This window comes from Labrus mixtus, chromosome 13 (assembly GCF_963584025.1).
Source record: "Labrus mixtus chromosome 13, fLabMix1.1, whole genome shotgun sequence".
Taxonomy (NCBI): Eukaryota; Metazoa; Chordata; class Actinopteri; order Labriformes; family Labridae; genus Labrus; species Labrus mixtus.
The window spans coordinates 5550380-5682544 of NC_083624.1; the positions used below are offsets into that span (position 1 = coordinate 5550380).

At 40.6% G+C, this 132165-nt stretch overlaps 3 protein-coding genes and 1 long non-coding RNA gene across 7 annotated transcripts in view; 2 read left to right on the forward strand and 2 right to left on the reverse strand.

Annotated features, from left to right (window-relative positions):
• Positions 1-52452: 52452 nt before the first annotated feature.
• On the reverse strand, positions 52453-53958 carry LOC132986723 (uncharacterized). Its single transcript, XR_009675542.1, has 3 exons — positions 53453-53958; positions 53321-53377; positions 52453-53038 (listed from the first exon to the last, which is right to left on the reverse strand). It is a non-coding gene; the product is annotated as an uncharacterized LOC132986723 (long non-coding RNA).
• A 3744-nt stretch (positions 53959-57702) lies between these two features.
• Positions 57703-95019, reverse strand: arhgef7a (Rho guanine nucleotide exchange factor (GEF) 7a). 2 transcript variants are annotated; one of them, XM_061053320.1, is made up of 21 exons: positions 94608-95017; positions 84935-85018; positions 76087-76171; positions 75796-75929; positions 73502-73703; positions 72462-72541; positions 71591-71685; positions 71298-71393; positions 70229-70351; positions 68303-68441; positions 67800-67859; positions 67536-67682; positions 66318-66404; positions 66092-66170; positions 65868-66007; positions 64235-64456; positions 64023-64116; positions 63086-63175; positions 58924-59023; positions 58682-58736; positions 57703-58591 (listed from the first exon to the last, which is right to left on the reverse strand). In XM_061053320.1, exons 1-21 carry the CDS (start codon positions 94770-94772, stop codon positions 58469-58471), a joined length of 2400 nt encoding a protein of 799 aa, XP_060909303.1. In that variant the 5' UTR covers positions 94773-95017; the 3' UTR covers positions 57703-58468. The 2 variants fall into 2 exon arrangements, with proteins under 2 accessions (XP_060909303.1, XP_060909304.1); XM_061053321.1 differs by lacking the exons at positions 57703-58591; positions 58682-58736; positions 58924-59023 and adding an exon at positions 59420-62649 and having other exon boundaries at positions 94608-95019.
• Positions 95020-101466: 6447 nt separating this feature from the next.
• aff3 (AF4/FMR2 family, member 3) lies at positions 101467-120719 on the forward strand. Of its 3 annotated transcripts, none has more exons than XM_061053327.1 (19): positions 101467-101712; positions 103623-103667; positions 108251-108325; positions 109180-109213; positions 109356-109413; positions 110578-110629; positions 112119-112153; positions 112358-112550; positions 114643-116607; positions 116717-116835; positions 116933-117089; positions 117179-117282; positions 117378-117441; positions 118822-118958; positions 119066-119137; positions 119257-119350; positions 119446-119495; positions 119611-119810; positions 119934-120719. In XM_061053327.1, exons 1-19 carry the CDS (start codon positions 101641-101643, stop codon positions 120053-120055), a joined length of 3648 nt encoding a protein of 1215 aa, XP_060909310.1. In that variant the 5' UTR covers positions 101467-101640; the 3' UTR covers positions 120056-120719. The 3 variants fall into 3 exon arrangements, with proteins under 3 accessions (XP_060909310.1, XP_060909311.1, XP_060909312.1); XM_061053328.1 differs by having other exon boundaries at positions 112358-112537; positions 114645-116607; XM_061053329.1 differs by lacking the exon at positions 101467-101712 and adding an exon at positions 103069-103250.
• Positions 120720-125010: 4291 nt separating this feature from the next.
• rev1 (REV1 DNA directed polymerase) overlaps positions 125011-132165 on the forward strand; it is a 15140-nt gene continuing 7985 nt past the window's right edge. The window contains exons 1-12 of the mRNA XM_061053330.1: positions 125011-125318; positions 126346-126421; positions 126886-127018; positions 127133-127301; positions 127412-127915; positions 129206-129969; positions 130646-130744; positions 130858-130980; positions 131129-131255; positions 131348-131476; positions 131569-131723; positions 131805-131924. Coding sequence (XP_060909313.1) covers positions 126356-126421; positions 126886-127018; positions 127133-127301; positions 127412-127915; positions 129206-129969; positions 130646-130744; positions 130858-130980; positions 131129-131255; positions 131348-131476; positions 131569-131723; positions 131805-131924 — 2389 coding nt within the window. The 5' untranslated portion in view covers positions 125011-125318; positions 126346-126355. The remainder of the gene's footprint in view (positions 125319-126345; positions 126422-126885; positions 127019-127132; positions 127302-127411; positions 127916-129205; positions 129970-130645; positions 130745-130857; positions 130981-131128; positions 131256-131347; positions 131477-131568; positions 131724-131804; positions 131925-132165) is intronic.

Genomic DNA, 132165 nt, shown 5'->3' on the forward strand with positions numbered 1-132165 from the left:
TTCTGGATCTGGTTTATACACGGTTTTGTCTTTGCATAGACGTCTTTATTTTGGGGCTTTTATTAAAGAGACAGGACTGTGGATAGAGTCAGAAATCAAGGAGAGAGAGAGAGAGTGAGGGATGACATGAAGCAAAGGAGCCTAAGGTCAGATTTGAACCCGGGCCGCCCGCCTTGAGGACTATAGTCTTTGGACTTAGGGCGTACAATCTAACCACTTTGTGTTTAAATAAGTTATTCTTAAAATGTTGCCCTATTGACCCGCACAATGTTTCAGTGTGTGATGAACTCTCCTCTTCTCTACTTCAGATAAACTCTCTGGGATGCTCTTATTAAACCAAATCAATCATGCTACCATTTTGTCGCCTGTTAATCTTAGTAAACTGTTCTATCGGATGTTTTTGAAGCTTTTCTTTTGTTGCCTAAACTTGTTTGAAGCATGATGACGCATCAGATTCTAAATAGGCAAATACATTTTTGTTACTGACAATGAAATCTCTCTGTTTTAAGATTTGACATTTTGTCTTCGTGCTACTTTTATTCAAATATGATGTGTCAGTTTTTTGTTTTTTTTTACAAATCATCACATTTTGATTTTATTTCCAATCACACGTTGTCAGACTTATTAGAAAAGGTGGTTGTATATCATGTTGTGGAATAAAATGAGGAAATCTATAAACTTCTTTTTAAACAACACAGAGAAATTTGGAGAGTTTGTTGGAAAAACCGTGCGTATCGAACAAAGGTAACCATGGGACGCGGGTCAAAGTATTATATATATAGTTATAGTTCATATTTCCTTCCGTATACTAAGCTTAACATGGGGGGTTGAAACTGAAGCCTGAGTGTAGCCAGCATCTCTGCTTATACTATTATCAAGATTGTGTTTGAGATTACAGATAATCAATAATAGAACGACTTGATTGTAGACTGAGAATAAAAGTGTTACACTATACGAGCGCACACACACACACACACACACACACACACACACACACACACACCATAACAAGTCCCTAATTCCACTTGTTGCAAAATCAGCCTACTTGTGTTTTTTCATTTGTGGGTCTCTGATTGGGTGTGTGTGTGTGTGTGTGTGTGTGACTTTGTGTGTTTGTGCGTTTTCCCCGGTAAAGAAAAGAATACAGTAGTAGCCCTTGTAACCCAGCCCTGCCCTCCCGCCCCGGCCCCTCTCGCTGTCAGCGGCCATGTGTAGTGTGTAATAGGCACTGACAGTCGCTGTGCAGGTCAGTAACCCTGTGGCCCCGTCTAATTGAGGCTAAGGATCCCGGCTTGTCCTGCCATCTATAATTAAGCACATCATCTGTGGCCGTATGAAAGATTCAGCTGGACTGGGAGTGGCCGACACATGATCCCACTGTTGGTGTTTACCGCTTGTCTGCATAAATGTGTGTGTGTGTGTGTGTGTGTTGGGAAGAGCGTTGTAGCTGCAATTGATTTCGCTAAGAGCTGTTTATATATTAAAGGCGTTTAAAGGGGACCCATTATGCCCTTTTCAAGATGCATATTTTTTATTCCCCTACTCCACTGGAGTAGCTCTGCAGTACTGTATTCATCTTACATCAGCTTTTGTAAGGGATTTTTTTTTTTTAAAAAGGAAACAAAAAAAAATATGAATGAGCAAATACTGAGTGAGTGCTCTGCTGTCTTTGAAGAAACCCAATAAAGAAATCTGCAAATTAATTCTGTAACAAAATCAAACTAAACTGAAAACTTGCGTTCAGAGAAGCCTGCAGACTGAGTCTTGGACGTCTTAAGTCTGGTTCACACTGCGGGATAATCGGGCCGATTTCCGCTCCGGTTCTTCCTTCCCGACAATCGCAGCGTCTCTCCCGACTCGAGGCTGCGTGGAACCGATTCTCTGCTCAGATTATCTTGTAGTGTGAGCGGTACAAAGACCCAATCTTAACGTTTCCCCCGATCTGCCCGGCGATCGTCGGGGGACGCCCCGATATATTTCAAACATGTTTAATATTTAGAATTGAATATCTTGATGATTACGTCATGAAATGGTCCGACAGAAGTTGTTTGTGACTACAATATAATCACGAGAGACAAAGGAGGACTGTAGTCATGGCGACCAGCGGCAGGATGCAGGTTTTTTTTTGAGTTTTTGGTACAGATCATCAGTGCAGCACTTTTCTGAAACTTGTATCCACATATCTACGATTGTAAGAACTTTCCTCTATCCTACAACAACTTCCACTTCCTTCTCTTTCACTAACCGTCGTCCTTTGTTTTGTTTTTTTTTTCAAATGAAACTTTATTAACAGTTGTCGACGCTCCGTCCCAATTTCACTCGTTCGGTGTGAGCTCTCCGGCCGTGCCCGACAATCGGGTCGTACAGTGTGAGCCGACATGCCACCCCGACTTTCATACGATCGGGGATGAATCGCACAGTGTGAGCCAGGCTTTAGGGATTTCTTTCACATACGTTGCCTGGATTTTTGAAACTAACCTAAAACGCTTTAATTAAATCAAAAAGGATTTGTATTTTCTCCACACAACAGTCCCTGAGACTCTACGGCTAGAACTGCTTTCATGACAACTTTTAAAGGCAACTTCAAATCTGTTGATCACTGTTAGAACTCTCATTTAACTGAAGGTTTCAATTAATTACTAAATGGAGACCTCACCAATCACTGCAATACCTGATTGAGTTTTTATGACTCGTCAATGTCGGTCGACTTTCCTTTTTCCATTCAGTCTCTAAACACTGTCTATCCGCATAATGTTCTGTTAAGTGTTTTTACGTCATTTGCCTTCTTCTGTTTTTTTTGTCGATCGCAGCGTCCTGGCCTACAGCTTTTTGAGTCAATTCAAGTTGTTTCTTTTTCCTTTTTTTTTTGGTGAGAATGAACAGGCTAAACGTTGATAAGATCACAGTTAGTCCTCCAGATTTTTCTCGCTATAGCAGCCTTCTATTAAAAGTGAAATAAAAGACCTCAGAATTCTGTATTTTCGACAAATCAGATACAAGTATTCAACACAGCCATTTAATAAACATATAAATATATAATAGGTGACCTGGAGTCTACCTCTATAACATTATGTTTTTTTTTTAAATTAGAGTCAGGAAGAACGTCTAAAGTCACTTATTTAAATGTTCTTGCTAAATGGAAGCCACCTGCACAAAAATCCAGTAAGAATGAGCAGTGAACCCCCCCCCCCCCGTCTTCTCTACAGTGCCCCCTGTTCTTTCCCCAGCTTGATCTTTGGCGCGACAGAAACTTGAGGTATACTCTGCCCCTTCAAACACCTTGCCTCTGCCTTCCCCCCTGCCCTCGCCTCCACCTCCTCCTGTTCTCTCAGCTCCCCCCCCCCCCCCCCCCCCCCCCCCACCGGCTCACCCCTTACCCCACTCAGCTCCTCTCTCTTTCCTGTCGAAGCCTTTGAAATAAGGCTTTCAAAAATGCTGCTTTTTGAATTAATGAATCATTTTTTGCGCCAGGTGTCGTTGGGTGAAGGGTGGGAGGGGATGGGGGGAGGCAACGGGGAGAGAGAGAGAGAGAGAGAGAGAGGGGGCTAATAAATACTGAGTGGAAGAGCCTCACCACTACCGATCCCTCCCCTCTCTCCCTCACCTCAGCTAAACTCCCCCCCCCCCCCCCCCCCCCACCCAACCAACACACACACACACGCCGTTTCCATCCTCCCACAGCCCCTCCACTCCCCCCAGCCCTAGATGAAAGGCCTGGCTCGTTCCTGTACCTTTAATTTAAAGCTGAAAAGGAAAACGAGAGCGGGAGTGCGAAACACGCTTATGAATATGGAGAAAATTGAATGAGAACCGTCCCTTTGAATAAATCAGTATGAATGTCCCTTGGCCTTGTTGGGAGGAAGGTCGCAAGAGACTCTTGGAAATACAGATGAAGAGCAGCCTGATGGACCAATGTGTGTGTGTGTGTGCTCTTAATGTGTGTCCTTGTTTCCGGTATGCAGATGTTCGGAGAAGTCTGGACTGCTAATGATGCTTTTATTGTCAGTTTTTAAGGGGAAAGGGATTTGGAAATTTAAAAAAAGAATGTGTTTGTCATTTATTGATTAAACTGAGGAGGTGATCGTTACAATCCCCGGCAGGTCGTTTGCATTACCGATCATATGGAGGCTGTTGTGGTATCACGCAGCCGTGCAGATGCGTGTTGCTGATACGATGTAAGTACATGCGGCCGTGGGAAGAGAGAGCAACGGCACAAAAATACCTCAAGCTTTCTGCACCATCTTGGTACTTGTTGGTTGATGTTTTTATACACTTGCTGACACTTGGTCGGCCATGTCTCATCATAAATTTGTCAAATTGAATATATATATATATGATGCACACACACCACACATTCCAATCTGCACATTGCACTTTGACACCCTGGACACTTTACACACTGACACTTTACACTGTTTACATTATTCTATATTTTCATTTTTTTAATTTTACATTATATTTCTATTTTACTGTGTATATGTGTATTAGTAATTTGAGTGTTTATTGCATGGCCTTGCGGAACAGCCTTTACATTTCACTGCACATCTGTATGAGCATGTGACAAATGAAAATCTTGAATCTTGAATCTTTTTGCAAATGTGTCAACCTGCTTATGTCATGGCATGAGAACTAAAAATGGCCGCCAGCTGTGGAGGAGTTTGAGTCATAAAAAAAAAAGTGACTTCAGAAAATGAAGCAGTCCGTTGATGAGAACATTTATGGGGAATAGCTTGAGAAACTGTATCATACAACAAAGATCACATAGTCCATCTTCTACTAATGTCACTACAAGTAAATGGGAGTTAGGTCATGCTCATGTAAAAACTCCTATACAGATAAATGAAGCTAATCTATCCTAATATTTTTTATTACTTGAGGCCATGATGTTAACCCCCGCTGCAGACATGTAATGCACTCTTTAAATTATATCAGTAAAAGGAAGTACAATCATTATGGAAGTAGAACATAATAGAACAGTCAGAGGAAGATTACAGGACTGTAAAGGTAGACTTGGAGCTGCAGTGCCAGAGCACAAGAACCAGACTCACTCCTGTGGAACAATGACATGACAAGCTCCAACATTGAAATAAATAAATTGCACCACACTGTTTAGGGTTACGACCTGGGTACAGCAGCTTTTTGCAACTGAAAAGAAGGTGTAACTGTGCAACAACTCAGTAGAACTACGAGTCTATGTGTGAACGCAAACAGAGTTTCTCCTCCAGACCTCTAGTATTTTATACGCAGAATATCCGAGTGAGCTGATGTCTGAACGCGGCCGAATATACTCCGGAGATTTCAATTTGAGCCAATAGAAAGAGAGTGACGTTTATATAGTGACTGCCTAAAGTGTCTGCACGCGACCTCTACGATCTCCGTGCATGTAGTTAAACGTCTGCATTCTGTTTCCTGTTCGTCAGTATGTTGTTCTCCTCTCTTTTGTGGATGTTGTCATTCCATTGGATTACACATAGCATTGATATAAAGGCAGATATTCTCATTATAGCGTCGTGTAGCGGACTCTGTTGCTTCGGCCGCTACTTCCGCATTGTTTATTTACGTCACGTCTTACCTCAGGAGACCCCCCCCCCTCCCCTCCGACAGGGAAAGTCCCCCGCTGTGAGGAGCATATGTGAACGGCTAGGTCGGGAGAATCTCCGGAGAAGTCCTCCTGTAAATATCTCGATATTATCCGGAGTGCAGATGTGAAAACGGCTCATGACTATCAGTGTTAGTCTCAAGCATCACCCCAGTTTGTCGCACCATAAGAATGCATTTCCCACTTGTTGTTGCCAATAAAACGCGCAGTGTTGGACTCTGTGGCCCATGAAGTCCACCCATCTCTGGTGACTGCAGCTCTCTCTGCGGCGCACATTTCACCTTTCCTCTCGTCCGAGCATAAAGAACTGGATCTGCTTTTTCTTCCCGGCTTCTTTTGGATTTCCAAAGTGCATCTCTTAAATTCTTTTCAACACTGTCCTGCTTTATCCACCGCTGTCTTGTTCTACTGTAATCAACTTCTTCTTCGGGCCAATGAAGTTCATGATCACATTACCAACGTTCACATTTAGGTTGAGGAGTCATGGAGTACTGACATGTCATTGTCGTATGTTTTAACCCCAAACCCCATTACCGAATCTCCTCAATTTACCAATAAAGGATTATCAGAACAAAGTCTTACAGTATTTAATCTTAAACTTTACTTCTTAATCTTAAAGTTACTGATGACTAATGTCAGATAAATGTATCAATCATAACTCGGGTAAATTCTATACTATACTGAAACTGACGACGCTAAAGTGTGTCAACATTTGGCATTGGAGTATTTCAGCCTCTTCCACCTTTGCCCCCTCCTTTTTTGCTTCATACATACTTTCCATCTAATAAGACAGAAGATGAAAGTCATTGATTATATATCGCACTGTTCACCATCACAGATTGTCCAAATGACAGTCCTATGTGTTCTTCAACAGCTCAGTGAGTAAAACTATAATATGAACAGACAGCAACAGGAAACAGAAAAAGAGAGACAGACAGAATGAGAGGAGGAGGAGGAGAGAGGAGTTTGAAGGCAGGGGTGTGTGTGGGGGGGGGGGGGGGGGGAGGGGGGGTGGATGATTGTAAGGACAGGGAGAAATTGAATTCCCGGCTACTTTGGTGAAAGAGGAGACACTGACTGACACTCATGAGTTAAATGCTAATTGAAGGCAGCAGAGGTTTGGATGGGAGCTGTGAGAGCTCAGCCTGAATGGCACACGGCCTTGGACTGAGAACAACACAATGGAAGGAGCTAAAAGCGCTGTGTATACTCTTGCATGTACAGTGTGTATATGGACACTCTCTTTTTTTGTGTGTAAACAGAGAACAAGCAATGGATTGCATTTGTGCATTCAGTACGTATACACACCTGCAGACGCTGGAGACACCATTCCAACAATCTGGGTAATGAAAATAATACTATAAAACGACCAAAAAGTCGTTAATAATGAGTTTGTTTTGAGTAATTGACGAATTGTGTGTGTGATATAGGTAATGAATGAGTATGACACAGGGCAGTTATTCTAAGAAAATTAAAATGTGAAAATTATAAATCACAAATTCAAGACAATTTAAGAAAAAGGTATATTTGCTTTCAAAATTGGGACACTCAATACTTAGATTGTTCGTCTACACATTAGGGTTTTCAAACTTTTCAATACTTTTTGATATCACATGTTCAACAAAACGATTCAATCTCATGTTTTGGAATGATCCACAGCAGTACCAAGATTTTGAACGACTACAAATTGTCCGTCCCATTTTTAACCAAAAGCTGCCGTGAAAGACATAGAAAGAGCGCTGTCTAAATTGCACAAATACATTAGCATTGTCTCAATATTTTTGTGCAATTTAGACCGTGTGCAGGAGTTGGCTTACAATTTTCTTAATTCAAATTAAGAAATTATCCTATATTCAGTGTCAGGACTTCTACTTTTGTTGCCGTGATATCAAAACAGGTATTGATGTTGTTTAGTTTTTAGTTGTATTGAGTCAAAGTTTAAAATTATGGTATCGTGACAACCCAACTTTTGTGAATTCAAATAAAGAACCACTTTACTTTGATTTTTACAAGTTGCATAATTTGTTTGTTTAGAGAATTGCATTTGAGAATGTTTTTTTTTTTGTTACCCCTGGTAATGATTGGGAACGTTTCTTTTTAATGAGAAGGGATATGAAGCATAGGGGTTAACTTCTCCTCGTGGTAAAAGTGAATTCAGAGGTGGGTTGATCGACAGGATGAAAGGTTGAAAGTTAACACGCCTTTCTAAAACTATGTAAGAGCTCATATCGAGTTAAGAGGCTACAATTAGACATGACGTTAAAAATCATTTTCAGGAGCAAAAACAGCAAAAAAGATTAGCAAAACACATAGTTGTTTTCTTTCCTTTTATTACTCATGTGGATTTAATAATAGAATATTAAAATACTGACGTGAAAGGGCCTAATTCTTGTAGAGGCTTCAGAATGAATTGAAGGTCTGAGGGAGAATGGAAGCAGCTGAGAAGTTTGGTAAGACCGAAAAGTGTTTGAAATCTGTAAAACAAGATGACCCAAGATAATCTTTTCAGTTTTTTTTTTTAAAATTATGAAATGCCACGGTTCTTTCTCACTGTCGAGGACAGGAATGAATAGAAACCTATACTGGAAAAGAATGTAAAGGAAAGTGTGTCCTACAAAGTTCTCGCTCAGAGAAAAAGGATGACAAAACCATTCTGTGGAAACACGGACGTGATGTGATGAAATTTCATATTGTGCAGAGTGAGAAACATTGTTGGAGTAAACGGTCAAATAACATTCTGAACAGTGAAGGTCAACCATTAAGGTAACAATTGTTCCAACTGCTGGAAATGAAAAGATGGTGGTGTAGATAGGCTACATTGAATGTTACTCCAGTCATTTGCTGGGTTGTTATTTACACATAGCTAAAACAAAAACAGCTCCTAGCAACCAAATCATAAAAGCTATCAAACTTTGTAATTTAAGGTCTTGCAGCAGGTCTTTTTAAAATATATATATCCTGTCAAATAAAGGCGTCTTTATTTTACATTAATTCTATATTGTTCTGAAGAAGTTCCATACAATTATTATGCGTTCCAGTTGATCTCGTAAGTGGGAAATTCCCAGTTCCCTGTCGGAAGTGTCAACTGGAACGCCCCCTGAAGTCGTAATTACGACTCAGAAACTCGGGAGTAAAAAAAAGTAGCCCGAATTCAGATCCAATTACCACCTGAAATAAAATTAATCTCAGACTTAAAATCTTTTACAAAACAGGTGAAATGCTCAAAGCAAGCCAGAGCTGTACCCACTTTTAATTAGTATCTTCAAACTTTATTTTAAACTGGTTTATGTATTTTAATGTATCCTCATATCGTGTTATGGGGTTTTATGTAACTGAATGTTGAACATTTTAATCTGTTTGTTTACACAAAGGCCCAACTGGGGACACGAGTTGGAAATTAGCAATAGCTATATACTCTTTATGCAGCACATCAGTTTCATGCTTTGTATTGAAATGATGTTAAATTGCATTGTCCCTATTAAAATAAATAAATTAAAATTCAAAATATGGCTGCTACGTGCATCGAAAGGGATGTTTAAGATGCAACTGTTGAGTTTATTAGCAGCTTTAATCGTCTTTTTGTGTAATTAAATCGTAAAGTTCTCTCTGCGGAGGTGTTTTCATGTTATTTTTGATCAGAAACTATCACTTAGTGTGTTGTTATTGGCGTCTGGTATTAGCTAACAAAACAAAGGCACTCCTGGATGTGTCCATGTTGCTTTTCCAACTTGCAACTGGAACGCAGTTATCTCGGGTGTGAAGTCATTCCCAGTTCCGACTTCTGAGTTCAGAGGTAAACGGAACGCAGCGTTATCCCCTGAGCGAAAGAAACCTAAGGTATCCAAAGAGGACCCGTTTGAGATTAATACAGATACTTAGAAGGGCCTCTGTGCCTTTGTCATTATTATTTTCAAAAGGTTGTTTGTTGATGTCATGGTCCACCATACCTGCAGGATCTTTCCCGCTAATAAAAAATTACGAGGTGGCTGCCTCCACCAGATTTCGAATCCCCCAACGGCCCTCGTCAAGGTCTGACGGGCTGTTTGCATGAAGTGAATAACATCGTTTTCCAATGACATCATTTTGCTGAATCTCTTCTTTTCTAACTACGATAACGCTTTTACGCAAATGTAGCGTCAGAGCTGTTCACCACTGTGTCTAGAATATCACTACTCTGATGTAAACTTGACAAGAACAGTTGTGTTGTTGGATGGATTTCAAGCCATTAAAGAGATACTTCACCCGTTGAAACATGAATCTGTACTGACATTGGGTCATATATGTAGAAATGTGAAATAAATGTTGAAGTTGGTGCCTTCTTGGCCGAGAAAAGGCAGAAAGTGTCTTTTTGGCTCATGTGGATGAAAGACACCAAATCCCAGAATGCACAGCAACGCAGGCCACTCCCACTAAGGTCCTCGATTTCAGAATCAGAATCAGAAATCGATCGTTACAAATTACCGGCGGCCGCAGCAGCCAAAACGCAAGACCGGCCTGTATTTTTTCGCCATTATTCAGCTTTCTCCATAGAGCCTGTTAGCGTAGCTTCCAAGCAATATGGCGGACGTTAAGTTTCGATTCTGGGAGTGAGTTCCCACCCACTGATCTGTGATTGGTCTGTAGCTTCAGTGGTTGAAAATATGAGGAACTAGCGTTGTGGTTTCACCCCGCTAACCGCAACAGCTTCCAGTGACGCAAAAATCGTCATTTTGCGTCACTGGAAGCTCCTTTACAGACTCAGAAATACAAAGATTTCCCGTCTCAGGGGAAAAAGAGGGCGGGATGCACGACCATTCAAAAATACTACCAGGTTTCTAATGATACAAAGATTAATGCAAATGGGTGAAGTATCCCTTTTATTTGTATCAGGAATACGGACACACGAGTTCTGTGGTTTAACAAAGAATACAGGAGACATGCTGCTCTCAGGTGTTAACCGTTCAGGTTGTATTAGTACAGCTCACAGGATAGCAAACCACTCGTCTCTGTCCTCTGCACTAAGGCACACAAAACGTGTTGTACTACTTGAAGAGCTTTCATATATAAAGTGTTTTCCCAACCAAATACTGCATTTGAAAAACCAGCTCAAAGTGGGGAAAGTGTCATTTAAACCAAATCCACTACCTGTACACGACTCCCTCAAAAGCAGACTCTTCGTGTCGAGCTTTGCTTACACTCGGATTCACTTAACTTTCACCTTCCCCTTTACAAACAACCTGATCCTTTCTTTCTTCAGCTGCTCGGACTAAAAGACTCATTTTTTTTAAAGCTCTACCCTGCACAGTTTCAAGGGATATCTAGGGCAGTGGATGTTTGCATGACATAAAATGGGGTCACTTGTCTATGTTCACTTTGCTGTGTTAATAAAAACATAGGCTTTGTTGACACTCTAACACCAGCTATTTGAAAGAAATGTGACTCTAGGTCTACAAACAAACCAGCATTAGGGGTTAAATATTCATTAAGGTGTTGTGCAGTAACATTTGAAAAGTCCACCAACACGAGAGACAAGTTCAAGGTGATACTAACTTAGCCATTCAATGCTGTGTACACATCTGCTGTCAAAGACGAAACAGAGACAGGTGCTTGGTTTTTGTCCATTTCTTAAAAATGTCTAGATTCTACTTTTTCCCCTTTTTGATTACAAATTCCATGACCTGAATTTGCGTTTCGGCTAATGCCGAGTACGGATCCGATACCAATGTCGGATTTTAAGGCCTGAATGAAAGTGAATTGATTTGCCTGAATGGCTCGAAGAGTAAATGACAGAGAACTCTCTCTTTAATCATAAAGGTGGAATTTCATTTGCAACTGAGAAATAACAAAAATAAATAAAATACAAATATTTCCATTGGTTTTTTTTTTTTTAACACAGAGCTGCTTCATTCAGTTTTCTACTCATTCTATGTAATTACCAGGTTTATTTTCTTTGGAGAGGTTTACCATTTAAAGCCTCAAAGAATTACAGAGTAGTTGAAACTCCTCCTTCTTTTATCAGCCATGTTAATGGCTCAAGTTGAGTGATCAAACTCAATATATTAACCATTTAAACCGGGCACTGAAAACACTAATTTAGTGAAAATGCATAGAGTGTCAAATTTTTACTTTCTGACGAATATCTAAAGAACGACATCGGCGACTAAATGATGAGGCTAATGTGAGACGTCTCAGCGCTGCCATGTAGAATTACTGTGACGCAGTAATTTATCACCTTGAGAACTACATACATAGAGTTGTTCACAAAACTGTACGTGTAGAGAAGGTAGGGGTCGAGTGCTGCTAGGCTAATTAGTTTTCTAGCACGGCATAAATGAGACTATTTTACAGCACAATGTTTGTAGCTACAGGTTCAGGGCTGTGGCCTTAATATGGAGACAGAAGCGAGAGGTGGAGGTGGAAGAAAAGACTCGTGTCTGTCGTTCTCATTGCAAAAAAAAAAAAACTACATTGACTTTTCATACCTTCTGCCTTCAGCGGTTCAGTCAAAACTGTGTGTCAAAGGGCATGAAAAGGGAGGCTGCAGTATATGAAATAAAACATAATCACGTAATCAAGGACACAAGAGAACTGAAACCAATTTCCTTCTTTGTATCGGCAGAAACAAATCCAGTTGCATTAAGTTCCATGTAGAGATTGCAAAGGGCAGGAAAAGATGGGGGTTACATATAAGCGTTTGGTTGAGAGCCTTCGCACTCAGAACTAATGTTCATATTCTCCCCCTGTGTGAAATACACAGTTTCTGAGTGGAGCTGAATTTGCCTTGATTTATAAACTAGTGGAAAATGTTTACTTTCCTTTTTTTTTCCTCATCTCAGGGCCACGAAGTTCTCACTCACTGCAACGCTAATTACAACCTTATTAGCCAGCAAGGACTCAGGTGCCGCAGAATCCTTCAGTGAGGGACATCTGTGGCTGACAGTGCCAGGAAGGCCGTGTCATCCAGCCTCGATGGCTAATGAACAAACAGAAGGATTTTCTCTCGGATTCATTATCGTCACAATGAATGAATTCCAGGTCCTTTTGGTAGTCGCTCTCAGCGTATTATCTTCCCATCAGCCCGTCAATCACCCTCAGCCCACAAACAAACCACTATCTGCCGACGCACACAAACTCAGATACACCCAAACACACACACACACACACAAAAAAAAAAAAAGCGCACACCCACACACGCTGAGAAAATCAGATCAGCTAATTAAGACGTGGCGGCTGAGTGGGAAGTAAACTCAAACAGGGCCGGACAGATGTCTCACTCCGCTGACTTCAAAAGGAGAATAAAGAACACAGGGCCATGTAATGTGATTTAGATATAATGCTTCCAGGTCAGGGGTGATAGCTACACCGCTGGGCAGCGGCGGAGCAGCTGACAAGCGTGTAACTAACCATGACGGATGGGAATTCAATGGACTGCCTACACTGCACACGCTGAGCTGGAAGGGAACAAATCACATAGCTGACCACCTTGTTGGCTTCAGCGAGGAGAAGATTCACTTGTTACATGTGAAGGTTTTCTTGACACGAGTACAGACTTTAATCAAGTCAGGGAAATCCTCCTCTCCTCTCCTACCCTGCAATTGTTATTTCTAGTCAACACAAAGTGATGTAATGATAAATGAGTAAAAAGTAGAACCCCCTGTTCTTCCAGCTTAGTTTGTAGAATTCTCTTTGCTTGGCCTTACTGCTATTGTCCTGACTTCTTGCCTTTGTAAACCTCTGTTTTTTTTCAAATGTGCTATATAATATAAATACTCATTTGATGCATCTCAGTTTGTTCTTTTTTTTTTTTTGTATATTGTCTTGTCAATGGTCAGATAAATTGTGATTCCCAGTAGGGCTCCGCCGTCATTACACCTGCAGACATTCATATTGATATCACAACAGCATACAATTGGTGTCCTAAAATCGACAGAGTAACGTGAAAACAAATATTATCATCCTTCACCGTATTCATTTTTTCACAGCCCCCAGTGTTATTGTAATAAGTGCATGAGTTGTAGATGACTCTGCTAATAATGAGTAACCAACTGTAATGTTAGTTAACCCAACAAGTTGCAAGTTAGCTAGCTCATTAAGCATCTTGCTAATAGATGATAATAATAAGATGATTTGAACGTGTGAGTATTCACAATAGCTGCACTACCCTTCTAGTTTATAAAGTAGGTTGCAATAGTATACGTGGAGAATTGACGATTTTTAGTAGTGTCATTTGGATGTCATAATGGTAAACAATAAATTTGTCAAACCATGATCTTCTATCTGAAAATCTTTATTTCTCAAAAAATAAAAAAATATTTTGGAATCCTCTAGTTGTTCTGACAAAAAAAAAAAAAAACAGACAAAGACATTTTAGAGTCTTAAATGAAATCAGAGGTGAGTGTGTGAGAGGTACAGAGATGAGATGAGCGATTAAAACACGAGGAGAGAATGCAGACATTAGTAAGGAGGAGGTGAGAGAAGGAATTAAGGGCCATGAAGGGTTAAAACATTTTTTGCCTATTATGCACCCACTCTTTCTACACAGTGAGAAATTAATAGGAGAAATTAGCAAAGCAATTACCACTTTTAATTGGACTAATTCTTCTGGTCCTGTCACAGCTGCATCCAGAGGCAGACTGTAAAGCCGCCCCGTACATGTCTTCTTCACCCTTTCACAAACACTGTTATTAATTTCACTAAATTTCAGTGGACCTCTTTTAGCCTTTGACACCCGAGCCATCGCAGGGTGAACCGCTGACAGCTTCCAGTAGATTATTATCTTCCCTTAGTATCTTTCATGCGCACACACACTCACACAGACAGACTGAACGCCCATCTCTCCCTCCGTGCCCCCCCCCCCCCCCCCCATCAGTTCTTCTTCTCTTACTCGTAAAGGAAAAGAAACAATAGTGCAGTCTTTTCTGGTAGGAGGAAGATGGTTGCAATTAATAAAAAAAAAGGTTTAATGATATGTAACGGCTTGGACAAACAACCCCATCAGTTAAACCTTACTGCCTCTGATGTTTGACCGCTGCATGTTCATTTTAAACATCGCGAGAGCCGCTTATTTGGCTGTTGTAGAGTGGTTTTTAAAAAGGTGCATAATGTGTGTTTCACTGTGATAAAGTATCACAGGTGATTCTGACTCCAGTCCATTGATCATGTACAAAGAGACCTGTGATTTAAAGGTTAATTAAAAGAAGTAGTGCACTAGCTGACTTGCTACTTTGCCGCTGATATTTTATTGGTTGTCATGGTAGTGTAAATCAAATGATGAGAAAATAAAAATTCCCATTGGTTGTTATCTTATCTTATCATCTCTTACGCCAAAGAGAATTAACAGAAGATGATACCTTGTACCATCCCCTGTCCTGAACTGGACATCAGTTCAGGACAGGGGATGGTACACAGCTTCACTTGGGTCCAGAAAGTGCAGAAAAGGGGCGTGGTTTATACGCGCGTGCCCCATGTATGGAGGCTGTAGTCCTCCAAGCGGGTGGCCCAGGTTCAAATCCGCCCTGTGGCTCCTTTCCCGCATGTCATTCCCTACTCTCTCTCTCTCCCTGATTTCTGACTCTATCCACTGTCCTATCTCTCCAATAAAGGCACAAAATGCCCAAAAAATACATCTAAAAAAAAAAAAAAAGTAAGTGCAGAAAAAGGCCAGAAGTTTAACTGGACACAGATTGTGTCTTCAAACAGTGTTACTGATAAGCATCAACTGCTTGTATTCCTCCTCTTCCAAGTTTACAACTCAGTGATAAATACTCTCAGTTAAAACAACAACAGCTGATGTTGAAAACAGAACGAATTAAAGTCTCCGCAAGGCGCATTTCCACGAAGCAGTCTGGCTCATTTCAATGCAGCACTTAAATTATTGTTCTCACAATTCCATTGTTTAAGGATGTAGATAGTACACATATAACCACTATGTTCTCCTCTTTTGAGGTATCAAGCATACTGACCAGGTCAAAAGGATTATCATTGTTATAGTCATTTTCATAGTCAGCCATTTTTAAAAATCCTGTTAATTGTGACTGACTCTAAATACTGCCTAAATATTCACTAGATTCAGATTCATTAGTTGCAGAATGGGTCCTGTTTGTTTAACCTTTCCTGCAGTCACATGTCGAGGTGTCTTTGGCCAAGACACTGAAGCCCAAAATTGCTCCCGCTGCAGAGCGAGCATCGTGTGAAGGGCAGTTTGGGTTCTTAATGCAGCAGCCTCCGCCATCAGTGTGTGAATGTGTTGAGAACGGGTGAATGTCACATGAAGTGTAAAAGGCGCTTCAGTAATCAGAGGACAAGACAAGCACTACAATTCTATTTAACATTTGCATGTTGCTGTCTACAGTGAAAAAAAAAACGGGTTTCGAGTAGTTTTAAGGGTACTGCACCATTAGTGAAACCACTGCAAAAGCTGCTCTTAAAAGTGCTTATTATATCACGTTCATTAAAGAGTTAACAGTTGTACGTGACGTTGTATTGGACAACATTACATTTAGACGATTTTAATCATTTGTTTGTCCTCTAAATTTTACATAAATAAGAAGGGCAGACTTTTAGAAACACCTCTGGATATAAGGCAGTCTACTAGTACAAAACCAACACTTTGTATGGTATCAGTACTGATGTCATATACATACAACTGAATGAATGCCTCAGTAAAAGTGTCATAAAGACTGTTTATAATGGCTCTATTCCAACACCAGCATCAAGCGTAAATACAGCTCCACATTTGATAACACAAGTTGTAACATGCAAGAAAGAAAACGTTTTTTTGCAAGCTCTAGACAAAATGCGAAATTATTGCATTAATCAATTTGACAAATAAATCGACCACAGGAGGTGATGCAGGAGTGTCGGGAAAGACCAAGTAGCTGTTGCTCAACACTCCCATCTTAGCGATATATTGATCACATTGACCCCTGAGTCTTTCTCTAGCGATGGAGTCGACTGTATTTTTCACAGAGCAAGGAAGGGCGGGGAACATCTGTTGCCCCCCGATAGCTTTGACTTATTTGACTTTACCTGACACCGAGAGATGGGTGCTTGCTTTGAAGCCTCTCAGATACGTTAACCCGGGAGGGGGGGGCCCAGTAGCAGCGATTCCCACTGGGGCCGCTCACTGAATGTCTCGCCCTGATGGGCTGATGGGAATCGGAGGGAAATCAATAAGCAATGATAGACTTCTGCTGTCCACTCAGCTAATCCTGTTAGTGATAGCCGTGGATTTAATCGAGTGATTGAGCACAGTACAGAGACGGAGACAAGTATATGTGTGCACACACCCACACGTACACACACCAAAGTACACTTAACCCCATAACATCCGCTTGGATAAGATCTGTAGATCTTCCACGTTCTCTCTGCGCTGTCATTTTGTTGAAACGGGCGGCAATTTGAGAGACAATTCATCCGGTAGTTAGAGGAGAATCAGTCAATTTATTAAATCCTTTGCTCATAGTCCAAGTTGGACAAGATTGCGGGAACATTTTCATTGGAGCTGAAGACGTGGAATAAAGACAGATTTTTGTCCCTATGATCGCTCGATAAAGGATCTCCTTTCTTGATATGGAGATCAGTACAATGCATGGCGGTGTATGGGAAGCCGAGCAGTAACGAACTTCCTTTGACAAAGGCGATCTCTCCACACACCGTGTGCATATCAAAGCCACATAAACCCTGATAACTACGCTCAGAACACCAGCCACACATATGTTGCAAAGTATTTCTGCGTTGATACTTTAACCCACCCCCCACCTACCCCACTCCAACGAATGAATAGACATTATAAAAGCAGGCCCCAGTGGCACATGTTTAAAGGTACATTAAGAGAGCACATCAATTGTAGATGACATAATCCCTAGCCCGCTTTTCACTCGCACTCTCACTTCCTTAATCTCTCCGTTCTTTAACCCTCATCTTCTAAGAGGCTGAAAGCTCCCTTCATCTTCTCCTCAAGCTAGCATGAGAAACCGGCGAGCTGCCTGGGGAGAGAGGAGAAGAAGAGGTATTACTGAAGTCTGATTAAATTAACACAGTGATGCAGATTTCCTTGCCTTTTTTTCCGCACACACTCCTCACTCGCCGACTGTGTGGCGTCTTTGAAAATCAGATGAACTTGTCACACAAGGGGTTTGCACATTTAGAACGTTCACAGTACACGAGCATGTGCTTTTTCATTAATTACTCTTGTCAGTGTCATTAGCCGGATCCATTACATGGGATCCGGATTTGCAACGGCTGTCTTTGATAAATTAATAAGAATCAAGCTCCTCCGCCCCCTCGAACCCGCCGCGTAACCTCCACACTCGCCCCGCTCTCGTTGGAGGCAGAAAGCGGAACCGTCCCCTGCAGAAGTACTTTAATTACCAGGTTCCTATAGCGAAATAACAAGAGGTTTACATAACTCCCGCTGGAGCTGCTCTTTATTCAGAAACTATTCTCGCTATCCCTGTCTTTCCTCTTCCTCTAATACAAATCACTTACAACAATGTTAAGCTCCCACAATGCACATCCCATAAGTTAAAGTGAAAAAATGAAGAAGTTCACTTTGTCTAACATTACGCCCAATTTAACTTCGATGTGAACTGAATTCCAGCGTTTTAAAGTCTATCTATCCAAAGCTAATTAATCATTCCCATTGTGTCTAATATTGTCATATAAGAAAGGTGCTTAGTTGACAAGTTGTATTCATGGGATATGGCACCACTCGTCTAAAGTGATCAGTGCAATATGCTAACAGTAGCGAGAACGAAAACCCAGCTCTAGAGAGCATTTATTATATTCAATATACACATAGAGAAAGACAAAATATGTGAAAATGATGGGAAAAGGAACTAGCTTGAAGTGTAGTTTCTTAACATTTGAGAGTCATTTTCATTGTAGGAGTTGTAACCAAAAAATGTCGCAAAAATAAATAGCTTTTTTAAGTCGCAAATACTCATGGGTGGGTGTACATATAGGCTACGAACGCTGCAAGTATTGAGAAAACCTCGATAGAATTCCCTCCTCACCAGCCAACCTTCCGTCACTGAATTTCTGCAGCATCTCTTTCTATCACATTAGATCCTAATTTATCAAAATAAAATTGCCCACAGTATGGAAATTGTGCAATTTTAATACTTCGGCCCATTCAGAGTCTGCACCGATGCCATTGTCCTGCCTCTTCTTCATTGACCCCATCCTGCCTCCGCCCATCTGCTCCAACAAGGTGATGTTTATCTCCTGCAGGAGGAAATTAAAGCCTTGCTTCATGAGCTGCAGATATGCAAATCTCATACAGTGCAAATAGATTGCAGAGCTCGCTGTGTATTGGGGCTCCCATTGAGGCCCTCTGATTTGAAATCCAAAATCAAGACACACGTGTGGCTCCCCCGCCAAAAAAAAAAATGTCGACTTTGAGACATTAAGGAAAATAAATAAAAGAGGAGAGGGTGAATTAATGTTGGACTTTAATTTATAAAACGTTATTTATGCAGCTGGTCCATCAGGGCAGATATGGTTTAATAACTCGTGTTCGACCACAGGTGAACGCTTATCTGAAGCTCCGCCACACGCTGCATGGAAATAAGTTCCTCTGATATCACCATTACATGATGAGATATGTATTTTCTTGAACTCGCGAAATTGGAAAGTAATAGCGGCCATGCAAAACGCTGTGCAGTTGTCGAGTATGTAATTTTGATATGCATTAGTGTTATTGTCGGGGCCGGGTGTATGGGCCGTTTCCTTGTGTGATTGCAGGCCTGGCTGGTATTGTTGGAAGGGGAGCAGACAGGAGAAAATAGTATTAAACCTGTCCTTGCCATTCCAATCTGTCTGCATGTTTCTCTTTATCATTCTGCAGTTTCTCTCCACTTACGCTATAATTAAGTTTCCTGACCCCTGCCGTGCAGCCTTAACTAGGCATTGGGAAATATACAGCCACTGCAGATCTCTTAGCCTGATGTGCTCTCGCTCTCTCCCCTCCTCTCTCTCTCTCTCTCTCTCTCTCGTCTCCATCCCTGTTTCTGAAAATCCCTCGATCCCACCGTCTCTCTCTCTCTCTCTTTCTTTCTCTGAGTCTCCATGGCACTGTAATGGAATAAGAATTATTAATCGAGTAATTGTGCGGAACACATTAGTTTGCATTGAATTTCTCTCTCATTTTCGATGCTTGATTATCAGGCTGTTGGGCAGACTCCACAACACCCCTTACCTCCTCCTCCTCCTCCTCTTCACCTCGCTACCCACCACACTCCAAACACATAACACATGGCCACACACACACACACACATCAAGATCACACCTCCCCTAAACGGTATAACCCCCCCCCCCCTTCGTTTTTGTGTACATGCACAGACACACACACACACACAATGCTGTTGAAGTGTGTGTTTGCATCACACCTGATGCTTGCTGTGTGGAGAAAAAAAATGGCTCAGGACTTTTGTAATGTCCCTTTAACCTCAACCTGATTTTTTTTTTTTTTTAAACCCCACACAGGAACAAAACAGAGAAAATAACCTCCAGCATATGAAAAAAAAACCATGAAAAACAGAAACAGAAAAAACATCAGAGAAAGACGCGCTAGTGCTGACATTCATCATGAAAAAAAAAAAAAAAATCCCCTCTTCAATCATAATTAGTCTAATTAATTTAAATCAGTGTTGGAGGCCATCTAAATACAGTGACAAAACAAAATGAACATCAACCCTGCAGCACATAGCCTGAGCCTATACGTTCCCATAGTGAAACACACCCTCGTAGGATTAGAGCGGAAGAATAGGGGGATTATTATTTCATGACCTTTCAATCCGCTGCCTGTCAGGTTGAACTAAAGCCATATATGCTGCTGGAGGACTAATCTCCTTCTCCCTTTGTGTCCGCAAGGGATGTGTCATTTCTTTATCCCCTCTATACAGATTTACTCCATAAAATAAACTTCCTAGCCTGATCTGATAAGAAGCCATCTCCTTACCGGGATAAGGCTGCGCTGCTGCCTCGTCTCCCCCCCAGCCACCACCACCACCACCACCACCACCACCACCACCACCCGTTTGCCATATTTTTGGGTGTCAGATAACTCAGATGGGGATGGGGAACAGTCAGGAAATGCCACTTTGTCTGTCTGGGAGCAGGTGACAACAAAACGACAGAGACTCTGATTAGAAAACACCCCCCCCCCCCCCCAACCTTTAACACCATTCTCCTTCTCTTTTTAAAAAAAAAACCCACCAAAATCACATTTTATCAACACTGGACAGGTATGAAACACAAATAAATCAATATTTGCAGGCACACACGCAGACATGCAAAACTTGCTGCATCAAGAAACACACTTATGTTGCTTTTTGTTATCCTCCAATCTTAATTACCGGTAAGTCTTTCCTGCTCCAGCTGTCAGTCTGATTGAGTCTGATCCATGATCTGCTGATCTGACCGCTGCTGTCTGCGTCCCCTGTTTTCATTATTTAATGCACATGAGTCATTTTTTAGTTGCTTCTCCAAAGCCAAGCACAGACTGCAGAGCTCTGAATGTATTTGACGGGATGTTAGATTAGATGTACACAAATATTTCAGACATTTTTAAAGAAGTGTACACTCATTGGCTTAAGGTCGTAGCATACAGGTGTGAGCATATGAAGAAACATGTGGACTTATACCTGGCAAAGAAAACAATTGGAAGTTGTTGTTTTATACCCCTGTGCCAGGGGGGGGTATAATGTGCAATTTAAAAAAAGTGTTTTCAGATAAATTGCAAAAGGGGTTATTAATGGAGGGGGAAGGGGGGGGAGTGGTGTCCATCACCAGCAGTCATTATTCTGTCGACACTTAAAAGTAAAAAAAAAAAATATATATACACAGTATATCGCAATTGAAAACAAATGAGAGAAAATATGTGCAACAGAAAAAACAAAAAAATAAATGCTTGCAGAAAAGAAATCATGTCATGCTGTGCAACAATCAGCAGCAAGGTCGATTTTCAGCAATTAAATATCTTTAACCAGGGACAGAGATTCAGAGCTGAGGCAAAATAAATATTTAACTGGCTGTTTTTTAAAAGCAGTGAACTATAATTGTGATGGAGGAGAGTATATGAAGCCTTGTTTTTTTTTTTATTGGATTATCAGGGAACTTTTTTTGTTTTAAGGAAAACATTTAGTTATTTATTTGTTGATTTTTTTTTTTGGTTGAACTTTACTTGTCTCATGTGATATAAAGACGTTTTGTTTCATGTGCTTTGTGTCTCCTTTTAGAGAGACTGTTGCAGATATCACAGCCACTTTAACAATCTGCAACCACAAGTGTTGCAGTTCACTGAGAGCCATGCAGGAACAGATTGTCCTCCTGCTCCGGACCTCTCGCTGCGTCCGGACATTAAAGCGCCTATTCACGCGTTTAGTTTCTTCAATCATCACCTCCTCATTCTTTTCGCCGCATTCTTTCTCTAATTGGAACGGCGTAACATTTATGCTCATCTGCACACACACAGGCACCAAAGACGTCGTGTTTTTTTTTTGTTTTTTTACCTCCTAAAACACAATTGAAAGGCAGGCGCATTTCGGCAATTTACGCGCGTACCCAGACTGGTTTAAAAAAAAAAAAAAATTAGAGAGCGAGACGAAAATAAAAAAAAAGCAAAACTCCAGGCTATCATAAAAGGGACGAAAATGTCTCTTTTTAAAATGTCAGAGTTATGGTGATAAGAATCTGAGGATGCAGGGGAGGACTTTGGTGAGAAGTGACTAATTACCCTGTGGACCGTCCTGATAGTGGAGAATAATTAGATCCACACAAAAGAGCCCCAAACCGGCATCTGAATAACAAGAGCAACATTTTCTATAGAAAATTTTAATTTGATTTTGTTGCGAGTTCCCTCCGTGCACTCGAAAGGGAAGAGTGAGGGGGAAAAAAGCATTATATGGACAAATAAAAAAAAAAAAACGTCTTCCCGGGACGGTTTCATGCCTAATTTGGTTAAAGGAAAAAAAGCTGACAAAAAAAACCCCACGATAATGAAAAGACGAGTGTAAGGCCAACACTGTTGTCCATGTATTCACAATTAGGAAGTGATTAGATAGCAACACATACTGACTAAACATGAATCCATTAAAAAAATACTTGATAATTGAGAAAGAAAAGTTTGGTTATTTGTCATCATTTTAAAATGAAATTGTAGCAAAGTAAATTTTTTGTGATCAATTACATAAAACAAACTGTGTCTTAAGGTGTAATAGAGCTCAAATCAAAATAATATTACAATTACTTCAGGAAAGTCAAATATTGTCTGGAGTTAACTTTATTATTTGAAATAATAATGATAAAAAAATATATATTGATGTAAGGAGATCTAATGATCTAAACACCTCAAATCCACATGTGAAAGAAGCTATAACACATTCAATGCTACATTTAACCCACTTGAGGAAAGAAAAAGAAGTTGGGTAGGGTTGAAAGAAAACTAAAAGCAGCTTCAAGCAAATCATTTACAATCTATTTTTTGCGAGAAAAACAACACAAAAAGAGGCTGAAATTGATGACTATATCACAGGAAAGTGATTCCTCCGTTATTGTGTTAGAGATCTGTTTTTAACATGCCCATATATAGACGTTGCATATGGGAACTATGTAGGCCACACTACATGCAAAGAGGGAGAGAGTGCTTCAGAAGATTAGGAGATAGACGGGCGGCCCACAGTGGGCTCTCCTCCAACACTGTGTCCTATCTCCTCAGGACGGGAAAAAGCATCCTAATCCTTTACCTTTCATAGTGATCTAAAGCCGATTTAAAACTGTCACCAGCCTAGTTTGTGTTTATTTCATGTTCAGCTGCAGCTCAAGGCGATACTCTGCACACCCACTTATGACATGAGCAAAAAGATGTGCGTGTGTGTGTGTGTATGTGTGTGTGTGTGTGTGAGGAGCAAGCTACTGTAACTGCAGCTAACTGATCAGTCGATGAAGGGATACCCAATGTGTGTGTGTTTTTTTTTTTTTTGAGTGTGTTGGATTTTTTTTTTTTGTGTCTGTTTAGACTTTGTTGCCTTGAGTCCCAGACATCCACCTCGTATTTCACGCTTCGTCTAAGAAAACCAAGTAACTCGGCTTGAATTCACTTCCAAAAATACACGCGGGGAGATAGTCCAGAGAGGATGGATGAGCCAAAAACACACACATGCACAGCCTCTCTTGTTCTCACACACACACACACACACACACACACACACAATGAGAGAAACCATTGACCGCTGAGCAGGCAGGCCTATAGGAGGACCACCTTCCCGTCTCCTCTCCCTCCTGCTCCTCAAGGCCTTACTGTATTATTCTGTAAGCAGCAAGAGCCCAGCATTGACAGAGCTAATCACTGGAGGCAAGGGCTCTCTCTCTCTCTCTCTCTCTCTCTGGCACGCACACACACACACACACACACACACACACACACAGACGCAGAATGATTGACACACAATGGCAGCGAATCTATGCAGAGCCCCCCTGTCTTGCTTTTTGCTTTCTCTCTACCAGCTGAAAAGGCAAGGGGGGGGGGGGGGGTTACTGTGTGTGTGTGTGTGTGTGTGTGTGTGTGTGAGTAGGGAGAGGGGGGGAGAGGAGGGGTGGGGGGGGTGGGTTGCATTTACAAGGAGTGATGTCCAACAAACTGAAGCAGATCCTAAAAGAGAAGTGAAGACGGTAAAAAAGATGAGCTTGTGACTAACGCTGTTGCTATCCCTATACTCCTAATCCCCCCCACTTCCCCCCACCACCACCACCACCACCTCTCTGTCAGGTGCAGCAGCCAATCTGGAGAGCGTCTCAGCCCCTCTCATATGAATATGATCCCTGTGCTGGCTGAAGCCCAGTGAACCACTGATCCTGTTATCATCTCAGCGGAGAGAAACAGAGGAGAAGGAGAGACGTGCGTTGTTTATTCGTCACTCAGGCCACTGAGAACCTCTGCCAGCGCTCGTACTACACCAACAAACACTCGCTAAACCACATCGCTCTCTCTTTTTAACCTCTTTTTAAAAAATATTTCGGGTGTATGAGTAGTCTCTGGTGTCGCTGAGGTGCATGTAGGCATTTATTGGAACGTTGAAGGTTCAATCCTCTGCATTATCTGAGTTAGAAACACAAGAGGGGGGAAAAGATTTTAGTGTTTTATTGATGTTGACAGAAAAAAACAGTTTGATCTTATTTAAGATTCACTCCAGACTAGGGCTGGGAGATATGAACCAAAACTCATATCTTGATATTGATTAGCTGAATGGCGATACTCGATATATATCCATATGTATTTTATTAACAGTGAAAACACACGGAAAAATAAACTACCTGTTTGTCAATTTAAAAAAGTAACATTATAAAATAAAAATGTTCCTTAAATACAATAAAAGAGAGAGAGGAGGAGCAGGGTGAAGAGGGACAGACAGACAGTCAGTCATCAGTGAGATGAGAAAAAGGTGACCTGGCACCTCGAGAACGTTATTTTAATGAAACACAAACTAAATCGATATTAAAGATATTGTCTTACCCTATATCTTGTTTGAAAATATATAGATATATCTTAAAAACTCGATATATTTCCCAGCCCTACTCCTGACCATCTAACTGTTTTGATTGTGAACCTGGCGCGGGTGATTATACGCTGAGTGCAATCTCTGTTGAGCTTTTGTATCGCCAGACATGATGTCTAATTATTAAGGCCAAAAATATATTTTAATCAAAGCAAATCAGGACGATTCTCTTGTTCTTAAAAATGTCTTTTCAGAGAATCAGGCGTACCGAATGCAACAGGTTCAGGTTTTTATTCACCAAAAGTGAGCTCATAATTCTACTGCCTGCTCTCGTCTGCTCACACAGTTTTCTTACTTTAACTTGAACTTTGTCCCTATATTCTTATTGTTGCACTTTGCAAAATAAAGTTAACCTTTTATTGTGCTCTGTATTGTTGTGTTTTTGTTTTAGTTTGCTTTTTTTTTCTGAAGGACAATGCAAATCTGATCTGCAGCTCAACCAAAAAGGATGCATTTGTGAGTGTTTGCATGCAAAATGTCCTCGATTTGTTCGGGTTGTTTGATAATTCAGACTGTAAGAATCCACGTGAACTACTTTTAGCTGCCATTAATTCATAATCCTGAAGCAAGTTGTAATCAGAAAATTGACAAATATGATACCTAACTTTAAAAGTTTTGCAATTTGTAAAGCACACTTTATTACAGTAGAGCAGGAAAAAAACATTTTATCGTATAATAGATGATATAATGAAATATAAATATTGGAAAATATTCACATTATATCCGTTCTGACTGCTCCTCCTCTCATGATTATTTGACTAAATGTCATGTTATCTTGATTTATTTGTTGTTGTTGTGACACTGTGAGGCCCGTGTGTGTCTGTCCGCCGTGAGCCGGTTGCCCGAGGTGACAGGAAGCGGTGTGGTTAATTAAAGAGTGGACAGCACTCCACAGTCCACTCACACACTCCTGGTATTGTCATAAGCACCACTCCGACAGCACACTCCCTCAAGAGTCATTTCCCTCTGTTTCTTAGGACATGGAGGGCCCGAGTTTGTGTGCACTTGTGGACATGTGCACGCATGGACGCGCGCAAGTCCACAGCCACCAAATCCCTGCATAGACTCATCCAGATAACCGAACGGATAACACTTTCAATTCAGCTTGATGTTATCGTTTTTTTTTCCTTTCTTAGAGAAATATGAACCTGTCACATGGGGCGCCTTACAGATTTGTTACATACTGTAGTTCCGCGATAGATAAATCCAACAATAGGGGCCAAGGCCTCGCTCCCTCTGCATGCACGGTTACCATGACCGCAGCACTAATCAGCCCGAGAGGATCACATCTGGCCTGACAGCAGCTGCATCACTGTTTAGAGGAGCTGCCTGGCGTGAGAAACACACAGGTCGATTCCCTTTTCTCCCCGGGACAGAGTGGGTGTTCTTCTCATTCATTTCTTCTTTCTTGCTCCTTTTCTTTGAGCTACCCAATTAACCTGGGAGCAGTGCACTAATGAGTTCCCTCTGGTGGCTCTGCGCTGCTCAATGGAGGAGAGGAAAGGGTGAGCGGAGAGGGAGGGAGGGAGGGGGGGGGGGGTGAGAGAGAGAGGAGACGGGTCAGGGAGGGAGAGCACAGAGAGGGGAGAGAGGGGCAGGCATGGCAAAGAGTGAAGGGGGGGTAAGAGAGTTTTAAGAAAAGGATGAAGAAGGGTTGATAAAGGGGTGAGGACAGAGGGGGTGGGGGGCGAGGACAGGGGGGGGGGGAGGAAATATGGGATGGGATGATGCAGAAGGAGAGGAGGACAGAGCACCATCCAGTCGGCCACTACGGGCCTATCACCAAGACATTGTCAGCCAGACAATGGCCTTATCAGCCTCCCTTTCACACCAGTCTGATTAACTGGGAGGAATGGGAGGAAGAGGAGGGGAAGGGGAAAGGGTACGTCCTTGTACCAGCCCCAGTAAATGTCACAGAATGGGCCAGGCATCCGGACAGGCCTCATGGTTTGAGGATACATCACTTGGAAAATGGGGGACAGTTTTACACCCACTGTAAAAACCCACAACCTGCTCACGTTTGTGTTAGCCGTGTTAGCACGCCTTCATAAATCTACCACTCTTTGTTGATGTATCTCACTGACCAGATTAGCGAGGACGTGATAAGCACCTTCAAGCACCATTAGTGAAAAATCAGGGCGTTATCAGTCACAGAAACAGCATATGACACAGGGCTGGGTGAGGAGAGCAGAGTCAAAATCTATTCTTCTCAAAAATTCAAAGCAGAATCAGAATCTGGGTTTATTGCCAAGTACATTTACACATACAAGGAATTTGACTTGGTGTATTGGTGCTAAACAATTAACAGGGAAATAAAGAAGAACTAACAACAACTTGAATCATTATGAAACTCCAAGGTGCCCTCTTTTTAGAACGAGAAGGCAATTCATTTTTAAAGTATAGACGTGTAGATCTACCAGCAAACTCCGACTCAGTTCAGCATTTGTAATCTGCATGAAGTTTTATGGATGGACAAATCAAACATGACTCAACCCCCCTGGACCGAATGAGGAGCTTTGTGGGGGTTACTTTCAAAATAAACTTTTATTTTACCATTGCCATGATGTGTATTCCCTTTATTACTTCTTGTGATGTTATATATATTTAATAACCTTTCTGCACCTTTAAGAAAAAGCTAAAGACCCAGCTCTTTCATGAATACCTACTAACTTAATGATGATGGTCTCCATATTATTGATGATGATGATGGTAGTGACGATGGTTTTTTGTTTGATAACGACGACTTATAAGATGGTTTCTATACTGATTGGAGCTCTCAAGAACTGCCCTCAATGTTGTGCTTTGCCTCTGGTCACTTCCTGTCAGCACCTGTGTGTCCAATCAGACTCAAAGCTGATCGTTTGCTCTTACTGACATTGTTCCCTTTTTTTCTAGATCCTTGCTTGTGTTGTTCTTACTCTCTGATCTACGTCGCTTTGGATAAAAGTGTCTGCTAAGTGAATTGTAATAAAGAATATTGTGGGTCAAATCAATGGAGTCTAAATATATATCCTCTCAGCACTAGAACATGTCAAAGTAGATCATTCCAGGTGTAGAAGGGGGCCCGTTGTTGCTTCAGATCCTCATGTACATGTTTCCCTTTCCAAACAGCATCTCAAACTAACACTTACCAGGAGAGTCCAGGAAGCAATCCTACCTTTGCCTTACTAGAATTGTACTAATTTATGAATGAATAATAATTACTGTATGTCACCCCTTTCTGTACAGAAGTGTACAATAAACTTGAGAAAGCAAATTAAAGTTACAATATAATCCATACATGATCCAGCAGATATGAATTTATATTATGATTTGTATCAATGTGTGATGCGGCTTTGGCGACGGCTTTGTTTAATCACAGCGTCCCTGCCTGACAGTCGAGCTTTTCAAGCTGTGCAAAAGCACCCCCACAGACCGATTTATGACTGAGAGCGGGCTTCAGCAAGATTGTTTGTGTCATTGTTCAATTAGTCTCCCATATTGATCCCGGCTTGTTTGTTTACTCGGTTACTACTTTCCATTTGTGCGGCCTTGACAGCCATCTGTCACACAGCGAGACGGTAAGAGAGGGGAGGCAGGAGGTGACAGAGAGGGAGGGGAGGGTGATGTACGACGCCAGCGAGCGAGATAAAAGATGAATGGAGAAAACTTCCAGTTGGTTATGAGTGGAGACTTGATATAATATATATATAAAGAGGATTAAGGATGACAATGAGATGATTTGTGATATACAGAGCCTTTCAAAGTAAAGCGTTTTGGAAATATAAATTCTTAATCCAATTAATCCATAAAAGTTTATGTTTCTGTTGCTCAATGATGCCAATTCAAAAGGGGGGAGTGTTATAAAAGCTCGCAGCAACAAGTTGTTGTACTCCTCTTGCTCTTCATTTCCTTCTTTTTTTCTCTCCTCCATTTCTTTTTTCTAAAGAAAGGATGCAGTAATTAGAGGGTAGACCAGGTGGAAGTACACAACTCAAGAGCCCCGGTGCTCCACTCGCCTGCTCACTCACCCTCTCCTCCACCGCCACAGGAAGATGGGAAGAGGGAGATGCGGAGGTGGGTAGAAGAGGGTGAACATAAGAGGAGAAAAGTGGAAGAAGAATAATACGTCTGGGTAAGAAAAGGGGGGGGGGGGGGGGGGGGGGAGGGGGCAGACGGGGCTTGAGAGCATATTGGGTCAAAGAAAATAAAACGTGTCATTTAACCAAAGAAAGAAGATGAGAGCAGTGTGCAAGATGAGGAGGAGAGGGGAGGAAGGGGGGGACTGGGCTGTCTGGGCGAGGTGAAGGGGAGGTGGAGGCGAGGTTAGCTGTTAAATAAGGTGGAGGTCATAAGAGAAGGGGGTGGATGCCCACCGTGATACAAATGAGGGTCTGCAGGCAGGGGGGGCCACCCACAGTACAACTTGGCCAACAAAGCTGCTTCTGTCTTGGCCTCCCTCCTCCACAGACCTCCTTGAGTGGGCAGGATTCCATTAGCAAGCTGCAGAACCTGGGTGTCTATTCAAGCGCCCGTCCAGGCCTGATGCACACGCACACAACCGTCCCACAGACACACACACATTCACAGTCAGTCACTCACACACACACAACACAGCTAATTAATCCTCAGATTACCCAGCCAATTATTACCACACTTGTACTAATTAGAAATTATTTAAAGCATTTCCCAATTAGGGTTTACATGCTCAGTTGGGCAGGAGTCTGCCTCCACAAACCAACTGCTTTTATAGCAAGGGGGAGCAGCAAGCTCATTCATATGTTCCCACACACACACACACACACACACACACACGCATGCATGCTCGCATTTCTGGATCTGACTGTGGTAATCAGGCCGTCTGAACGAGTCCCCCCTGTTAGGATGAGGGGGGAAGAGGACAGAAAAGAGGAAGAAAGAGAGAAAGAAATAAAACAACAAAAGACGTGCTCCTTCAGTGCAGCAGCAGCAGTACTGTAGGTCGCTCTTGTTAGGGCTGGGGACAGTGATTAGGAGAGGCCACAATGAGACCTGCCAGGAAACACATGCCAATTAGGTTACCAAGAGAAACCACGGGCCCTCATCGCTATGGGAAACCCAGTAGTCTCTGCGCCACACATTCACGCACCCATGGCCTCATGTGCTACCTTTTTCAACCCTTTGATTACATTACAACACGGATAGGGAAAAAGGGGGAGGGTAGAAAAGGGGGAGAAGACTAGCAGTGGATGGCACACGATGATTACGGAGGAGCAGAAGGTTGAAGTTTGAGATCAAAAGTTTGTTAGGGGTAAACTTTGAATATCTTTGGAGTTGTTCTGATACTGATAGCAGTGTCAGTATGGGCCTCCGGTAGTGTCTTCAATGCCTTATCGGGTATCGAGTATGCATGGCAATGCATGAATACCCTAGAATTATTTATTTTCATGAGCCGGGGATCCGGCCGAAGATTTCTGCCTTTTAATAAGACAGTTTATTCTTACCACTGTAACTTTTGCTGCTTTGCTAAAGTGCTCATGATGGATAGGCCGGATCTTTGTAACATAACAATGAGTAAGGTCTTTTACCTGCTTTTTGCAAAGTGTCTTGAGATAACACTTGTTATGAGTTGACGCTACACAAATAAAAATTGATCGATTGATTCTGTTCCCAAGAAAATCAACAAGTAAAGTTATCACGTCCCAACAACAAAAAACTGTTTAAAGATGTTTTGACCCCGTGTGCTTATTCCAGATAAGGATTCAGAAATCTAGACTTGAGCGTATGCTGATACCTAATATGTATCCAAAACCAGCAGGACTTCAAAAAGTACAAGGTATTCGCTGATTGGAGGAATTCTCTAAGTTTGACTCACATTAAAATCTCAGCTAGCAGTGCGCCAGTGGTCATTTTTTGGGGGGTGTTAAGAAATATTGGGCATGGAGAGGCATACTCGCCAGTATCAGATACTGCACTTAAGGCAGTATTGGAGGCTGATACTGATACAGTATCGAGACAACTCTGCAACAGTGTTGTGCTAGCAGTGAGTGTGTTGTCATTTAAAGCTAAAAGAATTTGAGATTTCTTGTTCTTTTAAACAATATTGTACATTTTTTTTTACTGCATTGGTATGGGGCCGGGGTGTTAAGGAACATCCCTGTGGATTTAAAGTTTGCAATTCTGTTGGCCCAACTTTCTCCGATCAAAGAGTCGGAGAGGGTGAAATCAACAAAACGGGATAACAGGCGCGGGACTCCAGGGAGAATTATTAGCGAAGAGAATTACAGACTCATCCATGGGTGACATGTAAGCCTCAGCCACACACTCAAAATGTTTACAACGCTGATATTTGCTTGAACCCACAATGCTATCAGGCCCCCAATGTAATACTCTAAAGCTTTTGTTCTGACATGCAGAGCAACACTCAGTGTCTGCAGATGCAATAACCAAAAAGGCAGATAGCAGCAGCTCTATGTTTTGCCAGCGGTGCTGTCCTGAGAAGCCGTGACATGACCCACTGAGAGGGAGAACTCACTGTGGAATATCTGCGCTGATGTGATGATGGCTGAGATGTTGATTAATGTGCACCGTCCCTGTTATTAAATAAACACGGTGAATACACAAAATATATTGAATAAATTAGAGCGTGAACCGATCTCCTCTGCAGCATCCAACTCATTAGAATGCATGAGGAAACGATGTTCTGATTGCAACAAGAGTCACTCATTAAGCCATGTTTGTCCCCCCCACCCCCCACCCCCTCCAACTCCCTGCACACCAACCCCACCCCACACCAAAACACTTACACCCCTAGCTGCCACACACTCCACACCAAATCCCTCCCTACTGCACACTCTCCTGCTAAAAGCTCCCAGACTTAACATCACCCCTTCCCAATGGACGTCACCATCAAACCACTAACCCCCCGCACCCCCCAATTTTCCATCACCACCACCACCTCCCCCTCCTCCTTCTCTGCTGGGATCTGTGTCATCATTTTAATTAATTTCTAATCAGGCGAGAGTAAACTAATCAGGGGAGGCGTTAAACAATGACAGCTCTGGCTGCTCAGCCTCACACCGGGGGCCGCCGCGCTGCTCTGCATGCCGAGAGTACCCCGCACATTGATAAACAGCTCAGCGTTTAGACGGGGGGGGGGGGGGGGGGGGGGGGGGCTATCTGCAAACCATCTCCGCTCCCATACATGTTAATATGGGCCACAATGCAACACATATGTGGCCCACTTGTATTTGCATTTTCCAGATTGGACATGTAACGAGCGTTTGATTGATGTTTCAACAGTTTCAGAAATTCAAATGTAAGTTGACTTTTATGTGCAATGTGAAAACCATATGTGAGTGAATAAACATATCAGTTTTATGGACGTGTGATGGAAATGCAAAGTGAATTAGCAGAATGGACAAGTAAAATAACCTAACCCTGTCTGAATGGTACAGTGTGTATCTGCTAAGAATGGGTTTGCAACAAAGACTGCAGTTATCTGTAGGCGGCCAGATCCCACCAAGGCTGAGCCATTGTAAAAAAAAAAAAAAAAAAAAGACAGAAACAGAGAGAGGAAGAGAGAAAGAGAGGGAGAGATAGCACGTTTGGGCAATACATTAGCTGAGACAACGTAACAAGAGAGCGCTGATTAACCTCTTCCAGGCTCACCCCCCACCCCCGAGTCTAAAACACCTTAAACCAACAGAAGTGAATCATAAATGGCAAATTCTAACTATATGATTGCAGTGACAATGACGCTAATGACAGACGATGATGAAAAATTAGCTTGTGACAACCATTAGCCCCTGTTGTGAAAGTGAATTTTTTTTTTATAGGTGCATATTGAAGTTGGCGTAAGAGTGTGATTGGAATCAGCGTGAGCCTTCAGACGTGCTCTCCGCCTCATGCTACATGTCTGCAAACTCTGGCTGACTTCACCGCAGGCTCTGACGGATGCAGCCGAGTAACGACTCTTAAGGCTCTCGTCTCTGTGTTATGAAGAAAGAGGCTTTCATGTCGGTCTCATCAAAGCTCTGTAACCGGACCTGATTTCTCTTCATGCGAGCACCATAGCAACCAATGACCATCAACCCAAGGGCTAAAGACCATTGGCATAGTTACATGATACACAAACAGAATGCATGCACTCTGAGATGGAAATAATCCATAAAAGCAGAGACAACTCTTTGTATTTAACTTTGCATGAAGTTGCCCAATTTTAAAAAACAAGAAAGCGAAAGAAATCAAAGTTTACACAGATGATTTGCTGGAATTGAAGACGGTATTTCAGACAGAAAACTACATAGACATGTGTTTAAAAAGATTTTTTTTTTTTTTTAAATATCACCCCCTCCCCTCCCCTCTGCCGCCACCACCTCCTTCCATGCCCTCTTTGCCAAGTATTAGATTCCCATGCCAACCGCTTCCCTGGGATAGAATAAGGGATTGCGGAGGTGGGATGCTGAAACCCTTCCATAACATGTCAAACAACGCTGGAATCCAAAACGTAAGAGGGAGAGAAAAGGGTTAGAGGCAGATTTTCTACGGGTAGAAAGAAACTGTCACATCATCAGATTGGTTATTCTAAGTGGAGGGATGTGGGTATGGGGGCGGGGGGGGGAGGAGGGGCGGGGTGGCAGAGGCTCGGGCTGGCAGAATCTGGCAGCGATACACGATGGCGGTATTTCCACTAAAATAATCAGCCCCCAGGCAACGGAAGGGGGGTGGGAGGGGTTTTTGTGTGTGTGTGTGTGTGTGTGGGGGGGGGGGGGGGGGGGGGGGGGGAGAAGAGAGACACAGAGAGGTTAGGGATTGTAGGGATAGGAGAAGGAGACGGGGCGGGTGAGGGAGAGGGGATGATATAAGGGAGGGAAATAGCAAGACTGGAGAGAAAGAAAATCTGGGAAGCCAACCAAGGAAATCCTGCTTCTCAGATATGCAGCTGTGGAATTAAAAATTGGTATAAAAACACGAGAACAAAAATATACTTCACACTTCACAAGCCTATTGAAGGGTGGGGGAGGGAGGGGGAGGCGGGGCCGAGGGGGTGGGGAGGGAGGAAGACGTGCCACTCTATGCTGGCACTGATACCTCTAGGCACAAGGGGGTAAACAGCTATTCTCCTCACTTCACTCCCCGTCTGGTGCAGTGGTTTCAGGGTGTGAGTGAGTAAGTGTAGTGGGAGGGGTGGTGGTGGAGGTGGGCGCCTGCAGGGGTCTCATCAGGCTACAGGGCGAGCTCAAGAGAGAAAACAACAGCCCCTCAAAGACCAAGAAACGCCAAAAAAAAAAAGATGCCCCATGAAACAATTTCTACACTTCTTGCGTCCCCTCGAGCACATCACAACGATAAAACGGCGAGGCATTGATTCATGATCAAACGAGCGTGATCGTCACTCAAATTCAATAATAACAACCCTCACAATCAGAAGCGCTCTAAATATACTGTACCTCCACTTCAGGCCAGGATTAGGGCCTTTCTGTGCGCAACATTTGTGTTGATGTGCCGCATTACAGGACAAAGGACTATCAGAATCGAAAAACAAGCATGCAAACACACAGATAAACGACAAATCAATTAATTTTAAACGTGCTGAAATGAACTGCACCAAACAACGCCGTGTTTGATTGCTGAAATATAAAAAAAGGTTAGTATAAAGAAATGCCCCCCGCTGCATACAACACACACATTCACAGAACAAACGGGAAAAGTCAAGGAGGTATCTGTGCCTATACATGCACTCTTTTCATGAATTCTTTAACTGACACTTGGAACTTTAAAAGTGTCATCAAGTTGCATTTCAAGCAGCAAAAACCAAAGCAGCTTCTTCGTTATATATAAAAGAAGAAGAAAGAAACTAATTAATGAATGTGAGCAGTGAGAGGCATGTTATCACATCCGGCCCAACGGAGTGTGACGCCGCTAAAATAATACAATCATCAAGCATAATGACCAAGTGAAGAAGTTTCTCTTAGTGCATCTATAGGAGGGAGCGGTTGCAGCTGAGCATTGTGTTATTTCATCACTGCAGAGACTTGATCTTAATGCAAATCTCTGTGTAATACAGGCCTATTCATGCAGCCTCTGGTTCAATTATCATCCGCTCTTTTTGCAGAGATTCTCAATTAAAAAAATGGCTTCTCTTTTAATTTGATCGGAAAATAAATTTTGCTTTATATATATATATATATATATATATATATATATATAAACATTTTCATGCAGGCTTGTGCATGAGAGTGTGACTGTTTTACTAGTTAAGAAAGTTGAGAAATGATGTGAAAAAAATGATCAACTCAAAGACACATTTTTTTGTATTTGATGCAACATTCATTCCTTCTATTTCTGCCAAATTAAGATATCCAACGGGGCAAAAAAAAAAAAAAAGAACTCTCAATTACAAGATTAAGGTGGAAATATTGGAAATAGAAGGACAATTAAGCGACCGTGAAATCATGAAAAGAAAAAAAAAGCGAAAAGACAGACGGAGCAGCAAATCTACCTTATTCAGTGAGCAGTGTTTTTGTTGCGAGTATTCTCTACTGAATTTGTCGGTTTTCATTTCATTTCTTTGACATTCTCTCTGTCTGACCATCCAAGTCCTCTCCTGAGACAGACGAGTGGAGGCAAGAGTTCCAGAGAGAGCTATCAGGATTAGGATAATTAATATCATCTCATTTCACTGTGATCCTCTCTGCGGCCCACTGCACACACGAGGACTGAATGCAGCAGAATATTGTGGCAAGTGCATCCAGTCGGCTGTCAATCTAAGCTGCTGTACCCCCCCGAACACACACGCACACATAACAGAACTCACACACATGCACGCACCCTCCTCAGTGGCTAAATTGCAGTTTGAGAGACGACAGGGGAGAGGCAGCAGTGGCAGCGGCGGTGGGGGGGCCCGCCGGGGCCCGAGGGACGCCATACAATGGAGCGTGCTGCTGACCAGCGTTCAGGTGAAATTGAATTGGAAATCTTCCACGGCTGGTTAGCATAACAAAGGGCCTCGTGGCTTTAGACAAAGGCTGCTTCTCTAATGCACAAAATCAATCTCTCTACGGGCTCGGCGCATTGTTCCCGCCCGCCATACAGGTGTTCCTTCAATGGTCCTTAATCAAAAGTGTCAAAACAAAGTTAAGAGTTATCTCTGCTCCTCCGCAGCTGCTTCTGCAGAGCAGGGGAAGAGGGGAAAGAGACCAGACAGCCATGGATAGCAAACAGCTAAAAGAGAGTTTCAGGTTGGGGGATGCTGAATGCATTCGATGCATCCTCCGCCACGGTTTGTTGGAGCGAAAGTTGAGCCAACGAGGAAGACTTACCTCATTTCTATACCTGAGACAAATGAGAGGGGAATGGCACGCTCTGATTTGAGCTCGTCTTGAGTTTGATGAAGTTGGTCTTGAGTTTGATTAAGGATACAAGTAGGGAATCATTTTGCAACTTTTTTTTTCTCTCTCTCTCTCTCTCTCTCACTCTCTCTCTCTCTCTTTTTTTTATTATTGCAGATTCATCTGCTCTGTCACTTCTTGTCTCGACCTTCAATCTGAAAGCCTCATCAGTAATAATGGTAGTATCTCTGTGAAGGTTGTTTAACAATAGGGGAACCATAAGTACATAAGTACAGCTCCTCTAAGTAGCCCCCCCCCCCCCCCCCCCCTCCCCCCCTCCATGTCCCCTATGCTCCCGCATGGTAACACTCAACCTGCTCTTTCCATTTCTCTGCAGGCCCAAGACCTGGCCTTGTTCAGGGTGGAATAAATGAAATAAGAAGAGTGAAAACACTGAACGGAGACCACAGTGCACAGCCTTTTACTCTTGTGTGTGTGGGCTAAGCCACTAAGAGACACTAAGTATTGCCATTCCTCCGTTGCTTTATGTACTCTCTGTCCTGCTAGAACATGTGTAATGTGATATTCATATACTTTATACAACTGAGCCATTAAGTACGAGGAGTACAGGGAAACAGATACAGTTTGAAACGACTGGTGTGTATCGCTGTGTGTTCTCCTTTTTGTTCGATCAGGCTTCTTAAACTGTCAGGATACCCAGTGGTGTGTGTGTGTGTGTGCGTGTGTGTGTGTGTGTGTGTGTGTGTGTGTGCGTGTGTGTGGCTGTTTGCATGCATCATCTGTTCTATATGGAGACAGTGTATGCATGTGATGGCTGTTTGTTTTGATAAGGTGAGAATCTCTGTCGCCGCTGTCTGTGGATTACCACGTAAATAATAACATAAATAATCTGTAGACTAATCCCGTCTCCTAATAAGTAGCATCCTAGACTCAACCGCCTCCACTTTGACAGCTGCCAGACGACAATTCATCGGTGCACACTCCTTTTTTTTTTTGCCGTTACACCACACCACACGGTTTAAAATAATACATATGCTGAGGAAATCTCTACTAAAAAAAAATGTCTGGATAAAATTACATATGCGACATATATTTTATGACGCACTTGAGTCGTTTTTTTTTTTTTTTTTCAATGTAAGAAGATGTAAATGCCTGTTTTCACCAGAAAAATCAGCTTAAATCTGAGTCTTAAATATCTTCTGCAAGGTCTTACACAAGCAGAAGCAATAAAGGAATCTCTAATTCTACTAAAAGATAGTAAAAAAAAAAAAAACAGGTCAAAAACTCTACATATTTTCATTTCCAAACTTTAACAGATGATTCAAAGGAAAATGGTTGGTGGGTACGGGCACCTGATCTGTTGTTGCCTCTCAACACTTTCACTCCACATCTTCCTCCATAGAAAAACTACAATACAGAGAGAGAAAAAAAAGAATATTTATCCTTTTCAAAGTTGCTGTTTTTTTTATATTGCTGAATGAAGCAACGCCACGATGCATACAGTGACTTTACAGTGTGCTACCCCTGACGCCTGATCACCTTTTTGATCCCGTCTGTTTTCATAACGTTGGCCTCAATTTACACCGAGCTTCAGATTTTCCTCAAAATGACAAAGCTTTTTAAAAACAGTCCCAAATTGGTCAAAATAATTTTAAAAAAAGCTTTAAATGTCAAAAAGTTAAGCTTTTGTCAAACTCAGTCAAACACAGTCTGGAACAGACACACGGTTAAAACTTAAAACTTTGAGACCTTTTTTTTTCTATGCCTCTGGCTCTCTCTAGGATGTCTCATTTGAGATGTTAACAATAAACTGCTGATAGCCCTCATTTAAAGTATTTAACAGCTCAGTGCAGCACGGAGCTCTTAAGACCATTAACACATTTCTATTTTGGTGGTTATTTACTTCTCTAAAAAGGTTAAGGTGTACAGACGCAACAAGAAGCAATTTATGGGGTTGTGTGACTTTTAAAAACTGAATGGAGTGATGCAAGTTGGTGACATTTGAGGGAGAATTTGCCTGCTGGTTGACTACTTGAGAAAAAAAAGAAGAAAAAAGTTTGTGCTTCTGACGTAGGTATGAAGAGATGAGCGTGACAGAAGAGCAAAGAAAGAAGTCACATACTAAGCACTACATATCCCGTATATAATCCAACATGCACTGCTTTTCTCCTTCATATTACGCTGCTACCATAGAGCCTCCTAGTTTTAAAAGCTGATAAACAATGTCTTATCCCAAATGTGTCAAATCTAGGTCCAAACAGAAACTGACAGGCCTCTCATCCTCTCCTCACATGCCCATGTTGGAGCACACAGTCTGGATGAATTATGGGTGATTATACTGGTTTGTGATATAACAGAATTACACTGAGAGAATTGAGACACTGAAAAATATGTCAATAAAAATATCTGATTAATGAGTTAAACTGCAGTAAAACACTGAAATGATCACATGAAGCAGAATGGACGGGAGGTGTTCACAGCTGAATCCTGGCAGGGTGTAACCTGGCTGTTTCTGTTACACACATAATGGCTTGACGGGTGAGAGGACGGCTTCTCCATGTTGTTTTGGCACTTTCGTCATGACAGAGATCTGGACAACAATGATCTGAAAAACACTAGCGTGGACACACTTTTTTCTCCCCGACCCTTCACACAAACAGTGCTTTCAAAAATTAGCCGGCTTACTGTGGATATACTCTATTGCTCTTCTCACCTCCTCTATCGGCGGCTCTCAGCTCAATCTCTCGCAGCCTGTGCTGCTCCTGCCCTTGGGAGGACTCATGCAGACCAGTTGATTAAAAATCACTTAGTGGAGAACACAAACAAAGCTGTCAGCCTTTGGCTTGCCCTTGGGATTGTAGTGAGGAGGAGAGGTGGGGGGGGGGGGGGGTGGTGGTGACGGACCAAGAGATGAAGGAAAAGAGGAGCAGGAGACACTAAGCTGGTCCAGTCGACAAATGTTTAAAAAACAGGAAGGTGGGAAAAGCCTTGTCATTATAATGTTCAGTGTTACTTAATTAACATATAATAAACATTTACCAAATCTTTGGTCTGCAGCTTACCGTTTCAGTATTTATGATGTTTTATCAGGTGATGTTGCATCAAATACAAAAATGATCCAGTGTGTCTTTGAGTTGTAGAGGATGTTTTAATAATTTGGTTGATTTTTTTAAAAGCATCTTTCTACACGTATTCAGTTTCACATACAATATCCAGGTTCATTTCCCAACGGGTTAAACAAATACTTTTCCTCTATGAGACTTTTTAATCCATCCATCCACCTATACTGCTTTTCCCGTTCGGGGTCTGAAGCCGATCCCAGCCGCCATCGGGCGAGAGGCGGGGTAAGCCCTGGACTGTTCGGCAATCAATCACAGGGTATGATTTTTTTTTTTTTTTGTATCTTTTTTTAAACTTTGAGAAGCTGCTGAATAAAAATGTAAAGGCACAATTTCATCATTTTTAGTGCTAATTTCCCCCCCCTCCTTGTTTGAGGTCATTATTAGCTCCACTATTGTGTTAATGTTATAGAAAGTAAGAAAACTTTGTGTCTTCTTTGAGACACAACGCAGAAGAAAACAAATAAAAGTGGGTTCGTATTGCAAATTCTCAAACCAACTGACGTTTTCAAAGCTTTTTTGACTCACAAAAAAAAATCTCGGAGATGGATTACCAATCACAGGCAAGTTGATTTCTTACTGAAATTAAATAAAAACAAACCAATGTGAGGCAGCCTGGCCTTGGTATCTGTCCTGGAATTAACCATTATTAACTATTTCCAGTTAAAAAGGTGGCAGGGACTCTCCAATCTGTGCTCACACAATCAGTGTCATAATCAAGTACCTCTTAGAAAAGGGCAATCCTCCCTAGGGCTGCAACTAATTATTTTCTGGTTTAATTAATCAATCAGTCAACAAAATGTTGGCAAACAGGGAAAAATGCCCATCACTATTTCCTGAAGCCCAAGATTACACATTCAAATATCTAGATTTAGCCAAAAGTCTCAAATGCACAGAGGACGTGCAGGAGAGGCTGAGAGGAGTTAGTGTTACACATTTATGTTTTTTTTTGTATCTGGTGGACATATGTCAAATAATCAGTAAGCAGAGTATCAGATTGTTGCACAGATTTGATTCTTTCCATGCATGACATGACAGCTATCTGCAGGTTTTGCACTGTTGGTTGAACGATTTGACATCTTGTTAAATTTTTTTTTTTTTTTAACTACCATGTTGCATTTTCTAGACCACACAATTGATTACTGGAAAAATATATATATATCATTAAACTAGGCAATTGTGAAAATCATTTGTAATTAAAGCGGTCCGATATTTTTATTTATTTTAGAAAAACAAACAAACAAACAAACGACTGTGTCACACAGAAGACAAAAAGTGAGTGTGAGGCCGCTCCGCTGTGATGACAGTTTAAGAGTTTCACCTCCGCAGAACAACAGGACACAAACAAGACGAGTCAACGCACGGTGATCTTTAGTGCTCTGATCGTACTGTGGCACGGGTCGTAGTTAGTGATCACATGTGAGTACACACACACACACACACACACACACACACACACACACACACACACACACACACACACACACACACACACACACACACACACACACACACACACACACACACACACACACACACACACACACACACACACACACACACACACACACACACACACACACACACACACACACACACACACACACACACACAGCTGCCAATGACAAGACTAGGGCAGCAAGGCTCCAACGGTTTACTGGCCTTCACAACCAGATGGTTCCCACTGGTTCTCCTAACACACACACACACAGGCCCGCCCGCCCACACACACACGCACACACACACACTATCAACAAGCGAACCTTACAAATTGAAAGTTTACAATTAAAGGACAGTAGAAGGCGATAAGTAAACTTTTTTGACATGGTGCAACTGCGACCAAACTAAAGACAGCGGGAGACTTGTGCTCCTGCGTGTGGTAAACTTAGATTAGGCACACACACACACACACACACACACACACACACACACACACACACACACACACACACACACACACACACACACACACACACACACACACACACACACACACACACACACACACACACACACACACACACACACACACACACACACACACACAGAGATTTCAGGGGCGGTGCTGTATCAGTAACAAGCAATATCGCTCTGAGTGTTGACTTCACTGATGATCCCACCACAGATTGTATTTATCATTTTGTCAAGATACAGATACAGCGCTACCACACGCACGACTTCTTTCAGGGGTAAACTCGTCACACTTCCTGTCATTTTCGCACAGGCCACCATCTTGGCATTTTACCCGTGTCAAAGAAGAAACTCTCACTTACTACCTGAAGCTCAGGGGAAAGGTGTCAGTTCCCTTTATCAGTGAATGACATTTAAGTGAAAACTGATTTTTACATTAAAATCTTTATATGTGATTTTTCACACTTAAATGTAGAAATCAAGCATATCCTCTGAAAATAACTCTGTGAGTCATGACTGTCTACAATGGGTGTAACACCCGAGTCCCACTGTCTGTGATGTTTTCAGAGTTTTCAGAGTCCTATCTTCACTTTGTTTACATCGCCTGGACGGCCGGCTGACTCCTCCCCTCGTGTATAAAAGTTGTTTAATTGAGGGACTAGAGAAAAGAAGAATAACATACTGTACTCACTGCTTAACTGTGTTTCTAGATCACGCTCATTTCAGGTAAATTTACATGCAGTGTGAAGATACGAGCATAATAAAGATCGCTAGCATTAGCATGCTAACACAACAATGCAGCGCCAGTTGTTTTGGTTTCATGCTGGTGCTCAAGGGCGACATCTGCTGGATCAAAAAATCGCATATATAGCCTTTAAGCATTTTCCTTGACCGTCAATTTTAAACTTTTTTTTGTTATTGCAATTTTTAAAGGTCAGAAGGATGCATAATGTTTCTTTAAGTAAAGATATTTTATGATTGGTAAAGGTGTTGGGTTCATAATCTTAATAATAGTCATATTTCTTTAACAATCGTTGTCAAGGGGCTTACAGCTGCTACAGTACAGTATATTCTCTATACGATTTGATCAGTTTAACAAGGTTTTCAACAACTCCAAAATAAAAACCTTGACCTCTGAAGTTCACACTTTGTTGACATGACTGGAGGAAAAGTGAAAAATCCAAAAAGGAATTAGCCCTTGATTGATTTGTATTATATCCCCATTAAGGACATGGCCCACAAAGGGCCCAAAATCTCTGCACATAGGAGCAAGGTGAGAAGCGTCCCTCGGGAGGTGAGTTGAAAGACAAATTGAGAGTAACGGAGAAGTACAGGAAGACAATGGAGGAAAAAGATAACAGGTATGCATGGAGAGAAAACAATGAATGATGGAAGTCTCCCAGGATGCAGGAGCAAAGTCACCCACTCAGTACCCCCCACTGGGGCCCTTAAGGGTCAACTGAGAATAAAGAGGCGCGTTTATGTTCAGTACATTCAGGCGGCTGGAGAACGGATGGTGGACCTTGTTTGGGGACTTATACATTCACACACAGGTTACACTCTATAACGTCGACCTTCCTGCCTGCTGCTGTGAGTCTCCATCTTATTTTATTTTTTTGCTGACCTGTATGCGGAGGGGTTGACAGAGGTGAGCACACAATCTACCGACGCCCCAAAGGAAGAGAATTGGATCACCCCTGGGCTGACCTCCTCGGAGCATCCGCCTCGCCTATCTACACCCTGTGCTGTCGAAGGGGAACTGTTTAGGGCAGACGGGCGTGACCCCTGCTTGGCCTCCGGGCTCCGCGGCTCCTCAGCCTCGGCTGCCGAGCAACATGACAACCTATACGGGGCCCTGTCAAACACATGATTGACACGTCGCCGCCCATCTCCACTAACACTGACACCGGCCACGTCAAATTACCCCCAAAAGCCACACAGGGCGGCCATATCTTTGCTCCCCCATTTGCTCTCCTGTCTTCTCTCCATATGTCACACACACACAGACATTTATATAAAGTACTACACTATACATAACAGTGATGTGTATGCTACTTTAGGTAATATATTTAGGTATATTTGTGCAGTAAAATTCAGAGCAATGCAAAAGGAGAGTGAAATTCCAGATTTGTTTGCATGTGTAAATAAAGCTCATTCTGATATTTTTTTCAGCTTAATTGAAATGTAGGGATGATGGGGTTTATTTTCCTACTGCATCAAGCCGAACCAAGGTTCACAAGGCTCGGTTTGAATGGAAGAACAGGTTTATGTGGTGACTAAGTTAGAACAAATGCACTGTATGTTATTTAGTCACTTTTAGTGTTTCCATCCCATTGTGATCGATTTAGCTGCTGCTGATCATGCACCGCTCGTCAAACACCACAATGTCTCCCATGCTCCCTCTTTTCCGTACCTGCGGTGGAAGATTGGCACACACACACACACACAAACACCAACAAAATTGCAGGCGCACATACAGACAGAAAAAAAAAAAAAACCCACACGCACCAACACAAAGAAAGAATAAGAGCTACAGTACTCCCTGCATCAACAGTGGCCTAGATAAACAATACACACAAAAGAGTTACCCCATGAAAATAACCCTCCATCTAAGCATCACTGCACTTATCTACTCATGAACATAGGGATAAATCAATTCAGCGAGAAACATATTTTTTTCTCTCTGATTTGAAATTACAGCTGTGGGACCAAAGCTAGCATGATAGCGTAGGTCAAATTCACTAACCTCTTCTCTCCATGGCAACAGTCTACCTCTTACAGAAAAAAAAAAAAAAAAGAGAAAAGAAAAGAAAGGCTTAGTGTGGTTTGTTGAAGTCATTGTGAGATGCTTTTCCATGACCTGCGAGTGTGTGTGCTGCCAGTGTGTTGTGTCTTTGCATGTTTTCTACAAGGGCACAAGAGTGCGCTCCTGTAGACGTGTATATCTACATGTGTATACTTTCACATGATGGTATATATCTTTCTATCTGAGTCTGCTGTGTGTGTGTGTGTGTGTGTGAGAGAGAGAGAGAGCGAGATGACAACCCTGTTATCACAGCGTCTGTATTAGCATTACAGCGTCTCACTGCTTTGTTTTACTCTGACCTGTATAATCAGTGTCACATTAGCAACACAACAAATCAAACACTGTGAGTTTCCCCCCTGCAACCTTTCACACATGCACACACACACACACACACACATACAAACACACACACACTGCATGTCCTCCTTCATGCTCCCAGCTGGCCACCGTATGGTGTCAAACAGGTGCTAATTAATATGATAAATAATACTTATAATACATCATACAAAGACACAAAACCACTCATTACATTTCTTTTAGTATTCTGGAGCAGAAAAGACAGAATGAATCAAGAACAAATCTTCGGTTTGTTTCACAGCTGATACACTTCACTTCTGAGTAGGAGGTTGAATCTAACTTCACTTTTTTGAACCTACATTAGAACATATTTCTACTTTAACTAAAGTCCTTGTGCTATTTATAGAAATAAAAACAATGAATTATATAAGAGTTGAAAAGAGAATCAAGTTGATTTCTTTATGTGTCCGTCGAAAGAAGAAGAATCAAATACTTAGCTGTAAATTTTGATTGTTTCGACTTCCTAATTTAAGGTTTTCCTGCTTTTCTTTTTGCAATTTGAAGATGACATTTATGACAAAAAAATGAATTACTTTTTTATTAAACAGACAAAAGGACTGATTGGTTAAATATACAGCAGATGATTCATGGTAGAGCTCAGCGTAAGTTACATCCATTAAATATAATACAAATCTAAATTTAGCTAAATTAAATTGTTAGAACGTGTAGGAAATTAAAAAGTTTCCGCTCTTCGTCACATCTCCCTGTGATGCAGACACATCCTAAAATAATGAAGACACTTTAAACATCATCTTTTGTTTGGTTTTTGTAAAAGCCCTACTTCATATCTTTTCCCACTGTTTAGACCTAACATGACAAAATACAGAAAAGGAAGTTTCATTTAAAAAAAAAAATGGGTCATCAAAAAGAGGAACGCAGTTTTGGATTGCTGAAAGTGAAAATGATAGCATGAGATATTCTCTTTTTGAGGAACACTTTCAACAAATGTCAGAAACTGAAACGAGATGTAATTCTGCTTCTTGTGCTCAAAATACAAATTCAGTTCAAACTGAGTGAGTACTAACGCAGAGTGAAATATTTAAAGAAGGACATATTGCCTTTGAGAGACAGAAATTGTGTTCTCCTTTCCTGATGTTCGAGGAGGAAAGTCAGCATCTGCTGAGCTTTCTTCTCCTGTAACCCCTCAGTGTTTGAAAAAAATAAAATAAAAAAGGAGAAGAAAGAAGAAGAGAGGAAGGAAGAAATTGAGAAGAGGGGAGAGAGAAAAAAAACAGAGGAAGGAAGGGAGAGAAGACAGACGAAGACAGATGGGCAAAGAGACAAGTGCGGAAAGACAGCCGGGAAGAGAGAGCTGAAAAGGAGCAGGAGAGGAGATGGAGGGGATAGATTGAGCGAGGAGAAGGAGGCGTGCTGTAGGAGATCCAGCTGACATTAGCGGCTGAGTTTATGAGATGTGATGATTAGCCAAATCCTGCTAATCAATGACACATTCACATGGGTTCCTGCTCTGTTGCTAAACACTAATTGGTCTATTCTGCCGCAAATAGGGTGATGCCGTTTCCCACTTCACTGTAAGCAATGCAAGCTGACACGGGGGCACAAATGGGCACACACACACACACACACACACAAACTCACACACACACACACACACGTACGTGCATGCACATACTGTACATCTGGAGCAGATTCTGGTACATAAAAGGTCAAATTGAGACTGATTCAATTTGAGAGTGGATGAGGAGCAGAGGATGCTATTCGCCTCGCTCTAACAATAAGGAGAGAATGGGATCGTAGAGCGGCCCAGTTCAACCAGCAGAAGGGGAGGGAGGTAGGGGCGAGATGGGGGTGGTGGGGGGGTGGTGGGGGTCTGGAGATGGAGCCCTAAATTCAATTTCACTTTGTTGAGTATTTAGATAATGTCTCCTAATGTAATGCCGGGGCCCGTGAGTGGATCCACACGGTATAGCTGCGGCAGTCATTAATCACAATGCAGCAGCAGCACCACCAATATCTGAAGAGGGGTACTGCGTCACTGAGCTGCAGGCTGACATCAGACACCTGAAGATTCAATCCAAGGGGGATATAAACTGGAGCTGTATTCTTAATAAAAAAAACGTTTATGCTTTTTTTTTTTCCATCAAAATGATCTACAGAACCGAAAAAATAAATCAAAGTTAAGTGTTCAGGTTTTGCAAGAAGAAACGAAGATGTTATCCACCACTGTGACATATAAAATCTAAGAAGAGTGAATATATTAACAGTGGGCAGATGTCTAAAACATAGACGCTTAGTATAGAAACATTACAACCATCACATTACACATAAAAAACTAATAACTATTCTGGCTCTTAAAAACAACAAACGGGACTTAAAAACAAACTGCTTGCCCTTTTTTAGAGACATCACAGAGTGTTTGCTATTTGTGTTTTTTATTTAAATGCATTTTCTCAGCTACTTGTCTGTTTATAATTATAAATGTATTATAATTTTGTTTGTCTGCATTTTCCAGAAGTAAGACAACCACTTGTGTAGATATCTGTATCTATTAAGCTGATTTAGATTCTGATTATTGAGCTAACTTTATTAAACTGAAATTATTGTGTTCATCACAGATTCTCTGATTTTATATAAGAAAGCATTACAACAGTAATTTAGCCAATTAGAACTCTTAGATTTAAGTAAATATTATAATTAAAGTTTTTAATTAATTTACTGTTCTGGAAATGTTTTTAGGGTATAACAATGTACAAAACAAACAATTAAGAGATGTAACCTTGACCTTTGTGAGCAAAATAATTGTCAGAAAATGTATGTTGACTAAAAAAGAAAAAGTTGAATTGATGAACCCCGAACACAAAAAGGGTAATAAAACCACAGAGAAAATAAAAAATAAGCTTTGCGTCATCTGCGGTATCTCCATAAACTACGGATATGTAATCAGTCATAATAAAGCCCCTCACCTTGGAGAACGATATTGTCATAATATTTGCACGTACAGCACACAGACGCACACATGGCAACCCCCACACTGACAACAAGATGAGTATACGGTCAGTGTGGGGTCTGCTCCTCTCGAAGTGAGTGCCGGTGGTTAACAGTGCTCTGTGTTGAAGAGGAGGACAAGAGGAGGGTTCACTCAAACACATGACTGTTACTACCTAAATATTAGTGCAGGGACTCTCTCTCTCTCTGAGTGTGCCTCAGTATGTGATAGTGCGTATGTGTATGCGCGCGTGTGTGTGTGTGTGTGTGTGTGTGTGGATGTAATTATGTGCAGAGGAGAGGCTGTTTGGGGTAAATAGAGTTGCAATTATTCTTTTAACCTGTTGGATTGTCAGCCCCGCTAACGCACAGGGCTGAGAGGAGACAGAAAACAGACAGAGACAGACTGATAAGTACTGCATTTAGTGGCTCACATTTAACTCAAAAATAAAACGCCTAAAACATGTCTCCATGACATGTATTAGCAGAAATGTGAGTTTGTTTTTCCTGCCAGGATGAATGGGTTTTAATGATTTTATAGTATGTCTGTGATTCAATATTATTATTTTTTTCTTTATTTTTAAAATGACAATATTTGAAGCACCTGTGACCCTGAGCGGGTTAAAGCGATGAATGGGCTGCATTTGTGTGAAACGTATATTTTGTTGTTGCGTCTCAAAGAGCCCCCCCCCCCCCCCCCTCAGATGTACAAACGATGTGTTTGAAGCAGGTGCGAGTCTTACTTTTATAAGAGGTTTGATTGCTGCATGTCAAGCTATGATATCACTGAATTGATTTAATTTGCGATAGACTCACTGTTGACAGCTGTTTGACTGAGCTGAAGTGTAACGCTCCATCAGCGGCAAATGGAGTAACCCATTCAACACCACTGCTGCCACATTAGAGACGGAAAGTACTTTTTTCATGCCCTCAACACTTTCTAAATGGCCTCATAGCAAAACTGGTGACTTCTGAATGATTACATTTTCCTGCAAGTGGGAGGAGAGCGTAATTCAGGAGTCTTTTACAATATACTCTGCGTTTAACATATAAAGTCTTTTTTAAGCATAAAAAACAGAAACGTATTAATTTAATCTACAGATCACTAAAAAAAAAGAAAAGCCCATAATATCCACTATCAACAGCTCAATTCAGGGTTATGCATCTTAATCTAAAATATGCTTTCAAGAAATGTGCCTTTTTTCCCCTCTTACTCACTAGTTATATTTGGCACACTCACACACACACACCAGGCTAATAATGTTATCTGCTCAGATCACCAACTCAGCAGATCTCAAACCGCATGTCACCTACGATAACTCAGCGCACACGCACACACAGAAAGATGCAGAGTTCGGTGCCCCTTGTCAATAGGACGTTAAGGGTTTTGGCACTAATGACCAGTGTAGAGATAAGAGAGGAGAGGTTAATGTGTTGCTGTGGGTGATCAAGATAAGACCGATCCTTTTAAGCCTGTGAACAATGAGACAGTGAGAAAGGAGGAGAGAGAGAGAGAGAGAGAGAGCATACAAAAAAAGACCAATGGAACAGACAGGGAAAAAATATACAGAAATAATCACAACAAAAAAAAAAAGTCGATATGGGAGAGGTTGTGGAAGACTCGGTGCTGAATGTAAACTGCTGCTCATTATATCTGATGTATGGATTAAAAAAAAAAAAGCTTATTCTTTTTTAAATGCAGATTGTGTCCATCAGGGTTGTGCACATGAATCTGCACACAGCATATTAGAGCTGAACACTTAAAAAAAACTCAATAGCCACCACCAACAAATGCAGCTCTTCACTGAGCTGGTTATCAGTGATGCTTAAAAGACAAACGAAATATACGGCCCTGTCTCACATTCAAAGGGGGCTTTATTTGGACGCTTTCATTGTGCAGGTTTTACAACAGTTAGCGTGTGTGTGTGTGTGTGTGTGTGTGTGTGTGTGTTTGATGTATTATTTGATATATTATTTCACCTGATTGCTATGTACTTGTTCAGCAATAATACATGCAATATATGAATCTAGATACACTCAAATAAACACACAGATGCACACACACACCTATCCCTCCCCTTGAGTGAACATAGCGTAAAATGGCTGCCCCCCCCCCCCCCCCCCCCCCCACACACACACACACACACACACACACACACACACACACACACACACACACACACACACACACACACACACACACACACCCCCCTCTCTCCATCCCCCAGCTCCCTCCTATCTGTGTGGCCGGCTGGGTCGGCTGACATTTGGACACTTGTCAATCATCTCTTTCAATAGCAAAGCGGCAGGAAAAATGGAGTCGGGGGGTCAGCAACTCAGTGTATCGCCATGGCAACAACTGCACTGAAGTTCATAGCCCGCTGGGACTGTAGTTCTAAGTGTGTGTGCGCATGTGTGTGTGTGTGTGTGTGTGTGCGCGCATGTGTGTGGATGTCCATTTTTTTTTTTTTTTTTGGGGGGCTTTGAGTATGTGTGTGCGTGCGCCTCCTTGTGAGTCCAATTGTTCCACATCAGCCAGAGGCAAATACTCCTCCTCCCATTTTAGCTCTTCCACCTCTCACCTTGCAACCTCACATGCCACTTTAGCCTTTTCTCCCTCCTTTCCCTCTCTCCCCCTTTTTTTTTTTCCTACTCCCTCCACTAACCAGCGGGTCAAGGAACAAGGCCCTGCAGGAAGTACAGCATCCAAAAAAAAAAAAAAAAGTACTTAACCTTTTTACCACCTTGGCCTCTTCTTTCCTTCACCCCCTCTTGCCTGTCATCCTTTCTCGTCTTCCTCTCCAGTGTGTGTGTGTGTGTGTGTTTAATTTTCAACCATCACTTTGACCTATTCTACATGTAGTAAACTAAACAGATCTACTTTTACACATTAGCATAGCTGTATTTGGACTCTTTTTTTGAGTGTCTGAGAAGTGTGTGTTATCCCCCATATGTTGGTTTATATATACACACACACACGTGGTAGTGTGTTCAGCCAAAGCAGAAGAAAACAGGGTGACATGAGCACACAACCACAACAAACTATGCGGAGTCTGCGCCGCTGGTGGTCTGTTTACAGGATGAATGCAACAGATAATTTCTGTTCTCAGTGAGGGAAAATAGCTCAGATTGAGGCTCGGAGGACAATCCACTGACCCGTTTACCAAACACTTATCGCAGAGAGGTTCACCAGCACTATTCATCTCCTGTGGCTCAGGCAGCCGCACACAAGCAGGCAAACTAGTCCCTCCTATCTGCCCAGACTTTAATGGCAGCACAAATGTGCAGCGACAGCAGCCGCACAGAAATTATTTTTAATACAATGCTCCAAATGGCATGAAAAACCTGGAGCTCAGGGAATAAATACCTCATGAAAATGTTGACACACACCACATTCACACAGCAGTTTGTTGCAGATTTGAGGGATTTTAGGATAGTGTTGTTACACGGCAAGATGCCAAACTTCAGTGGCAGTAGTTTTTTTGTACTTCTCTTTGGCTTAAGAAAAAAAAGTATACTCAAAAAAAAGCAGTTTAAGACAAAAGAGTAATAAAAAATAATAAAGGTCACAGGTCAGTAGATGTGTGTTAATTTTATGTTCATCCTTTTACTTTAGTTCTTACGAGTAAAATCTGCTGCTAATAGCTGTTTGATGTGGATTAACATGCTCCATTACCCCAATGTAACAACACTGCCAGAATCATCATGGAGCGCGCACACACAGATACGCACACACACGCACACACAGAAATACAGCCTCCACGACAACACTGCTCCATCCAAATCTCCCCCCCGCCCCGACAAAGCATACAACACACTCACTTCTTCGTCCAACACTCTCTCTCTTCCCAGTCCCATCAATGGACAAGGCCTGACTGGAATGGCGTAATTCACTGGGATAATTCATGGATAATTTTGGGATAATCTCCAGCGAACCATTCGGAGCGCTGCCACCCAGTTTGCCCACAGCCTGATTACCAGGCTTCAAATGCCAGCCACTTGTAGTGACCAGCACCGCCAGCAACCACTTTGCTGCATGCAAATAAACAAAACAAACAAGGACCTCCAGCAAGGAAACATCCACCTCCACAAACACAGATACTGCAGGTTAATAACAAGACACACTCAGGCATGAGAGCCAGAATGAATGAAGTCAGAAATACAAATGTAAAGACATCTTGGTTACATGTTTAAAAAAAAGCATGCATCCATGCCATTACACACACATATTCAGACAGATGAGAGGGTTACATTATGTGTGATTGCCATCTCGTGGTAAGAGTTCCTACCAGTATGTGATTAAGACTCAATGCAGAACCTTTACTGAGGCATGGAGTTTAATATTCCAGTTTATAGTCTTTCTATAGTCTGCCTGCTGAAATTAGCCAAATGTAAATATGTTTTGATTCTAAAAAAAAATAAATAAAAAAAAAGACACTGCTGACTGTTAACAGTTTTGTCACAACCTTTGAGTTTTAAGTTACAAAAATGTAAAAAAAAATAAAAAAAATGAACATAAACACCATGTGTTACTCAGAAAAGAAAAACGTAGAGAACATCAGCATTATACCTTCCGCTTTATGAAGAAATTTGTCTAATGACAGGAAAGCCAAAGGAGCAGCAATCCGGATTGATGTGTTGATAAATACTGACACCTAGTGGTCAAACTGTGGAACTGCAGGCTGCCCAATGAGCACACAAGTTTAGATCAAGGTAAATGACACCATCTTTTGGCCAAAACACTCAGGTAGCCACACCAGATAGAAGAAAAGCTATTGTTTTCCCCCCTTTATAATTACATCCCATATTTTCAGATATATATCAGATTTAAAAATGTATTAAAAAAACTTCAAAAAATGTAAAAAAGTTTGAATAATTTATGCATTGTGCATTCAAGAGGATGCAGAATGTTGACTTTCCAATTGACTTTTCTGAATTTAATTTTACACACACACACAAGTTTACAATTGTAAGTAAGGGTAACTTGAAAAGTGTACACCAAACTGTATAGCTTGAACAATATTCATTATTATCATATCAAGTCTGCTAGTTTCAGTTCTAAGTCTTCTTTAGTTTATTATCTGCATACCTCATGAATCCTTTGTTGCTAAGAAGTAGCGCTGGGTTAACAGAATCGCTTTTTGTTGTGAACCACAACTAAACCATGCGAATGACCTGCCACACTTTAATTTAGTGTTTCCTTCCATACAGAATGCAAAACATACATGCAAAACAAATCTCTCTCCTATCTGTGCAGAGGCATGCAAACACCGCTGACACAGCGACACAAACTCAGTTCGAGTCCACCCAAACAAAAAGTGCCATTTTAAATTACTCACCATCAGGTAAGACCTTTTCTTTCTCTATGCAGTGAAATCAAATTAAAGGTGGTTAGCAATTTCAGTTTTGCATTTATGTCCTCAACATCCTCTTCCTCCACTGTCACAAAACTCTGTCAGACAAGAAAGGGGGAGGAAAAAAGGAAGTCAATGATTTAGTAAAGTTTTCCCCCCACAGCATCCTGATGAGAAGGTGTCTTGAGTCCTGTACAATTTGTAAGAATCCCTCCTTTAAGAGATGCCAAAAAGTCTGTGGCATGAACTCAAACAGCTGTTCAGAGCAGATACAGGAAGCATGGTCCCCCCTTTAGACAGTCCATCACTACACAGAGCACTTAGGTCCAGTACTTTTTTTTTTTAGTCCTGCTCTGAGGGTGTCGAGCAATGAAACTCACTTGATAGAGTTTTGAAGACGCAGTTGAGGATCGTCTCCGAGAAGAAGCAGCTCTGACCTGCGTGATTACAGATGATAATAGTGAAAGATAATCCAGATAAACTGAAGCAGCTGAAGTGTCATGAAGGCTCACCTGTTTTTTTCTCAGCAAGCCATCGTGTCTCCAGGCGCTGAAAGCTTTCCTGTCAGTTTTATTCCTCCGCAGACCCCCCCCACCCCAACCTCTACTCGCCTGTTGGACTGTGTTCCTCTGCTTCCTCTCTGCACTTGACCAATCCACTATCATCTCCACCACACACAAATCCACGCAGGTTTTCACTCTGCAACCCACTCCATTTTTGAGATACTCTCACTCACTTGCCTTCTCCCCCTTCTGCTGACAAAACCAGTCACCTGTAGGCTTTCGAGGTACTCGAAAGCTTTTCCCAGTCTCCCGCCTCCCCCTCCTTGCCTCATTCTTATCTTGTCTATCTCTCCTACTCCCTTCACTTTGACCTAACTCCCACTGACTATACCCACTTTTAGTCCTTTCACTTCCTCTAATAAGTCCTCCGCTGCTACCCGACCATTACCAATTTTCTCTGACCCACTATTTGCTATTAGTCTTCCTCCTCCCCTTCCTCTTCTCCCTCCACTCTCCATCCCTGCCTCTGCCTATCCTCCTTATATATCCTCAGCCGTTGCTTTGCCTTCTCCCCATCTCCAGCAGCATGAATATATTATTATCTACACAATGGGGCCCTGCTTATTGTTTATGAATTACCAGCCTTGCGGCCAAACAAAGCCTATTTTCATAAGAAACCTCCATTTCATTTCAGCTCCAATTAGATTGGGGGCTAAAGAATAGGAGTCCTCAGGCCTCAGCCCCTAAGGATGGCAGGTCCATTCAGCTTCATTCAATGGGGCCTTATTGCTTTCCCATACAAAAGAGCACGTGGACGGGCTTTCAGACTGAAACACCAACCAAAAATGACTGGGAGACAGTACTGTACAATAACAAATCTTTAAAGAAAGGACACTGAGTGCTTATCCTCCCATCCATCAATTCATCCCTCACTCTTCGCTTTCTTCTCCTCCTCTGTTCGTATATTGTAAGACCTGGACATTAATGACAGACAGTTGAAAGAGAAAGGGAGTGAAAGAAAGAGAAGAAGAAAGAGGCAGAGCAGCTCAGTTTTTCACAATACATGTCAAGTCTAAATGATCACTGGCTGCTGAATAGACAGACGGAAGGGGAAAGAAGTGCAGTATGCATGTGTGTGTGTGTGTGTGTGTGTGTGTGTGTGTGTGTGTGTGTGTGTGTGTGTGTGTGTGTGTGTACAGCTGATTGATTCTCTGCTTTGAAAAGAGAGAGAAAAGAGTGAACGTAAGAGAGAGGAAGACCTTGATGCTTTTTCTGAGCGCCACAATAGTCGTGGGGTCTGAGGCTTATTGTGGAGCGCCCCCAGAGTGACAGGCTGTCACTCCACCCTGCAGGAAGAAAGAGGCGGAGAGAGTGAAGAGGGGCTGGCGCAGGTTAGACCCTGATAAAACACATCTGCCTCTTCAATTCACAAGTTTCTCACCTAACACACACTTGACTGGAAGAGGAAGGCTCTTACATTCATCTTGCTGAAGTGGGGGTGGAAATGAAGGAAATATGGAGCCCAAGATATTAGTATTAGCAGCCAAATCTGGAACAAATCACCTAAGAGATCCAGGTAAACCTCCAAATCACAAGGCAGCAGCTCCTTTCATTCTAACTTTCATTATTTTGTGACTGAGTGCAGCCAAAAAACTGCTAAAGAGTCAGACCAACAAGGTCAGAGCACAACAGTTCTGGCCTATCTTTATCATTCCAGATCTGCTGCACACAGGATGAATGAGAATCCCTGCTTTTGTTCCCATGAAGAATTATTCAGCTTGAAACAAAAGGCGACTGTTTTCATGACTAATGAGTGGACATGGTGAGAGTCACAGTGAAAAGGTTGACATCTGTGCTTATTCATGCAACAGCAGAACGGGATCATCTCTCTCCAACAAAGCGTGTCATAATTATCAGGGAACACAATAAGAGGCGCACATACACACACACACACGTGTTGTCATTGTTAGGTCAACAACAAGATGCAATCAAGACCATTGCCATGTGAACCTATTTTTGGAACTCTGGAGAGTAGTTCATGTTTCTCAAAAAGAAAATGCCTCCAAGTTTCAGCTTCAGTTCAGTGCAGTCAACTTGTGGAACAGATCAGACAGCTGCCCACAAAAGTTGGCTATTCAAATCATCATTTGAGAAGATAGCTGATATATCCCATCACCAAACTTTTGCATTTTAGCTGTGTCATTGCACATAGAGCAGTGCAGCAGAAAAAAGCACATCAGGCTGTACACTTTACAAACAAAGTCTTAAATGAAGCAGCTTTGTAATCTCCTCTTAGTCTACTGTATAGAGCATTTTAGCTTCTTCAGATCATTGTTACTTTTACACCCTGCTGCAGCATTACTTAACTATTCCAGATCACCCTTTCCCCCCCCAACGCCCACAGCAGAAGTAAGACCTTTTTCAATTTAAAAAGCTATACACAGCAGACAGATATTTAGCAAGTAGCTGATAAACACAACATAGAATTAATCTGTTTAAGAGACAGATAGGCTTTATTTCCTGAGTAAGCAAGCACCGGAAACACAGCTTCAGAAATAGTCGTCACATAAAAGGAAAGCCCTGTTTAAAAAAGGTTTAAGGCGGGACAAATATTTACAGCATGCAGCTTAACATAGGAGATAGAGTAACAGCAGCAATCAATCTCAAGGAGCTGTTGATTTGACCTTAAGTCACTGAACTCATGGTCTCTTTTTTGGGTAGCCAAGTCCAAAGTTGTGCTATTACTGATATTTTTAAAACAACAGCTATGAAGGAGGTATAGCCTAGGTCTATTATACAAACAAATAGGTTAACTTACTAAAATTGAAGTAGGCTAAAAAACCATCAACTACAAAGACATTTTAGGAAAGGCCTAAAGCCTCCAGTATATTTGCACTCAGTAGGCTAAATACTTAGCTTGGGTGAGTGGTGCAGTTTTCCTCAATTTCCCAGTTGTTTGGTGCTGGTGAATCTGCCACCATCAAGACATTATCTCTCCCAGATACTTAGCCAAAAGTAATGTAGTAAAAAGAAAAGGCCACAAGCATTAGTCGCCTAATATGCTACAGATATGACTTAAAACTTCATGTGATAGGGGCACTAGTTTGTGAAATGCACTTTGAGTAACAGTAGTGTTTGAACAGTACCATCATGATGTTAACTTCAGCCAGGCAACATGTCCGACGGAAACAGGTAAATTTGCCGCCAATTTTGCTACTTCTTCTTCGTTGGTTTTTTTTTAAAGGCGGTTGGCAACCAGCATAGAAGGTGCACTAGCGCCACCTTCTACAGTGTACACGTCGCTGCGAATTTTTAATTATTTAGACGGCGTAGTTGCACAAAATGAGTTTTTCAGTCGGAGGTTTGTTAAATGCCTTACCTGAAAAGCCTTTGACAATTACTTACTCCACTTGGTTGTCTTCTTTCTGTACTTAGGTTATCAGAATTGGATCTTTTTAAATCTTTGGTCCTCTTGGTCTCAGCTCGTGTTGTTGGGTTCTTGTGTTGCCTGAGTTCTTATGATGGTTCTTGTGATGGTTCTTGTGATGGTCGGGTTATACATGTCTGTTGGGTATTGTGCATGATGGGTTCTTTTCTGTTGAATTGTATTTAATTATTTTTAGTATTTAGTATTTGTTATGTTCTTGCTGTTGTTTCTGTTCTTCTGTGTTTGGTTTAGTTTGTCAAAGCACTTTGTAAACCTGTGTTTTTAAAAGGTGCTATATAAATAAAGTTATTATTATTAGTATTATTATTATTATTATTATTATTCTGAACAGTAGGCTAGGCCTATATGGGGCCAATTAATGAAAGAGAAACATTTATTGAGACTTACTGGAAGTTTAGCACAATTTCATATTTGCACTCTCATATTTAAATTGTTCTTTTTAGATAAGTAGCATACTGTATCGCTTATAGGAACATGTCTATATTCTACTGTATTCTTTGTAGCCTCATGTATGTTCTAAAACAATAATTAAAGGCCTATTTTAAAGTTTTACTGGTTAATTATGATTGGCATATTGCTTTTGAATGTAAATAGGCCTAGATGTAGCCTACAGTGCAAATCCCTATAAAAATGAATACAACCAAAAAATACAAACTTTTGCCTATATGAATATAAAGCTGGAGTTGCCTGACTTGTCTATATTGTCCAGCGCTAGAGCTTTGTGTAGCTTACGTGTGTAACTTGGGAGTCAAAAAGTCGTGAATCATTGTTCCTTTGTAATGTTGCAGCAGTTTCGGCAGTAACTCAGTCATTCTTCTAAAACCAACTTTATTTCTCCCCAAGGACAGAGGCTCATCTTTTTGCAGTATTTACATTATACAGTACAAGTTCGATATCTGTACAATTCCCTGGGAAACCTAGAGAGAGAGTCAAACCGCAAAGTGGTCATACAATTAAGAAACAGAAATTGCAAAAAAAATAAAATAACAGACACTTAAAACGAGTTTCCAGACATTCCGCTTGCTTCAGCCTTGAAACAACAGAATAAGTCTTTACCATGGAACGAGGACAAAGAAAATTCATAAAAAAAATAAAAATTAAATAACATAAGAGAGGTTATGAAATGGTTAAGACTTGTCCAAGGCCTTTTGGACCATTTAAACCATTAACGTACCGTTTATGTACCATTGGACAGCATAAAATCGAATAAATATAGGAAGAGGACTTCTCTCGACTCGTCTTGCAGCCGGGTCGATGCCATAAACACAGATGATGGATAGTGATGGACACACCAACAGTTTAGTGAGTAATCTCCTCCCCTATTGTGTTTCAAGGAATGTCATCATGGAATGGGTGGTCAAAGTCTGTTCATCATCACTTCAGTGATTCCTTATTTTATCACCAAAAAAAGGCAAATATGACTCCAACCTGAAGAGCAAATACACACTTTCATCTCAAACAAGCACAAAATGACCCCGCTGACAGATTCACTGTTGTCCTCTCAAATGAAACAGCAAACTTTAAGTCATGCGCGTCATTGTGTAGATTTCAAGATATTCAGGTAGATAAGGTACTCCTCAGAGGTTTGTCTCATCCCAGGTCGGGTCATTCATACTCTTCAACACTCTCCTCACAACTTTTTCCAGATCCTTCCGTGCTCTCTGCTCCTCTTCCAATGACCTCTTCATCTTCTTGGTATCCTACAAGGTAAAATCATAATGTCATGCATGTTATTTATAAACAGAGACTCTACCTAATTAAACTGAAAGTCACAAGTTCCAGTTACTCACTTGTTTCAGCTCTTGTACCTCATCCCTCAGGGCGTACACCACATCCACCAGGCTCCTTAAAGTAATATGATAAAGTCATGTCCACTAGACTGGTTATTAAAGGATAGGCCTGCATATCAAGTCCATCTTCAAAGACCACTCACCTACCTTTGTGCCACGGACAGGTTATGAAAGTGCACAGGGTCAATTTAAAATTCCTAGCAGAGAAAAAGCAAAAGAGAGGGAATTGTCCAGTATCTTACTTGTCTTCTACTGCACTCTGTCCGTTGCGATTAGGACCCTCCCCAAGGACCTTTTTTTCTCCGGGGATGATCATTTGCAGCCCTGTTTCCTTACGCGGTCCTGTATCAAAACAGAAGATTGCTAAAAGATTTGTACATGGATGTCTCACCTTGTCGTAAGAGGACTTTTTGTAGTAAGAGAAATTACTTTTCTGAACGTACTTGGTGGAACAAGGGACAACAATAACAGAATATTTGCAGAATAATTGGTGGTAGCAGTAGAATGTTAGTCATGCTCAGACCAGATACCAGATAAAAGCCAGAAGAAAGGGAAAGAAAGAGAGGCTGTGGAGTTATCTGGAAAAAAACAACAACAACACATAAATTAATGAATTCATTCATATTTCCATTTTCTGTTGATCTGAAATTAACAAGAACTCAATCATCTTCCTAAATAGCAACACACACTACACACAATCAGATAAGTCTTTCTAACAAAACCACCAGAATGCCAGTGTCTACCAAATGACAGATTTATTCAAAACTCATAATACAGCGTTTGGGACTGGAACACTTCAGCAGATTAAGACAAATACACTGAAGGCGCTGTTCTGCAGATAAGACGTGGTCACATGTGTAAACTGAATACAGCATTAGAGCACAAAGAGGACAATGTTGGTCAAAGACAGTCGGTCTCTTCACCCTGCCTGTCACACAGTATGTTTAAGTTTTAAAGACCACTGAATACACCTGTCACAAAGTTTAGCACATGATATAAGGACAGTGATATTCTCAGATCAAATACTCATAGAAGGTAGAATGGACTTTTTTTTTTATTTTCTTGCTCCGTGACAACTATTATTTACAGAAAGGGAGACTATGTGCTCTTATATTTCAAGTCCATTCTGACAGTATTCTGAGGTTGAATGAGTAGTTTACATAGAAATGTTTCCTGTTTATTGGCTGTCTCTTGTTTCTTTTTCTTTCTTTTTTTTTTTTTTTTTTTTAACCCCAATGCCTTTAAAACACAGGGTGAGAATTTACACTACGAATGAGCATTTACTTTACGGTAACACTAAATACTCAAGTCTACCTTTAGAACTATATCATACACACAAAAAGTACAGAATTTGACGGATTCTATTCCCCCACGCCCACTGGCCCGTTACATGATTGTGCAAAATAATTCAAACACTTCATGTTATAATTTGCAGTGTAAACTTTCAAACAGACCAATTAAATTAAATAAAAAAAACCTTCAAGGGACCAGTTTGTAAACATTGACATACAGAATAAAATATAAATTAAAAAAGAAAATCACCTGTATAAAAAATAATGAATACAATACAGAAATCATTTTAAAAACACTAAATAGTGCTGTAACATGGACCAATATATTTCATACTTCATTAGCATTGCTTGCTGTTAGAGGAGATAGACTCTTAAGTGGATGCCAACCTGTACTTTTAATACCAACACTGGAAAAATACTTCTTCATAAAAATAGTCATTAATGCAAGAGAGAACCTGGAAAACATGGTAAACCTCGCAAACCAGACAACATAAAGCCATGTCTGGCTAACAAGGCTGTAGCGTAGGTGCTAGTTTGTTGCATGGGATGTTAATTTTATTAAGATATCTTGGTCAAATTATCACGCTATTACTGTAAAGGAATAGGTCAGCATTTTGAGAAATGTGCTAATTGGCATTTCTTGTTGAGAGTTTGACTGGAAAAAGGTTTCCACCCTTTTGTCCAATTAGCTACAGCTAGCAGCTGGTTAGCTTGGCTTTGCATACATACAGAAAGCAGAGGAAACTACTAGCCTAGCTTGTTTATACAGATGTGTTGTTCTCTGACAACATGGCACATAAATACTTTGTGTGCGAGGCAGAGACCTTGAGTTCAGTCATGTTATGTCAGGTTTAGCATTGAAGCTGTTAACAGTGAAACAGCTAGCCTTGCTCTGTCCAAAGGTTTAAAAAACGCACCAATTAACAAATTCACTCGTTTTTGTACCATACATTTTAAAAGTGAACTCAGAGGTGTTAGCTGTAATTTTGTCTCCTTTTCAACAACAGCTGTTACCTCATCTCCTAGCCTGTATGCTAAGCTAGGCTAAGCTGCTTCTAGCTAAAGCCTCACTTTGACTGGGCAGTTCTGTGAGTGGAGTCAATCATCCCATCTAACTCTCAGGGAGAAAATGATATTGACAAAAAGTCAGAGTATTTGATCAACTTGTAGGGGTCTCTAAACAAAGGCATTTGATTTGCATTAAAGGACTGTAGCTGTGCGATGCTGTAGGTTTGTAGCTTGTTAGCGTCAGGCTAGTTTAAGTAGACCTTTTTTTGTTTTGTAAATGTATTAACTCAAGGTCTACAACTAAATACAAATGCAACCCTGTAGAACCGCTGAAGATCATGCTTTAAAGGATGATGCTTGGGAGACTTCACAATACAGCAAATTATTCAAAATTAATGAATTAAAGGGCCAGTTCACCGCAAATACAAAAAGAAAGGTAAGCCTACTGTCCTGGGGATTTCTGCACCCACCACATTACAATGTAGCTTGTAGGATTATATGAAGTGGATTTCAAACTGTTATAAGTGAGGTCTTTGGCTTATCCATGTATGCATGCTTTTTTTTTTTTTTTTTTAACAAAATTTTAGGTGAATTGACCCTTTAATTCATAATTTTTAGTCCACTAGCTGGAGAACGCTTTAGTAGATTATATGTGTATGTGATAATCATCTCTTCCTGTAGCAGCTACAGCAAAACAATAACCAATGTTTTATTAACTATTCAAACTAAACAAAGACTTTTAGGATTTAGTAGCTTTTGGTCATGTGGGTACGTTTTAATCCTGCTAAGCACTTGCGACATTAGTCAGGACTCAGATTATGAAAATGACATGAAATTATAACAGAATTGGATATTTTATTTGCATGCTGTTATATTTAGCAGGCGGCAGGAGCATATGTGCCTGGACCTGTGCATGTGTGTATGACATCTGTGCTATGTTTGAGAATACATACTCTAGAAACACATACTGGAGAAAAAGTAGTAAATGGTCATTTAGAATACACTCGTTCCTGAATTACATCTGAATATCAGACAGGAAAAGCTCAGTCCCCACCGTTCCCTCCCACTGGTTATCCCTCCCCTTTATTCCACTCCAACATCCCTGTACTCCCTTTGCTGAGAGAGTCCGCCAAATTTGATGGTCAAACAAGGGGAGTGGTCACATTCATGATAAATTAACAATAAATACTGAACACCTACTGCATGACAACTACATGAAGAGAGGAGGCACATAAAAGGGAAAGTGGCAAGGCAACAGGGAGATGCTTAAAACATCTTAAAACAAACAGTCTAAAAATAAATAAACAGAATAAGTTAACAAAAAAAAAAAATCAAGAAATATAATAGAAAATAAATAGATAAATAAAAAAATCTAGTTTCTTTTCATACATTGAAGGTAAAAGAGGTAAGCCCGCTTGTACATTACATTACAGCACAGCGAGGCAGTACTGTACGTTCTTTAGTTCTGGTGAGAGATGCAACTCTTGCGCGGCACTGAACCCATCCTGTAACTGTGGGTGGTCCAGATGGAGTCATAGTCAGAGTCCTCTGACAGGTCAGAGGACAACTCAGGCCTGGAAACGCTGCTACGGCGGCCCGGTGGGTCCACGCAGGACCGGTCTGCGTCTGCCAGCACGTGGTTGTGCATCAGGTCAGTGCCCTGCCAGGCTGGTTTTTGGGCAAGACGGAGTTTTTTTTTCGAATGCAGATGGTGAAAAGGTTGGGTGAGGTGAAAAAAAAAATGAAAAAAAAGAGTGGCAGAGCAGCGGGGGGTTTGTATATGCAGCCGTAACAGATGGAAAATAATAATAACCGATGAGAGAAGCAGGGTGGGATGATGCGGTAATTTGATATATGTATGGTGAAAATGAGTCATGATGGAAAAGAAGGAACACAAGGTAAACCACAGCAATGCCAAAAAAGTGAGGGATGGAGGAGAGAGACAGAAGAAGAAGATACTGTTAGAAAGATCAGTTCAGAACACCAGTGTTAAAGACAGGCTTTGAGTTACAGAATAACAGGTATAGCAGTATGAAGACAGAAAGCTCCCTTTACATCTCCGGTCTTGTTTGCATGCACATGTAAGATTTTTGTATTTTCTTACTGGAGTTCAGAGTCTGCCTGGTTTTCGCGCTGGTGCAGTATGCCTCGATAACTTTCAGGATCTGGGCATCTTCTTCCAGAGCAGCTGTGCCTGCACAAAAGGGAGTTGACAGAAAGGGGGAAATATGAGTATACATGTTTATTTACCTCAGCTGTCTAACCTCTGCTTCCTACTGCTATACACAATAAGCACACAAAAGACCAAAAAGAAAAACTGCACATTTTGGGAGGTATGCTTATTTATCTTCTTGCTGAGAGTGAGATGATTAAACACATTTTGAAACAAAGTCGTGATGTAATAGCGATAAAAGAGATACGATTAAAATAGTGGACGATGATAGAATTTACAAGTTTTGTTTTTATACAAGACTGCAAAAAAACGGTTGATACAAATATAAAAATTATAAAATAATTAATGAAATAAGAGTTATGAGAAGGTTATAGTAAATAAATTAGTTAACTTCTACCTCTCAAGTCCCCCTTACAAGCACCTTCTCTCCCTCCCCTTCTCTCTATCGCTTCTTTCACTTCTTGTATCCTTTCTTAGGTATTTCATATAGTTTTGCTGGTCGTAGTCTGATGTGTGTATATTGATGTCTTTATACAGCCAATAAACCTTGTGAAAGGATTTTCTTTTTTCAAATACGTTTTTAAAAGAACAAACAGCTTGCAAGTCTCATCTTCTCAGGGGGGCGGGGCCTAAAAAACAGGTCTCTTTACCTAGACTGTGGACATGTGGTAGCAGAGCCATGGCTGTTTATTAAGTAAGAAGCTACGACCAGTAGGCCTCGCTACACTTAGCAAGAAGAAGGGGGGGGGGAGCTTCTCTCATGCAGCTCTTGATAAAGATGCAAATAAGATATTTCTCTTTCATAAAGAAAAAAAACTGATGAATCGAAATCCAATGAAACTCTAGACATAACAGTTCAGAAACGTACTCTTTCTCAAGGCAAATTCTTCCTCAGACTGTTTCCTCTCGGGCTTGCGCTTGGGAAGGAGCTTCTTTACACTCTTAGGGCTTTTGCTGAGATCCTGAAAGGGTAAGGGAAAAGCAGAAAATAAAGAGACAACAGTATAATAATGAGGAGTTCCAGACATAGAAAAAAACATGTTGAGGAGACCATGAGTACATGAACAGACAGTCCCTCACCTCCTTGTAGCAGAGGGCAGCAGAGGGGCGTAGAGGAGGTGCAGGTCGCAAACAGCTCAGGCTCCAGGGTTTGGGGGTGTTGGGTGGTTCCAGTGGGCCCCACATCAAGGTGCTGTGAGACGTTCCGTGGGAGGAGGGGTGAGGCAGGGTGTGGTAAGTGGGAGCCACCGTCATGGCTCTCCCCTCAGCATGCCGGGACGGTGTGAGAGGGTGAGATGGGAGCTGAGGAACGAAACAAAAAAACAACAGATTTTACAACTTCTGTCATAGAAAGAATGGTCAGCCCCTCCGTTGAAATTCAAGATTCAAGATTTGTATTTGTCACATGCTCATACAGATGTGCAGTGAAATGTAAAGACTGTTCCGCAAGGCCGTGCAATAAACACTCAAATTACTAAAACACATATATACAGTAATATAGAAATATAATGTCAAATTAAAAAAAGAAATATTTGAATATACAAAATATAAGAGTATGTAAACAGTGTAAAGTGTCCAGGGTGTCAGGGTCAAATGTGTTTGTTGTTAGAGTAACTCAGTCCAACGCTATGATGACAGTTTTTGAACATAGTCACAGTGTAAATGAAAGAACAGAGAAGGACATTAAACCTAATAAAATATTAACGTACACAAGGATATCACTGGTCGCTACTTGCAGGATATAAACGTCTACCTAAAATTTACTATTTTGTGCTCTTTAGAAAAACATTACTTTTTTCCTCAGATGCTTTTTAAAGCCACTCTCATCAGTTTTTATTTTAATAAATAAAGGCTGTGCTTTTTCTGCAGGCAGCTGCTTTCTGCTGCAAACGCTCTCTCCTCATTGAAAACAAAAAAGACACTGAAACTCAGAATAAAATGCTAGGTGGACACGGGGCGTGTTAGAGTGTTAAAGAGGTCATATTATGCCCTTTTTGGGGTTCATATATTTAATCTATGTACCTACTAAAGTATGTTCACAATAGCTGAAGTTATAAAAAAAGTGTCTGTTTTCATGCACTGCCGCTCCATGCACCGGCTCTCTTCTGACTCTCTCTCTAAGGCTCTGAAGTGCCCACGTTCACAGTCCCCACGTGTACCAAGTCTGATCTGATTGGTCGGCCTGTCGGCTCTGCCGTAATTGGTCAGTCGCTCAGCACGGTTCTCGGAAATGTCACGCCCCTTTTACCATATTGGGAATGCAGCCACTTTGGCTCAGAGGGCCGAGCAAAAACATTAGCACCTTAGCACTACTGTGCTACCGCAGGCTACGGCATATCGTGGGCGTGCTACAGAAGTTAACGGGCGTGCAACATGAGCTGCTGGGCTTGCCACAACGAGCCAATGGGCTTAGATCAGTGATCTCACACTGACAAGACGTCACACTGGTAATTTTTTATCGAGGGGGGCTAGAACCGAGCGATACATGCAGCTAATGCTGCAGCTAACAGGAGGACGTAGGAGAAGCTGCGTTTCCGCGGACTTTGAATTTTTGCACATAGATGTGCCTAAACATGCACAGGACACTTGGAAAACACACTAAAGAGCATATACAACCAGAAAAAGCATAATATGGGACCTTTAACTTTGCACTGGGAACCACTGAATAGACAGAAAATGATCTGTATTAGGGAATGAAATATTAGCTCCTGACCGTGTGGCAGGGAACAGTGAGCGGTTTGTGGCTGGGCGCTGTGGCCGCAGTGTGCTTGATCTGTCGGGGCAGGTGTTCAGACCAGTCCTGCAGGTCCTGCTGGTTGGTACACACCACTGTAAGACGGTCAAACATCGTACCTGCAGGGACAAAGATGATGATGTCGGTGAAGGAATCATCTGTAAATGAATCACACTCAGCATCTTGCTCATTAAGAGCCTTACCGTTTAGCTCAAAGGCGTTTTTATGAGCTTCACAGTCTTCAAGTTTGGTCACCGTCATGCTGGCCAGGGGCAATTTTCCCTGCATGGGGGATAAACTCGCATTAGAATTAAGACGTAACAGAGAAAAGGCTTTTCATGAAATGAATGCTAATGTTAAACACTGGAGGGGGGGGGATCAGAAACAGAAGCTAATCAGACTAAACGTAGGAAAGGTTTCTTTTCTGACCTGGAATATGAAGCCGCTCATCCTGGGGCTGGCAGACAACATGAGGAGGACGTGAGGGAAGAGCATGAGGTAACGCTCACTCTTTTCCTAATAAACAGGAAAAGGTTTAAGAATTAGAAAAAGAAACAGAGAAGGATAAAAAAAATCAAAACAATAGGAAATATTTAAGTACCAGCCAGAGCAGCAACACCCTATTATTAAAAAATATGTGACAAAGGGTCAATTCAGATAAAAATGTTTCAAGATAATGGATATGGCTGAAGTGATCTGTGTCACTGAAGGAAAGGAGGTGCGACTAGTCAACTTTGAAAACAGCAGATAACATTTTCAATTTGACGTTAAGTTTTTGTAAAACTCTAAATATGCACCACATCCAGAACTGAATTCAGTGAATAGAAAACCTTGAAAAACCCTCTGTAGTTTGTCTTCTCGCCTTAATGCTGAGCAGACAGTGAAGGTCGAGAGCAGAGCAATTTGATCACTGGGCCATGTTTTAAGAATTTCACATTGTAAACAATAAATGTCTGTTTGATGTAATAAATGCTGATTATCTGGATTATTTTGGACACATTTTCACTGCTTAATATTTCAAATCACATGAATATTCTTCACTTCCTTTTTTATCTTTACTTTTTGTTGCTTCTGTTCATTTACAACTCTGTTTTTGCACATTTACATTTAATCTTTCATATTTAAGACTAGTAATGCTAAGTTAAATCCTGGTTGTATATATTCCCATTCTTAGTTTTGATATTTTTAGTGCTTATTTACTTTGTATTTAATATTATATTGTGTTTAAATTTGCTAATATTGTGTTTTTTGCTCATATTGTGTGTTTGGATAACCTGCTGCTGTAACGCCACAATTTCCCAGTTTGGGATCAATAAAGTAATTCTATTCTATTCTATTCTATTCCACCCTTGAGGCCCCTTTCCTTAGATGTTGCGAGCTACCAAGAGGAGGGTCGTGAGATGCCTTTCAAAAAGTGTTACTAATGTTTGGATAGATCCATTAGTGTGTGTGCGTGGCGCTGCGCTGCATTATATGCCTTAACCTCCTTCAGGGACAGTGGGGGTCCCCGTACTCTGGCCCCCTTATTTTGGGGGTTCAGGAGATATAAAGTTTGGAAGCCCCAAATAAATAACTTCTAGTGGATCCGATATTAGCAACAATTTCTAGGACAAAATAGATTGTGGTGTTGGTGGGTGAAGCTCATACCTCTGAACCAGGACTCTGGACTAAGACCTGGCTCATGTAGAGCACAGAGCCCAGGGTCTTAATGTCGTCCCCCTCCCACAGCCGGATGGCCTCAGTGAGAATCTGCAGCTCCAGTTCCTTGCGCTTCCGCACCTCCTGGCACTGAGACTGACACAACCAATCCAAAACAACTTTTTAACCTTTTGCCATAACTTATCTTTATCATTTGATATGAGATTTTCATACAAACTACAACAGACAGGAGAGGAAGAGAGACCCGCTTACAGAGAGGTTTTTGAAAGATGCCATGCACTTCTGTATGTCTGGCCGATCTGGATGACTCTCCTGGAGGAAAACAATGAAACAATGTTGGTGATTAAAAGACGCATCATGACAACACAACATGCTTTAGACCAGGAGTCTCCAACATGTTTTCAGTAGCTCGCCTATAGATTTCATATATCTGGCCCATAAAAACAAGTGTAAAGTAGAAATGTTTTCTTGGACATTGATGTGAATTTTCAGCAACATAGCTTACTATGTGGCACAATAAGAAGTGTAAAATGTTCATGTTTTTTTCTTGGACCTTGATGTGAAGTTAAGATTATTGAAAAGCATTGGCTTATTGCAATTTCACATGTGTACAAACAGCAGCTTGATTCAGCTGTTGTGTGCTATGCAAGTGATTTTATGCCTGTAGCTCTTGGCCACTTTCATTTTTTTCAAAGTAGCTCTCAGATGAAGAAATGTTGGAGACCCCTGCTTGAGACGGATGTTTAGATGCACACCTCCATGTGCCTCTCCAGCTCTTTGAGTAAAGTGGGGTACTTGTCGAGTCTCATGAAGGGTTTACTGAGGCCCGTAGTCAGGGTGAGGATCCCAGGACTGACTGCACCCCTCCCCTCCATGAACTCCCCCAATACGTCACTACAAGAGGAGAGAAAAGAGAGCGAGAGAAAATGTAACTCACTTTCATTCAAAAACACATTCATAGAAACACTGTCAGTTACCCGCTCCCACTACTGATAGACTAAGAAGAGGTCTTCCCCACTGTTAAAGCAGGAAGATGACATCGCTGCAGCGCAGGGGGAACCCCATCGTCCTCACCTTCCAACCAGCCAGGCCACGTTTCCTTTGTTAGGCTGTTCTTAGTTAGTTTTGTGTTAAGTGTTGTCGGGTTGAATCGTCAGTTCATTTAAAGGCTTTAGGCCTATATGCAATTTTTTGATCCAGTAGATGTCGCCCTTGAGCACCAGCATGAAACCAAAACAACTCGCGCTGCATTGTTGTGTTAGCATGCTAATGCTAGTGATCTTTATTATGCTCGTATCTTCACACTGCATGTAAATTTACCTGAAATGAGCGTGATCTAGAAACACAGTTAAGCAGTGAGTACAGTATGTTATTCTTCTTTTCTCTAGTCCCTCAATTAAACAACTTTTACACACAAGGGGAGGAGCTGGCTGGCCGTCCTGGCGATGTAAACAAACTGAAGATAGAACTCTGAAAACATCACAGACAGTGGGACTCGGGTGTTACACCCATTGTAGACAGTCATGACTCACAGAGTTATTTTCAGAGGATATACTTGATTTCTATTATATTTAAGTGTGTAAAATCGCATATAAAGCCTTTAACCTTGTTTTCTCATGTTTTTGGTTAGTTAGGGAGGTAAGTTGGTTGTAGTTTGTTTTCCTTGATTTATCAGGTTTGGTTCATTATCAGTTAGACTCGGTTGTGTTTGTTGTGTTTGGCACCGATTAACCCTGAAGCTTATTCTTATTTTCACTGATATGTTGCTGTACATTACTCCTTTATTATGAAACAAATAATTTTCTGGTAAAAACATTAGATAGTCCCCCATGGCTGCTTGGGAAGTGAGGGATTTGGCGCTTTATTCATGTTGTGCCTTGACCTCCTCTAGACGGGGCGTAACTCTCTTTAAACTGACACAACTGACATTCAACTTCTCGACAAAATCACAAAAATAATTCAAACATAAACCAAATGGGCCGCTGGTAGCCTATTGGTTAGCGCGTGCACCCCCATGTAAGCAGGCCCTGGTCCTCCAAACAGGCGGCCCGGGTTCAAATCCGACCTGTGGCTCCTTTCCATCATGTCGTTCTCCTATCTATCTCTAATAAAACGCATAAAATGCCCAAAAAGAAAAATAAAACCCAAAAAAAGAACATAAACCAAATAACAAGAAAACTGTACTGATTAAAATAAACTCTTACAACACCGATTATTAGACACTCAGCATAGTAGCAACAGCCCTGCAATGAGTCACACCATCATAAACGTTCTATCTAATATGCAGTTATGTTGATGCTACATGAGGTCCACAATTTAGACCTTTACCCCCTTCTACGCACGGTTAATTGGTTTAAAAAAGTGTCTTTCCTTCCCCGTCTTAGAGCCGTTTTCCAATTATTTCTGTAAAAAAAAAAATGCCACAGCTGCACTTGTGTTGATAAACAGCTGACTGCAGAGTCCTCACTTTGTGTTTGGAAATCCACAATAGCTGCCAAAACCAGCAAACAAAACCGCTTCAACAATAAGTTTAACAATAGAATATAGAATACAGTTCCTTTTCCTTTTCTGTTGCAGCTGTTTCCCTTTTTAACTTAACCCCCTTCTTATTTCTTCAGACCTGCTGTATGATAATGTGTTGGAGACATAAATCTAAATGTTTAGACGTTGTGTAAACTTACCCGTGCTGGGTTAGTACGTTGACAGCAGAGGGATGGTTGGAGCAGTAACCTGCATAAAGAGCCTTCATTTGTGTTATGAGGTTGAGGAAGAAGCCTCCCACTCTTTGCTGGCTCTCTGGAAGCCTGAAGAAAAATAAAAAAAAATCACAAAATGATAAAATGATACAAAGATGCCAGGATGTAAAGTCAATTAAACATTGAGATTTGACACCAGTCCAACAATGGGATTTAATGTGAATTCAATGTCAAGACTTGACCACCCAACGTCAAGATTATTTATCAATTCAACATTGTATTTGACATCAACCCAGCGTCGTAATTTGACATCAATTCAACGTTTGGGTATGACGTCAGCCCGACATCGGGATCAACATCATTCAACATAGAGAAATGACTTCAGCCCAAAGTCAAGATTTGAGGTCAAGCCAACATCAGGGTTTTATGTGATTTCAACGTTTTTCATCAGCCAAACTTTGTGATTTGATGTCAATTAAACATCAGGATTTGATTTCAATTTAAATTCAAAAAATCTGGATTTGATTACATCACGTCATCGTTGGGATTTTACGTCAATTGAACGTCTGAACTTGATGTCAATTCAAAATTGGAATTTGTGTTCAGCCCAATGTGATGATTTGAAGGCAGCAAATCATCTGGATTAAAGATCAGTTCAACTTCAGGAATTGACATCAGTTCAATGTCTAGATTTGGTTTCAATTCAACGTTGAGATTTGAAGACAGCCTACTCTTCATCAATCAATGAAATTAATTAATCAATTCAACGTCAGGATTTGACATTACATTAATGTTGAGGGTTTGTTGGGTTTATTTTGGGATTTGACATTAGTCTAACATCAGGATTTGACCTCAGCCCAGACAAGAAAAAACAGAAGTATATGTAAAAATAGCTTTGCTTTAGACTAAAAGAACAACATCTGATTTATTCCCTAGTCTATGATTTAATTCAACATCCCCTCAGTACACTCATCCCACCACTAGATGTCCCTCTGCTTATTATTAAACAGTGAGAATACTGCAGTGGTGATGTGTGTCTGGGAAAGGGACTTACTTGGTGCACTCCTCCAGCGATTGGACAAGCATCTGCTGGAAGGTGCTGATCTCCTCAAGGTTTCCCAGAATAAGAGCCACATCCACGCTGCTCAATCTGGTGGAATAGATGAGAGGGCAAAAGAACATTATTAAAGATAACACACAGGTTGACGTCTAAAAGAAAGTCAGGTTGAGATCTGTTGTTTTACAGTCAATAAAAATCTAATTGAACCGAAGCTCCTGGTATGTAACAATCATTGTTAAATAACCTAGTTCAGGTCTCATCGAGCTTCATGTGCAAATGAGACGTACTTATCAATGCCCTGAAGAGGTCGTAGGTAGTTTGTCAAGAGGCTCTGAAGATCCTTGGAGTATTCCGTCTCTGTTTCTAAAATATTCTGCAACACCTGTAATAGAAAGGAACAGCTTTCATTTTCCACAGTCTTCATAATGAACACCCTCAGATCACTAATTCAGTTTGTGCACTTCATGATTTAGTGCCACAGATGAGGAGTCCATAAAGAATTATAATAGTAAATGATTTTTAAAAATAAATATAAACACCTCAGAGCTAAAAGTTGACCTGCAGATAGACTAAACATGGGGCAGGTTTAGAGTGTGAGTGACATCACTGATCAGTGCATTCACATATTCATATTTACATTTTTTATATAATAAAAGTGTGAGATATGCTATCTGACTGACGATGTAACAGTGTGAGTAGTTGATGTCATTAGTATAAACACACACATCACAGCTATACTTGTACATGGACAAGAAAATAATATCATTTCAAATACACATTATTATCATTTTTCATTTAAAGCAGAAATGTAAAAGATGTGTGCTGCATTGTGTGGCAGAGAGATGGAGAAAGAGCAGCTGTGATGACAGAATAACAAACAACTGTCCTCAGACAAATTGGTCACAGAGCACAGAGCAATAGAGGTTGTAGAGAAAAAAATAGCCAGATTTTAAACCTGGTTCTTCATGAAATTGCTTTTTGGATTTTACAAAATGTATAAATAATAAATTGTAAAATCATAGATACAAGCCTTGATGAAAAAAACAGGGCACTAATAAAACACATGTTGTTGGTGAAGAAAGGAAAAGACACAGATACAGAAATTAAAGTTGAGCAACAAGAAAGGAAAGAAAAGACAGAGTGAAGGATTATCCTTACCAGGTTATAGTACGTCTTGCTGATTGCAGAAGTGTCAAAGCCTTTAGGTGGGCTCTTCAGAGTGCCGGACTTGGGGGACACTTGTTTCAGAAACAGAATATTTAAATCAGTGCACAAAGTTCTTCCTGTATATTTTTTCTCCCTATATCCACAATTTCCCAGTTTGGGATCAATAAAGTCATTCTATATATATTACAAGTTAATTTTATACATGTTACTTGTCTCATATATACTTAATATGTTTCATACATGGATTGCATTGTATCAACACTTTAATTCTCTCCCGCTGCCTTAAGTGGTTTTTTTTGTTTTTTTATACGACCCTGTGGCAAAAAATAATTCTCATAGGATTGTTCTGCTAAGCTTGAAAATATAAGATCACCATCAGTCAGGTGCCTATAAGAATTATACGAGGGTCTTTCTTTCTAAATGTCCTGACCACTTGTATTTACACTCATCACAAACTGATCAACTCATGTACGAGTATTGAATAGACGACGTTGGTCAAACAGAGGATCACGTTTTAAGCTGCCACCTTCTGCCACATGTTTCACAAAACGCAGAAACAACAGACCACAGCGGGCCTACAGAGGCAACAGCTGTGTGTCAGTGTTACTGTCCCGAGGCCAGATGGGATGGGGACGACAAAGAAAACTGTGATTCAGAGTGATGTTTGTTTTGATTTTTCTGTCTGGGAAAGAAACAAGTGTTTGGGAAATGTTGAAATCTTACTCGCTGCTCTGTAATCCTTTTACTTATAAAAGGAGGAAGTCTTTTGAATTATGTAATATAAAAGATAAAAGACCTGGGTCTGGTGTTTTCATTTTCAATCAAATTGAATTTTGTGTAGCTCTATTCGTGCTGTGATGTAAGAACAACCTGACACCTGAATTTCCTTCAGGCTCATTTGAGTTCTACACACGATCTATCCCACCAAAATTGCTAGCTGGTTAAAACAAATAAAATAAAGGGCGTATGAGTCACAACACAAATGTGCTACTGTTTAAAAATATCTCCAAAAAGGTAGTCGAGCTACTCACCAGAGCCTTTGACCTCACGAACATAGTTGCTAGGAAACCACCCGCTCCTTCCGTTGAGCAGCCCTTCCCACCAGCCGCCGTCCTCCTGGCGAGTCACGCTGATGATGTCTCCCTTATCGAAGGTGAGCTCATCCTCGTTGGTCTGCTGGAAGTTAAAACGTGCCTTCACCAGCAGCTGCTGCCCGCTGTTTTCTGACATGTCCTGTGACGTGACATCAGGTTGGGTCAGGATGAGGGACGGTCGCAGAGGGAGAGAGAGCAGAGACAGGAGATGAGACACTGGTGACAATGTTTTGGTTTTTTTGTCTGAAAAATGTTGTGAAATAATGGAAATAAATATTGTGTAACAACTATTACTCATGAATCTTTCCGTGCTGCAGAGACTTTGAAATGTTTCCACACAACTGTCAAGGTACACCTCCACTGTCACTTTGGTTTGCACCATTTAAACCATAACCTGTCAACATTAAAGGCAGGGATGGTCATTTAAAAAAAAAAAATCTAGCATGATTTTGAAAGAAGCATTCTCTCACTGCCTGTCTACACCCCCTCCCCTCTGTGCTCCATCAAAAGCCACGCCCCCTCAATTAAAGGTACAGGCACCATTGGTCCAGACGCGGACCGCAGCTCATGCTTTGAGTGTGGGCTCGTGCACACAAGGGGTAGAGAACGAGCAGGGAGACAGGGAGGCGTCTGATTGGTTAATCAGATTGGTACCTCGTGGCAGTCATTGGTCAAAGTTTTTACATTCTTACAACTTCTACAGATGACGGATTTTCTTCGTTCCTTTTTCAGAGAACATGAGTTATTCATGTCTGTCAGGACCTAAAGACAATTTCAACCAAAATCTTAAAAAGTGGATCTGTAGAAAATTACCAACCCTGCCTTTAAAGTTTGACTTTCTTGTAGGTTTTTCACATATTTAGTCATGCTGTCATATTAGTTTTTTTGTCTTTGTCAATAAAGACTTGTACATATTGACTAGGGCTGGGCGATATGGACCAAAACTCAAGTCTTGATATTGATTAGCTGAATGGCGATACTCAATATATATCGATATGTATTTTATTAACAGTGAAAACACATGAAAAATAAACTACCTGTTTGTGAATTTAAAAAAGTAAATATTGAAAAATAAAAATGTTCCTCAAATACAATAAAAGAGAGAGAGAGGAGGAGCAGGGTGAAGAGAGACAGACAGTCATCATCAGTGAGATGAGAAAAAGGTGACCTGGCACCTCTGTAACATTATTTTAATGAAACATAAACTAAATCGATATTAACGATATTGTCTTATCCTATATCTTGTTTGAAAATATATCGATTTATCTTAAAAACTCGATATATTTCCCAGCCCTAATATTGACAGGCACTTGCATTCACTTACTTCTCTACATGTAAATAAACCATGAACAGTGCCAATACCATCAGATGTGAAAATATACATTTCATTCTTGCACAATAGAAGCTTATTTAAGGACCACTGTTCATTTTTCTGTGGTAAATGGATAAGAAGGCCAAGTTATATCGTTTTACCTTTCCTTTTTTTTTCACGTTTCCAACCCCTTCTTCTTTTTACTTTCGGGTCACAGCCATGCATTACCTAAACACCTGGTCGTGAACATCTTTCTTTAAACTGTGCACTCCAGTTGAATTGAAACACGACTAATAATTAGATCTTGCAGACAGACTTCCGTAAAGACACCAAGTGGAACGAAGAAGGGAGATTAAATTAATTATATTTTGGAGAAACATGCTGGTGTAAGACAGCTCCTGCTCTGTCGTCCGGAAAATTGCATTATTCCTGGTTATGGACCAATGAATTACTATGTGACTATAAATCTCATTGCTCTTAAACATTATTCATGTTTCACTGGTCTGAATGGTTATACAAAAACCGCCTTGGGTGCTGAACTTGTGTCTCCACAAAGTTTCCATGAAAAGGCAATAACTGAAGTGAAGTGGGCGGGGCTAATGGTGAAGATGCTTATGATCTAAATCACAAAGTATTTCATACAAACTGTAAACAGGCTTTTGTTTTATTTTCAAATACTCCATGTGGAGGATGGCGGGGGGCTAAGCATTTGGATAAATCCAAAACTTTGTCATTCAACTTTCTTTATATTCTCAGTTATAAATACAGATACCTCTTGATATTAGTTCCATCGAGAAATGTTCATGAAAAGTAGAATTCAGATCAAGGGTGTTGTATTTGCGTTACACTTTTGCATGCATCTTTATTGTAACCTGGTCATCAGTGTTGATACTTTGCTGTTAGCACGTGTCGACCTTACCAGACTGCGAAACTGGTTCTGCAGCAGCTTGGAGGATCGGCCCAGAGAGGCCTGAGAGGACAGAGACTCAAACGACTTGATGCGATGGGCTGAAGAATGGCGGGCACACACCGAATCGCTGCCCACGCCGATATCTGCACAGAAAGGGCAAAACATATAAATACACCTGACCTGGTTTCTTGCATGACAGTACCTACACGCTCAAAGCTACCTGCCTGTCTTTCATTAAAAACATAAATACACCCACATGCATCATAAAACACACACATTGAACTTGTTTTTTTTACTGACCTGCAGTCACTTTATTCAAAGCAACCAGACTGGTGAGCACCTTGGTGAAGTTCAGTCCCAGCAGCAGGTCACTGGCCTCAAACGGCTAAGAGAGAGAGAGAGAGAGAGACACACAGGAAAGTCATCAGAATGTGCATTTCTCTTTTAGAGCTAATCACTAATTCCTGTGAAGCAGAACTGTTTCATCACTCAGCTACACCGCCAGCACCGGGCAGCCAATCGATAACATTCGCTACCTTTGACAGAAGCAGTGGGCGAAACACACGCGCTCAGCAGAAACACAAACCTGCAGCAGCTTCAAAGAGACACTTTTTTTTTTAAGGCTTTCTGAGATGCTAGTTAAATGATCTCTATTGCAAAAGATACAAACAGAAGCTGAGTTATCTGACCGCTTCTTGAAAAGCAGGAGAACACAAGTGTTAAATGTTAAAAAATGACGATTGGAACTTTGGATTATTCTTGTTATTCATTCATCTTTCATATTTTTTTGTTTAACTTGCAATTAATTATTTAATTAAGCCTTGAAACTGATAAAAATGCCCATACCAAGTTCTTAAAGTCAAATTCTGCATTTGTTTCTTGAACTATCCAGTCAACACTAAAAATATTTATACATCATCATCAACCTTTCATTTAAGTTCTCGGAGAGATCATTGAGGGCGACCCTCATTTACAAAGATGCCGAGAAAACATACATAAATGATAAACAACGAGAAATGAGATAAAGCTGCTACAGAAAATAAAATCAACAAAAGAGCAATAAAATATACACACTAAAATAATTTAAACATTTTGAGGGAGGCAGTAGTTCAGTGTGTAGGGACTTGTGTTGGAAACGAAGGGTCACCAGGTTCAAGTCCTGGAGTCTTGAAATTGGGCCAGTAGCTGGAGAGGTGCCAGTTCACTTCCTGAGCACTGCTGAGGTGCACTTGAGCAAGGCACACCGACCCCCCCCCCCCCCCCCCCGCCCCCCCCTCACTCTGACATCTCTCCATTAATGCATGTCTATAGGATCCTGTTTGTGTGTATAGCATGTTCAACAACATCGTCTCAAATTTAATTTCCCTTCGCAGTATTAATGAAGTATATCTTCTTCAGCTTTATATGTGATTTTTTGATCCAGCAGATGTCGCCCTTGAGCACCAGCATGAAACCAAAACAACTCGCACTGCATTGTTGTGTTAGCATGCTAATGCTAGCGATCTTTATTATGCTCGTATCGTCACACTGCATGTAAATTTACCTGAAATGAGCGTGATCTAGAAACACAGTTAAGCAGTGAGTACAGTATGTTATTCTTCTTTTCTCTAGTCCCTCAATTAAACAACTTTTATACGTGAGGGGAGGAGTCAGCCGGCCGTCCGGGCGATGTAAACAAACTGAAGATAGGACTCTGAAAACTCTGAAAACATCACAGACAGTGGGACTCGGGTGTTACACCCATTGTAGACAGTCATGACTCACAGAGTTATTTTCAGAGGATATACTTGATTTCTACATTTAAGTGTGAAAAATCACATATAAAGACTCTCTATGTATACCGCCACTTTCTGCTGTTGCCTTAAAACTATTAAGAGGACATAAGGGAGCTAATCACTTCAATGGTTAAAATGTTCAGTCATTACAAATTACTCCTGTCATTTTTATCTCCATGTCAGTCTCACATAAACCCTCTTGGTGTAAAAAAAAATACTTATTCATGGACTCAGTGTCCATATACACTATATGCTGTTGAAAATAATTCCTAAGGAATACAATATTTACCAATGATCGAGTAGTTTTTACTATGATTATGCTTTCAATTGGGTTTTTCAGTATTAACATTCACCACAGATTATCTATAGGCTACATTTCAAAGCAAGACAAACAACAAGCTAATGAAAGAAAACAAACAAGAAAAGGCATAAACCTTTGCAGTACTTATCACCAACTGTCACATCTCAGAGTTCTATCTCCTAATCATACACGGAGCACATGTTGTTACATGATGTACAGGAAAGCAACTAAACAACACATATCATGATGATCATCTCTACCCAATCATTTCCAGATAGGGACCCCCAAATATGTCTGAGAACATTTGTGTTATTGTTCATTTTGTTGATCAGCTGTTCAAAAGAGGTCATCTCTTCACCCCCTAAAGCTGACTTTATCTCTTGACTTTCAATGACTCAGCACAATCCTGCACCCCGAGAACAAACCTTTGAGGACAGGTTAGCATCCACTTTTAAAAATACCTAATACACATGATACTGGACTCTGAATTAACTCTATTTTTGATTTACTGTTATGATACATTTGATTATGTCTGACCAAAAGTCTTGTTCCATCTCACATTCATGTAGCATATGGATCAGTGTGACCTGTTTTTTTTTTACCACATCTCCAGCAACTATCCTCCTCCCTCAGCCCCATCCGTGACATTTTTGAAGGAGTCCATTAAATTCTTGTTCAATATTTTAAATGAAATTAAGCTCGTCTGCATGTCTCGGGTTATGGAGTACCATGACTGCATCACTTTCATCCAGGACTCCCTGTGAATAGATTTTTTCCCCCATGCCAGTTTAACACCCTCACAGTTTTGGGGACTGGTACTTTCTGAGTTATTTTTATTGAACTTCAGTAGTTATTTTGAACTAAAATTATGTGTCTGAAGCACAAAATAACTCAATCTTTCACCTACTAAGAGTTGGTATGTCTGGTTGGATGGCTAATCCTCTGAATGTATCATTTATTAAGTTTGATCCAGATTTAAGAACAAGATGTGAGTTCAGAGAGCTGCTTGTGCCTATCAGACGTTTAGTGTTCCACTGCTGAACAAACACAAAGTTATCTGTGTGTTTCTCATTTAACAATAACAAACATGTTCTCTGGTGATGTTGTTCAGTATTGGGGGATTAAGGTGGCTGTTTTCACCTTCTCTCAGGGGCCACAGCAGCAGACCATTATTTAAAAAAACGTCTTGTCTTTAGGATTCTTTATAACACCTGTCACTGCTGTTATCAGATCAGATGAAGTCAATAATGGCTCTATGCTTACACATCCTTACTTAAGATGTGTATTGAGTTCCCACAATATGCATTGAGTGGTAAGTCAGCCTGTCCATTTGCAGGAGATAGTTTTCATTCAAGAACACTGAACAGACTTGTACATGACCGCATTAGCAAAGAGAAACCCAGCATTATGTTTACACTATGTTTCCTACAACCTGCAATGGTGAGTAGATTTAGAAAAGTACTGATTTTTCAATATTTTAAACACTTGTTTCTGATCTTTAAACAATATTTTAAATATAAATTCATGGTACCAATGACAAAGACTTGGTAAATAGTACACTGCAAAAGTCCAAATGTATTGCCTTGAATAAGAAACATTATAAAATGTAAACAAGCAATGCTGTCTCACTCAGCATGTTTACATGTCACCCATTGGATGGACGCCTGGCTATAACTGCCATGCTTACACATCATTTGTATGCAGTCATATCAGGCTAACGCTAGCTGTCAGCTTGGTAGAAGGAAACTCGTGCGCTTCAGCCGAGCTCTAAGAGAGAGAGCTCTAAGAGAAGGACCTTAGGCGTTCAAAATGATTCAGTGGACTCCCTCTCTCAGACAGGATCCAAAGAAAGTACTGGAGCCCACAAACCACCTCAGGCAAATTTATTTAGGTGGACTAACATTTCAACGCACTGCCTCTTCCTAAGAGTCAAAACCCTAGCTAGCTATCAGCTTCTTTGGATTTATTTGGAATTCAGGAGAAACATGATAGTACTCAAAGATGAGTTAAAGCAAATATGCATACTTAACTTAGTTATCTCACCTCATATTGTTATCAATAATGAATAATGTTTCTGCAAATTGCATATTTTCTCAATACTGTGCAGGCCTAGTCAGATTCACTTCACATTATATCCATTACATTTAATCACATTTGACCACATGAAGTAATGAATCCCTGCATCCTTGGTTACAGATATGTTCTCACGCTTGTCATTAAAGGCTTTATATGTGATTTTTTGATCCAGCAGATGTCGCCCTTGAGCACCAGCATGAAACCAAAACAACTTGCGGTGCATTGTTGTGTTAGCATGCTAATGCTAGCGATCTTTATTATGCTCATATCTTCACACTGCATGTAAATTTACCTGAAATGAGCGTGATCTAGAAACACAGTTAAGCAGTGAGTACAGTATGTTATTCTTCTTTTCTCTAGTCCCTCAATTAAACAACTTTTACACACGAGGGGAGGAGTCAGCCGGCCGTCCCGGCGATGTAAACAAAGTGAAGATAGGACTCTGAAAACTCTGAAAACATCACAGACAGTGGGACTCGGGTGTTACACCCATTGTAGACGGTCATGACTCACAGAGTTATTTTCACAGGATATACTTGATTTATATTATATTTAAGTGTGAAAATCACATATAAAGACTTTAAACAGACGGTTCATTGATTCATGATGATATAAATGCTATTGGAAACTTGTCATTGCATAACATGGACAGGGCAGTGAAGTCTGAATATTTCAGGAAACAGACATTTAAATGCATCAATGACTTTGTTTCTTTTCATGGGGGAAAAAAAAAAGATAGAATGATGCCAGCATTTAGTTCCACTGCAGTAAAAGAGTAAGCCCTGGGTGTATCACGATCAGTGTCTCGTCTCTGGGAGTATGAATGGCAGTGATTGTATCTCTGTTGACGACGACGGTTGTCCTCGCGCTTCCTGTGTGACAGCTTCCAATGATTAGTTACTCTCGCTTCAGTTGCATTGAGGATGAGTGACTGTGAGATATGAGTCTCTTTTATCTTCCGCTCTGATTACAGATATATCCCGAGGGAATATGTGAATGAATGTGTTTGAGAGAGTTTGTCATTGGAACGAGAGTGTGTGTGTGTTAGTGTGAGTATGTACAGGCTACTGGACGGCTTGCTGTCCTTAGGGAGCATCCATCTGAAAGTACACTCTCCCTCACCCAACTTTACTTTTACTTGGACTAAAACTACCACCAACGTTCAGTGTTTTTTGTACTACACATTTGTCACCAACAGTATCTTTCCACAAAATCAAAAGTCTTTACAGATACAAATCAAACATGCATTCATGGAGTTAACTACTAACACAGCATGCGTCAACATGTCTGCTTAGCCTCAGCATCAGAGTCAGGTAATGATCCCTCCAAGCACACCAAAGACAATAGTGCAACACCCCTCTGTGACTCATCAGGCTTACAACAACAAGGTGAGTTACTTCACATTAGCTGTGATTGAAGAAATGAGTGTTTATCAGTCAAACAGGATATTACAACCTAACACTCCATGAACACAACATGTAATGGGATATGGTTACAAATCTGTTGCATACTCTGCAGATCCACCCGTAGTTAACGTCAGAGTATGAGATTTTAGAATACATACAGTTTGTATTTAAAGTCTTTATATGTGATCTTTCACACTTACATATAATATAAATCAAGTATATCCTCTGAAAATAACTCTGTGAGTCATGACTGTCTACAATGGGTGTAACACCCGAGTCCCACTGTCTGTGATGTTTTCAGAGTTTTCAGAGTCCTATCTTCGTTTGTTTACATCGCCGGGACGGCCGGCTGACTCCTCCCCTCGCGTATAAAAGTTGTTTAATTGAGGGACTAGAGAAAAGAAGAATAACATACTGTACTCACTGCTTAACTGTGTTTCTAGATCACGCTCATTTCAGGTAAATTTACATGCAGTGTGAAGATACGAGCATAATAAAGATCGCTAGCATTAGCATGCTAACACAACAATGCAGCGCGAGTTGTTTTGATTTCATGCTGGTGCTCAAGGGCGACATCTGCTGGATCAAAAAAAATCGCATATAAAGCCTTTAACAAGTGATATTTGGTTGAAATAAAAAAACACATTCCAGTGGTCATTGTCAGGGTGATTGAGGGTGTTTACATGCATGTTTTGTTGACTGCGTTGTCTCAATGTCATTTCTGTCTATACACACATTGTCCCCCAATTTTAAAACAATTTATCAGCACAATGACCCTACACATGCAGACAGGGCAGCCAAGTAGTTTTCTCTAACAGCCAAACAGTGAATTATTCTCCACCCGCCAAGTTATTCACCACCAGGCCTCAATCCAACTGATCATGTGTTTCAGGACCTGGAGAGAAAAAAGCCCCAATAGGCAAGAACGAAGTGAAGATGACAGTCCAACCAACGCTGGATTTCTGAATCCAGTGTTCATACATACCAAGTGTTTTATCAGTGTAGCAATTAGATAAGATGAAGAAAGCTGCAGTGCAGACGTGCTGCTAATAACAACGGTTTGCATACATCAGCCAAATGCAAACTGCAAATGGATTTGCATCCAAATACAAAGATGTCTTTAACAGAGTAATTATTTCTTGTGGAAGACCCATTTTGTTGTTTCATTGCTATTCTAAAATGTTGGTTCCAGAACCTTCCTCACCATGAATGACTCAGGTTAAAGTCATTTTAAAGCCTGGGAAAATAAAAAGGGAATATAATAGAACTTTCTTTGCTATTTAAAATTACTATTTTATCAGTGAGAATTAAAAAAAAAAAATCTAATAAATCTCTCTTTCTTACTTTACAGGAGTTTACATTCATGTCAAAAACAATACTTTTTAGTGGTTTTTTTTCAGTTTTACTTGTTGATATTTAACAGCTTTTACAGACTTAAAACTCTCTGCTAACACTGCACTGCTGTTTGCTTTTTTCACAGGATAAATTACCTGAAATATTACGTTTGAAGCAGTATCGGAGGCATACTATATTTCTGTACTTCCAGTATTGGGATAGATCTAACTTTTGTTTAGCTAATGATGCATGATGATAAATAAAAAAGACCATGCTGTTTTTTGTTTTTTTTTGACTGAAATGGATTTAAAAACACTCAAACTGAGAATTTGATCAGACAGCTATTTCTTTAATTCAAACCAAAACTTGATTCGTTAATAATAACCAAGAGGAGCTGTGTCAGTTAATAATTAACAGTTGTTGCTAAGTAACAGTTTAAATAATCAAATAATTTTCCACATCTTTAGAATAAAGTTTTATCTGTAGTCACTATTTTAGTTATTAAGATTTTTTTTTTTTTGCATTAAAAATGACTGATTGAATTGATAATATAGATGTTAATATAGATGATAAAAATGACTAACAGCACTACATGTTCACTCTATTTTATCTACACACATTTTTCATTGCAATGGGCTCAAAGTGTGCCATTAGTGGAGACAGATGGATCAGTGACTACTCTCAGGGCAGACCTAGCAGGGTAAGGTTACTACTCCAGAGAGACCAGTTTGGGGTCATGGGAACCCTAATGATCACTTCCTGTGGTCAAATGCATCAGAGGTTAAAGGTCAGTAACAGCAGCTGCCTGAAGTGTCAGACTGTCTGTCTTATCCAAATGACATGTATGAGCACTAAACGTGTAGACCCAGCTAGGCTAGCATGTTGATGCTCAGCCAAACATCCAGCTTGGCTTTATTAAAAAAAATTTTTTTAAAAAGAGGTACGGCATGACTTTAAAAAAAAAAAAAAGCACAGCTTCTATCTGTCTGTCCTTCTCATGTGAGCGTCCGCTGCTTTAATCTGCAGCCGCGGCTCTACCTGGGGCCGGAGCCAGCAGTGCTCTGGGCCCTGGAGACGATCCATCTTTGCTCTACAGATGGTGAGCGGGAAGACTGCCATGTCCCCAACTATACTGTAATCCTGCTCCGTCCAGTCCAGTGCATATTAAAAAAAAAAAAAAACACTCACATTGGGTTAAACGCACTCTTGCACGCACGGATCGAAAAAATACTCGGGAGTGTTTATCTCGGGGAATTTGAATATTTGTCAGCAATAAACTGAAGATTATTGCACAACGATGCCAAAACACGTCCGTGTGTTGAGTCTCAAAACAAACAACAAGCTTTTCTAATGAAACTGCAAATAGATGCATTGTACTTCCCTGCTACTCCGGTTATCTGAGACTACTAAAGGGCATGTTTCTCACACTTCATATATGACAGTGCTGTCTCACCCCATCTCCACCTCTTGGCTCAGTGGCTGCAGACTCAGTATAGGGAGAGGAGGACTGGGGAAACACTGCGTTGTATTGTCAAACCAGGCTGGTTCAATGACCCTTTTATGCACTGGCCAGCACACAGCCCTAAACTGCACACTCTCCTCTATCTGCTTTTTAGAAGTACATCACAGCAACATACCCAAATATTTCTATATCGACCTGCGAGGGTGAGGTACTTAATCTTGGGACATGTTTAGACCTTACACCTTATAATAATAATAATAATAATAATACGCAATTACCATGTTAGAACAGGACCTAGATGTTGCATAACTAGGGTCTTAGTTTGTTTAAAGCGGCACTGGGTGATTTGTTTTCATCAAAAAAGTGATTATACCATGGTCTGGTGTGATCTGGTGGTGACAATAAAGCCACGCACGAGCATGAGGACAAAGCTCTGAATTAATTAAAGGGGGGGAAACAAAACCCAAAGCGTCCTTTGAGAGAAACTTAACGGGCAAATGTGTCATAAATGTATGCTATATGCTTATTTTAACTTGCAAAAATGGCAGAAGTGTACAAATGCCTGACCGGACAAGCCAATCTCTCTCAACCGGGCGATGGGTGATTGTTCTCGGCTTGTAGTTTACTCCTCCTCCTCCTCCCTCTGTCAGGGGGCTCCGTCCCCTCCATGAACCAATTGTTTATTGTATCAGTGTCCTCCTCTAAAAACACGCAAACTATTCGTTTAAAAACAAGGTGGTACTGTGTGTGGAAGAGTGTGGAATGGGGGGAAAAAATGAGAAACAGCACTTACCTCGACGCGAAACGATGTGCAGCCCTTGAGAAACTCCTTTATGTTGCTCAGGCACTCGCCGTCGTTCTTCGGATCTGGGTAAATCTGGAAAGACGGAAACGCTGGTTAAAGTTACGCTTCCACTTCATTCCACGGGGGGTTATTTTTCTTTTCCACACGGCGTTTTTTTTTTTGTGAGTTAAATAGTGCTAAAAATGTATCCTCTTCATTGTACTGGTTTGCACTGTTTTTTTTTTTTGTTGTTGTTGTTTTTTTTTTTTTTTTGCACTGGGGCCTGACACTCCTGGAGGCTGGACGCAGATCCCGCAGCGGGGAAGTGGAGGAGGCTGTGTGGTGTTGGGTCGAGGGAAGTGACGTCGACAAATAAAGGAGCCCATGTTCGTTGTAGCCTATGGGTGCACTGGTTCTTTTTATAATGAGCTACCTCATAAAAACAAGCGAAGCGAGGAAATGTGTTTTGACAAAAAAAAAAAAAAAATCTATCCATTTGGGGTGGAAAAAAAAATATTAGAAAAAAAACTCCTCCGTTTTTAAGATAATGTTGAATTTTATCACCTCTAAAACATTATAACCCTCATGTAGCATAGATTATATTACACGCTATTTGTTCATGAACTGGTAACACTATAGGCTACATTTAAAACAGTCTGTTGTGGAGTTTTTAGGCCAACATTAACACACAAACAGTCATTTTTTGTTAACTTATAGCTTAACATAACAATGTTGGATATGGATTTTTTAATATTTGGAAACTATTTGGGTGAATCCAATTTTTCCACAATTTTGAACATGAATCTCATCATCATGAGATACAATACAAGTTTGCAATATTAACCGTAAAAACAAAAAAACAGTGCAATTATATTATGTGAAAAATATGTGTGCAATAACCTCAGGTGCAATAAGAGATGTAGAAAGTTAGAAAACATATTCATATTTTCATTTCATTGTACAGTGTTCTCCTTTGTTTTTTTGTTTTTTTATTATATCTTTGCTTTATTACAGTGTATAGCTTCTGTACAGTTTATTTTAATTTACTTAGCTGTTACTACAACTTATTTTATTTATTTTTTTATTTGTACTTTTCTACTCTTTTTTTTTCTTACAATGCTATTCTATTTTATATATAATTGTAACTTTTTTGTAGAAGCTGACTCAGGGAGAAAGACACAAGAATTCCAATGTACCTGTGCTGTCCTGTACCTGTGCAAATGGCAATAAACATCTATTCTATTCTATCCAATTTAACATCCTGACCCCCTGTGGTTACACATGAATATATTACATTTTGGCTTTCCTACACCATATTAATGACTTTAAAAATCAAGTTTGACCTGTTGGCCTTCGTTCACTCTGGTACTTTGTTTGCCACCTTGTGGTCACAAAAGCAAAATGTACAATAATCGGTGTACATTCAAGATGGCGCTAATGCTAACTAAAACGCTTTGCACCCGATCCCTACAGGAATCTTTTTTTGGACTAAAGCATCTGCTAAAATGAGTTGTAGAATTGTAGACACTGCACATGACTTTGTGACAGTTACCATACCTGACTTACTGATAGACACCTTACCTGACTTACTGCCTCACTACATACCTGACTTACTGACTGACCCAATACTTGACGTACCGTCCTGACTAACTCCTTGTCTGACTTACACCATACATGACTGACTGCCTGACATCATACCCACTGTCTGACAAATACCATACCTTACTTAATAACAAAACTTGACTTACTGCCTGACTCCATATTTGACTTACTGACTGACACAATACCTGGTTTATAGATAGACACCATACCTGACTTTCTGATAGACACCATACCTGACTTTCTGATAGACACCATACCTGACTTTCTGACTGCCATCAAACCTGACGTACTGACTGAAAGACATGATACCTGACTGACTGACTGACACCAAAACAGCATGTCCCTTCTCTGTTCATATCCCTCCATTGGCTCCCAGTGAGCTGGCATCAAATTCAAACACCCTGCTGCTCACTTACAAAACAGTGACAAAAAAACAGCAACACCTGACCAACTTTACAAACAAGAGCCAGCTCTTTCATGAACAGTTACATATTTAAAGATAACGGTGGGACTGATTTTCATGAAGATGGCGACGATGATGTTGATGACGAGGTTGATGTTGATGCTGATATTGATCATGATAAAGATGACAACAATGAGAATATTTAGGATGTTACTGATGCTGATTAGAATTCTCATGAGAAGCTGTCGATGTTGTCGACGGTGATGACGAGACATTTAAATGAAGAAAAAAAAAAAAGCTTTGCCTCTGTGCACCGCCTGTCCTTTGCTAAGGATCGCTTCGATCGTTCGACGCTTTGGACGAAAGCGTCCGCTAAATGGATTGTGGAATTGTAGACACGGCGCATGACTTTCTGAGTGACATCATACCTGACTTGATGACGTCATACCTTGCTTAATGACTGAAAGGCACAATACCATATTGACTGACGCCATACATGACTTATCGACTGACACCGTACCTTACTGACTGACAACATACTCGACTTGACAAAGTTATATCTTGTTTTTCATACATTCAACCTCCAAAATAACTTCTTAATCAGTGGGAATTATGTAATACAGCATTCACACTATTGTTCTCCAAATCTTTTTCTTTTTCTTCTTCTACTTCTTGTTCTTCTGCTTTTACTACTTTTACTTCCTCTACTTCTTCTACTACTCTTCTTCTTCTACTAATCTTCTTCATCTTCTACTTTTTCTTCATCTTCCACTATTCCTTCAGCTGTTTCTGCTGATTTTTCTTCATTCAGCAGTGTTTTGCAAAACATTTCAGCGGTCAGCATTCCCACGCATTTTCCGCAGGTAAATGCAAATTGTCTAGTTATTCTTCCTCTACTTCCGTATGTTTTTCGCCGCGCTTCTACTCTTCAACAGTTTGTGCTACTTCCACCATTCAACTATCATCTATCATGTACTATCCGGCTTCTTCGGGACATGATGGCTATGACTTTTCACTTTTTAACAAGTTATTTCACTTTTTCCACAAAATTTTTCCCCATTCAAATGAATGGGAATTTTTTCTACTTTTCCACTTTCTTCTCAGCCTTATAACTTTGGCTCTGTTCCGCCTAGAGACTCCATTTTTACTTTAAAACGTTCACACACTTTTCCACTATTTATACTACTTTCACTCATCTTGCTACTTTTTATACTTTTCAAACTGTACCTCCAACTGTTTTGTGATGTTTTTAACTGCTGTCACACTTTTTGAATGGGTGTGTGTGTGGTGGAATGTTCTGGGCTAGAGTGCGTGACATCATCGCTAGAGTGGGACAGAGTTCTGAGATAGTTTCAAAATCTCCCGAACAAATTGCTCTACTGACCACAGTGTTCACCCCACACACATAAATGTACCCTCAAAATGTAGGAAAACTTGTCCTCTCTCACACATTGAGTTTCCAGGACAGTCGGAGCAAAGGTTTTTACACTGTGAGCTTCAAAGCGGCAGGTGGTCCAGATAAATCTCCATCTGGGGTAATGGTAAACTTCAGCCAAACTTCCCTGACCAAACCTCTTGGGACTAACTTTTTAGATCGCTGTGGTTTCCACATTTCTTGGATCCCAGACATGAAAATCACACCAACGCGTTCGGCCATTTGTCCTCTTGCTCACAAAATCATCATTTAGCCACCAACTCTTAATTTAAGCCCTTGAAATGAGCGCTCAATATGGAGATGTTTTCCCCTTTTTCTCATTGTCTGACTGCATTTAAGCTGTCTTTATGCAGAATCTTCTACTTGTTCTATCACTTCTACTGTTTCTTCATCTTCTACTAATACTTCTTCTACTCCTTTTACTTCTTCTACTTCTTGTTCTTCTGCTTTTACTACTTTTACTTCTTCTACTACTACTCTTCTTTTACTATTTCCTCTACTTCTTCATCTACTTTTTCTTCATCTACTATTCCTTCAGCTGTTTCTGCTAATTCTTCTTCATTCAGCAGTGTTTTGCAAAACATTTCAGCGGTCAGCATTCCCACGCATCTTCCGCAGGTAAATGCAAATTGTCTAGTTACTCTATGATATTCAGAGTTCTTTTTTAATGTTTAACCACCCTTATCTGTTTTTTCCCCTGAACCTACAAAGTCCTAAATAACATAATCTATAAATATTAATGGATGACGCCTGAGTGACATCACAGTCTGTCTCTGCAGGGGGCTTTGGAAGCCCGTCAGTGATGGCCACCATGCTAGAAATGCCAACTTTCAGTCAACCTAATGACAGGCAAAGAGCTGGAGCTAAGACAGGTTTTAAGCCTCTTGAAAACGGTTACAACGCCCCTGCCTGTCAATCAGGTCAGCTACGCGCCTTATCGTGAATTACTCTTATCCTTCATGAAATCAAAACAGATGAGTTCAGCCTCCCATACAGTATGTCCGATAGAGACATGAGCTAATGAGACAGTTTTAGTTTTTTTTTTTTTAACCAGGCTGTATACATGTTAGTTTCTGCAGTAAAAACAGGCTTTTTGAATGGGTGTCTATGTGACTTCCAGTACGAACTGAAGCCAGCCTCAAGCAGACACTCCAGGAAGTGAAGGACTTTGAACTTCCCCATTGGCTTAATTTTTCAACACTGGAGGTAGCCGCTTTCTAAACGCCCTGAAAAAGGCCATTTGATTTATATGATGGAGTCACTCTAAAATTACCTCAAGAACATGCAGTGTCCCCACCCCACACGGAAACACTGACATGTATTTAGTGTAGGACTTCCTGGACTGATATTTGTTGCTATTTTCCAGCCAGCTAAACCTTTTCAATGATTAAGTAAAGCTAACACGTATCAGCCTGGATGACTTAGTCACACTGTAAATATTTCTTCATAGGCTTCTTCCATTACCACTAACAATAACAGACATACTTAATATTTCACCCACGCCGTGCCTCAGCTACTTTACCCAAAAGCCATAACACTGTCTGACCTTGATTTTGCTCTCATCTGACTCTGGCTGTACAAAAACTGATGTGTCCGGTCTCTTTGGGTGACAAAGGCATCCTCTGCATTTTTCTTAATTAGCTCTGATAAACGTGCTAGTATACCGAGACCAATAAGCTAGTATTAGACCGTTGGTGCAGCAGGCGCTCAAATGCTGCTCATTGTCCTGCTTGTGTTCCAGGTTTCAAGTAAGGAATCTTTATCAACAACCTTCATCATTTGACTGCTTCTTTCTTGATAAGAAACTGAGAAAATATGGATGAATGTTGTCCATAATTCCAGTCTAAACAACAAATTTGAAAACCCATCAGCTTGCACCAAAGCTGACACCACTGTGACTGAGACAATGAAAGAAAATGGCTGTAAATATGGTGAATACAGAATAGAACACCAAGGCCTGAAGTGCAACCACAAAGACTGCGTTTTAGAGCTAATTAAATACTGGTTCATCTTTTAACAGGGTCTTAAAACGCTGACTAGACTCTTCTCCTCTGTCGCCCCCCGGTGGTGGAATGAACTTCCAAACTCCACTGGATCTGCAGAGTCCCTCTGCACCTTTAAGAAAAAGCTAAAGACCCAGCTCTTTCATGAATACCTACTCACTTAATGATGATGGTCTCCATATTATTGATGATGATGATGGTAGCGACGATGGTTTTTGTTTGATAACGACGACTTATAAGATGGTTTCTATACTGATTAGAGCTCTCAAGAACTGCCCTCAATGTTGAGCTTTGCCTCTGGTCACTTCCTGTCAGCACCTGTGTGTCCAATCAGACTCAAAGCTGATCGTTTGCACTTGTTTCCTCTTTTCTAGATCCTTGCTTGTGTTGTTCTTACTCTCTGATGTACGTCGCTTTGGATAAAAGCATCTGCTAAGTGAATTGTAGAATTAATACATTTTCACCAAATGTATGAAGTAGCTAAAGATGAACAACGATTATATATTTCCTAGCATAGGTGTTATTGGTCCCGCATGTGATCCCCAGTGATGAGACAGGTCATGTGCACCTGTCATGACCATCAGATAATGGATGTGGTAAACACGATGTGAGTCACTGTTGTCATTTGAAAGCTTTTATTACTTATTGTAAAAAAAACAACATGTTTTTTTCTTTATCCATTCAATTGAGGGTGCAGGAGAAATTTTAAAATGAGGGTGCAATGTATGCTTTTGCACCCTCGTAGAACTATAGGCCCGCAACATGGCTTTGCTAAATCAGGATTTACTCACTTTAAACGCAGTTTTAACTAAACTCTGATTAAAATTACTCTTGGATTAAATCGATCGTTGTCGTAGCAACCAAGCCTTTGAGTTCAATGCAGACAATAAAGAAATGAAAATGTTTTACCAGGCATTAAAAAGAGGCCCTTGTGGGGCGCTGGTGGTGCAGTGGTTAGTGCGCGTGCCCCATGTATGGAGGCTGTTTTCTCCAAGCGGGCGGCCCGGGTTCGAATACGGCCTGAGGCTCCTTTCCCGCATGTCATTCCCCGCTCTCTCTCTCTCCCTGATTCCTGACCCTATCCACTTTGCTATCTCTACAATAAAGGCACAAAAAGCCTGAAATAAAAATCTTTAAAAAAAAAAAAAAAAAAGGCCCTTGTTTGAATTGAGGCAAAATTGGAGAAATATGTGTTGCCTTATAGATCATGGCCTTTTGTTACTCCTCCAAGATGTAGGCCTATAGGTCTGATCAGAAGGTGAAAAACCATGATACACTATAAAGACACTTACAGCAACAGACAACTGAAAAAGTCATGAGCTCCATAAATAACTTTTTCCTGGATGAAACAGTATGCGACTGAAGTGTGGCCAACACAGAACCAGTTGAGGGCCAAACCAGGACCAGTGACAGAACAACAACGCAATGACCGACTAATCCAGGGGCCGTAGAAGGACCCTCCTCTGTATTATATAAGAAAACATGAAACTAGGTATAATCTATGTTCATAGAGTAGTACCCTTAAGAGTATAAATAGATGTATGAGCCCAAGGCATCATATAGCAGAAATGTCAGTGTGCGTGATGGCTGAGAAGTTAGAGAAATGTTGGCACATATTTTCTAGTTATTTGTTTTAATGTGACCTCCTGATTAATTAGGAACCATCCAGACCGCTCATGTCGTCTGGGACAGGTCTGCTCTCTGTCCCCAGAGTCAGAACCAAACACGGAGAAGCAGCGTTCAGTTTCTATGCTCCTTATATCTGGAACAAACTCCCAGAAAACTGCAGGTCTGCTGAAACTCTCAGCTCTTTTAAATCCAGGTTGAAGACTCACCTGTTTACAGCCTTTCATTAAACAGCTTTAATAAGATTTTAAACTTTAACTCTGCACTGTAACTTTTAACTCTTTGTATATTTTTACTTTATTTATTTCAATTAATTTCATTTGAATTATTTTTATTTGAACATATTTTCAGATTTAATAATTTCAGTGATTTTTTAATGTTCTATTTTAATGTTTATTTTCTTTCCTCTGTCATGATGCTTTGATGTCTTATGTGAAGCACTTTGAACTGCCTTGTTGAAATGTGCAACATAAATAAACTTGCCTTGCCTAATGTAATTTTGCATTTTAGAGTTAGGGTTAGAGTCCACCAGAGGACTGATAAATCGTCTAACTATAAGTACATTTTCCTCTTTGTGAATATATAATGTTCTGGTCACAATATATATAACGAATGAGTGGGATCCTTACAAGAAATCTTTCTCTTAAAGGCTTTATATGCAATTTTTTGATCCAGTAGATGTCGCTCTTGAGCACCAGCATGAAACCAAAACAACTCGCGCTGCATTGTTGTGTTAGCATGCTAATGCTAGCGATCTTTATTATGCTCGTATCTTCACACTGCATGTAAATTTACCTGAAATGAGCGTGATCTAGAAACACAGTTAAGCAGTGAGTACAGTATGTCATTCTTCTTTTCTCTAGTCCCTCAATTAAACAACTTTTATTCACGAGGGGAGGAGTCAGCCGGCTGTCCTGGCGATGTAAACAAAGTGAAGATAGGACTCGGAAAACTCTGAAAACATCACAGACAGTGGGACTCGGGTGTTACACCCATTGTAGACAGTCATGACTCACAGAGTTATTTTCAGAGGATATACTTGATTTATATTATGTTTAAGTGTGAAAAATCACATAGAAAGCCTTTAAGAGTAATTAGAGACATACTTTGTATACAGGGTTTTAACAGGAGTAGAATCTGTTCTTAGTGTAATCAATCCATCGATCAATCTTTATTTTTATAGCACTAATTCATAACATCTCAAGACACTTTACAAAAGAGCAAGTAAAAATACCTTACTCTTTGTTATATTATCTACTAGGATTAGAGAACCATGTCATCTCTCGTCAGGAAACTAAAAGATTGATATTCATATTATAACTGTATGTTTTTATATCTCATGTCTTGGAGTTAATCTATTATGGGAACAGATGGATACATTGTGAAAAGATATTTCTGGGAAAGGGCAGTGGCACTTAACCTGTGACAGTTCTCCATGTTTTGGACAATCCTCTCAGCAGTTTGTATGTCAATAAAGCATTTTAAATCCAGCTGGAATGAGATGAGCAGCAGATTTGACAGACCTTTGGATGATAATGTCACACCAATTTGGATTCCCCCCCCCCCCCCCCCCATCAGGATGAGGCACCTCTCTCCCAGCTGTTTCCCATTGTCAAGCCTCAACAACAGCATCACAACAGGGTCACAGATGCTGTCTTATAACCTAAATCCCATCCTTTCATGTGTGCAAAATGGTTGAAAACATGATTCAGTTATGTCAGACAGACATTTAACGACATTGTCAGTGTGCGGTGGAAAATGGAGGAACCTGTTTTTGCACATTTAACATGCAAATTTCTCACGCTTTGTGTGGTGGTGGTGGTGGTGGCGGTGCAGCAGGCAGAAGAAGAAGATCCCTCTTTTCAGGAAAAAAAACATCCCCTCCCTCAGGTTGCTGTCTAAACGGAGCTAACGCCGGAGGTTGACAGACACAAACACTGCGCTGTTTCTTTAAATGGGGAGAGGGGTCCATCTCTTATCTGTGCGCCTTTGCAGTCAATGGCGGCCCGCTCTTATTGCTGTATCCCTGGATGATCATATTGTGTGCATCAAACATACACTGACACACGGATAAATCACCTAGAATAAAAAGGAGAGTTTAAAAATAAGGGCTTCAAACGATAACGCAAAAACTGTTGAGTGTTCAGACCTTGCCTACGTTACATATCACACACGGCCTCCCTGCATAATAAGAACAAACCACTGGTGGATCGAATCTAACCTATTGATAAAACTGATCAATCTTTTTTTTTTTCTATTTGCTGTGTTGTCTTATTTAGAACAGATCAATACGCAGTGGAAACCAGCCCTATAGTCCCGTGTTTTTTGGGGGTTTTTTTTACACACGCTGACACACGTATGTGCAGCCATATAGAGCTGTTTTCGCAGACAATAACCCGGGCTGCCGTGACCTACAAAAGAAATCGCCTCATGGACCAGTGGGCAGCAAAAGAAGACCAGACAGCAGTCGGTTTTCACGGATCTGGGCTGCCACACAGACGCGCTGACTAGGCGGGCGGTTTGGTTATGCAGAGGATAGTGGTGGTGGTGGTGTTAGTGGAAGTGGAGGTGGAGGTGGGGGGGGTGAGGAGGAGTGGGGTGTATTGCCCTTACTTTCTCCGTGGAGCCCGGGCTGAGCCGCTCCAGCAGCCTGCACAAGACCACCCCATCTCTCAGGGAGGTCTGCAGGAACGCTTCAGGATCCGAGATGGTCTTCTTCGGCGACTCCAGCACCCCGAGCGTAATCAACCACGTAACCGTCTGTTCCGCCGAATTCATGTCCAAGTCACACAGCAGATCTCCTTTTTTTTTTTTTTCCAACAAAGCGGCTGTGTTTTTTGGGGCTATTTTTTTTTTTTTAAAACAGCTTACCGCCTCGGTTACGCTGTCATCTGTGCGTTAGAATAGAAACATCATTAATCCAGAAAACCGATGCATGAGATGTCGATGAGATGTCTGCGGGATGCGGATGACGGCTGGCTGCTGGTGGATATTACAGCAGGTCTGGTTTCCTCCCCTGAATGGTGTGTTTTTGCCCCCCCCCCCCCCCCCCCCCCCTCCACCACCCCCTCCAACCTGGCAGGCTGTCAAGTGCGGTTCGCTGTGATGCGTTCAGGCACTGGTCTGCATACATGCGCATCGCAGCCGCCAGCCACTCAGCCATTGGATGACATCACGCAAGAGGGACAAGCCTGTCCGAGCAGTTGTTGTAGGGCACTTCAGCGTGACATGAATAGACTTCCCCTGGCTTTGCATATCCTGCTCTTTTTTATCCGTTTATTATAGCCACGCCACAGGCTATCTGTTGTTATCTGCTGTAAGCTGCGGTGGTTTGAACAGGCCTCCATTCAAAGCAGATGATCTGGCAGGTCAGAAATAGACATATATATGAAATAATTACAATACAATTTAAACGTGGATGCATTATAAAAATATAATTTCATAAATATGAGCACAAAACGTGCAGAAGACTTAGACAAGGCATCCGGATTTGAGCAAGAAAAGGAATGAAATAGATACATCAAGTATGATATAGGCTACATAAGGTCTACCTTTAACTATTCATGTTATAGTTCAGGGATCTGAATACTTTAAAACAATAACCTGTCCTTGGCAATACATGCAGGGAGGTCAAAAGTTCACACATGACTCTATTTTCATGAGCAGAAACATGCAGGTGGGAGTTGACTTTTGTATTCTAATCCATTGCTTTCCCCTGATGTCTTGAAATGCTGCCTGCTGTGAGACATTTAAACACATTTGTAAAGCTGAAACAGTTAGTCAATTAATATTTTCTATCAGAAACAGAACTTTGGTTCCTAGCTTCCCCTATCGTCCATGAAATATAACTGAAATATTGGGGTTTGAACTGTTTGAATGAGTCACCACAGGCTAGCAGCCCTAATTTTTGGTACCATATAGAATAGAATAGAATAGAATAGAATGACTTTATTGATCCCAAACTGGGAAATTGTGGCGTTACAGCAGCAGGTTGTCCAAACACACAATATGAGCAAAAAACACAATATTAGCAAATTTAAACACAATATAATATTAAATACAAAGTAAATAAACACTAAAAATATCAAAACTAAGAATGGGAATATATACAACCAGGATTTAATTTAGCATTACTAGTCTTAAATATGAAAGATTAAATGTAAATGTGCAAAAACAGAGTTGTAAATGGACAGTATTGACATAGGGAGCTGTGCAGAGCTGTGCAATGTTGTAACATTTAAAACTGTAATAATAAAGTAAGGGCAAAGTCTTTACGTTTTGAACTACAGGCGGGACACCATTTTTGAAAAGGTCTTTATGTTGGCATGATTTGTTAAGAAAATGATGTCAACAGTTTTATCATGGAGCCTCCTCATATAACCAAAGCACTCTTCTTCCTTTATAGAATAAATGGTTTGTTTGTGTGGTCTATGTTTAATGTGTTTGTTTGTTTGAGAGCATGTTGAAGAGGTGTTGTTAAACAAAAATGTATAATCTAGTAATGTTTTATTCTGAGGCAAAGTACAAATAAAACATTTATGATACTTGTCACATTCATGCAGGAATGTGACGTGAAGCAGAATTAAGATTCACTCCACACTTTGACCACAAGGTGGCGCTGTCCGCTCATACATACAAACTACATGTAGGCTACAAATAAATCCAACTGCAAAGTCAACATTAAGTCAGTTTTTTTTACTGTGAAGCTCGAGAGCCTCTATGTAAATGATTGCTATGAAATTCATCCATTTACTAGAGGAAGTGAAGGAAGTGAAGTCTTTGGTAGCAATATTAAGAAATTATAATATGGACATATGTGCAATAAAGTCGTATTTAAAAATAGATTTGGAAATAACATTGTTTTTTTTAGTTATAGAAAAAACAAATATATATTGTGGGTAATTTCCATGAGGCGTTGAAATTAATGTACGGTTGAAATCCTTTGAACTGGCAGCATTTATCAGTGTTTATAAGTGGGGTTTCTGAATTGACATATATCTTTTTTTTAAAGTTCATGAACACCTCCTTAGACATTGATAAGAAGACATTTATTAGAAGAAGAAAAATGCATAAATTATAACTTTTATTTGTTCAAAATATTTGCTGTATAATGATTTATAGTTCCAGATCATTTACTTTGGGATTATTAGAAGGTGGAAAATGTTATTGTTAATCATTCCTTCCATTTCAAACCATAGTCATGTTTCAGACAGTGAGAAAGTAGAAACCAATGAGTATTTATCACTGGTCTATGTAAGGGATAATGTCTGATAAGGTGGGATTTTTTTCCCCAAACTGGCAACCCAAAAGTTATTCATTTGTAAGAGCTTATAACAAACGATAACGTAAATGATAAGATAATAATTTACTTTTATAAAGAAGATTTAATAAGTTGTCATAATGGCAGCTTTTGATATTAAAAAGTGGTACTTAATCCTTTATCTTTCTGTCTCCTCTACCTGCTGGAGCCTGGAACACTCACAGGATCTCCATGAGAACTAGAACATGCTGCAGACACTTGTTCTCTCGCAACAACTCTTCATGTTGGCTGTACATAAGAAAGAGATCGGGGAGTGTGTGTGAGTGTGTGTGTGTGTGTGTGTGTGTTGTCAAGAAGGCTGACTCTTGAGGCCAGCTGTGCTCTAAACATGCTGCGTCGAGGGATGTCGTTGTGCCTTTGAGGTCCTGTCACCATGGGTCTGTAGCCAAGGTTGCTACCGTGTGGCTCCAGGCATTTCTCATCATTTTACATTTTCCAGTTCATCCATATATTTAATACTGGAGCCTCTTTGTTATCTCTGCTTTTATATATAAGACAAACAATTAAATTCAGATTGTGCATGATAGTTTCTCCAATAGGACCACATGCTATGGTGAACCAGCTAAATACACTCAGTGATCCCTTTATCAGATACAGTACACTGCATAGGGTCATATCTCATCATTATGTTAAAGACTGCTCTTTAGTCTTTCAATAAAGTGATGATTGGTTGGTCTACAAACTACAGAAAGCAACGAGAACGCCTGTTATAATATGCATGTGCCTCAAGTGACCTCATGAAATGTCTTCTTTTATATCCGACCAACAACTGCAAACCCAGATACTTCTTAATACTACTATGATATAAGATCAATGAATGCAGCAAATCTTCACATTTACACATTCTCTGTTGTGTCTTGGGATATAAAGGTAAATATCTCATGTGATCCTGATTTCACTCTTGAAAAGTGTAACTAAGTTCAATGTTATGGTATTATTTTGGTTGATAAAAACTTGTAAGTATGACTGACGGAAAGCATGAAAGCAATAAAAATAATTATAAAAAAATCAAAAAAATCTTCACATTTACAGAACAGAAAATATGACATCATTAGCCTCATCATTCGATAGAAATATAACTTCCAATCCAATTGTTTCCCAAAATTGTAGCACATTTACAATTAACAGTAAGATTTAGTTCAAATTGTCTAAAAATGTGACATCTGCATAATGCAATGCAGTCCTAAACAGTGTGATGCTTTCATTTCTCTTTTTTTCTTTTACACTTCTTGAGATTTTAGTTTGACTAATTAGGCTAAAAAAAAAAACCCTCTCATTTCTAAAACGTGGGAAATGATCTGCTTGTTAGGGGTTTTTTGTTTTTGTGAAGCCGTTATCCAGCAAGAATGTTTCACTTCAAGGGTCACTTACTGACAATGTCAGCACCCTCAAAGTAAAAAAAAAACATGTCAGGGTTTTTATCCTTCTTGGGAGTGCAGGGCTCATCTTACCAAAAACAAGTCTACGCATCAATTCACGAGGAAAAAAACAACAACTAAACATGCAGTTTGAAAAGCCTTCGCCCCTTTGAAGCACAGAAAGGTAAAAGCCACAAGTATCTGTGCACACCCACACAAACACACACACACAAGATTGATTACTGAACTAAGAAGAGTCACTGCACTGAAGTTTGTTTGAGTTGAGTTCAACACAAAGTTAAAACGAGGGGACTAAATCTGTCATTTATCCTCTGCATGGTCTCTTCTTTGAGGGTGTCAAACCTTTTACATATCCCTTTTTAACACTACAGATGAAATGAGTTACTTCCTCTTAACTTACAACTTACTTCAGTCAAATAATAACTGCGTTTATAAATATGCATTTTTAAAATAATGATTTCTAAGTTTTTGCCTGTAGCCAATCACCTCAAGCATTTTCAGTTGAATGCAACCTATGATAAAAGGTTTTATCCAGTAAGGCACTCCATTCAACATATTCACCCAGCATCCTTTTTCCTCTGACATCACGCTCACGGTGAGAGCCCAAAAATTCAGTACAAAGTTGGGAATGTGATTAATACATGACTCATCTAGATTAACTGAAAAGACAAGTATATAGGAAACATCTAAAAGGGAAAATATTAAACCACCTTTTGATCGCCCATCACATAGGCAACGATAGTTCTGTCATAAAAGCTAACATTAGTTCTCTGGTATTACCTTTAGCTAGCCTGTATAAACAAGGAATAGTAAGTACAGTTAGTAATATATGGCCATATTTTAAGGTTAAACAACATATGTAGTAGCTGAGATACAGAGCTAACTTATATTTATTTTATCACGCTATATTACTGTAAGCTAGGGCTAAAGAATATGTTATTGTTATTTAACTGTTATATGAAACATAATTTAAGCAAAAGGATTGTCTGAATGCTCATTTTAGCCATTGTCTAATAACGACTTCTCAAATATGTTTATTAAGCTAGAATGCGGACCGATGTCTCAAATCAATGCTTTAATATTCCAAGCTCCTCGTGTCTGGCTTTACCCCCCCACCCCCCCACACACAGGAGCCATTGAGCTCAGAGAGACAGCTCATATTTTATCACGACAAGGCAAAATCCAGACCGGAATACATTAAGCAGAATAATGGATGGACTAGACGAGAGCACAAGGCCGAGATGTAGGAAGGAGATATGATCAGACATACTGTATGTTTTCTGAAGAGCGATGGCCTGTAGCAAAAAGACAACAACCAGCCAATAAAGCTGCTCTGTCACATGTGACATTACATGTAAACTTTCCATGTTAGATCATTTTTCTCTGGGTGTCAGAGGCACAATACAAACACACCTGCTTAGTCTACACACAAAAAAAAAGTGTGACAGTAGTTCCGGAGATTTGTGCAGTGTTGTGCATTCCTCTTAGTTAACTGCCACTGATGCCACTTCTCATCCATTACAGATCATTGTTGACCTCAAAGACAGAAGTTGAAAATCAACCAAAGGTCCAGTCTCCTGCTAGTTTCAACTTTGCATTTAGTTGATTTGTCCACTGTGTATTTAATATGTCTTGTAAGATCATGTAAAAAAATAAAATAATGTATACCTTGTGTTGAATTATGTAATGTTTGCATAATAGGAATAGGCCTATACAAACATATTATACTATTTTTTCTCTTTTCTGTATAAAGTGTGGATCAATTTCGGGCTATATAATGACCAATAGTTCACATGTTAGACTTCAAAGATGGAAAAAAAATGTCCATACATCTGTGTGTTGTTGTAGGTAGCCTATGTCTAAGCTGGGCAAAATGCCATTTAGTAATGTGCTGCTATAGATTGTACAAGAAATATTTGAAGCCACCAGTTTTGACAACACAGCTAAAGTTAAAATGCCTTAAAGGCTTTACATGAGATTTTTTTTGATCCAGCAGGTGTCGCCCTTGAGCACCAGCATGAAACCAAAACAACTCGCGCTGCATTGTTGTGTTAGCATGCTAATGCTAGCAATCTTTATTATGCTCGTATCTTCACACTGCATGTAAATTTACCTGAAATGAGCGTGATCTAGAAACACAGTTAAGCAGTGAGTACAGTATGTTATTCTTCTTTTCTCTAGTCCCTCAATTAAACAACTTTTATACACGAGGGGAGGAGTCGGCCGGCCGTCCCGGCGATGTAAACAAACTGAAGATAGGACTCTGAAAACTCTGAAAACATCACAGACAGTGGGACTCGGGTGTTACACCCATTGTAGACAGTCATGACTCACAGAGTTATTTTCAGAGGATATACTTGATTTCTATTATATTTAAGTGTGTAAAATCACATATAAAGCCTTTAAGGGATTATATCAAGCATGTTTGTTGGTTGGTGTCCCCCAATTGAACAAAAAAAAAACAACAACTCTGCAGTCCCTTTAAATCATAGCTTCGCCCCTGTTGGTTGGACAGGGAGTCTTAAATACTTATACCTATACCAAATCACCAAAGTTATTACTTCAATGATCTGACCTCCTTGTTTCGCCTCTACAAATAGTCTAAATAAAACATCTCCCGGTGTTTAACATCCACAGGGTCACTCTGAGTCGTGATCTCCCTACGTGAGATGCGTGTCATCGCTGACGTTGCCGGACCGCCCACATCGTCCTCTGTCTCACTCAGTGACACACATATGCACGCAGAGACACACACACACACACACACACACACACACACACACACACACACACACACACTCACACTGACTTTCCGGGCAGCTGCATATCGGTGGTACCACCACGAGTGAAGGGGAGTCACCGGGGCTGCAGGAGGCACAGACAGGGACAGCATCCACCGTCTTCACTGGAATGGACGCCGGAGGAGAGCACTGACTATCTCGGAACCATGCCAACTGTCCTCGCTGGCAAAGGGAAACTTTCCATTGTCTGTTTTCTACTCAAATGCGCGTATTCTCAGGTGAGAGGTTGCATGCTATCCTACTTTTAGAATAGAATAAATAATTGAGATCATCTGGGCATGTTATAAGCTTTATAGACAAGTCACTGACAGTTTGAATCTTGCACAACATTAGGCCTATTGCATGTTTACATTCACAAATCACACCTAGAGTAACTGCAGATTACTCTTCTTTTGCATGAATCCTGAACTAAAAAATAAGGGAATAATTCCTACAGAGACATGCATTTACTGTTTGTTTGGTTTTTTTTGGTTTGCAGAAAAAAAAAAACATTTCAGATGTGAATGGCACTCTTGCACAGATGAATTTTTCTGAATGGAATCCAAAATAGGGGCATAACTCCAGTAATTGCTGATACTTTAAGAATGTAACAGGTGGTTAGTAGGGTATGGCTTGTATGCAGGCTTGATGCAGGTGTTTTGATGGGTTGTGGTTTTGTTTTGTCCCTGGGGATTTCATTCATCAGGGTATTGCAACAGAGCTGTAGCTAGTGCTGCTAGAGGCTATGGATGTGTGAAACACATTGCACATGATAATATCCACTCTAATGGGCCGGTAGTGTAATACAAAGAAAAGCTTGATTTGGGGGTTATAAATCGCCACAGGGAGAGAAACAGAAAATACTGTCTGTCTGTGTTTATGTTTTTCATGTGGTGCCTGCCTATGGCCTTGTAACTTTACTTGCCTTGTGGCTTTGGTAATCAGACAGTTCTCACACACATTGTTTTCCATCCGCAGGCTCTGGGTCCATCCACTCAGACTCTGACCTTAGTGAGTCATGCAAGCAAAAAAGAGTCAGTTTCACACACATGCACGAGCATCCACGCTGAACACATTTTCAACTGTGCATACTGGTGCTGCACAGATGGCACAGAAGACAGAGTGGGGAGCTGGAAGTAAAGCACCACCAACATGAAAATGAAATAGTGTGTACAGGAAATTACATTTTTGCAAGTATGTACAAGTACTCAGCATGAAGTCCAAATGTAAACGAATAGGGATTCAAATTGATATGAAAGTTAAACAAAAAAGAAAAACAAGAAAATGGGGAACAGCACTTTTCATTACAGCTTTGGCAGGATTGTCTGTTTTCACACAAAACTTACAGTAATAATGAAACACACTCCCATCCACACCTACAGCCACAACACAGAAGGGGAAGTGAAAGTACTGTAAACAGTGTGTTCTTTATCATAATGCTTGAGCAACACTGTTCTTTGCTCTCATATCAGAGAGGTTTATTTGAATTGTGAGCTGAAACGTGAAAAGGGGTAAAAGGGGGGGGAGAGAGGGGGAGACAGAGAGACAGAGAGAGAGAGAGATGTTGCCTATATGAATAGAAACAGAAAGTTGCCTGCAACAAAGTCCACTTCCGTCTGATCATCTGCAGCTGTGAATTCAAAAATATGAGTCATCATGAAGCTTCAACCGTCTCACAACTCTCACAATCACCGTGTGTGAGACTCTGAGGCTTTAAAGTACATTGTTATGCTGTCTTTTGAACGACAGAAAAAGGCGGGAAAGCAGAATGCAGAAGGTGATTCTTTAAGTGTGTTTGCACTGCTTATGTGTGTATTTACATTTATTTTTGGAAATGAAAAGATTGAAGGTCAAATCATGACTAAGGACTGCTAAAGAAAAAGGAATGAGTCAATCTTTGAGACTGGGTAAGACTGTTAAGCATCGACTGCATCTGATTTTCAGATGACACATACTGCACTTTGTGGCATTCAGATGCTCAAATATTGTTTTTGTAGTTTTATCTCTTTCTCCATGTGCACGTCTAGCTGGTGACTGGATCTTTAGTGTGTTTCCAAAGTGTTACAGACTCCCTCCTGATTATGTTTCAGTCTTAACTTCCTGTGACTTTCTCCTCATTTACCATCTCCTCTCATGTGTGTTGGCACAGGTAACAAGAAGCCAACACAACAGCTGTGCCAAAGAAATTCTAGAGGTAAGAAATGACTTTTGTTTTTCTTTCGATTGCGGTTTTTAATAACAATGGCGACATTTTCCAACCTATGTTATTTAGATTGTTGAGTTTCATGCTAGCATCCCAAATGTTCCTAAAATGTCCAAATTCAACCCACATTTATTTAGGTCTGTTTCATTTGGTTGGCTTTCCCACAGGCAAACACAGGTAACACAAAACAGAATGAAACATCAGAGGGCGGAGGGAAGTTGGCAAACTGTCTGCATTAGCTACTGAACTTTTTTTAATCAGAATCAGAATCAGAATCAGGGTTTATTGCCAAGTACATTTACACATACAAGGAATGTGACTTGGTGTATTGGTGCTAAACAATTAACAAGGAAATAACACAGAACTAGCAACAACTTAAATAACACAGTATAAGAAGATATTACAGTATATAAAATAGAATTTAAAAATGTAAAATATGAAATATAAAAATAAAAAACACAAGATGTACAAAAGGTGAAATGTAGGAGCTGTGCAGTGGACTATGAGAAAAAATCTTAATGTGTGTAACTACTCACAGAGTGCATAATGATGTGACATAAGTGAACAAACGTGGTTAAATAAATTATTGAAAACAACAACTACATGATCTCTAGCTACTTCATGACATCCTCAAATAGTTATTATGTAATTGTTTAGATTGACAACAAACTGGGAGCGGAAATTATATAATAGATGAAAAGCGATAGTTATGATTGCCGTATATAACTTTTGCAACAAAAAAAAAAGTATTCCTCATTAGAAGTTATTTTATGACTTTATAAACAATCTGTTTTCATTATTATTATTATTTAATACTTTATTGCAGGCTGTTTTACTTCATTACAAGTTGTCATATTTCGTCACATATTTTGTTCATCCTGGCACATTTTTATGTATAATTTTTTAAACATACAAGAATACATACAACATGAAATAAAATAAAAATAGATAAAAATCCAAAGAAAAGGTACGAAGAGAGAAAAGATAATTAAATTAAGATTTAGAAAAGAAAAAATAATCCTAATAATAATAAGAAAAAAATAATAATAATGTTTTCATTATTAAGCTTTTTGAAAGGGGTTACACTGGATACGATATCTGTGGCAGATTGCTGCATAAGGTTAACTTCAACACTTGAGACATAGGGCTTCTTTAATTTATTATAATTTATTATTTTTCTTAATACTTGAAGTTTTATATTACTCTATGAAACGGGGAAAAAAAAGATACTGATTCCCTGGAATCGTAGATGACATCAGATCAGATATTTCATTTTTTCATCAGAGGATCATCAGTTTGAAATTAATTTTAAAAAACTGAAAAGTAGACATTCTGGTCACTGATTTTTAAAGCGTGTCTTGTTTACACTGCTATGTCAGCGAGGACCATAGAGTTTATAGAAAACGTTTTAGATAATTACTGCTTCCTGTGTCCTGTCACCTAGGAAGAGCGGACACAAACAGAGACACAGAGATACATGTGTCGGGCAAAGGGTCGGCGGAGATAGCAACACACGCTGCTCCACCTGGGAGACCTTGTTGTTGTTGGGAGTAGGAAAGCGGTGAGGGCTGGTGCTGTGTCCTTGGTGACTGGGGGAGGAGAGATGATGAAGTGAAAGGATGAGCAGGGAGAGGAAACACTTAAACCCTCCGGGGCTTACTGTGGAGGGTGGGAAGAGGAGAAGGTAGAAAAGGAAGAGAAAAGCTTTAGAGCCAGCCGCCAGGTTCATAAAAATGTGTCCACTCATGAATGTCTGTAAAAACTAGGAGCATTATTTCTAGCTGACAGCCTTTCAAAAAGTTGTTTTTGGGAAATACTCTTATTTACTTTCTTGCAGGGAGTTTAATGAGGGGACCTATGCCACTAATGTTTGTATGGCACAAGTACAGCGTCAGCTTCCCAGCTCGTTAGCTTAGCTAAGCATTTAAACTTGTAATGTGGCAGAGCTAGCGTGGCCTTTTTTTAAGTTAACTAAATTCCTGCTATTGTGTTTAAATCGAAACTGAGCATATTTAAACTTCTCAAATCTGTACCTTAACTGAATTGCAAAACATTAAATGCTTGGTGGTTATGGCCTGGAGGGTAGCCTTCTGCTTAGCTAAGCTACACTAACAGGCTAGACTTTCTGGGACTTCAAATTAGAGCATATAAGAGGAAAATGAACCAAATAACATGTTATATTTTGTTTATAAAGTGTTCCAGTACTATATTTGATTTGGGGTTTTTAATCAGGCTTTTTCTGCTAGCCAGGCAGAGTCACTGTTGCTTAGCTAGGCTACATTAACTGGCTAGCTGTAGCTTCAGATTCAGTTAAAAAGAAGATTAAAACTCACTTCAAAACATGAAATGTTATTTATTTTTAATGAGGATCACAAATTAGGTGAAAATGTATAGATTTTTTTTTTCTCCCAGAGTTTTTAAGCTCAGTTATGCTAACAGGCTACTTGATCTAGCATTAACATTTAGTGCTCGGATATGTTGGTGGCGTCAATCTTCTCATTTAAATCTCACCAAGAAAGTCAATAAGCATATAATCCAAATTGTTAAATGATTCCTCAACAGCTCATACCACCCCGTCTCTGATTGCTCACTGTTTCAGCATTAAAGTAACGCTGAGTCGTCCCACACGTGTGCATTACAAACTTAGCCCCTTTGTTTCTACAGTACAACGTAGCCAAGTTACCAGATCATGATCATGGTAAATGAATGGTACAAAATCAGGCCACTTTGTCAGCATCCATGAGGCCTGGTTTGTCTGAGTGTGACTGCAGGCAAATCCAATCAGCAGAGATTATAATCAGAGCAGGAGTTGAGACGGTGTACTATATGTGCAGAGATCGCTCTCTGTAACTGGTTTCGTCTTGAGGAATGTGTGGAGAGAACAAATGAGGAATGGGGTACTTTTTCAGGAAAGTCTGAGTGTATAATCATGTATTACAATCTTATATCGCTCCTGATGGTGGGAAGCATTGTCACAGCTGTGAGCCTCAACAATATGTATTTAAAATTACCTGTAATTTGTCATCAATCATGAGAATTTAACATCTTTTTTGTTAATTCAAAAGCAACAGCATTCAAACCTCTTCCATAACCAATAATCACAATTTGATTTATGAAAACCCCGTTCTAATAGACAGCCTTAATGAGAGATGGCAATCTTTATTTTTTGAGAATACTTTGAATACTTGAATATTGTGGATTTTTACAAAGAATAGGTATGCAAAAAAGTTATCGCCACTAAAAAAAGTAGAATAGAATAGAATATATGTTTATTGCCATTTGCACAGGTACAGGACAGTACAGGTACATTGGAATTCTTGTGCGTTTCTCCCTGAGTCAGCTTCTACAAAAAAAGTTAAAATTATACATAAAAGAGAATAGGATTATGAGAAAAAAAGGGGAACACTGTACAATGAAATGAAAATATAAATATGTTTTCTTGTCTCTACTTTCTACATATCTTATTGCACCTGAGGTTATTGCACACATATTTTTCACATTATATAATTACACTGTTATCTGTTATGTTAAGTATCATCTTGCTGTCGTGCCAACTATTGATAAAATACCATCAACCTTTGCAGGTTTTTATGCTTCACTGTGTGTGTATACTTAGTTTAGCATAATCAGTGACCCATAGGATTCAACTTGTGGGAGAACCTGTAGATTTTCAAGATGACTGTGCAGATTCAGTATTAGTGTTTCCTGCGGCTGAAAGGGTTGTTGCGATGGTCCAATTAGTTTGACCCATACAAGTTCCTGCAGAAAATGTTTGGTTTTTTTTACAATTAAATTCTGCAAATTGATTAGCAATTTCCTCCACATAATGCAAACTTCAGTGGGCTATTGCTTTAATGTGATTTTAACTGTTGCACAGGGTGCTGATGATTACTTGTTGGGACCTGAACCACCTGACGTCTGTTACGTTCATTTCCCTGGGGCCCCCTTAAGCAACACATGTTTTGATTGGCTGCCTTGTTATTTGGTTCACTGATTTTGCACACCTGCACGATTCTTGCCATTGAAGAGCCAAGTCATTCTGAGCTGTGTTCTAATGACACTTAAGCCTTTTTGTGTGTACAAAATCATGTATTTCAAAAAGTTATTTAAGCCTTGAAGTATGTATTTGGCTAATAAACAAAACAAATTGAGCTGCTTCTGCATGCACCAGGTCAGTCACTGTACGATGTTGTTCTTGTGAGCAACTGAGGGAACACAGATAAACAAATAAATAATAGAAAGACAAAAATCATCTGAATATGCAATAGTTGTTATGCTGGGAAAAAATACACCTGGAAAACTTATAAAAAAAAAAAACAATATTCACAGATGTCTTCCAACCAGTCAGCTCCCCCTGGTGGTGAGTTACAGTAGTGACAACCAAATGGAGCTATCTGCGTTATATGTGTGGACATGTGATAGATAATTGAGAGATAAGTTACCTCTAAATCAAAGAAATATAAAGAACACTACTCTAGAGATAGATTTAGGATGCCTGGACCGTCTGTATGTGAGCTTCATCAATCACAGTGACATCTCACAATTTACCTCTGACCCCTGCTTCTTTGTCACAGGACATGACTCAGTCCTGGCCGTCCCAGCAGGCCTTAGGGGGGGACCAGGCCCAAAGAATCCTCTACAACCCTAAGGTATTTGTGAGTGTGTGTGTGTGTTTGTATTGCATGGGTGACTTGTAGAAAAATGGGCCTTTGGGCAACCCTCTCTCATATCTTAGAATGTCTCACAGTTGTGTCGTTTGTAGGCATTTTGTAGTTTTTTTGTGTCTCTGCCATTGTAGTCTTTTTGTTTCTGTTTTTAGTCATTTGTGTGTATTTAAAAAAAATGCATTATTTGTTTTTGTGTGTCATATTTTTTTTTGCATCTCTTTGTGGTCATTTATTTGGTGGTTCTCTGACTTTTCAACAAAACATGCAAAAAAAAAAAAAAAAACGACTTATAGCAGAGGCTTGTGTTCTAATGGCCCCCTGAACCTCTGAACATTTGACCCGTAGGCCAGTTCAACTAATGCATCCATGCAGTGTCATGTGTGTGTGTGTGTTTTAGTGTTTTATTTGATCAATACATGGGGAATCCCACCAATGTCACATATTTAAGTGTTAACATGTCTTGAGGAGGAAATAAGTTATTTTTTGAATTATTTATTAAGTTCGGTCTGAAACTACAAGTTTAAAAAAAACATGAGGTGTGGAGTTAGAATGTAAAGTTCATAAAAAGTCTGCAGCATGCTCCTTAAGTTTGAATAAAGCAACTGTAGGCTACACAGGATTATTTCAGCATTTACTATAACAGCTTTCTGACTGAACTGTAGGTTGTTTAGTTGCATTGTGAGTAAAGCAGGTGGCAGTAATTGGCTGGGTATCTCTGGATCAGCTGCATTTGTTTGGATCTGTCGTTTGTTCTAAAATATATTGTTGTTCAGACTCTGCTGAGAATCCTCTTTGCTGCACAAAATCACTTTTTTTGTTCTCATTTTCCCTCCAAGGAAGCAAAACTACCAACGACACAACAAAGGCAAAGTATGTATTTACTGACTAATACATTTTACCAATATGTGCAATAATTCCCAGTAGATTATTACTATATGGTTTGTTGGCTGCTTTTCATCCCAGTGCCCTCTCTCTCTCTTTCTCTCTCTCTCTCTCTCTCTCGCTCTGTAAGGTAGGGGGGATGTTCAGCTGCGAATGACCCGTCACCCTCATGTTGCACCTCACAAATCGTAAGTGAGACACGAGGAAACATGATCCACCAAAGGTCATCTGACCTGACCTGCTGCTGCGGCACAGACAATTCAATATATAGTCACACATGGTTTAAGTGTTCATTTCAGAAGTTTTTAAAACAAAAATTAGATTTATACCATGAACATAAACAACAGGGATAAGAATTAAAGATAGAGCACGAAAAGGAAGCAGACCATTAGAGTCAGTCAACACAGTCTTCAGTCTACATAATGCAGGTCAGGTCGAATGTCAGATAACATTCTTGCAAGCTGTCTGTGTGGAGAACGACGTGCTGCTGTGTGTTGCTTCTTTATTTCCTCTTTTTAGTGTGAAACACATGTTCGGTGTTGTAGGCAAACCGCGTGTTCAATGTTATCACACAGCCTTTGTTATGTAACATGGCAGTTTTACGATGGGTATCAGTTCTAAAACATTTGGAAACAATCTTTTTTTTTTAAATAATTTTTGAGCACTCTGTGCAACTTAGTGAATACATAAAGAAGAAAAAAAAAAATTCACGACAGGCAGTATTTATAATTTATGTTTGAAGGTTCAAATAAACCACGTTCATTACATCTGAACTGTAGACTAAGAGCACAACTGTTGAAGTCTGTTGGTTTGATACTCTCACTTTCAGAAGCCTTGATAAGGAAACTTGAATGAAAACTAAATTCTGAAAAGTACTCTTTTTTTATTTTGTTCAATTTGAATTTATTGTGTTCAAATTCAATTTGTTTTATTTGTGTTATTTTATTTTTTACTGTATTTTGGAGTCATTGTCCTGACCTTGTCTGTTTGTTTTTTTGTGCCTCATTTGTTATGTATATATCACCAGTTTGTCACTTTATTGCACCTAATAAAAAATAAATAAAATAAAATAAAATAAAATAATAATTCTAAGGAAAATTTAAAAAAAAAATCTATCCAAAGTTAAAGTTTCTTCCTCAATAAAACTACAAAATACAAGAGTTCCAGACACATCCAGTGTTGTTTACAGATATAATATCGGTGAAAGAGAGTGAACAGACTGGCACCTTTGAGTTGAGGAAGCATAATCAAAACTGGGAGAGAAAAAAGATATATTAGTGTGACTTTATGACCGCCAACTACAACAATGAACAACAGTGTGTGCCGCTCTAAATGTTTGTCTTTGCTTACAGGATGCTCGCTGATGACCTTAAGCTGAGCAGTGATGATGAGGACACTCACAGGGTACGTAACACGCTGCATCTCTCCATACAACCTGAATCCAATTTAGATGAAGGCTAAGATATTATTTCAGTATTGTCCAATGTTTCCTGCAAACCTGCAAGTATGAAACGAGCCGCTTATTGAAGCGCCTGTTTAGCCAAGCGGTTAGAGCTTGTGCCCATTTGCAGAGACTACAGTCCCCGCAGTTGTCCCAGGTTCGGTTAGACCCTAAACGGTGTTATGTTGGTGAGTCAGGCAAGGGAGACAACCAAAAGTTACGGTTGTTTATTCACTGCTTGTATCTAAATGTGTGTCACACTCAGTCCTGCATACATCTATTCTTCTTTCCTTTACCTTAACTGTCTCACCTATCCTCTATGCACTGTGTCTCACTGCACCCCCTAGTAGACTGAAGGTGTAACTACATTCAAAGTATGCAGAATGAACCTTACAAGCATTGTATTTGTAAACACAACAAACGTTTGCTCTCCCACTCTTTACTGTCCTATCAATTCAAGCAAAATGCTCCCAAAATTATTCTAAAAAAAACCCAAAAAGGTTCAAATGTTTGCCTGTAGTTCCTCTGCTATTCTATTTGATGATGAAACTTTAAAGTATATAGAAGTACTTAAAAACTACAAATCCCACTGTTGCATCCACCAAAGTGCTCTGTGGATGGAAAGTATAGCAGCAACTTGAGTTACGAGAACATCAAATCGACTGAAGAGACAGCACACAATGTGTACCAGTCTGTATAGCAGTCTGAGTTTCAGCTGGTCCTGGGTCAGAAAACAGTCCTAAAGCAACATTTTATTTTTTAAACAGACAAAGCATGTTTATTTCAAACTAAAACATGTGATGGTCGGGTTATATATGTCTGTTGGGTATCTTGCAATATGGGTTCTTTTCTGTTGAATTCTATTTAATTATTTTTAGTATTTAGTATTTGTTATGTTCTTGCTGTTGTTTATGTTCTTCTGTGTTTGGTTTAGTTTGTCAAAGCACTTTGTAAACCTGTGTTTTTAAAAGGTGCTATATAAATAAAGTTATAATTATTATTACTTATAATGTTGTAAAAGGGGGATACATGCTTTTGAAAACAGAAGTGCCTCTAATCGTATGAGAAATGGGCCAGATGTTTGACTAGACAAAGAAATAAAAACTGGTTTACTACCTTTCACACAAATTTGACATGTGTTTACGCTATGCATGTTTCAGGAGGCAGAAAGATTGTAAGTGAGAGTCTCAGAAGGCTGTGTCACAGTGTAAAGAGAAAGAAACCAAAACAATGATCATGGGAGTCTTTTGGCAGCTCCTGCTGATGAGGCCTGTTTTTCTGGTAGTGTTTAATGTCGCAGCACACGCCCATGCACAGTTTGGCAACTGTTGGGACTAAGAAACTGTTCGGCATTTGCTCATAATATTTAACATGTCGAGCAGCTGAGGTAAGACATCCAGTTTCACAAGTTGTTACTGCTGTAAATAATTTGTCTGTTTTGTGTCCCTGAAGGCAACTCATGAGTCAGCTTCTTGGGATGGACACAGGTACTCGATTACAAATATTTATATCGGCATGTCGTGCGTATAAGCTTAACCGTCTGTAAACATTAACGTCTGTTAAACCGTGTGAATTATCCTTCTGCCTGCCTGTGTGTGTGTGTGTGTCTGTGTGCGTGTGTCTGTGTGCTCCCATTGGCTGTGTACGTACGCTGACCCCTCTCTGATGTTTGTGTGTGTGTTGACTGACAGCCTGTCAGCACAGCGAGCGCACACACATGGCAGGCGGGTGAGACATTCCAGCTCGGACTCATCAGGCTCAGACTCTAGCGCCGAGTCAGCCAGCAGTAGTCTTCACTCCTGGAGCCCCGGCCGAAGCCCAGAAGTTCAACCGGGTCCCGCGTCGCCTGCCAACACCCGGCCGGAAAGCAACTGCACGAAGAAGGTACTGATCAAACACGAGAAGAACCCAACTCCTCGTCCTCTCTCTCTCTCTTTCTCTCCTTCTTCTTTCTTGGTCCCAGTTTTTTTTTCTGTTTTTCCTTTGGGTGAATTCTCTTAAGGGGGGCGGTGGCCTCGAGGCAGTTGACGGCAGGTGTGTGTGTGTGTGTGAGTGTGAGTGCGGGGTGTATGTGTGGGTGGGTCAGAGGAATAAGGAATGCATGTGAGTTGAAGACGAGGATGACGGGGGGGTGGGGGTGGGGGTGGGGAGGGTGGAGAGGTTGCTTTGGGAATTAGTGCCTGGGTGTCATGTCAACAGGCCCAGTCTTAAAGAGGAAAGCCCTCAGGACATGGAAGTCATCAGGTCTCGAGTTCATGTGGACATCTACAACTAGAGCAACCTTTCTCTTTCAAAATAAAAGCGCATGTAGTTTGTTGACAATTTGTGCGTAATTATCTCAGAATGGGCGATTTAGATCTGCAGTGACAAAGAGCTTTTGGAGATGTGGGACGTTGTGGGGGTTGTTTGGAGAAGTGTGCTATGCGGGGAATGAAAGGGAAACCTGCTCCTCTTTTATGAATGGAAGGCCCTGTACAAAATAGTGAAGTGTATTTCTAAACACATACTACATTGGGCCCCTATAGTGAGAGAGAGGGAGAAGGTAGGAGGAGGAGGAGGAGGGGGGGGGGTGGGTAGGGGTGTACACACCATGTGTTTTTCATTTACGTGGACTGTTTAAATGTCTCCCAAGGAAGAGTTGGGGGTTGGAGTTGTGGAAGCAGCAGACCCAGAGTTCCAGGTAGTGAGAGAAAGAGGGAGGGACAGAAGAAAAAAAAAAGAAGGAGGGAGAGAGGGCAGCCGAGACGGTACAAGAGATGCAGTGTCTTCACTGGAAACAGGGCGCGGGATGTGGGAGGGAGGGAGGGGGTCACTGTTTGACTTGAGGAGTGACTAGAGGTTTAATTTAGCTCCTGGGCAGCTAAGGGAGAAGTGGACAACGCGAGAACTAGAAAGAAGTTTTGCTATTAAGCCGTGAGTATCGTCTGACTTTTGGAAAATTTGTGGTAAAACTGCTGTTCCTTTTTCTCTTGTTTTTTTTCTCATTCCTGAGGTTACCACGCAAGTTGCTAAGAAAACATTATGAGTCATTTGGCATAATTGGATGGGGGGTTGAACTACTGTAAGCACAGATGTGGACTGTGAGACCATGTTGAAAGTAGGTTATTGAAAGGAGGTTATAATAATGTCAGTTGGAACTTTTTACTCGTGTCATGAGCCAGATTTGCCACTTGGAATGTGAATTGTTTTTAATAGCAGCTGAGTCAGTGAGTTAATCGTGATGTGCAGTGAGAGCAGTGCAATTTTGATAATTGTTCTGCAAAGTTACAGAAACAAGAAATGTGTCCTGCCTTGTTAATGTGAACCTGCACTCTTAGTTATTTCCAAACTAGTACATAAACACATTGTTAGAATGAAGTTCCAATTTGAGGCACGTATACTTTGCTTGTGCATTTCCTTTACTGCTTCTTTAAACTTTGGGGACTTTATTTTTATATATATATATTAATGTTCATGAATTTTCTACTATCTACTTAAAATGAAAATTACTTTTTCCCAGTTTGAATCCAGTGAATTTATCTGCCAAAAATATTCCAATAATTCATTTCTGAGTATTTTCTTATCTATTTTCTCTTCATGTAAAACGTTTTAAATGTCTTTTATCCTGCACTCAGGTGCATTTACAGATTTTTCGACTAATTAAAAACCTTTGTCTAATTTTTATGCCATGTTTGTTGTGATACGCCCACTTTTCAACCATCCAATCAAATATCCTGCCAAATCCAAATCCAAATCCTGCCTTCTATCTTATGATTGGTTCTATCCCGTTTTAGTAGGAAATACGTCATGACACGGCAGCTGGATAGGACTCTTGAAGTTCTGTCTTTAGCCTCCAATCAAGTCATTAATTCTTTATAAGTTGTCACATAATAGAGGGCGATGGTATATGTCAATGTCTTCCACCTGTTAGCTAATATTGTTTGAAATCTACTTTCTGAATAACATTTGTTTCTCTCTTTATCTGTGCCTTCTGAAGACTGACCACCAGCCTGCTGCCCAGTGGCAGTTGGATAAATGGCTCAAGTCCCGTAAAAAATCTGCCAGCAGTGAACAGGATCCCTCCCAGAGCATTCCAGGACGCCTTCCCTCCCCCTGCACCCAAAGAGCCCCATCTCCAGCCAGATCTTGGGAAAGCAATCGGGAATACAGCCCAAGCCAAAGCCCTATTCCCAGCCCCCAGTTCAATTACAGCAACAACAACAGCCCCCTACCGAGTCCTGGCTACAGCTTCTACCCTAGCCCTAGCCCATTCCCAAGCACCTGTCCAAGTCCTAGCCCGAGCCCGAGGAACAGCCCGATCCCTTCTCCGGTTCCAAGTGTTTGCCCCAGTCCATGTGGAAGCCCGAGAGCAAGCCGCAGTCCTAGCCCCATACAACGAGACCCCTCAAGAAGCCCGAGTCCAAGTCTACCAGCTCCTTCCAAGGTTCGTCACTACCCTGAAGTTCAGAGTCAGATCCAAACACAATCAAGCCTTACAACCAATTCCTACAACACAAAAAATAGGTCATGGATTGCCCCATTGACTAGCACCAACAAAGCCAAACCCTCAAAAAGTACTTATCTTCAGCAAACTCAACAACACACAGCCAATTCCAGAACCACACAGCAACAAGACCAGCACAAAAGCAAATCAAAGGATTCTGCTGCGTCTGACTCTAACCACAAATCTAAACCCAAGCCTAACTTAAATCCAAGTTCAAGACAGACCTCAGAGCATCCAAAAGCCAAAAAAACATCTCATTTGGAGCAACTCCAGAGAAGTAGATCCAACCACAAGTCTAGACCTTCAATCCAATCTAACACACAACAAAGTCCCACAAGAGCAAAGCACTTAGTTCCCACTAGTCGTGTAATCAGCTCTGGTCATAGCACTCACTCCCAGTCTACCTCTAAAGCTGCTACTAATGCCATCCCGAGGTTCAACTCTATATCAAACCCCAGCCTAAATCCTAGGTCAAAGTCTTTGGAGGCTACTGTCCAAACTTTTGTGCATGACAACCACACAAAATATCCACAGAAGAAACCCCAGTCCAAAGAGAAGGAGGTAGAACACAGAGGAAATCATCCGACCCAAACAGAGGGGAGAAAAGAAGTGAAAAAAGAGGACAGACAACGAGAAAACCAACAAGGGAAACAGGAGAGAAAGGAAGACAGGAGGCTGGCGGAGGAGCAGCTACTGAGACGACCCTGGATCCAGAGTTCTGCTGAAGAAGAGGAGGAGGAAGAGGAGGAGGAGGTGGTGATACGGAGGCAGAAGAAGACAGAGGAGACAGCGAGAGGGGAAAACAGGAGGAGGAGGGAGCAGCTAAATAGATGGCAGACGCCCCTCGTCAAACAGAGACTACCTTTAAGCACAGAACAACACGACCTCCGGGACAGCTCACACAACCAGGGGAGGACCAAAAAGGGAGGGAGAAGTGAAGAGCAGCGAAAAGTACAAGAAGAGCCGTCAACACCTCCGACATGCTCCCCAACTCCTCATAGATCATCCTCCTCGTCCTCTAACTCCTCCTCTTCAAGTTCAGATTCAGAATCTGAATCTCAGGTTCCTATCACCAAAGTACCAGCTGACTCTACCTCTCATAAGAGACCGTCCAAGTCGGGGCACCAAGGCCCAGGCAGACCGGACAACAACAGGCCAAAGGAGGTGCATCCTAGGGGACCCATATCAGGGAACCAAAGTGAGGGGAACCAAAAACTCTACACCCTTGTCCCGTTTGGACGAGGTGACAAGGCCACCTCCCAGCGAGGACTTAGAAATCTGGTGGTGCAGATAGACCTCTCTCTTCTCAAAAGGGTACCTGACAGCACGACTAGCTCGCCTGTTAAGAAGTCATCATCTTCCTCTACTGCTTCATCATCCAAGGACAAGCAGAGAGAGGCTATGAAACACATTTATGTCCCTGAGACTGGGACAAAAGACAGCAAAAGGAAACGTAAGGTAGACAACATGTTTAAATCCGCTTAACACATTTTAAGCTCAAGTACAAGGCAGACAGAGTATGTGGATGTCGTACAAAGCATGGGTTCTTGTTTTTGTGTATGACCAGTTGGAGAATGGTGTTCCATGCAGAGATAGCAAGAGAAGTATTCCTTATGCAAATGACCACACGGAGTCTTCATCTCAAACAGCTGAGAAAAAGTTTGTGACTGAGACCACACACAATGGGTAAGAGATCGCGGAAAAAATACTTCATTAACTGTCCCTATTATTTGTGTCTGTGCTTTTTCCAGTGTATATAGTTCATTGGTTTGTGTGCCTCCAGGTACTTGGAGGAGTACTTGGACAGCAAGAGGCCTCTGTCTCCGCTGTCTCCACTCTCCGACAGCCCAGAGTCTGCCAAGCCTACCTCTAAAACAAAGACATCAGAACAGCATCACACCTCCAAGAACAGAGACAAGAATCGAGAGTCTGCTGTCAAGGTAATGCAAGTACTATAATAGATCATTCTAACGCCATTTGCTTGCAGCCTTATTAGTTTATTTCACCTCTTGTTGACCTGTACACTCAGCCCAAAATGGAGACAGAATTTGTAAAAGTGTCAAGGCAGCCTCAACCGCCATCTGAGTCCTGGGTCACTGCAGGACGCAGAGGGGCCTTACCAAACCATGAAACGTGAGCAATCCACGTAGTGCATTGCATGGCCAAGAATGTTCGACATAGACTAGCCTGGGTGTTGTGACTTACTTGTTTTTTATCCATCTTCTCAGCCCACACCATGCTGAGTACTACTTACATGAAGCTAAAAGGATAAAGCACCGTGCAGACGCGATGGTGAGTGCTTGATCTTTGATTGAAGATTTGGTAATGTGACAACGGGCTGATCCATGGGATTGATCCTCAAGGACTATCTGTACAACTCAGTTCTATGCTACATACATGTGTTACACCACTGTCATCAGTGCAGCAGTTGTCCTGTGCATTTTCTAGCCGGTGCCAAAGATAGCATGGAGGTTGCTAACAACAAAAGCTAAGCAAGTTTGGATGTTACACCAACAACAACTTCTATGACTAAGCAACATCTGCACGGGTTATGTTTTTCGAAGGATGTTGGTTTAACAACAAGTTAAACAAAGAACTCAGATGAAATAAAATGAAGTGGTTAACTTTGTAGGCAGCATTGCAAAGACACGAGACCCTTTCTGGGGATGGTTTAAAAGCGACAGAACACTTGAGGCCACTGTACAGAACACCATCACTGGATAGTTTTTTTTAAATGTTCTGCATGTCTTCTTCGAGAATGTTTGAAAACTCTTCTCAGTTGATAGGTGTTGAAGCTAAATGCTTCACTGCAGATCCCAGGAACTATGACGTTACCGCACAGTGCAGTGCTACAGGTTAGAGGCTAAAAACTTGAACCCAACCACTTCCACGCTTCTAGTTTTTGCCTGAATTTGCAAAAATAAGTAAAAAAAACAATTTCTTGAATGGGATGAGACCTAGTAGTTGTCTAAGCAATAAGTGAGTCATTTAAGTGATGTGGTTCTATAGCATTTAAACAATTCAGAACATAATTTCTGTAGCTGTCATCTAATTGTGGGTCACAGAGGACTAACCCTAAAGTCCTCCTGATCTAGTTGTTCACTCCTGCACATCACAGCAGGAGTTTATCCCAGTTGGCCGGACGGGGGCCTCCTGTTGCATCACATGACTTAAAAAGAACGACGCTGAAGCGATGGAGTAACAGAGTCCACTATACAACGCTATAATGAGAATATTTCCCTTAATACCAATGCTATGAGTAGTTTGACAGAATCAAAGTATTAACAAAAGAGAAAAACAGAAAATGTAATGCAGCAGTTATGTTACTTGCACAGAGATCACAACGGCCGTGTGCATACAGTCTGTTGTCCTGCACCAATCACAGGGACTAAACATCAACCACCCACCCAATCGAAAAAAAGATACCAAATTGTAAACCTCATATTTCTAGTGCCACCCACAATCTGATCTAACAAAGACCAGGGAAGTTTTTTTGCATTTGTTTACTTGTGTGCTAAGCCAGACTTAACAATTACTGGATAAATCTCTAAAGGAATGCAACATTTTCAAAATGATTCTTGCCTGTTTTTAGTCACTTAAAAGAGACTAAAATATAAATGCATTTATTTTGTCTACTCCTATTTTACCAATGTTGGATTATTTTCTCCTCAGGTGGACAGGCTGGGGAAGGCTGTGAATTACATTGATGCTGCTCTTTCCTTTATGGAATGTGGAAAGGCGATGGAGGAAGGGCCACTTGAGGCAAAGTCTCCTTATACCATGTACTCTGAGACTGTTGAGCTTATTAGGTGAATAACTACATCATGCAAACAAAATACAAAAAGGAATTTCTCACAGACACAGGTACGCATGTATTTGAACTGCAGTTCAATTGTTAACAGACATGTGTCTTTAGGTACGCAATGAGGCTGAAGAGTCACTCTGGCCCTGGGGCAAGACAGGAAGACAAACAGCTGGCGGTTCTGTGGTGCGTATCTCATCTCCGCTGTTTATGCCACATCTGTCATCGGGCTGAAGGACCTGAATTTTGAGCATGATTTTGTGGTCTGTCTTGAGTCCCTCTGACATCCGTTGGTGTGTACACAGTTTCCGATGCCTTGCCCTCCTTTACTGGCAAATGTTTCGTTTAAAGAAGGACCATGCACTGAAATACTCCAAAGTCCTGCTGGACTACTTTAAGGTACATCTAAAACATATCTGATGTGTTATATGAAGGGTTTTTTTCATATTCAGGTTTGAATGACTTTAAACCTTTTCTTTATGGTGTCATTACAGAGTTCCCCCAAACTGCCTTCAACACCACCAAGTTGGAATGACTCTGGGAAGTAGGTGGATTATAGCTTTATATTACAGGGTGTTTGATGTCATTTGTTCGCATTCATTCCAGCAATTTAGCCTTTGTTTTTCACCATTACTCTTTGTTGTGTTTTTATTTCCCAGGGGCACAGGAGGACCCCCACTCTCCCCCAACGCAAAACAACTCGGACAGGGTTCACACAGGGGAGGCAACTTCCCCTCTCATATAAGCATTCCCCAGCGTATCCACCAGATGGCAGCAAATCATCTGAACATCACCAACAGTGTCTTGTACAGCTATGAGTACTGGGAGGTGGCAGACAACCTTGCAAAGGAGAATAAGGGTATGCACATGCGACATAGAAGAAATTATTTTAGTTTTACTTGAGAACAACCTTCACGTTCATGTGTTTGGACAATCATGAAAACTAGGGTTTTATGGTTACTGTCTTCTTTTTCTTTTGCAGAATTCTTCAACTACTTGAATACATTGTCTGGGCCATTGACTCTTCACAGTAGCATTGCTCATGCAGTCCAATACACAAGACAGGCTCTTCAGTGGATCCGCATCAGTGCCAAACTGAACTAACAAGGACAGGATTTAATCTAACTTGCCCACTGGATCTACAGACCTTATTTGGAAAAGATAAAACTCTGGATCTCTGTGCAGCTGACAGGCTGGTCCTGATACCTACTGGGCTGCCTATATGTGAAATGGACTTGGATGAAAAGGAGCTTTCTCAAGTCATCTTAGGATGTTTGGGTGATCACCATCCACATGCACCTTCTTCCTTATCATAGGGTTAATCTGTTGCGTGTGCTTTGGATTCAATTTAATTTGCCAAATGTCCCATAGTGACAAAAAACAAGACTTATGTACTTTTGCGCAATTTCATGTGTGAAGGACTTTTATACTTTGGGATTATTTGTTATCCAGCAGACTGTTTCTCTTGGTCCACCGCTGGAGAGGACACATCCATCATACCAAAATCTCCTTATAGGACATTTTTCTGCATTATTTTCAGAATATGATGACTCTTTTCTTTTCTAAATATTTTATAATTTCCATGTATGTGTTTTTACTGTGCAATATTTGTTGGATTATTGTTTTTTTTTAAAGAAAAAAAGAATAACGTTGGTGAGTTTAGTTTCCAACATTCAAGGCCTCTGTTTTGCTAAATCTATTTTTGTCCCTGTTTGAGTGTGGGATTCTTAAATTGAGTAAATAATGAAGTTGAAGATGTTCCTCATGATGTTTGACTCTTGTATTGGTTTCAGAAATATGCATTTTAAAATGGTCTAACAACTTGAAAGAGGCCATAATATTTTACATGTAGCCTATAGATTATAATAAGTAAATCATTAGTCAAAAATTATTATAAAATTATTTTTACAAGATGTGAATAGTGATTTGGAAGCCTTGAAAGTGTGTTATCAAAGATGTTCCTTCATTATGTGACTTTTGCTAAATTTTGTGTAGCATTATTTCTGGACAACGCTCAAAAGGAGAGTCATGGGATTTTAAAACGTATTAATGTAGCATCAAATTTGGCTTTATCGGATGTAGCCTACCATTATTTCTTTCTTTCTGGAGCCAGACGTTGCCATATTTGAACGAGTGGGTGAAACCTCAAGAGAGGAGCAGGGGTTAGCAAACGAAAAGTTAGCAGCTAATGCAACCGCTAGCTTCTAAACATCTCCAAAATTCACGTTTACTGACAAATTAACATAGATGCTTTGTTTTGGCTGGCAAAAACAGGCATTAAAATTTATCTACTTACCGAAAATAAAAGTAGGCTTTTCGCAGTAAGCTAAGTAACAGTGCGTGCTGGGCTGACTAATGTAACGTCACCAACCAACGAAAGAGCAAAATAAAACATTGACCAACTGTTTTGATCCAAATTATCTTAATTTCCTAAACATAACCAGGTGTTGTCTAAACCTAATTTAGCATGGAGGATGAGGGCCATGTTAAAAAAAATAATAATAATTTAATTTCGAGATTAAAGTCGTAAATTTACGAGATTAAAGTTGTAAATTTACGAGATTAAAGTCTTAAATTTACGAGATTAAAGTCATAAATTTACGAGAATAAAGTCGTAAATTTATGAGATTAAAGTCATAAATTTACGAGAATAAAGTCGTAAATTTATGAGATTAAAGTCGTAAATTTACGAGAATAAAGTCGTAAATTTATGAGATTAAAGTCATAAATTTACGAGATTTAAAACTTGTAAATTTACGACTTTATTCTCGTAAATTTACAAGAATAATCTCGAAATTTAAAAAAAAAAAAAAAAATTAACATGGCCCTAATCCTCCGTTGTACTAATTCAACTCTGAAAGTTAAAAAAATAATAATAATAAAATAAAAATAAACAAAAACGTTTCAATTTGAGATAAATAAAAGCACCTTGTTATCAAAAGGTAACATTGCTAAAATGTACCCTCTTCGTCTATTTTACCATGTACGGGACCAGCATGCAACTATGCTTCATTCTAATCTAGGTCATAAATATTGTGCACTGGGTTCACACGGGGGCAACAACTTTCAAACTCTCATATCCACCAGATGGCAGCAAATCATCATCAACTTTACCAGCAATGTCTAGTGTTGAAAACGGAGTGATTCAATGTCCTCTGGTTCCTGTGGCAAATCTTTACATTACAACTCACAGCTTTCTCAATCAGGCTGACACAATAATGCATCAGTCACTATGAGAGAGGCTAACTAAATAGCCTCACTGTAATCCCTCACATTTCTCATTGCACTTTATTAATCATGATTTTTGCTCAAAGGGGTTTTAAAAAAACATTCGCATTGATGCATTTGCTTTGGAAAATATAGGCCTATACCCACCCGGCTCTCATCCGTATGTCATTCTTGCAATGGCTGACACTCCACAGAGATAGTGTGAGTCAGCCTCATTATTCAGTCCAGTTGTGCAGAAATCTCTCTCTCTCTCTTCATACATCACTATGACGCTCCATCGCTGACTCTACCTTCTGCTGCATCCACACAGAAGTCGCTGTATGAAACTTCAGCATCTGATGTCTGGTACCATAGCAACAGCGAACAACCAATAAGGGGGATCCTTGGGACACGACGGGCCTTGGGTCAATAGCTTTACATTTTTTTTTTTTTTTGGTCCCGTGAAATTGAGTCTGTGGCAAACTAATCCAGCGCCAGACATTTTTACTTTCTTTGGACTATGACCTAATTTATTTAACCGTCTTAAACTTGAACTTTGAGCGTACCTTGCTTAATGATGTTTAAGGAGTTAGTGAGTGTTTATGTGTACAAAATAAAGCAGTCACCTGCACACACAGCCGTGAGAAGTAGATGGAGATAGCCTTTACTTTCATACATTATATTGTACCTTTTCTGCAATCTTTTTTTCTGTTCTAAAAAATCCATAGCTTCGAAATTAGCATAGGCCATACATTTATTTATTTAGGATAGGATAATACTTTATTGATCCCCAGAGGTGAAATTCGGGCGTTGCAGCAGCACAGACAAATAAGCTCAAAATACAAAATACACATTAAACAGAATAGATTAGATAAGATAAATAAAAATAGGGGGTATATACAGTACAAAATTAATGATGAAGTTAAATATGCAGGGAATTGAGACAGTATTTGCAGAGAATGGCAAGATAAAGTAACAAGTGATGATTAAAGTGACTTGGTATGATAAATAGCAGCAAGTAATGTAAACAGCAGAGAAGAGAGGCAGTGTTGTACCACAGCAATGCAGAGTGCAGTTATATAATATAATGTAATATAATATAATATAATATGGTGCAATATGAACAATATAGTGTAATATAATGAAATGTTATATAATATAGACTAATATAATAATATAATAAAATATAATAAGAATGCACAGTATATATATTGATGCTAAATAATAATAATACAGTATAATAATACAATAATACAGTATAATAATACAATGTTAGTAATGATAATAATGAAGCAGGTCATGTGGGTAGTGTTTTATGGGGGTGAAGTTTTGTGTCAAGGACGGACTGTTATTGTTGTCATAAGTTGCTGTTACACAGTATTCAGTATTTATTCATTTATTTATTTATTATTTTGACTGTATGGAGTCTCATGATTTCCTGCCTACGTGCCTCTGCGTCACGGCCGTTAGAGCCCGTGTGCGGGCCGTCTGAGGACACCGGATCCTGGAGACAGACAGACAGTCCACACAACGACAGAAAAAAACCCCAGACGGACTGCCTTATCGACTGTCTACCGCAGCAATGCAGGCACAATAAACCTGTAGCCTACACACTAACCCTCTTAATTGAATAAACTCAAGATGCGATTATTTCTTAAAGGGGAACAAACTGTTAGCGAGTTACAATAATGGTCACTTTAACGTCAAACTGACCCGCTTTCTAGTGCACGTCGTGCTGAATAATGTCATAACATATGTCAGAAAGTCACACAGTAAGGTTTAAAACTGTACAGAGCAACCAAGAGCTCCTCGTAGTCATTTGAGGTGACATGCACTCAGTTGCCCGCATAGTGGCAGCACTACAGCACAACTTGAAGCTAAAAACAAGAAGCCGGGGATAAACTGGGTCAAGCTACCTACGATACAACCGGAAGTTATCTGAATTTAGAAAATAAAACAGTGTATGCCCTTAAGTGACTTTACTGACCTAAAAGGCGGTGGCAGATATAAATAAAATACCAAGTTTTTTTCGAATTACTATTTCAAACTAATGACTATGATACGACGGAGGATTAGGGCCATGTTAATTTTTTTTTTTTTTTTTTAATTTCGAGATTAAAGTCGTAAATTTACGAGATTAAAGTTGTAAATTTACGAGATTAAAGTCGCAAAATTAAATCAACGAGATTTTTTTAACGTGGCCCTAATCCTCCATCGTACCATGACACATATGTAGCACAAGAATTCATTTTAAAATAATAAAGTTAAAAAATATTCCAATATATTCAACTGAAATCACATCATCAGAAGAAGAAGGGACATTTTTCGGGTAGTTAAATTTGATTTTCAACCTCTGGTTACGGTAATCATAACAATTGTATTTTTTACTTAAATAGACACACCATCATTAATACGAGTAATAAAAATAATCATATATTAATTTAGAGAAGCGTGTTTGTTTTAAATGCCTGATGACGATAAGAATTGGTCGAGTAGCCTAACTAACTTGGGGCTTTTCTCATAGGCTATCTGCAGCTCAGGTGATCTATTTTTTATTTTTCATTTTTTTAAATCTATTTTTTTGTATCTATCTATTTTTTTGTACATTCTTAATTTTTCTTTTTTTATTTAAATTGTACTGTGTTCACTTTCTGTTTGCAATCTTTGCTCTTTGCTGCTGTAACACTGTAAATTTCCCCGTTGTGGGATAAATAAAGGATTATATTATCTTATCTTACATTTTCCCACAACTTTTGTGACAGTCTTCTTTAAACGCCCACATAAATGTACAATTTGCCACCGACTGTTTGACTTTGAAAATACTTTCCGGAAGTTGTCCGATTCTCCTTGGTCACTTGACTCCCTCTGAGGGAAAGGGAAAGCAAAGCGATCAGGCGGTAGAAATGGAGAGCAAAAGGACTGGGAGGGAGAGCGAAAACCTTCATGAGACATGGCGTGGCAACATGACAAAATAAGAGAACCTCAGTTCACCTGAAAGGAGTTCTGTGAAGAACAGAGTCGAGCTAAAGTGTCTGCAGGATTCTCACTTCGCTTTTCTCTCCTCTCCGTCCTCGTAATCAGTGCGCACACAAGCGTTTGTGTTGGGCAGGATCTGCAGGGAGAAGTCTGAGGCTAACAACACAGTCTGACTGGATAAGAGGTAAAAAAAAAAAACAAGTGACTTCTTTCACATTCACTCGGGGCTGTACTTGTTTACATCCGTGTGTAACATGCAGGAGTGACATTGTCGTGCAGCTCATTGTTTAGCAGAACACTTCGCAAGCCTTCTTAGCGACAGGCAACACATTTCTGATGGTATTCCTGCTCGCTTGCTTGAACTGATATGATGTTACAGTTGGTGTCATGGCGCAGCGACATGCATTATTATCCACTAGCCATTCATCGATTAGTGTTTGCTGTGCTAGTGTTTGCTACTTGACATGAGAAATGTTTGCAAAGTGCCACATGGGGCTCTGTTGTAACCTACCTGTCAGGAGCCGAGGTCCTGTCCGGACATGCCCTTGGACACGAGGCTCCTGTCTGGGGCGGAGACCATTTTAATAACATTGACCTACAGTCCTAGAAATACAATCACAACACAGCAGCCAGAAATATAAAATGTTAAAAGTGTCTTTGCTTGTCCTTGTCCATTTGACTTACACTTTCTAAACTTGCAGCAGAAAAATGACAGAATTTGCTAATCTTAAAAGGTCTTCTTCAGAAGTGGATCATTAAGTTTTTGAGACACTTGTATTAAGATTAATTTGTTGACTTTATTGATCCCGCAAGGGGAAATTCTGTTTTTACACTTTGTAAGTCATGCAACACACACATGCACAAACAGGCGCTAATGGAGAGATGTCAGGAGGGGTTTGGTGCCTTGCTCAGGGGCACCTCGGTAGTGCTCAGGGGGCGATCTGGCACCTCTCCATCTACTAGACCAACTTCAATATTTGGTCCGCACCGGGACTTGAACCGGCAACCCTCTGATTCCCAACCCAAGTCCCTACAGACTGAGCTACTGCCACCCCGCAATATCTGTATTTTCACACATGATTCAGGATGTATAAAAACTGTAAGTGGGCAGAAACAACCTCAATAATGTAATTTGAAAAGTGTGTTTTGTGTTGTTCAGCTTTGACCTGTATGATTCAGTATTAATTCATATCGCCTCTTGTTTTTTTCAGGTAGCTCAGTATGAGTCGAGATGGGTGGATGAAGAAGAAAGCCAATTCTAGTGGTGACAATGGTTGGGCTGAGAGGGTAAGTGTCGTGCATCTCTACCAGCAGTGTATGGAAACAGGAAAGACACTAGTGTGAAGACGTTAGAGATCAGCTGTTCTGCTGATATCACAGATATATCACCATCCCCATTTGGGTTTACCAATAAGCACCTATGCATGTCACTTTACCGATTCTATAATGCCAAAAGAACAGTGCTTCACAGCTTGGGAGACGGTGGTCCGCACTCCTAAAAGGCAAATAACAACACTAAATATGAAACATTATTATACACTAGAAAAAAACTGGTACAATTGCATTGATCTATTTATTCAAAATTTGCCGCACAATTCAAGGAAAAAACATTTATTTTCATTAAAGCTCGAATATTCACATTGTTGGCTCCCATTTTGCAAAACTGTGAATTATAATTATAATTTAAAAAAATACAACAACCAACAATCCAAGCAGCTTTTCCAAGACAATGCTGTCCTTTCTGTCTTTAGGGCGGCTACATGGCTGCTAAAGTTTCTAAGCTGGAAGAGCAGTTTCGACTTGACGCCCCCAGAGAAAAGCAGAAGGACGGTTCATGCACCAACATTTTCAGTGGCGTCGCAATCTATGTCAATGGATACACAGGTAACACAACTTTAAAAAAAAAAAAAAAAAGTTACTGCAAGATGATCCACAACATGAATCAAAAAAAAAAATGGATTTCTGAGTTTCTGTTTTTTGGTGGTTGCTTGTCATCAGACCCGAGTGCAGACGAGCTGCGCAGACTGATGATGCTGCACGGTGGCCAGTTCCACGTTTACTACTCTCGCTCCAAGATCACCCATATCATCGCCAACAATCTGCCAAACAGCAAAATCCAGGAGCTCAAAGGGGAGAAGATCATCAGGCCGGAGTGGATCACTGACAGGTCTGGTTCACTTGGGAGTTGATTTGCTGGTTTAGTATCTTAATATAAAATGTGGAACTGAAACTCACAGTTTGCTTTGCTGTTCTTTTTTTCTTTTCTTTTTTGAACAGTGTCAAAGCCGGGCGCCTCCTGCCGTACCTGCAGTATCAGCTGTACTCCAAACAGAAAGGCCCTCTCTTCCCTGGCATGACCCCGCGTCAAAACTCAGAGATCCCCGGACCCAGCCGCCAGCCGAGCCATCAAAAGCTACATCTGCCGCCGCGCGGCGTTCAGCACTCCGCTCTCAACAACGAGCAATCATCCAGCTGCAAAAATAACCCCATCCCCGACCCCGGCAACATCCAACCTCAGTCCGTTCAGAAAAGCTCCGCAGCTCGCTCCTTAAACCCTGAGCCGAGTCACTTAGCGCACAGTCACCTCAGTGTAGACCCCAGGGACAAAAGCTCTTTATGTACCTACCCGAGCGCCACCGTACACCCCCAAAGACCCTCGCAGACTTCTCTTCAAACGCCTCATCCTCATCTCCATCACCAGAGAGCCGGCCAACCACAACCTCAGATTAGCTCTTCATGCAACAGTGACCGGAGCGGCTGCAAACAAGGGGGGATAAAAATGTGAGTATGCAAAGCTCATTCAGAGACGCAATTTCATTTTAAAAATGTATTTCTTTAACAATTAGATCAGTGGTGTCCAAACTTTTTTTTTTCTTGCGGGCCAAAATTGTCGTGTTAGAATCGCTCGCGGGCCACAGGTTTTGTTTTTTAAAATATAGTTGAAAAATAGTAAGGCTTTGTAGATCAGAATCAAAAGGCTCACTAAAGAAACCCTTTAATAAAAGGAAATCAAATATTTTGATTTCTTCGTTCTACTTTTTTTCTCAGAATCAAACCTGTAACGTGGTTCATTGTTTTTGGAAAAGCTTTCTGCATTCAGCTCAGGTCATTAAATGGTTAAACAACAGTCCGCTTGTTTGCAAAAACTGGGCAGAAGTTTTTTGTCATAGTTTACAAAGAAATGTGGAAAATAGTAAAAGCTGTAGATTTAAAAAAAACAACAACATACATGTTACTGAACATTTTCTGTTTTAGGAATATTGTTCAGCCCTTGTTAACATGAAAAAGAAAAAGAAGATAATGTGCCTCGGGCCAAAACCTTCTGATTCTTCATTTGAAGTCACGGGCCGCAAAAAATCCCCTCAAGGGCCGCAAATGGGCCTCGGGCCGCACTTTGGACACCCCTGAATTAGAGAGACACAAACTTTCCAAAAAAATCTTCTCATTTTTATTTGTGACTTCCACACTAAGAAATCCTTTTGCAAAACAATTACATGTTGGTAAAATTGTGTTCCTGCCTCTTCATTAAGCAACATCACAGAGAGAAGAACTTGTTAAAAATAACCCAAAATAATTTATTTAACAAATTGAATGAGTAGCAATGGTTAGAAAAGGTGAACAAAATAAGAAATTAGCGACTTGAGTCAGGTCGTTTGCGCAGACTGGCAACTCAGCCGAGTGGTTGACCATGTTTTCTGAGGAATCGTAGATACATATTTTATTGTCAAATGTATTTCCTTCAACTAAAATCTGCTTGTTAGAGCGTCTATAGATGATATGTGACAAGATTTTTTTTTTTTTTACCCGGACGTTTGTTCTGTGAGATTTCTGTGCAGCACCGAGTCACTCCCGGTATTTTCCACAGTTTTAAGACAATGATATTTATGTGCCGCAGCGCCACCCATTGGACATAATCTGTGTTACATACACTATTCAATGAGGTGAATGAGGATAAACAGCCAAAGATAGGTTTTTAAATACAGCAATATGGCGGCGGAAAAAAAGGTTACAATGCAAGTCAAAGGGTTAAAAAAAGAACCTCTTTAAACCGCTCATCTCTGTAACTTTCAGAAATGGATCCCTGCACACCTCATTGGACGTGACGAGCCACTCAAACATGAATGAAATACAAGAGTGTGGAGAAGGAGATCCTCTCCCGCTGGTGGTGAGAGAAGCACCGCTGACCAATGGACACGCCCACCTTCACAACGGTGCCTTAAAGCCGGAGGACCTGTCCCCCTCTGCTGACGTGGAACTACCTGCATGCAGAGTCAAGGCTCCTTCGGTACAGTTCAAGACTAAACCCGACCCCTATGAGTTTCCCAACAGTCCTCCGAAGCAATCCGACCAATCCCTCGACCTTTTGGAACAATCTGCCTCGTCAGCGGACACAGAGCACACACCGGAACCTGAACCTCCACCTCCCACTCATCACGAGGACGCCCACCTGTCCCTGCTCCAGCCGTCCTGTCCAGTTGATTCAAACTCTGAAAATCCTCCCCGCCCACCGTCACCTTCTTCACATTCTCCGCTTCGACTGAACGGAAGTCACCATAATGCCTTTTCATCTGACCCCGCCTCCCTTCACGCGAGCAGCACGGCAGCCAAACCGGATCCCCCCTCTGGAAAGTCAACCCAGCTGCTGGCTCAGACGGGGGGGTTGATCTCCGAGTTCTACTCTCACTCACGTTTACACCAGATCTCCACGTGGAGGTCGGGCTTCTCCGAGTACGTCAACGAGCTCCACAGCAAACGGCAAACGGCGGGGGGCGCCTCCTTTCCAGGGAAGGACCGGCTGAGGAAATCTCTGGCCCAGCGCTCTTCAGACAGTCAAGGTAGGAAAGAAGGCTCACTTTTTATGCTGTTCCCTGTAAATCCAGGCTGCACTTTTTAATGATACGTTGTTGCCCAAGAAGGATGTTGATTTGTCTCACGGAGGCTAATTGGCGACCGATCCCAATGTTTCCTGCTGCTAACAGTATCAGTGTTGTAGGTGCGACCCCTTCTGAGGATGCATGTGTCTCCGTCCCAAACGCTCGGACAGAAATTGGGAAAAGGGGCTTTTGGGTATTCTGCACCCTCAGCCTGGACTCTGTTGCAAACTGACTTGAAGCTCAAGGAGCGCAAGGTGTCCTTAAATGTTTTAAAATCTAAAATGAAAGACATGGAAGCAGATTCTACAGGATGTCGGTGCTTTAGCTCGGCTGTTTGAACGACTGATTCCCAGATATGACTCGTAGACGGTTTTTCTATTTGAATCCAAAATTTAGTGTTTTTGTAAATTGTACTTCTTTGTCTCTTTTTGTATTTCCCGTCTGTAACTTTGGGTTTTTTGCTGCTGCCTGTCTCGGCCAGGTCTCCCTTGAAAAAGAGGTTTTGAATCTCAATGGGACCAACCTGGTTAAATAAAAAAAAAAATGTGTCATCACTTAATGCAGCGTTCAGGTCTGTTTGTGATTTCTGGGGAACTTTCCTCTTAACAATCTGATTTGTATTTATTGTTTTTGTCAGGTACATCTGCATCATCAAGTTTAAAATCCTGTATTTTTCATGTGGACATGGACTGTTTCTTCGTGTCTGTGGGGATCCGACATCGGCCCGAGCTCAAAGGTAGGTGACCTCTTCTTTAATTTATTCTCTGCCCGGAGAAACCTTCAGATGTCCAGAGAATAGCCGTCAAACTGTCAGCGCTCCCGGTTGAAGTCATTGTGTTTTTCTTGCAGGAAAGCCTGTAGCTGTGACCAGCAACCGCGGACAGGGCAGAGTACCCCAGAGACCCGGTGCCAACCCTCAGCTGGAGCTACAGTACTACCAGAGGAAACAAACTCATCCTCATCCTCAGTCCGGTGAGATGATCACCACCTCTGCCGGCTGTCGCTGAGCGAGCTCACCTTGCTTTTTCTGACAAGCGCCGGCTCTGTCATTTCTTGTGTATTCCTGAACATGTTTGACTTTTTTTTATCCAGCTAAGTTGATCCTTGTTCTGCTCCTCAGAGAGTCCAGATGGCGATCTTTACAGAACCCCCTCACAGGAGAGTCCTGACTCCCATGCTAACGGAGTGGAGCAGGATGCTGCTTCTCTGTCGATGGCAGAGATTGCATCCTGCAGTTATGAAGCCAGGTGAGATTAAAAACAAATCTTTCATAATAAACAGCACAAATATCTCATTTTTATTCTGACCGCGATGTCTGTAAATATGTCGTCTCTCACAGGCAGGCGGGCGTGAGGAACGGGATGTTTTTTGGCAAAGCAAAGCAGTTGTGTCCCTCGCTGCAATCCGTCCCTTATGATTTCGAGGCCTATAAAGAAGTGGCGTTCACCATGTATGAGACTCTAGTCGGGTAAGAAGAAGAACTCCTCTTTTGAATTTATCACACACCTCGCTGTCTTTAACATGCAAAATAACCTCATCTGTGTTTTGTTTTTTTTGAAGTTACACCCATGACATCGAGGCCCTGAGCTGTGATGAATTGTTGATCGACTCCTCCGCCCTGCTCGCCGAGTTGGGCATCTCTGCAGAAGACCTGGCGGAGGTGATCAGAGCAGACATCAAGGAGAAAACAGGATGCAGTGCCTCAGTGGGCATGGGTGAGTACATGCCGGTCTCACGCTGTAAATAGATGAAGGTCTTGTTTTGTAATCTCCAACCAAACTGCTTCATCTGCTCAGGGTCCAACATCCTGCTGGCTCGGCTGGCGACCCGTAAGGCGAAGCCAGAAGGCCAATACTTCCTGAAGAGTGAAGAAGTGGATGATTTCATCAGAGACCTGGCGGTGACGAGCTTACCAGGTAGATACAGTGTTCATACTGTTGGTCATCGCCCTCAGTCGACATGTTCTTTTGTGTTGTTTGTTTGCTGTAAATTTCTGTTTAAAGTCTTTATATGTGATTTTTTTTGATCCAGCAGATGTCGCCCTTGAGCACCAGCATGAAACCAAAACAACTCGCGCCGCATTGTTGTGTTAGAATGCTAATGCTAGCGATCTTTATTATGCTCGTATCTTCACACTGCATGTAAATTTACCTGAAA

Excerpts from the sequence above, each read along its gene's own strand:
- arhgef7a (XM_061053320.1), bottom strand. The coding sequence starts at position 94,772 with ATGAATTCGGCGGAACAGACGGTTACGTGGTTGATTACGCTCGGGGTG. Across the intron at positions 85,019-94,607 it reads GCCCGGGCTCCACGGAGAAA|ATTTACCCAGATCCGAAGAA; the intron begins GTAAGGGCAATA and ends CCGTCTTTCCAG. Across the intron at positions 58,737-58,923 it reads CAGAGTGCAGTAGAAGACAA|GAGCCTGGTGGATGTGGTGT; the intron begins GTAAGATACTGG and ends TATTACTTTAAG.
- aff3 (XM_061053327.1), top strand. The coding sequence starts at position 101,641 with ATGCCAACTGTCCTCGCTGGCAAAGGGAAACTTTCCATTGTCTGTTTT. Across the intron at positions 112,551-114,642 it reads AAAGCAACTGCACGAAGAAG|ACTGACCACCAGCCTGCTGC; the intron begins GTACTGATCAAA and ends TGCCTTCTGAAG. Across the intron at positions 117,283-117,377 it reads GCCTTACCAAACCATGAAAC|CCCACACCATGCTGAGTACT; the intron begins GTGAGCAATCCA and ends CCATCTTCTCAG.